This window comes from Macrotis lagotis, chromosome 4 (genome assembly GCF_037893015.1).
Source record: "Macrotis lagotis isolate mMagLag1 chromosome 4, bilby.v1.9.chrom.fasta, whole genome shotgun sequence".
NCBI lineage: Eukaryota > Metazoa > Chordata > Mammalia > Peramelemorphia > Peramelidae > Macrotis > Macrotis lagotis.
This window is the reverse complement of record NC_133661.1, coordinates 145,357,655-145,479,550: the sequence shown is the minus strand read 5'-3', so window position 1 is coordinate 145,479,550 and position 121,896 is coordinate 145,357,655. Positions and strand designations below refer to the sequence as shown.

The 121,896-nt window shown below is 37.5% G+C and overlaps 1 long non-coding RNA gene across 4 annotated transcripts; it reads right to left on the bottom strand.

The window, feature by feature from the left end:
- Window positions 1-5,128: 5,128 nt before the first annotated feature.
- Window positions 5,129-96,727, bottom strand: LOC141521572 (uncharacterized). Of its 4 annotated transcripts, none has more exons than XR_012478005.1 (4): window positions 59,007-59,170; window positions 53,757-53,858; window positions 6,641-6,707; window positions 5,129-5,490 (listed from the first exon to the last, which is right to left on the bottom strand). It is a non-coding gene; the product is annotated as an uncharacterized LOC141521572 (long non-coding RNA). The 4 variants fall into 4 exon arrangements; XR_012478006.1 differs by lacking the exons at window positions 5,129-5,490; window positions 6,641-6,707 and adding exons at window positions 24,825-25,174; window positions 35,248-35,295; XR_012478007.1 differs by lacking the exon at window positions 59,007-59,170 and adding an exon at window positions 96,643-96,727 and having other exon boundaries at window positions 5,129-6,707.
- Window positions 96,728-121,896: the final 25,169 nt, after the last annotated feature.

Genomic DNA, 121,896 nt, shown 5'->3' with positions numbered 1-121,896 from the left:
ATCCTGTGATATAGAAGGGATTACTGTATTTTGTTTTCAAGCAAAGGCTAGAGAAATCATTCAACACCCATACTCATTAATCACCTTCTATGTGCTAGACACTATACCCATCAATAAAAGATATTATAGATTAGGATCCTACATTGGATGAAAAGTTGAATCTTCAAGGTCCTTTCCAACTCTAAAATTTTATGATAAATGATAAGAGCCAATGGTTTGATCCATTCCAGGCACAGCTCTACATAGACACATCTTTCTAGAACAGTTAAGTAGGTCAGTTGGACAGCAGACATCTCTGTTCTCTTTGCGAATTGTTTTCAGAAGGAAATTAGGGTGTTTTGGCCACCCACACTTATAGCCAACCAAAACAAGTATTTGCCTCAGCAACCTTATAGCAACTGTGTAACATAACAAAGCAGGGAAAAATCTTGTCTCAACTACTCCTTGTCTACTGAACAAGAAATTTCTAGAAGGGTTATTTTGAAATATTTGTGCATTTAAAAAAAACCACATCTGTGGAGGTTGTACTATCTTATATAATATTTCAAGAAAATTCCAGGTTGAGAAATTATTCTTTATAAAAGAAGCATCTCAAGAGCAGGGTAATACTTAGGGTACCTCAGGGCTCTGGTTACTTATAAGGCTCAAGAGCTTTACTCTCTAAGACTGCATGAAAGGATTTATTCCCTAGTAAACCAGTGAAGTGCATCGACTGCTCCTTATACAATGACAAGGCTGTTCCACAGCCCAGAAGCCAGGGCAGGATGCCCGCCTGCCAGGCCCTCCAGTGCTTCTATCACCAGCTCAGAGTTGATTGATGATCATCCGCTGAAAAACAGAGAAATCCCTCAAAGCCTGGATGGAGAGCTTCCTTTCATTAGCACAGAAACTTGTGACTGAGGGTTGCCAAGATTATTATTGTCATCTGTCACTGGGGTGGGGTTGGGGGAGGGGGTCTTTCTTCTCCCCAGCCCCTAGGAGGTTTGCTTCATCTCTGTGACTAAGGTTTGGCTCAGGGAAGCAGAGCAGGCAGTTATTCCATGCTTATATGTTGTAATATTTTGCGTCCTTGTTCTATTTTCGGGGATCTTAATCTTGTTTCTTGTAACCTTGTCCCTATTTGGGGCTCATTTTGTAAGAACTGGGGTTCTCTTTCTAGTCTCCCATTCCTTATCTCAATGCCCAAATTCCTGCTCTGACTCCCTGTTTAAGACCAGATTTCAGTCAGAATATTTGCCCATGAAGCATAGCCCCTGTGACTGGATCATTAAAAAAAAAGACTTAAATCAAACAGTGACTTTAGAGGACATCTAGTCTTATTAATGGTGTACTGTAGCCAATTCACCCCAGCTTGTAACAGTTGGTTGTTAAATTTTCAATATGAACCTTTATACCACAGAAACTGTTAAACACTAGAAATCAGATTTGATTTATTGTTTTATTGATTGTCTAGACTTGAGAAAGCAATGGAAAAATTTTATAATGTAAATTAAACTTGATATTATGTTGAGAATACACCCCTCCCAGAGAACCAGTTGTTAAATACTATCAGCATACACCTGATCCCATCCCTACTGTTTTAAAGATGAGAAAAATTGGGGTTTAGAGAAATAAAGTTTATGAGGTTATAGAGTTGGTTGTTGACTATAATTCATGTGTTCTAATTCTTAATGTGATGTTTTTTTCCTCACTACTTCATTATCCCAGGTTATGCAGAATTGTATCTATTATTTTCTTAAGCCTGAGGTCAACCGAGATTAGTTTCAAAAGTAAGGAATTAACTTTTGAATAGATTCAGTTGGAACAAGGGGAGGGAGTAGACAAGATAGAATCATCAAGACAGCTTATTATTTTAATTATTCTTATGATCCTGGTTGATCTAGTTACATCTACATTACTAAAGTGTCTCCTAGATTTGGGTATCCTGGTTAAAAATCCTAGTTGTTTTACTCTAGTCAAACCTCTAAGGTTATTCTAGAAGATTAATGTGTTGCTGATTGTTGAAATCCCCCAATGCTAACCACTTGATTTCATGGATTTCTTCTTATAAACTGTTGTTACAATTTCCCATTGATACTTGCCCATGCTGGTGGACATGAATGGTCTTTGATAGCCTGATAAGGCTCACTCTGAAATTTACTGACCTTCTGGCTGTAACTACATATATATATATATATACATATGTTTTTATTTATACATATTTATATACATATATATTTTTTCCTGGTGTTAAATAAAGATCTAGAATTGGCATGTTCAATAAATATTGGGTTGGAATAGTAGTATGTATTAAAAGTATGCCTTGAGGGGAGGGAAAGAGAGGAAAGAGTGGTGACTAAGGGAACACTGAGATCTCTGAATGTGAACTTGAGTATAATTGTGGTCTGCATGGTCGACAGTCTGATCCTTTCCCTTAGAAGTCTGTTAGTTGTCTAAATTTAGTATTTGTCTCAGGAAATAAGCAAAACCTTCAACTGTGCATGCTGTCTGCCTTAAAAAAGGAACAAAAATTGGCTTCAGGCAACAGGCTTCCAGGATTATGTTTCTCTAAAATAAATAAATCAATCAAATTGGTTTAACAAATAGACCCTCCAAAAATGAACTTCACATATCATAACCCAGACAAATTCTCTGTTGTTGACATTGGTAGGGCAAACCAATTCCCTCTCACAGTCCTACTTTCCTGATGTGAAGATAATAAATAATATTCCTCTCTCTTTCTTAAAGATGTTACTCTTCACTGGACAAGCTCACAACACTTTTCTGTTACCACAATTGTCTGTGATCTGTAGCTAGAGAAGATGGTTGGTTTGGGAAATCTGTCATTAGCTAAGCAGCCAACTTTCTGATTTAGGAAGATATTCCAGTTTGAATAATTCAGGGAAGGCATTCAAAGTCTAACTAAATTGAAAAAAAATTAATTGGATGCCCAGTAAGTTCAATTGGATATGAACGTGCTGACATGTAGATTTTTATATTCTTAGGAGCCGCAAAGAGGGAAGTAGATGTCACTAATTATGTATCTCCTACTCATTGAGATTATGAAATATTTATCTCCTGGTGATTATTAAATTATGTTTTCTAAAAAGTTTATGCTCTGGATTTTAAGCAACTACTTGGGAGGAGGGACTTTTCTAATTCTAGAGAACCTCATCACAAAAAACAGGACAAATTGTGTTGGGCTCAGAATGCCTTGGTGATTTGTCCGGTCTTTTTATATATGTGCCCAGGGTTTATGTTTACTTTCCAAGGCCTATATTAATGTATTTAGACCACACTGGCAAATTATCAATCATGGAAATATATTTGATGCATTTCTAAGCAGACTTTCAGTTGAGCAGACTGAAGTAAACCTTTATATCTTTGCTCTCAAGAGGCTTTCAACTGTTGGCAAATACAACAATTAGACAATGAGATCCTTTCTTCCCTCAACATCACTGCTTATCCTTCAAAATTTAGCTCAAATTTCATGTCTTCCTGAAGCCTTCTCTGATAACCCCATGTGGAAAGGGGGAAAGAAGAGGAATTCCTTTGAATTCTTGTGGTCCTCTCATAGCACTCATGAATGAGAAATGGAAATGGTAGAAGCTCTTCTTTCTTCTCTTTCTCCATTCCTTTTTTGGAGGCTCAGGGAAGTCATAATACCAGTAGAGAAAAAACCAAAACTCCATTTCCTAGAATTCTGTGGGTCAAAAGCATATGACAGAAAGCAGCAAATGGAAATAGTTTAAAAGGAAAGAACCATCAGGAGACTGGAAGATCATGAGATATTGAATTTGAAACTGGAAGGAAATTCAAAGTCATCTAGCTCGAATCTCTCATTTTATAAGTTGAGGAAACAAAGACCCAGAAAGATTAAATATCTTGTCTAAGGTCAGAAGGTAGCACTGATGAGAAAAACCATGTGGGCAGTAGTCATGCTTGGAAGACTGAATCAAGAGATCATTCCAGAACCAAAAAAAATTATAATAAAGCAAATCAAAGCCTGAACCCAAACCAGGTAATGACAGCAGAATGAGCCTCTAAATGTAAAGGTGGCAGAAGAAACAGTGACATTGGGAGTTGGAAAAGTCAGTTGACATTGAACTACTCAGGCTACTGGGAAATCCTTCAGACTTTAGTAAATGTTGTGGAGAATTTTTACGGATTAAATAGCCCTCCTAGCCTTTTTCCTGAATCATACTGCTTCAGCCTGGAATTTAATTCAGAGACTGGGGCCTCCTTGACCTGGAACATTCAAACATCCCTGCATTCTTTCTCAATTGGGAAGATTCTTCTGGAAGATCTGACCCCTTCTCCCATTGGAAAATTCTTCCTGGAATCTTCCTTGGAGAGACTCAGATTCTGTCTGTTCTTGTTCAGACTTCAGAACTTTATATCATATAGTATGTCTGCTCCCCTCCATTTTTAGCTCCCTTTTCCACCATTACAGTTCAAGTTCTCTTAGGGCAGGATTCTTTTATCTCTGTATTAATATTCCCAGCACCTAAAAACATGCCTGACAAACATACAGAAATTACTTAATAGATGCTTGTTTGCTTCCTTGCTTCACTAGCTTTCTGATTCTTGCTGCTTCTGTTTATTACTATCTTAAAAAAGATTATTCCATTATTTCAGTGATGACTGGAAGTCTTGGGTTGTTTCCAGAAATGGAGTCTCCCTTAGGGGAGAGCTAAAAATGCATCAGATTATTATTTTCCTAGAGAGAGAGAGAGAGAGAGAGAGAGAGAGAGAGAGAGTGACTCACAAGAGGACACAAACTATATAGAGTATTGATTATTGAGAAGCCTGTAAATTATAAATTTGTCTTTGCATCTAGAGTTTTGATAATGATATGGATTACATAGACATGGGAGGGAGGGAGGGGGGAGAGCAGGAGATTGTTCAGGATATTTACTGTTGTGGAGATAACAGGTTTCTTTGATATTTGGAGGTCACGCTTATTTGCTCTAGCTGTGGGGAAAGCTAGGTTTTGTACTGAATAAAGAATTGGGTCTAGAGTTAGGAAGTTTATTTTCAGTTTAGTTGTTTTCAGTCATATCCAGCTCTTCAGCCATTTTGGGGTTTTCTTGGCAGAGATACTGGAGTGGTTTGTTTCACTTAACAGATGAGGAAACTATGGCAAACAAGATTAAGTGACTTGTCTGTGATTTCTTTTTTTTTAAAAGATTTTATTTATTTTGAGTTTTACAATTTTTCCCCTATTTTTGCTTCCCTCCCCCGACCTCCCACAGAAGGCAGTCTGTTAGTCTTTACATTGTTTCCATGCTATACATTGATCTAAGTTGAATGTGATAAGAAAGAAATCAGATCCTTAAGGAAGAAAAATAAAATATAAGAGATAGAAAAATTAAATATTAAGATAACAGGTGTTTTTTCCTAAATTGAAGGTAAGAGTCTTTGGTCTTTGTTCAAACTCCACAATTCTTTCTCTGGATACAGATGGTAGTCTCCATCGCAGACAGCCCCAAATTGTCCCTGATTGTTGCACTGATGGAATGAGCAAGTACAACAAGGTTGATCATCACCCCCATGTTGCTGTTAGGGTATACAATGTTTTTCTGGTTCTGCTCATCTCACTCAGCATCAGTTTATGTAAATCGTTCCAGACTTCCCTGAATTCCCATCCCTCCTGGTTTCTAATAGAACAAGTGTTCCATGACATACATATACCACAGTTGTTAAACCATTTCCCCAATTGAAGGGCATTCACTTAATTTCCAGTTCTTTGCCACCACAAATGGGGCTGCTATAAATATTTTTGTACAAGTGATGTTTTTACCCTTTTTCATAATCTCTCTGGGGTATAGACCCAGTAGTGGTATTGCTGGATTAAAAGGTATGCACATTTTTGTTGCCATTTTGGGCAAAATTTCAAATTGCTCTCCAAAAGGTTGGATGAGTTCACATTTCCCTTGATTTCAATCTGGATCTATAAAAGGGAGTTAGCTTTAGAATCAGGCCCTTTTACCTTTTTGTCCATTTTTAGAGAGATCCAGAGAGGACAGAAGTTAGCACAGCACAAATTAAAAAGCACCACCATGAAAGTGGTCTCAGAGAGTTGTTTCTGAAAATAGAGGGACAGCTTAAAATTGGCATTGTTCTCCCCTCCCCAAGATTATCTGATCATTCTCCTTTTAGTCCTTCTTCTCTATCATTACTCAGCTTTCCATCCTGAAGTCCCTGGAATTTTTATACATTGGGAATTTGCTCCACCCCTGAAGCTTCTCCCTCCAGTGAAATAGCTCCACTGAGAAACTACTGAAGAAGTTACTCATATCTCCTTCTCCCCTGGCATTACCCAACTTCCTCTATCATGCTGCTTCTGGATATCTTTGTCTCGCCTCATCTTTATAAATTTATCTTTTTGAATAAAATGTAAGTTCCTTGTATTTGTATTCTACTTGTATTTGTATTTTCAACATTTAGCATTGTGTCTGACATAGGAAAAAAAGATTAATAAATGCTCATTGACTGAGTTATTAACTAAAGACAGCCTCTTGACCCAAGAAATAGCAGTAGCCAGGACAATATTGAAGAGGTGGAAATTCTTGGAATCCAAATTCCTGGACTCTGAGGGTCTGGACCTAGCATCTGAAGGGGCAGTGACAGGAATTCCAATACAATTACTCATACTCACAGTGATGTAGCCTCAGGAGAGGGGGAACCATCAAATGAAATAATGGGAGTTCTTCCATTCCAGACTCCTGGACAAAAGAAGAGATATTTAGATCTCCAATGATGTCAGTCTTGAAGATAGCTAGCAGCTTGGAGTGTTAGAATTTTGAAGTGGAACCTGGTGAACAAGATTAAAGTACAATTGGGAAATGTTTAACAAAATAAATAAAAATACAATAATGACATAGATAATGTTAAATTTTGGTCTTCTAAATCAATAAGGCAGCCTGAAGGGATCTGTCTCTATTTGAGTTTGACACCACTGCCGTAGACCACATTGGGTTTCAGGAGAGTTTCAGCTCCCAGTCAACTGGAAGGAGAGAGGTATTTCCTTGGGTTTCTTGGCAGCACTAACTTTTGAGAAAAACAATTATGTATCTGGAAATGAAAGGGCAGTGAGAGATTTCACTAAAATATGGGGGAAAGACATAAACTGCCTAATGCTAATGCTGTATTTTAGATAGTACTGGTCCAATGAGTTGCCTCTCTAGTAAAACCAAGTTTATTTCTTTCTGGGGCAGTGCAAACATTTAGGGTAAAATCAAGAAGCTTGAATGCATCCCTGAGGTAAAGGTGAGACTTGCCAGAATGTAAAAGGTTTCCCTCTTTCCTCCTCCATCTTCTACCCCACGGTTTGCTTTCCACTGGAAGGGAGTTCAAACCATAGGACTGTGCTATAAGTCCAGGTGATTGTAATTTTTGGAGAGGGAAAGTGGGGCTCAGCATAGAGGGATCATCAATTGCCTGTTTTGAGTTCTTTGTATGTTTTCTGCATGCCATAAAGTTGCCCTATTTTTAATAGACATTGTGAAATTACTCATTTGTTCAGAACTCTGTACTATGGACATATATTCTGAACAAAAATATTCTGAAATTTCTCAGAAAAACTATGAGGACAATATGGGTCTAAGCTATATGATTTGAGTGGTAGAGAGATGCCCACTAATCTGAATTCCATCCTTTTGGACCCAGAATTTGGAATCCTGGGTTACAATTTACTTTATTTCTTATGAATTTGATAAACACCAAAAAAACATAAACTTTCCAAGTACAAAAGGAAATAGAAAAAAGAAAATTGTCAGTGGAACTGTAATTATTATATTATATATTATATTTTTAAAAGTGTATAATAAACTTATATTGGTTTCAAAGCTGTCCTACTTGTCTGTCTCCCTCTGAATTTCTTCTGTGTTTCTATGCTTTAAGATATCTTTTAGGGTGAGAAATGGATAATTTCTACCTGTTTCTAGATTTCCCAGTAGTTTTTTGCTGACCAGTTTGTCCTTATCTCAGTAAATAAAGTCTTTAGATTTTTTTGAAAATTAGGCTACTATCCAAGTTTCATTTAGAACTAAAATTTCTCTTTGAAATAGAAAACCTTTGCTTCAAATACTTGAAACTATTTAGACTTAAATGCCAGCGATGAGCTTTCACGTGGCCTTATCACTAACTGGGGAAAAATAATAAGCATTTGGTAGTTTTTAGCAGCAATGAGTGGCAGGTGCTGGTGAGCCATGGCACCCTCACTTCCCAGCTGCTGTCTGTTGCCAGCCTGTGGAGCTCAGAAGGTTCTGAGGACTTCATTAGAAAATTGTCTGACTACTTACCACTTGCCAGTAATGCTGCTTTTTGTTGAGAAATTGGACTAGCTCAAAGCAAAGGGTTCAACTCCACTGACATGATAAATTTTAATAATTTCCCATAGATTCCATCTACAGTGATGTGAATTCTGAACAAAATTGTAGGAGACAATTGATGTAATGTACTTTAGAAAAAAAAACTTTTGTTATGCAAATGTTATTTGGGAAAAGGGAAAAAAACATTTTCTGTTGAATGCTAAGTACTTTGTGCATAAAATAAAGTGAATTATTCTAAAACACATGTAACTGCACAGTTCAAATTGGAGGGTACTTCCCTCCTAAACCCCCCAATGACTACATCATAGAGAATATACAAAAATGGAAATATATGGATGAATGGTGAGCTATCTTAAGAAATTCAAGTTATGTTTTATTCATCGAAAAAAGTGGCATCTGCCACTTCTATATAATTCATGTTTGTGCTATATTATTCTTTAGAACTTTTTTTTACTGTTTTAGAAATTGAGCCTCCCTTTCTTGTGTAGACTGGAAGTTCAATGATCATTCATTGGCTAATGCCCATTATTGATTATCATGGAAGCTTTGACTTCTTTTCTGACTTTGGTTAGTTTTCTGCCCCTGCTTGGGCAGCCTGGTGGCCCATCACTCCTGGGGGCTACTTCTGACTTAGTGTGGACACCCAAAAGGCTTAGCCCTACTTCTCCTCAGAACTCTGGCCATCTGGCCTACACCACCACAACAAGCTGGAAGTACTAGTGTGCATCACTATGCTCAGTCTTATTTTTAACTTTTCAAGCATTCTTGAATCAATTCAAGCTGACAGATATTTATTGTGTCTCTGATGTTCATATGCTATATGATAAAATAGACACAATAAATATCTGCCAGATTAGAAATGTGAAAATGGCACAATAAACACTAGTCAGATTGGAAATGTAAAAATGAAAACCTGCATAGACCTGGCCCTGGAGCAACTTCAACTTAATGAGTAGGAGTCACAGACATTACTTCCTGTCTCTGGGTGTCAGAAGAAGCATCCTTTCTAATATTCAGTCCTGTGATTTCATGTCATATAAGAATTGAATAAGATAGAATGTGGTGAGGGCAAAGTTCTGAAAGAAAATTTGAGTAAGAAAAGATTCCTTTCAGCCAGTGATACCAGGAAAGATTTCATGGAAGATGAAGCATCTGAGATCGACCTTGAAAGTAGATAATGATTTCAATAGGCAAAGAAAGGAGGGGGGAAGACTCATTTCAGGGAGAAGAAATGACACATTCAAACATTTAGGAAAAATCAATAAAAAATTGGGGCATAGCTAGGTTCCCACTTTCCAATTTGTCTAGAATATAAAACATATCTGAAGGAGAGTAAAATGAGAAAAGGCTGAAATATTATGTGTGAGCATATTGTTCATGGCCTTGAATGCTAGGTTAAGAAATTTATATTTTATCTTATGAACAATAAATACAGATCCAGTAAAGGATTTTGATAGGGAAATATCATGTAATGATGTGTACCTTTGGAAGACTATTTCAGTAGCTATATGTACACATTTAAAAATGTTTTATTGATATTTTCAGTTTTTTACATTACCAAACTCGCTCCCATGTAATCCTTTCCTTCGCAGAGAGCCATCCCTTATGACAAATAGTTTTTTTAGAGGGAAAAAACAAGCAACACAATTGGATACATTGAAAAACATATGAAAACATGCAATTCAGCACCTTTGAATCTCCCACTTCCACCAAGAGGCAGGTTGGAGATGTCTTCTCATACCTGTTCATTTATTTCTATTTGATCTTTATAATTTTTTGCCATATCTTTTGATATTTTTGGTATATAATTATATTCTTTTTCTTGTTAAGAGTGATTGTAAATATTGGTTTTTGCTTACCTTATCCTAAGTAGCAGATGACTTGAACTCAGAGTTCTCAGGCTCAGTAGGGCTAAGCCTTTTGAGTGTCTACGCTGTTAGGAGGAGCCCCCAGGAGTGGTGGGCCCCAGGCTGCCTAGGCAGGGAACAGCAAACTAACCCAGGTCAGAAAAGAAGTCAAAGCTTCCATGATAATCAGTAATAGGAATTAGTCAATGAGTGATCATTGAACTTCTAGCCTAGGCAAGAAAGGGAGGCTCAATATCGAAAACAACAATAAAAAAAGGTTCTAAAGAATTATATAGCACAAAAATGAATTACATAGAAGTGGCAGATGCCACTTTTTCTATGAATAAAACATATAACTTGAATTTCCTAAGATAGCTCCCCATTCAACCATATACCCATCCTATTGGAGGTTTGGAGGAGTCCAAAGGTCCCTACTCAGAATAATGGTTTTAAACATGTCAAGTAAAATAAATGAAATTACAAAGAAAATTAATTACATTGAAATAGTTACAAAATATAGTACTTTTAAGAAAAATTCATAGATCCATGATAAAAATACCTAGTGTACTTCTATCCTAATTCCTGTTTTATCTCTAATCTATCTATCTATCTCTCTATCTATCTATCTATCATCTATCTATCCATCCATCCATCCATCCATCCATCTATCCATCCATCCATCCATCTATCTATATATCAGCATGGTATACTGCAAAGACAACTGATTCTAAAGATAGAGGACTGGGTTGTATCCTGATTAATACTTACTGCTTATAAGATCTTGGGGAAGCCACTTAACCTTGGGTGGCCTAGATTTCTGCTTATGTAAAAATAAGAGGATTGAACATGGAGACTTCTGAAGTCCCTTCTTTAGATCCATGATCTTATGGTTCTATGATATTTCTCTCCCTCTGAACCTGTCTATGATTCACTGAAAGGGGAGAGATTGGAAATAGGAAGACTAAATAGGTTGTATTATTGTAGTCCTGGGAAGAAGTGCTGAAGGTGTGAATTAAGGTGGTGGCACAGGAGCAGAGAGAGCATGAATTTGAGAGGAGAGATTATGGAGGTATAAGGAATAGACTTGGGGCAATTGATTAGATATAGGATTTGAGGAAGAGGAAACAGCCAGAGATGCCAAGGTCTCCTAGCTTGTTTGAGTAGGAGGATGGTTTTTTTTTTTTGTCATCAATAGAGATTGGGAAGTTGGAAGCATGGTAGATTGAAGAGAAAAGAGTTCAGTTTTGGACATGCTGAGTTCGAGGTGCTATGAGGACATCCAGGTGGACATGCTCTAACCAGAAGTTGGAAATAAGGGAATTGATAAGATTTTCAGGCAGAATGGATCTGGATTTTAGTATCAAAGGAGTTAGAGTTGAAGATGTGGGACCATGATGGAAGCTGCTGTTCTGGTTGGTGAACTGATTATTATAGTGTGAATGTTTCTACCTTAGAAACTGACAAATGCTGCCAATCAAGGATTCATTTATTTATTGTCTAGACTTAAGAAAGTGATAAGAAAGAATGATAAAGCAGATTAAATTTACAAGTTTTCCATGAGTTTTCTGAGTTGGTTATTAAATATTTACCAGTAAGGACATCATTAAGTTCTAATTTTATATATGAGGAAATTGTGACAAGACAAAATTTTGAAGTCATTTTCATTGAGGTGATAATTCAAGTGAAATCAGGAGAGGCAATACCTGAAAGAAATAAGCACAAATGAGAGAGAGAGAGAGAGAGAGAGAGAGAGAGAGAGAGAGAGAGAGAGAGAGAGACAGAGAGAGACAGAGAGAGACAGAGAGAGACAGAGAGAGACAGAGACAGAGAGACAGAGAGACAGAGAATAAAGCAAAGAGGGCCCAGAACAAAATCTTAAGGAAATCCCCTGGAGTGGAGCAGGTCAAAGTGGAAGATGAAAATGAATACAACTTAGAAGAAGCAATCAAGTAGACAATCTATTGAAAGGACATAGGGAAATTGATGAAGGGGGCTCAATAATGTCAACCCTACAAAAAGATCAAAGATGATGAGGACTAAAAAAAAATGGTAGTTGGATCTGGCAATTAGAATGTCATTGATGACCTAATAGAAAGTAGTTTCAGTATGTGAGTGTATAAATAGGGTCTTTTAAAATCTCAGTGGTTATCCACAACTTTGTGAGATAGACCTGTTTGGTATTTCAAGATAAAAAGACAGAGTTGTACTTTATTATTTTTAATACAGAGTTAGTAGATGCCATCCAAACTGTTCTCTTGGTTCTGATTACAAGAGATGAATCACACCTGATAGTCTCAGATTTTTAGCTTCCAAAATAGAGGACTGATTCTAAGTAGTTAGATTTTATACTCAGAAGGATGGTAAGAGCTGGATGTTTTACCAGTGTAGTAAGGAATAGTAAGCAGACTCCAAACTGCTCCGCAACATCTAGGCATTAGTAAATTCCATAATGATGAATATACAGGTTAGTAAAATTTCTTTGGTGTTTAGGGACCATTCTTAATGGACTCATCAGTCATCTTGGTTGTTCCTTTCTGTGTGTTTCCTCATCTCCCAAAGGGAGAAGGATCTAGTCTAACTAGACTGCATCAGGTAGGAATCTTACCCCAGAGGATTATCTCTGATCCTGTGGAATTTCTAGAAGCTTTTACATACATTAACTTAATTGATCTTCACTACAACCCTATGAGTTTAAGCAGGGATAGTAGTAGTAGAATCATTTTTGTTTTACAGATGAAGAAATCAAGACCCAATGACATTGACTTGCTCAAGGCTGAAGTTAGTTAATAGCAGAGAGAGGATTGGAATTTAGGTCTTCTGATTCTTCACCCATGAATTAGAACTTTTCACAGAACAACTGAATAGTCTTTCTGGATTTCTAACAGGTCTCCTTCAATATTATATGAATCATAATCATCAAAATAACACAAAAATAATTATAATGTCTATAGTTAATCAATTGCCAAATTCTAATTATTCTGCAGCCACAATTCCTCTCAAATGCATGTCCTTCTCCACTTTACAGTCTTACAGATTACACATTACATTGGCTCATTTTTTGAAACTGTTTCCATCATGGAGAGGAGACATGGCAGAGCTCAAACTGAATAGGGAGTAAAAGGCTAACTTTATTTTCTCAAAGAGTTCTGAGACAAACAACTTTTGGTTTTCCATTTTTTCAATCTGAACTTGAAGATTTATAAATCACTAGAAGAAAGGGAAAATTCAAGAGTATCAAGGACCTCCAGAGGTGTATTCAGCCTTTCTCTGACTGCTATAAAGAACCAGGAAAACTCATTGAAGTCTGTGCCTCTGGAGCCAGTTGCTTTCATTTTTTTTGTTTTTAAGGGTCTGTTGGTTCTTAGAAGACCTTCCCATCTTGTCATCCTCAACTGAGAGCTAAAAAAATTTTGAAACTATAATGAACCAGTTTTATAGATGAGGAACCTGATGCTCAAGAGAGCTTAAATGACATAGCTAGTCAAGGTCATATAGCTAGTAGGTACCCATATTAGAATTTGAATTTGGGCCCACTCTTTCCACTGCACCACCCTGATTAAAGAAACTTTTTTTGATACTCTTACAATTAAAATCTGTTCCTTTCAATGATGCCTTTTTTCTTTCCTGTTTAGTTGTTTTCCATTGCGACCACCCTTTTTGGGATTTTCTTGGCAAAAGATACTGGAGTGGTTTGCCGTTTCCTTTTCCAGCTCTTTTTACAAAGAAGGAAACTGAGGCAAATATGGTTAAATGATTTGCCCAGGGTCCTGTAAGTATCTAAGTTCAGATTTGAACTCAGGTCTTACTGACACCAGTTCAGTGCCATCTACCTGTCCCTGTGTCTTTTTTTTTAGATTTTTTTTTTTTTGCAAGGCAAATGGGGTTAAGTGGCTTGCCCAAGGCCACACAGCCAGGTAATTATTAAGTGTCTGAGACCAGATTTGAACCCAGGTACTCCTGACTCCAAGGCCAGTGCTCTATCCACTATGCCACCTAGCTGTCCCTCCCCGCCTTGTGTCTTTCTTAAGACAGCATGCATAAGTTTTTTATAAATAGTATTTTTCCAATTAAATGATAAGATAGTATTTTGTTTTATTCATTCATTCATTCACTCATTTATTCATTTTTGCGAGGCAATAGGGTTAAATGACTTGCCCAAGGCCACACAGCTAGGTAATTATTAAGTGTCTGAGGCTGGGATTTGAACTCAGGTACTCCTGACTCCAAGGCCAGTGCTCTATTCACTGCACCAGTTGTTAACAATAATTTTTAAATTCCAAATCTTTCTCCTTCTTTTTCCTCACTCTTTCCCAAGACAACAAGCAAGCCTGTGTCTTTCTTCATCTTTTACAAATCTCCCATAATGAACTAACACATCTCACTATCTCACCCATGCTATACCTCGATGTCTTCTTGGAATGCTGCCAGGTCATGCTGTTTCCCCTGTCCCCCAGTGCTGGAACAGTAACTGTGCTCTCCATCTCTGACCAGGACCTACCCTGTGGTTTTACTCTCCTCACTGAGGCTGTTTATTTTAGCAGTCTTCCTATCTCACCAGCTCTAGACCAAATATACTACAGCAATCATCTCATCTTTCCCCCCACTTCACTACCCCACTCCCTCATCCCCACACACTTTTCCACTTTTTACACTAGGAATATTAATGAAATCAATACTTCCATTCCTAGAAAGGGCAGGTCAATCTATAGCCCTATCAGGTCACTCACCATTCCTTTGATTTCTCAGAACAGAATTCCCTCCCTGGTTACCACTCTCCTATCATGGTGCAGAAGCTAGAGTACTGGACTTGGAGTCAGAAAGACATGAATACAAACCCTGCTTTCAGACTTCAGAAAAGCCATTTAACTCTCCTAGCCTCAGTATCCTCACCTTTAAAATGGGAATTTAATATTAATATCATTTGCCTTGTAGGGCTGTTGTAAGGATTAAATAAAATGATATCTGTAAAGTGTTTTTGCAAAGCTGAGTCCCACATAAATATTAGCTTTTCTTGTTGTGTTGTATTGTTTTCCCTTTTTAGGATGTTTTATATGCTCTGAAAATGACATGGCTACTTGAATCTCTCAGCAAACATTCCATAAACTTATTTTCCCTTATCACAATGACTTCTTCATATTTTCCCAAGGCATTACTGTTTACCATCTTCTACACTAGTACTGCAAGATTTACTGAAGGAATTCTTTGTTGCTAATGTCCTTTGACCTATTGATGCCCAGTATGCATCTCCATGGATTTGAGATCCACCATCACACTCATAAAGCAAGTGTGTGAAATATATATATATATATTCCAAGGGAGAGCTGGTTTGGACTATGTCTGAACACAAGTCTGCCTTGAAAGAAACCAGAAGCTATTTTTCCTTGCTCCCTTAGGATGCAGAGTGGGCAGCTCTTTCTAGTTCAATCATCCGTCCTCTTTGGCACAGCCTTCTCTGACTTCCCTGTCAAAGGAACAAGGGACCAACCAGGAATGTTTAAGCAAATGCTCAGAGAACATGTGTCCTTCCCCATGAAACTAAGGCAGTGTCATGGAAAATGCTCCAAGTCAGTCCCCCCCTCCCATCAGTTATGTAGTCTCACAGTGAAACAAGGGACCATCCATATGGTAGTAGAAATTGTCACTCTAAAAAATGAGCCCTTAGTGAACAGAAAGTACACAACTCGTAGCACTGGAATGATAATACTCATGTTCTATTGTAAGGTAGGTGCTCTCAGATCAAAGCTGATAGTCTCTCTCTCTCTCTCTCTCTCTCTCTCTCTCTCTCTCTCTCTCTCTCTCTCTCTCTCTCCCTTCTGTCTCCTTCACCATTCCTCTCTTCCTCCCTCCCTCTCACCCCCTCTTTTTTGCCTTTTCTTCTCTTTCCTTTTCCCTATCCTTATTTCATTCGCTGTTTTAGTACCTCCCTCCTTTATTTCTCTTTCTCTGTCTCTTTCTTCCTTTTTTTCTCTCTCTCCCTTTTTTTTCTCTCTCTCTCCTTCCTTTCTCTCTCTCTCTCTCTCTCTCTCTCTCTCTCTCTCTCTCTCTCTCTCTAGATAGGCAAACTGGAGGTACAAACACAATGAATGAAATAATCCCTACTCAAACGAAGTTTATGTACTATATATGAAGTAGTGTGTAATACTTATCTCATAAGATCACTGCAAAGTTCAAGTAGGATAACCTATCTAGATTACTTTTCCAGTTCTAAAACCCTTTCTCAACATTGTAGTACACATATGAATGATTGTGATCTGCATCATTGAAGGGAACATCTAAGTACAGACCTATCTGAGCGAATGTCAGCTATCAGTTTGATCTTGAACTTGAATTTCCTCTTCTAAAGCCAGTCCAATAATATATCTATATATAGGGGTCCCCAATAAATAGTATGGAGATTCAATAGTGAATCCACTCATTGCATTTGATTAGAAATTTACTTAATGAGTTAAATTTTGAATTAGGTGACTTTTCCTCTCAGAAGTTGGTCTCCCCCTCCTACCCAGACTGGGAGTGCAATAAGCCAATTCCACCATTGATCTGCATGGAAATTTTGACGTATTCCCTTTCTGACTTGAGCTACTTTGTCCCTCTTTAAGCAGTTTGTTGATACCCTGCTTTTTTGGTAATGGACTTAGAGCTCCTGGCCCAATTGGCTTTAGTCTATTATAGCATAAAACTCCTAAAATCAACCAATCTAGCCTTAGTCTCCCAAGGAGCAAGGATTACAGATATAGTGAGCACCACTCCACTTGGTGAACTAAATGCCTTCTAGGGTTTTATGATTCGATGATTTCAGACAACTAAAATACCACTTTACTTCCTTTACAACCAAACTTTTAGAAAGCATCATTTGTGGTTACTTGTTCTACTTGTTCACCGGTGGCACAATCAATTGGTTACCAGGTATTCCTTTTTTTCTTACATATTTTAGTTTTCAGTTTTTGAAAGGCAATGGGATTAAGGGACTTGCCCAAGGTCACACAGCTAGGTAATGATTAAATGTCTGAGGCCGCGTTTGAACTCAGGTCCTCCTGATTCCAGGGCCAGTGCTCTCTCCACTGTACCACCCAGCTGCCCATACTAAGCATTTATTAAGTGTCTCCTGTGTGTGGTGGGAGCTGTGATAGCTTCTGGAGACATTAAAAAATGTCTAAAATATTTCCTTCCCTCACAGAACTTACTGTCTAATGGAGGAAAGGGTATGTACATAAATAAGTACATGAAAGATACACATATGCAAGAAGAAACGTATGGAAACTTTAAAGGAGCAAGTTGTGGAAGCTGGGGAGAACAAGGAAAAGTTTCATGCTGGAGGGAGCAATTGCATTGAATCTTGAAGAAAGCTCTGAGAGACAAAAAGAGAGACATGGGGACAGACAGTATAGACTGAGAAAATCAGTATGAGTGACTAAAGTTGGCGGGAAGGAAGTGTAAGAGGATTGTAAAGATAGAGAAGGGCTAGATTGTGAAGAGCTTTAAATGTCAGAGAATTTTCTATTCTATCTTGAAAGGTAATAGAAAGCCACCAGAGTTTTATAAATCATGGTGAGACCTACAAGTTAGGAAAATTACATTGGCATTTGGGTGGAGGGTGGATTGCATTAGGGAAAAATTTGAGGAAAAGTGTTTAGAGGACTATGTAGAAGTGGAGGTGAGAGGTGATGAGGATCTGAAGTCAACACAAAAGACTAATGGAGATGAAAAAGGAACAAGAGAGTTCCTTGGGGTGGCTAGGTTGCTCAATGGATAGAGCACCGGCCCTGGAGTCAGGAGTACCTGAGTTCAAATCCGGCTTCAGACACTTAATAATTACCTAGCTTGTGTGGCCTTGGGCAAGCTACATAACCCCATTGCCTAGCAAAAACCGAGAGAGAGAGAGAGAGAGAGAGAGAGAGAGAGAGAGAGAGAGAGAGAGAGAGAGAGAGAGAGTTCCTTGTTAAAATTCAGCATACTTTCGTAATTAAGGGAATATAATGATTGGTAATGTTAAAGGTTTAGCTTTCTTTCTTTATGAAGTAACAAAGAATACTAAAGTTCACGGTGAGCTGGATGAGGAACAGCAAAGCAACCTGGCTTGGGTGATGTGCTATCTCTTGTGTCTTTGCTAGATCATTGCCCCTTTAGGAATGGAAGCCAGCAAGTATATTCATTCTTGTCTTCTCTGTAAATCACAGGCATCTAAATTGCCCCAAGGTCTGGTCATCCCTAGAACAGTAGAGAAATATTACTATTTTAGCCAAGCTGAATAGCTGATCACTATGTTTGAAGGTTATTCCAAATTCTGAAAGGTAATAGCAGGGATCAGGAAGTAACACCTTCTCCAAATGATTCTCCAAATCAATGGTCTTAATGGTCAACCTCCTTTACTTGCAACATTCTTTCTATTCCTTTCTCAATTTATTTTCTTTTCTTGTCTTCAGAACTATATTCTTCTGGGTTTCCTTTTATTTCTTTTTCTTTCTTTTCTTTTTTTTTTTTTTAGGTTTTTTCAAGGCAATGGGGTTAAGTGGCTTGCCCAAGGCCACACAGCTAGGTAATGATTAAGTGTCTGAGGCCGGATTTGAACTCAGGTCCTCCTGACTCCAGGGCCGGTGCTCTATCCACTGGGCCACCTAGCCGTCCCATTTCCTTTTATTTCTTTGAATATTCCTTGTTCACTTCATTTGCTATCATCTCTTCTTTCTTTTGCCTCTGATATGTATGAGCCTCCTAGGTTCTATTGTTGACTGTTCTCTTTATACTCTCTCCCTCAGCAAACTCACTTATTCCAAAGACCTAAAGGGAGAGGACATCATCTGTTTATAAAAAGATCTCTGGGGGCAGCTAGGTGGCCCAGTGGATAGAGCACCGGCCCTGGAGTCATGAGGACCTGAGTTCAAATCCGGCCTCAGACACTTAATCATTACCTAGCTGTGTGGCCTTGGGCAAGCCACTTAACTCCATTTGCCTTGCAAAAAAAAAAAAAAAAAGATCTCTGCCTTGATTTTCCACCAGCACCTCAAACTCAATTTGCAGAAAACTGAACTTATATTTCCCCTCAAAATCTGCTCTTCCTTCTGCCTTCCTGTTGTTGTCAGTGGTAATACTTAGTCTCATAAATAAAAAAGCATGAATGAAAAACATTTATTAAATACTGAACTATGATCTAAGTATGAACTAATTTAACACTTTGCTAAACTCTGGAGACACAAATTTTAAAATGGAAAAACTCCCTCAAGGAGCTTACTTTCTAATAGAAGAAACAACAAATATAGGAAAATTGTGTCTGGAGAGAGGCACATTTGGAAAATTACAGAAATGGTGGAAATGGTGAGAGGAGCAGAATGATACATACTTTCTAATAGCAATGAAAAAGGAGATGAGAATATACATCTGTAAAAGAATAATCGAAGAGAGGATGTTCTAAGTGTATATAAGGCAAAGCATAAGTAGATATGATGACCAAGATGTGATGGACCATGTAAAATGGTCATCAATTAAGAAAAAAGGGATCCAAGGGCAGGCATTCCAGGGCTGAAAGGGTTAAATCTTCCAAAGCATAGTCTCTGGTCTAAGATTTCAGGGGCAGACTGGTCAGAAAATGGCTGGGATACTTCTTTAAGCTTGATGTTTCTTTTCACTTCCTCTCACAAATTAAATTATCAATCACCTGTTGCTGTTTCTATTTCTGAATACCTTTGCATCTATCCCCTCCTTTCTTTTCCTATTGTCATTATCCTAATGCCAGTTCTCATTACTGTTTGCCTGGACTATTGTTTTTTATTTTTTATTTTGTCTGGTTTTTCAACAGTATTTCTGTTCCAATATAAAGAAAAAATTTTAACATTTATTTTTTTAAATTTTGAGTTCCAAATTTTCTCCCTCTCTTCCTCCTCCCTAAAGCAGCAAGCAACTTGATATAGGTTATATATGTGCAATTGTGTAAAACATATTTCCAATATTAATGATGTCATGAGAGAAGAAACAGACCAAAAGGAAAAAGAAACACACACAAAAAAATAAAGTGAAAATAGTATGCTTTGATCTGCATTCAGGTTCTTTCTCTGTATGTTGATAGCACATGACAAACATGATAATTTCATAAAACCTCAAAAGACTTCCATGAATAATAGTGAAGTGAACAAAACTAGGAGAACATTGTACACAATAATAGCAATGTTGTTCAAACAACAATTATAATTGACTTAACCTTTCTCAGCAATTTGATGTTTCAAGACAATCCCAAGGGACTAATGATAAAGTATACTATCCACCTCCAGAGAAAGAACTGATATTGTTTGAATTCAGACTAAAGCATACTATTTTTCACTTTTATTTTTTTCTTTATTCAAACCTTCTTGTACAAAATAACTAATAAGGAAAATTTTACATAATTGTACAAGTGTAACCTATATCTGTATATCATCTCAGGATGGGAGAAAGGAAAAAAGAAAGTCAGGGGAGATAGAATTTGGAACTCAGAACTTTAAATAAAAATGTTTTAAAAAAAATTTTAGGGGCTGCTAGGTGGTGCAGTGGAGTCAGGAGTATCTGAGTTCAAATTTGACTTCAGACACTTAATAATACCTAGCTGTGCAGCCTTGGGCAAGCCACTTAGCCTCGTTTGCCTTGCAAAAAATCTAAAAAAATTTTTTTTCCAAAAGAAAATCAACATCATGATTTAGTATATGTAGTCGGTGATATACTTCTTCCACTGGGATCTTTGTGTCTTTACCAGGAATGAAGACATAGAAATCAAGTAGCAAAATTAAGCTGAATTTAGAACCAGAATTTTGACTTACTGTATCAAAAAGTTAAGCCAAAATTTTGAAAAAAATAAAGCTTACTTAATCTCATTACCCTCATCAACATAGTATTTTAATTATTGACCTAATTGTATCTGTTATATAGAGATTTATTCATTTTTGATAGGATAAAATGGTTTTTGTACAGTTCCATAAATAAAATTAAAATATTTTAAAATGTCATTTCATCCCTATCTTATACCATTTGATTTTTATTTAGTATGTGTTTTATAATGTTTTATAATTAGTACAGTAGCATATGGATTTAATTTATAAACATACATATGTATATTCTGATATGAGTTCAAAAAAATTTAAGGATGTGTTACATGATGTAAAAGGTCCCAAAACCACTATACTGCATCATGCTGCCTTTTCATTTTTATGCTAGCAAGATTATTAAAAACAGAGATTATAGCTCATAAGTCTTATTCCTGGGAAAGAACCACGAAATGTAACAGGAAACCAGAATACAAGGTGTATCCTCAAATCAACTTTTAAAGTGCAATTCAGTTGAAGTGAGGAGAGTACTTTGGAAAGAAATTGACCTTGAGGCACAGGGACCCTGCAAGAAAAGGTCCAGAGATGTCACAATAGAAAAGACAGACCCTAGGCCAATGTCAAGCAATTACTGGGAGACTCCTGTTAGGGCAGGTTGGGAGCAAGCTGGACTTAGACTGGGGAGGAGCTCTCTGCAGGGGATGAGGGAAATCCATGTCTGGTAGCTTCCTAGTTTAATTGTTAATGCTTGTTAACTTCATGCTAAGCTTAGTTGTTTCTATGTGCTAAAGAAGTAGAAGTGCTGACATATTCCTTTAAATTTCAGCATCTGGGAGCAAAACCTTGGTTATCCTACTCTGGGTATGACTTTGATTAATAAGAGTTACATAGGGGGTGGCTAGGTGGCGTAGTGGATAAAGCACTGGACCTGGAGTCAGTAGTACCTGGGTTCAAATCCAGTCTGAGACACTTAATAATTACCTAGCTGTGTGGCCTTGGGCAAACCACTTAACCCCGTTTGCCTAGCAAAAAAAAAAAAAAAAAGAGTTACATAGCCATCTTAGATTTTTATAATCTAAATAATAATAATAATGATGATGATGATGATGATGATGATGATATAATAAATAGCAACTATAAATAACATTATAATTTGCAAAATGCTTTATAAATAGCTCCCTTGAGGGTTACAGCAATTCTAGGAAGTAGATGAGGAAACTGAGATTGACAGTGGTTAGGTGACTTGCCCAAGGTCACACAGCTAATAAGTATTTGAATCCAGGTTCAGTGTTATATCCACTAGCTGTCTGATATTTCCTGTGTTTGTTTAGTAGCCATATAAATCTGGTTAGTCAGTTAAGGATATGTTGTGTTATGACCTTTATTAAGAATAACATCAAATGGGTGGCATAGTAGATAGAGCACGGGCCCTGGAGTCAGGACAACCTGAGTTCAAATCTGGCCTCAGACACTTAATAATTACCTAATGGTGGGGCAGCTAGGTAGTGCAGTAGATAGAGTACCAGTCCTGGAGTCAGGAGGCCCTGAGTTCAAATTCAGCCTCAGACACCAAATTACCTAGCTGTGTGACCTTGGGCAAGTCACTTAACCCCATTGTCTTGCAAAAACAAAAAAAAAAGAATAGCATCAATGCATTTAAAGATTCAAGTTATAGAAATGTAATCCATGGCTCTAAGGGTCATTTGAATAAAGTTCTCATCCCTGGTAGATATTGAGTATTCAATGCTTCCTTTCTATGTGAAAAGTAGAACTGATGCGAAGTAGAAAGAAGAGGGATCCAGGACTTCTTTCTTCTTGTTTCTTCCTTTTAAAGTTAAGTCATGTAGTTCCAGCCTCTCTTCAAATCATCAAAGAAAGTGAAAGATTCTGGGAATAAGTCAAAATGGTAGTGATTTCTGGTTCCTCTACACGTCAGCATCTTCCTAATCTTTCAGGGCTCTGAAGAGAGGTTGGAGTTATATTTCTTTTCTCTTGAAATTGAAAGGCAGAAGTCTTGGATCATGCTCCTCTCTAGCTCTTAACATTTCTAACCCTCACAAAAGCATAAAATATTGGATACTTAATCTCCATTAATAAGGAGAGTCTTGTGCAAATGACCCTTGAAGTCACAAGTTAAAGAATCACTCTGTCTTTCTGTCAGGTTGTAATTTATAGACGTTTCAATGAAGAAAAATAAATTTCCTATTTATCCTTTTTTTCTCCACAGAGAAAATTATACAGATGACCCTCTCTCCCTATCCATTATCTGAACAGACTTCTTTAGGGGAAAAAAAATTATTGTATATATTCCCCATTCTCACCCTGAAGTAGTACTCTTCCTTTCATGTGAGAAAGAAAAACAGCAAATTTAGTGAATAAATCTTATATGCACCTTCTCTCCTAGTAGACTCCTGACTTTCTGTCAAGGGAAAGAAAATATGTTTCATTATCTGCTCTGGTTTTTAGATTGCCCCATGTTTGATTTCCTTTTAGTAGGTTTTTCTTTTACATTATTGGAGCAATTGTGTATGTCACTGAGCTGGTCTTTTGATGAGATTTTTGGCTCTGTCCAAATAGGGATTATTTCCCCAGATTAGTGGCACAAGGCTTGGGGTTAATTGAGGCCATGACTACATGTGAAGCAGTTAAAAAAGGCTCCAAGAAATGAATATTTTTAACTATTATCTGTCAGTCAAACAGAATGGTGAAGTCTGTCTGCCCAGAGAATAGATTAGATCTCCCAGTTCAACAGATTTCACAGGACTGATTTAACTGGCCCTAATGAATATTAATTGACTTGAATTAAAGTGAAGATTCTGGGAGCCTCACATGTATAATAGACAGAGCTCAGATTATGTCATCCAATGCAGAGCAAGAATATCCCCCCTCTATTCTGTGAAAACATTTTAAATAGCAACAAGATTTTCTAAGGGATAGGAAGAATTGTTGTCTGGACCCACCTATGTTTTCAGTCCTTCTATCAATGCAATTAGTTAGTCAATAAGTACCTATTATTCACACACTAGGTCAAACGTTTTATTACGTGCTGGGAAAACAAAGAAAAAAGTTCAGTCTCTGTGCTCAAGATCGGAAACTCATTTGTAACTTAATTTTCTACAGCCCTGGAAAGCTAAGTGCCTTGACCCGGGTCATAAGGTAAGCATATGTCAAAGCTAGGATCTGAATTCAGCAGTGTCTCTGGGGAAGAAGAATATTTTAATTAAATTCAACAATGACGTGGAATTTATGGAAGTCCCACTTCATGGGGGAAATAAGCTGAATTCATGATAAGGTCACTGACTTCCTGAGAGTCTTATAATGCCACTGAGAAAACAAGTCATTCATACGAAGTAATTAAATGGCAATAGAGGTCAAGAGATAACTTTTTTAAATGCCAAACCATTGAACCAGACAATAAAAGTCATGAGTTATCAGACTAGGGAGAGATCAGAGTGGGTTTCTAAAGAGAAGGTGCAACAACTTTGATGCTACAAAGAAGTAGGAATACATTTTTCCTAAATATTTGTTTTTGCTGATGATTTGCAATATTTAGATTATAAACTTGTGGCATATGGAGACAATGCCTTGTTCATATTTATTTGTGCTACAGCTCCTTGCACAGGTGCTTTCCACATCTTAGGTATAAAATAAATAATTATTGAATGAATGAATGATTCTCAGGCCCCTGAAAGGAGCTGATCTTCAAACAGTTGCTTTGGTAGATTTTCCCTCAAATTTGAGAATAAAAGGTAATCTCCTTTAAAAAATCAGTCATATTCATTCATTTATTCTTTATGTATTTAAAACGTGTCTTCAGTCATCCTGAACCATATCTACCACTGGACCCAGAAGGCTCCAGAGGAGAAAGTGAGGCTGGTTGACTCAGTACCACGCTCCCTCACTTAAATACAGTTCACTCGTATGTCCTAGTCCTCTTTGAGAATGAAAGACAAACAACATCAACAACACTGTGCAAAGCAAGTGAGGGTAATTTATGTGGGTCTATGGGTGAGGTCCTTTGCAAAGGTCAGTAAGAAATGGTTAGGATTTTATAATTAAAAGGATTGTTTTCCAAATATTTCTTTTCTCCAGAGTTTCAGCAAAGGATGGGGAATGGATCAAGTCCTAATCATTTGTCCAAGGAGAAGCTATTTAGTTATTCCACCTCTTCTCTTCCTAATCCAATGGCATCACTCAGGGGGATGAGTAGAATGCTTCTTTCAGCCGCCTACAAGTCAGAAGAAATAATAAAAGAGACTCATTTTCAGCTTTTCTCAGTGGCTGGCAATCATGGGGCAAGAGCCCAGAGCACGGGCCTGCCCCCAGAACACACTGTTCATATGCCCAGGACCAGCTGCCCACTACAAAGCCTGCATTGTGTCACTCCCATATACGAGCACATGTAATGTACTGTACAGCACTGAACAAACTGAGTGTAGGGACAAGGCCTGCTCCCAACATTCAGGGTACAAGAAGGAGGTTTGAGATTCTCCATGTAGTCTAGAAAAAAAGGCTTTGGTTTTGTTTTGTTTTATTTTGTTGTTGAAGTCTCTTATATAACATCATACCAAAAAACTTCTAACAGAGGTTTAAACTATTGTGTGATTTAGCAAAAAAGAAATATAAACTCATAGAATATTAGATCTGGAGATCATCTAAGCCAATCTTTCATTTTCCAGATAAAGTGAGGAGAAATTAGGAGACCCGAGTTCACAGAGGGATAAACTATTTTTTGTCTTCCTATTTTAATGGTTATTGTAGAACTATATATGAGTCTTTTCTATTCTTAGGCATAATGATAATAATTGCTAACATTTATCTAGTGCTTACTATGTACAATTATCTCATTTGAGCTTCACTACAACCCTTGGTGCTATGGCTATTCACATTTTACAGAGGAGGCAAACTGAGTTTTAAGTGACTTGTCCAGGGTTTAAAGCTATATTGGAACTCAAAAAACCTGATGTCAGATGCAGTGCTAGACATCTTAATATTCAATTTAATTCAAAATTTTAAAAATTTGATTAAACTACTACAAAAGAAAAGACAATTATGATAGATGTTGAGGATCCTTTCCTAGCCCTGGAAAAGCTTCAATTCCAGGTGGGTATGAGGTGGAGGCTAGAAGGAAAACAGGGATATGCACAAAAGAGCACAAATTAGAATAATACAAAATAAACTGAGGAGAGAGATTACTAATGACTGAGGATATCAGGGAAGGTTTCCCTGAAGAGTCAGTCAAAAAAGCATTATGCCTAAGCTAAACAGAAAATACAAAGAAAGCACACAGATCCCTTCTCTCGAGAAGCTCCCAGTCTACTCGGGGAGACAATATGCAAACAACTATTTGTTGTTGTTTGTCCTTTCTAGAAGACCATGACATCAAGGAGGTGATACCAAGACATGCATGTGGATTGGATTTGAGTGAGGAGTGTTGTGCAAAGTTGCCAGCCTCACTTTCTCCTCCAGAGTCATGGGTCCAGTGGCCCAATATGGATCAGGACAACTGGAGATTGTCCTGGATGTAAGGTAATCAGGATTAAGTGACTTGCCCAAATTGATATTCCTAAAGTACATGTCTATCAATGTTCCCCTACTCAAGAATTTTCAGTGGTCTCCTATTGCTCCTGGGGTAAAAAAACAAATTTCTCTGAGTGGTATTGAAACTCACAATCTAGCTATATCCTATCTTTCCTGATTTATTCCTATGTTACCCTCATATACTCTAGCTCTCTGTCTTCCATTCACAGTGGTTCACTTGCTGTTTGCTATATAGGATATTCCTTGGGAAGTGACATCAGGTCTGAAGTCAAGAAAACCTGAGTTCAAATGTGATTTCAGACCTTTTCACTTAACTCTGCCTCATTTTCCTCATCTATAAAATGAACTGGAGAAGGAGATGATTAAACTCCTCCTGTGTCTTGCCAAGAAAACCCTGAAAGGGATACAGAAAAGTCAGACATGACTGAGCAATAACATACAGGATATTCTATCTCTTGCTTCTCTCTGAGTCTTTTCCACAGACAGTCCTCCATGATTAGGATGCTCTCACTTCCACCTCTAAGATTACCTAGCTCTCTTCATCTAAAAGAAGATTTTCAGGATTCCTCCCCACTAGTTTTTAGTGTTCTCCTTATCCCTCAAATTATTTTTGTAAGGATGATTAGGATAGATGATTAGCTTGGTGGGATTGCCTGAAAGTCATCTTTCTGGCATCTTGCTGAGATGAAAAGCAATTCGTCTGATTGATTCCAAGTTGCTGAAATTGACTTCAAAATATTTGGGAGCTGAGAGACAAGAAGGATAGAATTTTGTCAGAAGAACTACCCCTATTCTATCTCTTAAAGGCAAGCTGATCACACATTTCTATTTTTAGTCCTTCCAGATCTTCTTTCTAGAATAAGGTGGGTTTTTTTGGTGGGGGGGGGGGAGACATGGACACAGATAATACTGTATCTATGTGCAATTTCCTTCACACCTAACAGGAAGGATCAGAAAAGCTACTTGTGCCACATAACCTTAGAGGAGAATTCATGAATCTTATGTTCCTGACTGTCTTCTGTCTATGTCCTTTTCTGAATATAGATCAGAGATAAGAGTTTTTAAAGATAGACTTTCCTTGACTAACATTGTTGTAGCACCTTCAACCAAGACATTGATAGAGTTTTTGCAGAAGCACACAGCATAGTAGACAGGTGCATACATGTAACTGGAGAGAAAGGATCCCAAGAATTTAATTTATTAGCCTTAGAAATAACTTACAAAGTTATGGATTCTCAAGAAATCAACAGAATACTTCTTGAAGGTCAGTCAACTCATCAATTAGTATTTATTAAGTGCCTAGGTTTATGTGTCAGGTATTTTGGAGATACAAAGAAAGATAAAAGATAATCCCTGCCTTCAAGAAGTCTACAATCAGGGTGGCTAGGTGGTATAGTGGATAGAGCACCGGCCCTGGAGTAAGGAGTACCTAAATTCAAATCTGGTCTCAGACACAATAATTATCTAGCTGTGTGGCCTTGGGCAAGCCACTTAACCCTATTGCCTTGCAAAAACTAAAAAAAAAAAGTTTGCAATCTAACAGGGGAAACAATTGTCAACATGGCCCCTGAAGCTGGTAAACTGAACCCATATCATTGAGACCTTGACAATCTGATCCTTGCAAACTCTTCCTGGTATTACCAGGAGTTACCATGACAGTATAACTCAAATGTGATTGGGATCTGCTTGTTCAGTAGCCCTCCAAAATGTTTATACTCAATATAAAGCCCTGGTTTTCCAGTTTTGTGAGGATTTCCAAAGAGATTCAGAACATCAGAAGTAGCCATGGGAACTAAGTCTACTTTACAGAAATCACAGGACCTAGAATGTTTTAAACTTGCTGTTATTAAGAACATTGGGAGGAAGAAGGATGCAAATGATCAATTTTAGCTAATCTATGCAGACCAGGGTGGGAGGGTATGGGGGTCTCATGGATCTAGCTTCTATCAGTCCCTCCTTTCCATCCTTGTGATTCAGTCAAGATTAATCCTTCATGTCCCCTAGCTTCTCAAAAACACTAAGTTCAAAGCATTACTCTGCTCAGTTGCTATAGCTACTTCTGTAGTTCCAAGTCTCCCCGGCAACACTCTTTAAACCAGCAAACTAACTATGTTCAAGCTTTGTATTTACTTCTCCACAAAATATATGCTGTGTTCTTCCTCTCCCCAATAAAATAAGCTCCCTGAGGACAGGGACTGTTTGAATTTTAATTTGTTTTGGTTTTGTATCCCTGATCTCAGCATAGTGCCATTCATATGGTAGGGACCTCATAGATGCTTGTTAAAGTTGAACCATCCAGAAAGCATTTAGATTTTAACTAGAGTTTTCAAAGTCTCATGACAATAATTGTGGGAAATTTTGGTAATCTGGTGGGATCAATGGTGAGGATATGACAACCTTGCCCAATATTTCTCAGTTCTTATGTACTGGATGAGCCTCTATTTGACTTATAAACAAAACTGTCTGTCTGTCTGTCTGTCTGTCTGTCTGTCTGTCTGTCTCTCTCTCTCTCTCCCCCCCTCCCTTCATCTCTCTTTCTCTCTTCCTCTCTTCTATCCTCTCCTCTCCTTTACTTTTCTTTCCCTCTCTCTGTTTTCTTTGTTCTGAGCTACTGATAAAAGAACAGCCCCTGGATGGGAGATATGGAACCCCAAAGGCCAATGCAGTGACTAATAGTCCTTTCCACACTAAACACAAGTCACATGGATTCTTTAGGGAGCAGCTCTGCCTCCTACCACCCTTTCAAAGAACTTGGTGCTGTTTGTGACTTCTCTAAGATTTCAATTGCTGGTGTCATTACTCTGTTTTTCTTCATTATAATCATATACCATGATGGATTACCTGCCATGGCTAATGCCACAGTTTTAGGGTTAGTTTAATCTTCAGCAATGATCACCAAACTTTTTTCTTTCCTGTGAATATACTGGTGAGAGGGATTGGATAGCAGTAGATTTTATCATGTGGTAGCAGAGGGGCTGCAGCTGTGAGTTAAGTTGGGCTAGAGTTAAGTTATAAGTATCCCGAAGGTCTAACACCTAGACCAGAAAGAAGATTAGGAACTTTTACAGCAGCTGGAGCAGGGTAGAATGTGATAGTGATGAGCAGAATTGGGAGGAGAGGTGTGTTTGTTTTGGAGACAAGATTCATGCAGGGCAGCCGCCAACTAGTTGATTACATATTCTGTAAGGTCATGCCACATATAACCTATTGGGGAGACCTGCCCCCTACTTTGGAGAGTAGGTGTTCTTAACCTGAAGTGGGTGAGCTTGATTCAATTTTTTTTAGTAAATATATTTCAAGATATTTAGTTTCCTTTGTAATCATATATATATATATATATATATATATATATATATATAATTTTATGTAAAACATGCATAAAACAGTTCGAATGGGCTTCATTAGACCATAAAAATAAATGCAGTTTAAAAAATACAAAGATTAATACCTAGACTAGAGAAAGGAGACCTGAGTTGTAATCTCAGCTATTCCACTAACTAGTTTATGAGATGAGCAGAACCTGAATGAGTATCAACCAGTTGGTTGATGAATAATTTTTTTCTTTTAATATTAAGTTTTATGGGATAAGAGCAAATGAAATGTGATTCATTGGTTTAGGGGAATCTTGATGAGGAAGTGCAAATTGATCATGTTCTGTGATTTATACCCTTAGCTATCTATGTGATTTTCAGTGACTTGCCTGTAGCCAGCATATACTAGAAGCTAGACTTGAACCTAGGTCTTCTTGATTGATGCCAGCTCTCTATTCACTTCATGATATTATTTCTATTTCTTTTTATTAATGTTCATATTTTTGAATCCAGAAAATTCTGCTTTCCATGATATATAAGCATTTACTTTATACCAGTCTATCCATCCATCAATCAAAAAGTATTTTTTATACCCTTAAGACATAAGATCATTATAGCAACAAGGCTAAATTTCTAGTAGATAGTGACACAAAGGAAATGACACAATTTTCAAATGCAGGAAGATGCAATTTCCAAATCTTGCCTAATTGATACAAATGACATGTCCCAGATTCAAACCATTTTGTCTTAGTCTCTTTACTGGTTCAGTATCCGAGGACTAAAGAAGGCAAATTTCCTGATTTTTGAAAAGGGGAAGGGGGAAGGGTTTATTGGACTATGAGGAATATATGACACAATATTAAATTAAACTATACTAAAAGAGGCATTTTATATAGAATGAGAGAAATGAGAAAATGTTTCTCCAGTATTCTTCCCTGGGTAGACAACTGCTAGAGTATTCTGTTCAGTTTTAGACCTCACATTTCAGAAAGGAAAATGACAAGCTGGAAGAGTGAAGACCATGTTATAGGAAGAATTGTTGAAGGAATGGCAAATGTTTATCTTTTGGATATGGAGACATAGAAGGAAGGATGGTTTTCTATCTTCAAGTAAGGGAGGAGTTTGGATGTGCCCATTATGACTATGATCTGAATGTAGCTGTAGGAATGGAGGACAAAAGTCACTTGTTCTGTGTGGCAAAATACCTCTTTGGGGTTAATTGAAGCTACAGGCTATTTTGCAAGGTAATGCTAATAGCTACTGGAAACTCCCTTTGAGTGTTGAAAGGAATTATTTACCCCATTATAAATATCCTTGGCTATTTCCTGTTGAGGAGGATCCCAAAAGGCAGGAATATAAATGCTGAATGGAAGTTACAAAGAAGTAGATTTTGGCTTGATTTAAGAAAACTTTCATAATAATTAGAATCAGAGGTGTCTGGAGCCCATTGAAACTGTCTTCCAATTATTAAAAATTCAGTTTGACCATTTACTACTCAGATGGAAATCAGCAAGTGCTACAAATCGGAATATGAGGGATTGTTTTTGTTGTAAGTAAGAAAGTGATGAATAAAATGTTAATTATGTATATTAAAGCCTATGCATAGTTTTATTTTTTTCTTCAGAAAGCTGGTTGTTGTTATTTGTCCTTTATTTTTAAGAGAATTAATGATAGCACAGGGCAATCTCCTTATTCATTCATGAAATGAATTTAAAATCATTAGCATCATCCTCTCAGAGCACTGAAGTCCAATAGCTAAACAAAGGTCAAGATGGCTGGAGAAGGCACATGGTGACTTGGCCTTTCTAATTTAAGGTCTTTCCTAGGTTTCAGTTTGTCTGAGGCAATTCCCAACAAATGACTAAGGACTAAGTAAGAATTGAGATAAAAGATGGCTCAATTTAACCATCACAAAACCATCATTTTGGGAGGGAGAAGACCCTTAAAACTTTATCAACGTACTGCTGGTTATGACTATCCAAAAGTAACTTGGGTTACATCAGATGATGGACTCCACACAAACTTCAAAGGGGATCATAGAGGAGATTCCTTTTCAAGTGATGATTGATCTTGGACATCCCTTCTACCAATTCTGAGTTTCTTTAATATCCATTCTGCTTACCTGCCAGGAGCATTATAAAGATAAAATGAGATAACAGCTGTGAAAGTGCATTGGAAAAAGTGGAGCATAGTAAAAATATAACCTAATATTATTATCATTATTATCCTACCTGGGCTTGTAGTTCTGGATATGTTTCTTATTCCCTTCTTACTTGCAATTATCCTACTTTGGCTCGCCATATGATAGTTTATTGGGGAGCCTGCTGTCATCTGGTTTTCTTAAGCATCCATCCCAGCATGGGATGTCAGCCTTGTCATACAGACATCAGTGCTGGCAAACTGCTCTCAGAAGTTGTTCCTGACAGGCTTTTCCCTGATGCTTCTGTCAGGTCCAGCCCCTCTGAGCATCTCAGAGCATCATCTTTTCTAAGGTCCTTGAGAGCCTGAGATACAAAGACAGTTTGCTAGGACCCTACTGCAGCCAGTAAGACAAGCAGCAGTGAGGTCTTGTTAGGATCATTTCAGATCTATAGCATCTGTCCAGATATATTATCATTTAGTCTTTGGATATGAAAGGCCATGACCCAAACATTTGTTTTAAGCCTATACATGAAAAATATTAGCTTTAGATAAATTCAAGCTTCATTTCAGAATGTACCTCACTAATCAGGTAATTCATTTTATTTTTCCTTTCATACATGTGATTTTACTGGCCTAGGAAACTCCTCTCCCTGGAAAGAATGATCTCTATTGATGAGCCTTATATACGCTTATACTCTCAAACCATTGCCTGGGTCACTGAGACATTAATATTAAGTGACATGCACAAGGTCTCAGAGCCATATGTGTCAGAAATATAACTAGAATCCAGACTTTTCATATTGGAGTCTTTGATTTAAGTCAATGCAGTAGAGAAGAGACAAATCCAATGCCCTTAGATGTTCCCTAGAATCAACAGTGTGCTGATAAATGTTTAACAACCAGATCTCCAAAGGGGGATTATTGTACACATGACATACTTCTAAATTTATCAACCTGGCTCAGAGAGGGAGGCCAGAACTTTGTGGATTCTTAAAAGATGTGAGAATCATTCAAGTAGCTTTTTACATTTCATTGCCCTAGGGTAAAACTCTAGCTACTTTGTCCAGGATCCAGATAGATGAATTTGGATCTTTACTCATTAGGACAGTTATATGTATATATATACATACATATGTATATATATATACATATGTATGTATATATATATATATATTAACTAATAGTCCAATGCGATTGGGATCATAAAAGTAATGTTAAAAGGGAATTCAGAAGTCACATCATCTACCCCTTTATTTTAAAGATAAGGAAACTGAGCGCCAAGTTAAGTGACTTGCCAAAATCATTGAAGCAACACAACCAGCAAGTAGCAACCAGTATTTGAACTCAAGTCCTTTTATTTCATATTTGGATCTCTTTCCATATAGAAAAAAGGATAATGAGGGGAGAAGAGGAGAGAGGAAAGGGAAGGGGAAGGAAGGAAATGGGAGGTGAATGAAGGGAAATAGAAGAAAGGGGAGGAGAGAGAGAAAGAGAAGAAAAGGAGAAGACTGGAGAGAAGAGAGAGGAGAAAGGAAAGGAGAGGAGAGGAGAGAAGAGGAGCATACAGTTTTAGAAAAGGAACAATGTTGGTAGACCATGTAGGTATGTAAGCCTTAGAATTCTCATAAACAGATCTACAGAAGACTAGTTTGTTTTATATCATTCTACTTTTATGCAATAAACAATTTTGAGCATGTTTTGTTACATTATTTTAGGGATCTAGAGGGGGAGAATATACTTTGACCTCTGAGTTAGATATGAATAATGGATGCACCAGTCTAATGTTTCACCCATTGTCAGACAGAGAGAAACACAACCCCACTGTTTTGGCATAAAACTGTTTACAAAAGACTGTTTTCATCTCTTTTTTTTCCCTCCAGTAGCCCAGGTTTGTATAACCCTTCCAAGCACGTGAATTGAAACAATTGTCTTGTGTTCTGTGCCCCTTAGCAGCAGCAGCAGCCCCTAGGAGGAGCTACAAAGATTGTCTGGGAGGCCACTCTTGTCAGGGGGTGTCCCAGTCTCTCCTCTGTAAAGTCTGAGTGTGTCATCTCCAAAGTGCTCCCAGCCGTTACAGGAGATGAGTCTTGGCACTCCATTCTCCTTAAGGAGTATAACTTGCATATAGGTTCATAAATTCACAAATTCTCATTGGAGCAAACATGACTAAATCAGATCCTGAAACAAGTGCTTCAGTGCCTACAATAATTGTTGAGAATCAGTGTGTTGTAATGGAAATGCCAATAATTTTGGAATCATAAGATATGGAACTGAATCCTATCTCTGCTGCTTACAACCTGTGGGACTTTGGTCAAATCATTTGAGTTCGTTGGGTCTCATATTCTTTATGGACTAATATATCTTCCAGTCGAACAGCTATAGTTCTATTGTCCTACAATATCACTAGGTCTACACTGGTCTGATCTCATGGTCCACTGACTCACATATAAACATGGTTAAATCAATACTTTTCTGCTTTTGAGACTCTAGAAGTCTTGAGTCATATCACAAACTCATGTATGCACAATACCCAGAAAATAATTATTATGTTATTATAGACACATATTTATATGATCATTTCTAGTAATGACTTCAAATTTCATTATAATATGTTTAGCCTACTTGGAATAACACAATAGAAATGTCATTGTCCTTTACCAGTAAGTTGAGTTAAAAAATAGGACATACTTGGAAGGATGTGGTAGGATAATGATGCCATTTACAGGGATCCCCAAATTCAACTACAGAGTCTTATATAAAATCATGGAATCACAAAGTTTGTTTAAGTTTAACCTTAAAAAGGTATCTATGATGGATTTGGTTCTCCTTGAAGAAATTTTTAAAGTTCTGGAGAAATGATTATTAGACTTAGAACAGAGTTATCTAACCTGGATCTGATGAGAAACCACTTTTGATTTCCTCTTATTTGGGATCTACCAATATATGTGTAATAAAGGGTGTATAATCTGTGCCCCATCTCCCTTATACCTGCACACTCAGTAATAAATGATGAAATTTCAATGAGATAATAAGGTATTAAAGTAAGGAATTGTGAAATTTTGTCCAACCTTTATAAGATATGAACAAATTTCTTGAGTAAATCAGAAGGGAAGAACAAAATCGCCTGAACAGACAAATTAGCCATATCCCTGCAGGCTTTTAGAAACTAAATCTTGAGAAATTTGAGGTAATTTGGATTCATAAACATTTTATGGAGGGGATTCTGGGAAAGCGGAGGAGAAGATTTTGTTCTCTTGCCTTACCACATCAGTAAAGAAGTCCAACTACAGAATAGGAGAAAACTCACCTAGAAGGTTTTTGGTTCAAGGAAGACTCTGAGGCATAATTGAGAGTTCTGAGAAACAAACCAGACAGACAAAGATTAAAAAAAAAGCTTAAGAGAGGAATCAGCTCCAATAAACTAGACTCCTGGAAGCATTGAAAACAGCCAACAGGTGCTCTGGTAACTTAGGTAAACAATCCACCAAACTGATTTAACAGAGGAATGTGGAGCCTCTACAAAGAAAGATTTTGAGACCTTATAGACCAGAAGTTGTGAGTTTTCTTTGCCATAAATGTATCCTACATTTATATTTCATAATCATTGGTTAAAGAAAATTAATATTATACTCTAATTTATAGTACAAACTTGTCTCAATGTTTTTTTTAAAATTAATTTTGATTTAAACATTATTCTGCATAGAGGGAAAAATGTCCAAATTGACTAATTCCTCATGCTCTCAGACATTTCTCAAACACAAATAATTTTGAAATCCCAATTTGTGCAATTCTTCATAGTCAAGATTGACTATGAAAGAGTTTAATTAGCAGTTTAGTTAACAGTTTGCTTCAATAATCATTCAACTATCAGCATGCTCTTGGAGAATAATTTTCCCCAAACCATTCAATCCCTCTTTGATTACTCCCTTCAAGGTCACATTCCAGCTGGTCAAAGGTAAACTCAAGAGGCTTCCTAGTCTGATAATTACCATAATCTTTTCAGAACAAAGAGAAAGATGCTACCACTCTTAGGCAGATCAGTCAAGGGCCCTTTGCCCTTGTCAAGTAACTGCCCTAATTATTTCAAGAGAGGAGTCCTTCCTGGGCTAATCAAAGAGAGAGAGAAGAAGGATTTTTTTTCAGAATTGATAATAAAGAAAGATGGATACTTAAGCTATAAGCTTCAGACTACCATCTTTGGTACCTTTTACCTCTTCTTTTGATTCTTGAAACATGGACTCTGTATTAAATAGACATTAGTTGAAATTCCATTTCTACCAGACACTTGCAGTATGACTTTGGTCAAGTCTTTTTTGGGGCCCCAGCTTCCTGATGAGTTGGACTGGATAATCTTTTTTTTAGGTTTTTGCAAGGCAAATGGGGTTAAGTGGCTTGCCCAAGACCACACAGCTAGGTAATTATTAAGTGTCTGAGACCGGATTTGAACCCAGGTACTCCTGACTCCAGGGCCAGTGCTTTATCCACCTAGCCACCCCTCAGAACTCTTTCTTAAGATGAACCAGTGATCCCTAGTATTTTTCGATGGAGAGAAGAAAAAAAGGTATTTTCATTCTTATTTGAGAAAGGTACATATTTCTTTTTTTTTTTTTTTGCAAGGCAAATGAGGTTGAGTGGCTTGCCCAAGGCCAAGCATCTAGGTAATTCTTAAGTGTCTGAGGTTGGATTTGAACTCGGGTACTCCTCACTCCAGGATCGGTGCTCTATCCACTGAGCCACCTAGCTGCCCCGAGAAAGGTACATATTTCCAAGCTGAACTTCAACTCTGAATATCTATGAACTTTGTCTCCTCATCATACCAAATTGAATACAAAATATGGTGACTGAAATTATGAGTGATGACTGGTGTATATGGTAAGCAAATGTGAAGTCAAATTTTACAAAACTAGAGGACAGATAAAAACATTTGAGAGGAAAATGTGGGGTGGGGTGGGGTCATAATGAATTCCTGACTTCTATCTTCGAAAATTTAGGGATAAAATTATCTGAAACAGAGTGAGAGTTTAGCAGTGTAGCTCTAGGCCATTGGTCTCCAAAGTACAGACCCTAAAGTAACTTTCCAGAAATGTGACTAAATAAGCAGAGGGTGGGAAAGTGATTCTTGATCTCCAGTCTTGAGGCTTGCTTCCAACAAAATCACATCTTCCACTGAAGTCCAAACTCTCCCCACTCTACCCCTTTGTGTTTGCTTTGCAGGCTCCCAGCCTCTCTCCCTTTCTGTACCTCAGAGGATTTATGATTCGACTCTGATCTAAGTACTCATAACAATTAAGGTGCTAATTGAAAAATCACACACATACATATACACACTCTTGCAAATCTAGTAGAAAAAAAATTACTGGTGGTGCTCAAGCAAAATGTTTTGACACCACTATAAGTTCTGGTCCTTCGTCTTCTTTTTAAAAAAAATATTAATTCACTTATTTACACCCAATATAGTGCCCAGGGTGCCCAGAGAAGACTCTGACTTCTCTTATGGAATGGGCTTGGATTCCTCCTTGCCCCAGAACCTTGGGAACCTCCTCTTTATCAATTCACTCATTTTTTTTTAACATGTACTCTACCCAGTAGAATGTTAAATTACTTGAGAGTTAAGCTGATTTAATCTTTGTAAGTATATTACCAGTCTATTATATAGCAGGTAATCAATGAAGATTTAATAATCTGAGATGTCTCTTGTACATCTGAATTCTGATTATATGATAAAAACTGAGAAAATAACATCAGAGGAAAATGTCATTCTAATATTGATCACAAATACTGGAAAACCAAGTTGGTGAGAAAAGTTAAAAAAAAAAAACTAAAGGTTCCTTTCAAATTTTGAATGATCCAAAGATCATTCTCCTATGATTCTAAGAATTTATTTTAACTGTAGGAAAAAAGCAACACTATTTATTGTGATTGTCATTCCATTTATGCCTAATTGCCATTCAGTAAAAGAGAGTGTGGTGGGGCAAGCCACTTAACCCCATTTACCTTGCAAAAACCTAAAAAAAAATAAAAGACCTCCTGTCCTTGAAGAAGGGAACTCATTGTCCTGAAAACAAAAAATTACTGGGGTGGCTAGGTGGCTAGGTGGCATAGTGGATAAAGCACCAGCCTTGGAGTCAGAAGTACCTGGGTTCAAATCTGGTCTCAGACACTTAATAATTACCTAGCTGTGTGGTCTTGGGCAAGCCACTTAACCCCATTTGCCTTGCAAAAACCTAAAAAAAAAAAGAGATTGTGGGGGTACAATATAAAGAAAATCAAGTTTTAAATCAAGAGATTGGGTGGGGTTAAAGACCCTTCTCTGCTACTTTGGACCTTGGGCAAGTTATTTCATTTCACTGAAACTCAGTTTCATCTTCTACAAAACTGAGTTTATAATACTTATTCTGTCTTCTTTACAGGGCTATTTTGAGACTCAAATAAGATAATACATGTAAAAGAGTTTGGAAAATGGGAAAGTGAAAGTGCTATGTTCTCATCTAGTCCAATGACTATTTGCATCATTAGATATGTCACATTTACTTTGCTCCAAGTTTTATTTAATTGAAATGATAAACTCTAAACTTAGCCTTTATAGCTTGCTACTGGTACAAAATGATTATCTTTTCACAGCATAAAAGGATTACAGGGAACACTGGTGCCATTTCTTCCTTCTGTGTCTACCCTCCAATCCATTATGACATCTCCATTCAATTCAATTCAAAAACATTTATTAAGAACTTACAATATATTCAGGGGGCACCTAGGTGGAGCAGTGGATAGAGCACCAGCCCTGGAGTTAGGAGGACCTGAGTTCAAATCCAACCTCAGACACTTAATAATTATCTAGCTGTGTGGCCTTGGGCAAATCACTTAACTGCATTTCCTTGCAAAAACCTAAAAAACTTACAATATATGTTACTATACTCAGCATTCAAAAAGAAAATGATGATTTCTGCCCAAAAGAAGCTTAGGTTCTTTTAGGGAATAAATAAATAGTTGTGATCCATACTCTAATGATTCTATGATCTCATCAATAGGAGTACTCTCCTATATGAACTGTGTACCTCAACAGAAGAGAAGTTCTCCACCTAGAGCAAAATGTAGTTCAATCAAACAAAGGAATGGTGCAATTCCATTGTGTAGATTGTTACCCATCTGTACTTCCAGCCCATGTGATTTTCAACCCACAAACTAAAATCACGGTTCTAGCCAATGATTTAGGAGTTTTCCTCAAATTCTCTTGACATTGAATGAATGCCAGTGTAACAAACATGTATGCCAATGGATACATCCTTCAATCAGTCAGTCAATAAACATCTATTAGGGCAGCTAGGTAGTGCAGTGGATAGAGCACTGACCCTGGAGTCAGGAGGATCCAAGTTCAAATCTAACCTCAGACATTATTAATTACCTAGCTGTGTGACCTTGGATAAATCACTTAACCCCACTGTCTTGCAAAAACCAAAAAATAAAATAAAATAAAATAAAATAAGCATCTATTAAGGAAATACTATATACCAGACTTCAAGATACAAAAAGATATGAAAGAAAGTGCCTGCTCTCAAAGACTTTACAATCCCACAGGGAGGCAATAAGCAAACAAATATATAGGAATAAACTGTATATAGGATCAATAGAAAATAATTAAGAGAGGAAAGGTAGTAGAATCAAGTGGAGTTTGGAAATGCAGAATGTGGAATTATGGATGGGATTTATTTTAGGTTGGATCCATCTTTTTCTGTTGTAATATGTGTATTTCTCTTTTATCCTTTTATCTTATTTCTCTTGAGTCATTCTTTGTTTAATAACTTTTCCAGATACTGGTGAGAATTGGAGAATGGAGAAAAGACTACCAGCTTTTTTTCTCTGTAACTGCTGCCTGTTCAAAGAGATAATATATTCAAAGAATTTTAAAACATTAAATATTAGTTTATGAGGATAAGGATAAGGATGAGAATGATGAAGTTATACTTATGACATCTACCATTCCCCTTCCAGCTCTAAATCCAGAATACTATGATATGTTTCATCATTGCCTTGTGAGCTATTCTAAGCTTAAAACCACATAGCATCATCAAAAAAATACTGCTATTAAAAAAAAATAAAGAGGGGCCTTTGAGAGAGAACATTGGGGTTAGAATCGGGCAATTTTCCAAACTCATTGTCCTCCTCCCATTCAATTCTAAGTCAAACTCATTGTTCATTTTTGGTATTTGTCCTTTATATGATGTAATAATAAATAAACTCTGTTGGTTACCCATGCAACAATGTAAGTGAGAAGACAGGAGCACAAACAGTTAGAGTCATCTGAGTTGAGCCTAGAAATCAGAATTCTAAAAGGATGATTAACTTCTACTTAGGAATAAAACTTAGAAATAGCACAAAAGACCTCTCTTCCTTTCTCTTCATCCCTCAACTCCTCATTTACAACCTCCTGCTTCACCCTGACCTGAAAATGTTTCTAAGTTCTGACTGATTGACTCCACAGCTTAGCTGTTGCTATTGCTATTAGTGGGATATATGATGACAGTGAATCTTCCCTTCTGGTTTCTGAGAACTCCTGTCCTTCCTCTGAGTCACCACAGCCAAAGGTTTCCCTACCTCCAGAGGATAAGCCATCCCCATTGGTTGCCACAGATTCTGCTTTCGATGATTCCCATATTTCTTGTTCTGGTGCCTCCTATCTAACATCAGGTTATCAGGAAACTGCTAGAGACCTCAATTCTCCTTTTGTCCAAATCCAACTTCCACTAAATACTTTGGGAGCCTTTATATTTGAGTCATTTCATACTCCATGAGATCAAGTTGATGGTGTGGGGCAAGTTCCTACTCTAAAGATTTCCCCTCCGTGTGTGTGTGTGTGTGTGTGTGTGTGTGCATGTACATGTGCTTGCCTTTGCAGTGCATGTGCACATATAGTTTTGGTATTCCCAGATGATTTTTTAAAAAGAAACAATGGTAGTGATTAGATTTAGATTTAATAATACAAGTCCTATTAGCTATAGGATGGGCCCATCTTTTTCTTCTATATTTACATTTCTCTTTTATTCTTTATATTATAAGTCAATATTTATATTATAGGTCAAAAGGCAGAGGATAGAGAGCTGACCTTTCAGATTGCAAGACCAGAGTTTAAGTCCAGGCTCTGACACATATTAGATGTGACCCTAAGCAAGTGACTTAACTTCTAAATGTTTCCCACCCCAAACAATCCTCTAAAACTCTAAATCAGAGGGACAGGAGGTTCTGATTTGATTTGATGGATGAAATCTGTTCCTCTGAAGTTTTTTATACCAGTGAAATCACAGCTCTGGTAATAGAAAAAACTACAGGCTAAATGGCTGGCCTAAAACCTAGACATATTTTTTCATACTGCTTTTGTGTGGAAATACATTTTGATTTCTAAGCAAAGAATTCATAAGCAGATGCACTGGGCACCAAACCTCTAGAACCTTGGTCAGAAATGATACTGTGATACTGACCTAGAAAGATTCCCTTAGTTCTCAGGGCCTATCCTTGTTTTTTTTAATTTCATTTTGTGTGTGTGTGTGTGTGTGTGTGTGTGTGTGTGTGTCTTTTTTCCCAGTGTCAAAAAATAGACTTTCCAAGAGAAGCTGGCTTTTCCATCTAAAAGGAATTGTGTTTAGTCTTTCAGTTTGGAATAAGTTTGATCATCTCTGTGCCCATATGATTTCCCTAGAGCAGATGGAATCTTGTGAGGTTGTCACCAGAAGCTGCTCCTACACTCTCACCCTCCTGGTGGTGAGGGAGGAAACAGGAAACAACCAACCTAGTTTTGAACTAAAAATAGTACCTTTCCTTTTGGTCACTAACAGCATGGGCTCGTTCCCTCATATGGGCTGTGTAACTCAACAGACGGAAAGTACTCCACCTAGAGCAGAATTTAGCTCAATCAAACAAAAGAATTGGGATGATCTCAGTGCCTTATGGGGCTCCCAGGAGCCAGCCTAACTGACCCAAGAGAGCACTCAGTGCCAGTTTCAAAGGAGAGGGACAGCTTCCAAGGAATATTTATGGTAGCCTTGCCTCTCTAGCAATCTATGACTTGGCCGTATCATTCTCACCAACCATATCCTAAGCTGGTCTTGGTCATATTATTCTCACCTTTTATAAGGATCAGTTTCCTTCACAGTATGATTGTATGTATGTGTGTGATATAATACAATCCTTTATCTACTAAGGATCCTCTACTTCAATTTAAATAAAATTCCAAAGACTGTCATTCAGGGCATTCCACACTCTGACCCTATTCTACTTTAATGTATGATCATTGGATCACAAAAAGAACTGAGGGACCTAGAAACCACCAAATCCAATTCCCTTATTTTACAGATGAAGAAACTGAGAACTAGGGAGGTAAGTGACTTGCCCAGGTTCACACAAGCACAATGAAAACCTTTGTCCTGATTCCAGAGGGTATTATACTACTTAACTCTCTAATCTCATCTCTCTCTGTTCCCTTAAAATGAACACTCTCTTCCTCCTTTCAACTCTAAATTATATTGTCCTATGATCCAAGACACTCCATACTCATCCTCCCTCTATGCTGTTGATAATTTCTGCTCCCCTCCAATAATGGCCTCTCCATTCCCTCTTCACTTATTCCAAAACTGCCTTTCTCAGATATCCCCACATTATTCCTTAAAGTAGGCAATCTTTCCCTCTTCTGAAATCAAAGAGCACTTTTCTCATTTCTACCACTCTTCTTGTGACTAAATCTTCTGCTGTGTGAAATAGCAGGGAGAAAAAAGCTTGGAATCATAGGCTCATAGATTTGGGGGACAAAGGAAGAAAGGGACTTTAGAGGTCATCTAGACTGGATTATTTAGATTAAAAAAAACAACTAAGTCCAATGAAGGATATAAGGCTTACCAAAGATCTCAAGGGTAGTAAATAGCAGAACTGGGATTTGAATTCGCTGCCCATAATTCCAAGTTCAATATTTCAAGTTCCCCTGACATCAAGATGCCTCATCAGGAAGGCCTAGACTTGAATCTTGCCTCAGATTCTTATTAATTAGTGTATTAATTAATTAATTAACTTGGGCAAGTTATTTAACTTTGATAGGTTTTACTCAGTTTTCTCATCTTCGAGTGGGATCGATGTTAACAGTAGTTAACACGGCTGTTATAAGGATCACATGAGAAGATACTTATAAAGTGCTTTGCAAATTTTTGAAAAATCTATCATTATGAAATATTATTAGTAATCTCAAACTAGTTCACTTGCTTATACCTTTTTGTCTCTAACAAAATTATAAGCTACATTTTGTTAGGTGGCCTTGGGAATTTAAATCTCCACACTCCTAAAGAACTGTGGGGCAAATCCGAAGTGGGTTAAATTAGCTTTGTCTTCAGATGGATCCATCTAAGACCCTGCTGTACTTCCTCTGGGAAAAAAGAGTTTAAAAATCATTTTTCAAGCTTTGGTACAGAGCTTTTAGTACAGAACCCCCAAGCCTATGATTTTACTTCATTTTAATCTTTCTTTCCAGGAAGCCGTTCCCAATATCTCTTAATTCTAGTATCTTCCCTCTGTTGGTTTATTCCTATTTTCCTGCATATGGATTGTTTATTTGTTGTATTCCACATTAGTTTGAGTTCCATGGGAAAATTGTCATTTTGATTTTCTTTGGACTCCATTGCTTAGCACAACACTGGCATATAACAGGTGTTTAATGAATGCTTCTTGGCTGTCTGACTCTTAACAGTCCTGGAACTGTTTTACCTGAGAATATCAGAATATGTTTTCAGTAAAAGGATGCTGGTTTGAACCCTTGGACTCTTAAGTGATCCATTGCACTAGATATGTACATTAACTCCCAAGTGGGGTTGATTGGAGTAAATCAATCAAGCCACTTCATCCAGGAACATCGAAAGTTGGCTTGTTGTTGTCTATGAGAAATGATAGTTAAGTTTTCAGAATAGAGGAATAACATTTCATTTTTTATCCTGGTCTCCTACCCTCTCTCCTTGATCATAAGAGGAACTTGACAGCTTTGAAGGGTTCACAGTAGGGGAACTGGTATGAGAAAAGTGTAATGGTACAATGGAAAGAACACTAGATTTGGAGTCAAGAAAGACCTGACTTCAAAACCTTTCTTTTATACTCACTAGTTAAATGATCATGTATCAGTCACTTAATCTTTTTGAGTGTCAGTTTCCTTATCTATAAAATGAAGAAAATAATATTTTGTATTTACTGCACAAGGTTGGTGTAAAGCTCAGATATTGTACATGCTTTACCAAATTTAAAGTATTACATAAATGGTACCTATGTTTGCACTATTTTTTATTAACATGGTGATGGGCACACCAAAGTTGCTAAACAAACACCTGTTGAATGAATGAGAAGCTCATCACAATGAAGTGTGCATTCACATATAAAACTTGTCCATCACAGATGGACTGATGATTATTTTCTGACTTCTCATTTTCATGCAAGTGCCCATTCCACATTAAAAGTGATCTTTGCCTTAATGCCACTCCTTCCTAGTGCCAGTGGCCTCACACAGCAAGCCCATTGTGTCTCTAGAACTACTCCTTCTTCTTCTTTCAGCCAACTGATAGTGTGAATAGAAGCAATTATTTGAGCTTTGGCCATAAACCAAGTTGTCAGCAAGTTCTCTGAAAGGCCACTGGCTGAGTTTTACTGATAATAAGTATGGCTACATGGCAAGGTTTGACTTTCTCAGTCTAAGCCCTAAGGTGCCATGTTTGCTCTTTATTGGAAGTATGAAACTTTCTGTTTGGTAGTGAAAAGTCCTTCGCAATCTGGAACCAATTTACCTTTCTAGCTTTATTGCATATTGTCCCCTGCCCCCCCCACCACCACACACACACACTTCAGTCCACTCCATCCCCTGCCTTCAGGCCTATGTATAGGTTATCTGTATGCCTCAAATGCAATCTCTTCTAATCTCATCTCTCAAAATCCCTAGTTTCCTTTAATACTCAATTTAAGTACCACCTTTCTGATTCTGCTACCTGCTAGTGCCTTCCCCTCAAAATTACCATGTATTGATTGATTACCATCTGTTTTATATATTTATATGGGGTAGTTAGGTGGTTCAGTGGATAGAGTATAGAGTCAGAAAGAACTGTGTTCAAATGCAGTCTCAGATACTTACTAGCTGTGTGACTCTAATCAAGTCATTTAGCCCCTATTTGTCTTAGTCTACTAAAGAAGGAAATAGCAAACTATTCCAGTATCTTTGCCAAGAAAACCCCATGGACAATATAGTCCTTGGAGTCATGAAGAGTTAGTTGGACACAACTGAACAACAAATTTATCTCTATATAAGCTCCTTTCCCTACTTTCACTTAGAACATAATATCCTTTAGAGAAGGGATTGTTTTCACTTTTGACTTTATAGTCACAGCATCTATCATAATGCTCAGCACTTAAAGAGCAATTAATGAATGTTTGTTGATTGATCCACTTGGAGCTAGAATCTCCTGGAGGAGTAAGCTATCTCCCATGTCAGGAACTTTCATTGCCACTTACAGATCCTTTCTTGCCTCTGATACTCTGTTTTGCTGTTTTCTCCATCCTCTCATATCATTCTGCCCACATCATTGTCTCTATTCTTTAATAACCTCTAAAGAACTCTCTTCACTTTGGAATGAGTTTTACACCCCCGTTTTCCTCTTGAGCCCAATTCCTATCTTTATTTATGTTCATTTTAATCTTTACTTCATTAAGTCCCCTTAACCCCTTAGTTTTCTCAACTACCATGGCTTTCACTTTCACTCTACCTTAACTTTCATGTGATAGTCATTGACCTCACATTGCTTTAGATTCGTTCGTCCTCTTGATCTTCTGCTCTGACATTCTCCTCTGGTCATAATTTCCTCCATTCCTATTACTTCACTTCGCATAAATTAATTCTTTTAAAAATATGTAAAAATTACAACAAATATATATAGCATAAAGATTAGTTTCTATAGAAACTGTTTCTTGAAAATTTAGTTTACTTTTTTAGTTTGTATGTTTGTTGCTGCTATCATTCATCCTTCATTTTCAAAGAGGATCACTACATTAGGAGGATGTCTTGACTTGCAAATGAATTGAATTTAAGTGAGGCAGGGCTGTGCATAGTCACCATTCTCATTCTCATCTTCATTCATCAGAATCTAATGGTAAGACATAGGTCAGAATGACTAGAGATGGCTCTAGATGCAATGGGGAGACTTTGATCTTTTTAAATTAAGATCTTTTCTGGGTCTTAGTTTTCCTATGGCAATACCCATTTATTGATTCAGTGAAATGAAGTAAAAGATGACCTAGTTTGCCTCTCAAAAAAGAAAATTCAACTCAGGCTGGGAGGGGAAGATCTTCAAGCTTTCTGACCAGAAGAGATATAATTGCTATTTACACTCATTCTGAGCCATCAAAATTCAAACACTGACCAAATGGCCTGGGTTAGGACCTATTAATGTCCAGTCAGTGAGAACCAGAGTGATCTGGATTTAAGGCATAGTCAAGGAGCTCCATTTGAATCCTGATGGGCTATCTCAAAGCTACATTAAACACTACATTGATGGAAGAGTTAATTGATTCAGTTTTTCTTTTTTAAAATGTTAGAATAAATGGAAGAGAACAAAAATCCAGCCACCAAACCCCAATATATCTTGTGAAGCCTAAGTGATCAAAATTTATATTCCTTTGGGCAAAGCACCCACATGTAAAGGAAGGAAGGAAGAAGGAAGGAAGAAGAAAGAAAGAAGGGAGAAAGGGAGGGAGGGAGGTAAGGAAGGAAAGAACAGTATTATCCAATCCAATGTTCAATGGGATCCCCAGTGGGGCAGTTGCTACTCTTCACAAATTATTGCTTTTCCATGGTTCTCAAAGAGGATCAATGACATCAGGAGGGTGATATCTTGATTTGTAACTGAATTTGAACTAGAACTCTGAAAACCAAGCTTTGATAAAGTCCGTTGGGATTCAAATTGAACTAATTGAATATGCCTTAAACCAATGTTGTCCAAATTTAGGTTATCTTAGGACCATATTAAAATAAAATAATTATTCGAGGGCTGCATCCAGAATAAAAAATACAGTTCATGAATATAATAATTTGTAGTCTTACCTTATTAGGTTTAGCAAACACTATGTAAAGTCATGGTCCTTTTAAATTCTTAGAAAGTGGGGGATCGGGGCGGCTAGGTGGCGCAGTGGATAAAGCACAGGCCCTGGAGTCAGGAGTACCTGGGTTCAAACCCGGTCTCAGACAATAATTACCTAGCTGTGTGGCCTTGGGCAAGCCACTTAACCCCATTTGCCTTGCCAAAAATAAAAATCTAAAAAAAAAAAAGTGGGGGATCATGAGTCATCAATAGGGCAGGCAGAGCTACAAAGTCTGAAAACAAACACAAAGCAACAAAGTGACAATACAACAGTATAAAGGTAGGTGCATACTGACTAGTCTGCATCATACAGATGGAAGGCATCCCACAGATCAATTGAACATTCTGTGCTATATATTCCTTCCATAATACTGCTTAAAAACACCGAAGAAAATTAACATCAATGAGATTATTTATTAGTGATGGAATTAAAAAACTAATACTTACTCCATGAAAATTGTTATTTTATTTCTAAACTCATGAAAATTAAAATCCATAGATGGGCTGCATAAAATCTCCTGCACCGTATTTTGAACAGCCCTGCCTCAAACCCAGATCCTTCTAGCTCTCACTGATTGACTAATAATGGGTCCCAACCCTAGCCTCACTTGGCCATTGTTTGGGTTTTGGTGGCTCAGAGTGAGCGTAAATTGACATTGTTTCTGTTCTGGCCAGTAAATTTAATAGGGTGGCAAAAAAAAATGATTTTGGTAAAGTGACTTAACTTTGTTTCAGTTTTCTCAACTATAAAATGATGATAATATAAGAATTTATATTACAGAATTGTTGTGTGGATCAAGTGAGATTATATATGAAAATTTGGAAAGTGTTTTCACACTTTAAAATATTTCTGCTCTTATTCTTGTTCAGTTACAAGGATACTAGAGTGATTGACCATTTCCTTTTCCAGTGGATTGAGGCAGACAGGTATTAAATGACTTGCTCAGGGTCACAAACCCTAGTAAATGTCTGAAGTTGGGTTGGAATTCAACCTTCCCAACTCCAGGCCCATTGCTCTAGTCCTACATTCACCTAGCTGACTTCAAGGCAAACAGAGATTAAATGACTTGCCCAGAATTACACAGGTAGCGACTACCTGAAAATCTGAATTCAGGCCTTTACAACCCCAGGCCCAGGACTTTGCCCATTGAACTACCTAGCTACCTCCTATTCAAATGCAATATTAATATTATCTATTATTACTAGGGGTAAGAGAAAAGTTTCTTGTTTGGTTTTATTGATCATATATTGATTTTCTTACTATTTCTCTCTAGGACTCTGTCCCTACCTCTCTTTTTCTCTTTCACTTTTTACTAACTCATCCTACCTAAATTCATCTTGTCTCCCTACTGTGATCTCGAGTCCCTTAATTCTTCCCTGTTTTCCCAGTTCATCACCTTAATTCTGATCTCACTTTTCTTCCTTCAAAGTCTAGAACTAATGGTTAAATCAGCTCAGCTATAGATTGTATACACCCTTGATTCCTTGCACCTTTCTCTTCTGCAGTACATCCTTGTTTTCCTCCATCTTAAGTTCTCCCCATTTTCTGAGATGTTAAACACTATGGGAGGAATTAAAAACAAATGTATTTAATTGTGTTCGCTGAAAAGACAGATTATTTTAATATGGTTCCCACTGAACTCTGGAACCTTTTGCTATCCCAGGTTACAAGTTCACTTTGAATCCCAATGGACTTTATCAAAGCTTGGTTTTCAGAGTTCTAGTTCAAATTCAGTTACAATTCAACAGTTACAAACTGTTTTAGTTAATCATAATTATGCAAATATTTGTCCCTAGCCAGTCTCTCCTCACAAACCAGAAAGGAATTATAAATTAAATAGGGGAGAATCACAAAGTAAATAGCAGGATAGAAATAAAGCAATTGACTCTTTCTGTGCCCCATACCCAATATATCAAGTGATATGATCTTCAAACATACCAATACAAATGGAACTCAGCCAGAATACTGCTAATAGCTTCACCTCGTCTCTTATTAACTTCCTGTCACTTCCTGGCTCAGCCTTTCATAGATCCTTGATGGTGGTCCTGTAGTTCAGTAGCCACTGCTTTCCACTTAGTCATCTTTCCTTCTTTACCACTGAATTACTATTGCTGCCTTCTATCTATTGTTATAACTTCTTGGGGAGAGGGGGAGATGTTTGTACATGCATGAATGGGCACATAGAGATCACAGCACAGAGACATTATTACTTTTTTATGAGGTTTCCTAACACTTCATAAAGTAGTTTCAGAACTTTTGTTAGAAAGGTCATTGCCATACCTTAGGGACTCCAGATCGCTCAGACTGACATCAAGGCTTTGTCTTCTTGGTCCCCATCCCTACCCTACCTTCACTGAAAGGTACCTAAATTCTACTCCAAATTGAATCAGGGAAGGGTAAAGTCCTCTTTTTCCTACTATGTAGGCTGTACAGTTCCTACTAGGCCATAATATCCATTGAATCTTACTGGGGATGAATACTAATAATATTAATGAATATTAATAACATAACTAATCATTTGCCCTTTCAATTCCTGTCATGCTCTTAGTAAATTAGGACATAGGTCTGGAAAATTGCCTTAACAAACTAAGTTTTAAGGAGATACTTATTAACATTGCAGGAAGAGGAGAGATGTTGATGCTTTATCTACATTCTGGTCATCAGAATGAGCTTTCTACCTTTATATAAGTTTAATTGGACTTCATGGCTGCAAAGAAGTCTTTCATTCTTCTTTAGTGGATTCCTTAACATACTCCCCAAAGCAGCTGTTGCTAATTTTTCCTCTCTCTCCCCAAATCTCCAATTTCAACCCAATTCCATTCTCTTTTAGGAAATGAACTTACTTTACTGAAAACACCAAAAGCACTTGTGAGCTTCCTCATCTTCTCTCCTTCATACCTCAAAAGCACTAAGCTTTTTTTTTTTTTCAATTATTTTCTTTTCTGTTCAGTTAGAAAAAGATTAGGTGGTCCTTCTTCCTCCTCTACTAACTCCCTTGATCCCATCTTCTCCTGTTTTCTTCTAGAGCAAAGGTGCAAAGGTTCCTAACTTTTTTGTTTCCTGAAGTGTGTGTTTATGTGTGTATGTGTGTGTGTGTGTGTGTGCATTTGTGTATATATTTTTATGTTGTCTCCCTTGTCCTCCACCATTCCTGAAAATCTTACCCTCCTTCTCCACTTCCTAGCATCCCTGGTTTCCTTAAAGTTCCAGTTAATGTCCCACGTTCTTCAAAAAGCCTTTCCCAGGCCTGCTTAATATTTGTTTCCCTCTAAAATTTATCTCCAATTTATCTTAAACAAGATAAATTGTAAATGTAAACACATTTTGTTTCTAAATAGTTGTTGGCATATTGTCTCCCACATTAGTCCTGTTTCTTGTGAGCAGGGCTTAGCATAGTGACTGACACATAGTAAGTAATTTAAAAATACTAGTTGACTTACTTTGGCAATCTAGTGAAATCTATGACTCCTTCCTCAAAATAATATTTTTAAATGCGTAAAATAAAATACATAGGATTACAAAGAAAGCAAAAGTTAAGGAAAATAAAGATGTAATCCCCCCCTTAGCTCACAGTACTCTTCAAAAATCTATCTACAGACTTTTATACATGGACTCAAGGTTAAGAACCCCTCCTTCAATCATTCCTGTCTCTTATCACCTTCAATCTTTCCCTATTAGCTCCTTCTTCCACTGCTCAGGACATGTTATAACCTTAATCTAATAACTTTAGATTCTTTACCACCTACTCAGTCCTTAATTCTATTAAATAGAAATACAAATCCACTCTGATATTACCTTACACCCATCAAATTGGCTAAGATGATGGGAAAAAAAGGAAGATGACAAATTGTATAGGGGATGTTGGAAAATAGTTACACTAATGCATTGTTGGTGGAGTTGTGAACTAAGTCAACCATTTTGAAACTATGCCCTAAGAGCTATTAAATTGTGTGTATCCTTTGATCAAGTCAAACCATTATTAGGTTCATATCCAAATAGGTTCATATCCAAATAAAGAGGGAAAAAAAGTCGATTTATATTAAAAATATTTATAGCAACTCTTTTTGTGGTAGCAAAGAAACTGAGGGGATGACCAATTGGGAAATGGCTTTTCAAATTATGGTAAGTAAATGTGATGGATTTCTATTGTGTTTAAGAAATGATAATGGGATTAATTCAGAAAAACATGGGAAGATTAATATAAACTGATAGAGCAGAACCAGAAAACAATATTGTAAAGAGAATCAACTCTGAAAGACTTAGTATTCCTAATGAACACAATGCTCAGTCACAATTCCAATGATGAAGCATGCTATTCACCTCCAACAGGAGAGTTAATAGATTCAGAGTGCAGAATGATGCATATTTTCTTCTATTTCTTTTCTTGGAACATGGCTAATGTGGAAATTTGTTTTGCATGTCTAGCCATATTTGTAATGCATTTTGTATTTTATTTTTCTTGCCTTTTCAATGGGGCAGGGGAAGGAAGGAGAGGAATTTAGAATTGAAAATAAAATTCAATTTAAAAAATTGCTTTGAACCCATCATTCTGTTGAAACTACTCTCAGAGAGGCTGCCAATGATTTCTTACTTGTAAAGACCAAAAGCCTTTTCTCAGTCCTAACCTACCTTGATCTTCCTTCAGCCTCTCCAACTGCATCCACTTTTTCCTCCTGGATACTCTCTTTAGTTTCTGAAACATTGTTTTTTTTCCTGTTTCTCCTACTTTTCTAATGACCATCCCCCCCTCCATCTTCTTTCCTGGTTTATCATCCCAATGTCCTCTAAACAGGTCTATCCTCCAAGTTTGTGTTCTGAGTTCCCCTATCTTCTCTTGTATTTTTCCTTTGATGATCTCATCTGCTCCCAAGACTTCAGTTATCACCTCTGTACCAGTGACTCCCTAATCTAAAAATCTCTTCTTTGAACTCTAGTCCCAGATCTCCAGTTATCTGGTCGTTATGTTAACTTTTTATGTTCCAGTAGCATCTTAAACTCAACATGCTTAATACAAAAATATTACTATTTCTTTTTTAAAAAGGAAACTTTTATTATCTTTTTATATCACCAGAATTTCCCCAGTATTCTTCTCAGAAAGCCATTTCATAAAATAAAATTTTTAAAAGAAAAAGAGAAAAAAAATCAGCAAAGCTAATCAATATGTTGCAAAAGTCTTCAAATGTGTATAACACTTGTGGCCTTTCTATGGGCCTTTTACAAAGGCAGAGGTGATGATGTCTTTCTCATACCTTTTGGAGTCATAGTTATGCTTTGTAACTTTGCAGTATTCACTTTTGGTTGTACTGCACTTTACATTGTTTTGAATCATTGTGCAAATTGTTGATTCTTCTTATTTCACTTAGCATCAATCCATGTATATCTTTCCATGCTTCTTTGTATTAAAATTATCATTTTGTATAGCAAAATATTATTCCATTACATTCAGGTACCACAATTTGCTTAGCTATTCCTTAATTGTTGACATACTTTGTTTACAATTCGTTACTACTACAATATGTACTAATAAATATTTTGGGATAAATGGGAATTTTGTAATCAATGATCTACAAAATAATCTATTTGACATTCAAAGTCCATTATAATACACCTTTCCAAAGTGTACCTTCTTAGACCTATATATTTGCTTGCATGTTGTTTTCCCCATTTGGTTGTAGGCTCTCTGAGGGTAAGGACTGGTTTTTTTGCCTCTCTTTGTATCCCCAGAATTTAATACAGTGCCTGACTCTGTGTTAATAACTGATTATTGATTGATAGAATCTGAACTTATCTTTTCATCTAAAATTCCTCCAAACTTCCCTATTTTTGTGGTTGATACTATCGCTCTGTCAGTCATGGAAGTTTAAATGCTTAAAGTCATCCTTAATTCCTCCTTCTTCATTATTACTTCCTAATTGGTTTCCCTTCCTCCCTTTCCTCTCTAATACAGTGTTCAGAGGTTTCAGAATAATCTTCCTAAGGAATCTGATTATGCCATTCGCTTAGTCAAAAAACTTCAGTTACTTTCTATTTTTCATAGGTAAAAGACAAACCTTTTTAACATAAAAAGAATAGCAACAACAAAAATGTGTGCAACTGAGAACTTATATACAGTTGTCTTTCAAAATCATAAATTAAACTTCACAAGGTCATACTTTTCTATTTTCTAAGAAAAGTTGACTATTTTTTCCAAAAATCAGCACTCCCTTTTTAACTTTGTTAAGTTCATTCCCTAGAATTCTTTCACTTCATGACTTAGCTCAAGAGTCTCCTTCTCTGTGATACCTTCCATGACTCCCTACTGAAAGTTACCTATCTTTACCTTTTTGCTTCTAATGTTCCTTATCTTTGTATATGTTATAGGTGTGCCTTCTCACTCCACCACCAATGGTAGTCGAATGTAAGCTTCTTGAGGACAGGGATTGTCACTTTTAATTTTTCTATCTGAAACACCTAGCACAGTGCCATTCATTGTTGAATTAATCAATAAAAACAATACTCTGCTATATGCCCAAGAATGTATATGCTTGGGATAAGTTTGCTTTCTTGAATACATGAGTAACATTCTGCATTTAATCAACATAATCTATATTTTAATACGACAATCAATTATGAAACAGCAGGTACTGGGATACAAAGTGAAAGTAAAGCTGTCCTTAGCAACTTGAAGTAGCTTACTTTCTATTGAGAGAAACAATTGGTATACATATAAATGTAACAGGAAGACTGGCCTGTGAGAGCTCCATCTTGAGAGCAGAAACAGCTACCTTCTTCCAGTCCCTGTGAAAAGAAGCAGTCTCTTATCAGCGCCCCCATTCTACAAATAAATATGAAATACATATAATTTCAAGAGAAGATCACAGGTATAATATGAAGGACACTTTATTAACAATAAACTAGGACTTCCAGATAGGATAACAGAAGCTGAAAGGGTAGAGAATAATGTTACTGTTCTGTAATATATTGTTCTTATTTTGATAAAAATAAATGATGATAAAGGTTTATATTTATTTAGCACATTATATTTAGCAAAAATGCTTTATAGAAATTATTGCATTTGATATAACTTGCAACCCAAGGGGAGATTTTCCTCTTAATCTCAATCAATTCAGGGCATTTCTTCATTTTTCCTTCTTTAGCAGTATCTTTTCCTCTACCCAAATCATAATAGGCTCAAGTTGGAAGAAAAGATTTCATCCAACTGTCACCATTTTATAAACAGGAAACTAAGACCCAGAGATGTTAAGTAAACAAAGGCCCAAAGTTACACAGCAAATTAGTGGAAGACTGAGACTAGAACTCAAGTCTCCTGACTTCCATTTCATTGCTTTTTCTACTATTTCTGTCTACCTACCCATTCATTAGGTTTTATTAGACTTGCCAGGAGCTGCAAGGTTCCTATGTGTTCCATGGATATCACTCACTGTCTCTCCTTAGGAAGACTAGTGTATTCTGACTTGGCTGAATGTGCTACTTAAGTTCTACTAAAAAAAAAAAAGAAAAAAAGAAAGAAATGGCCAGCATTTCTTCTTATATATGGAAACTTCTTACATATTAGATTTAGGCAATTCAGTGGCTAGAAACTAGACCTGGAGACAAGAAGACCCTCAAATACTTACTAGCTGAATGACCCTGCATAAGTCACTTAACTTCTGATTCAGTTTTCTTACCTGTCAAATAGCATCTACTTTCTACAGTTTTTGCTAGGATAAAATCAGATTATATTTCTAAAGCATTTTGCACATTAAAGTATTATGAAAATGTTAGTCATTATTATTATTATATCATACTATGTTGACAGAGACTGAGGTATTGATTAAAATGTTATTCTTAGAGTCAAGAAAACCTAAGTTTCAATCCTCACCCCAGCCTCTGACACTTGATAACTGGATAATTATGGACAAGTCTTTGAACTTCAGGCAACTCTACCTCCAACAAAATCATCCCATTGAGAAATCATCCCAGTTCATCTGCTCCAATGTCAGAAGGGACTTTTATTGATCACTGGTTACAGTTTTAAAAGTCAAACATTACAATATTATAAAGCAGCAGTCATCAAAACTGTCTGGTACTGGCTAAAAATTAGAGAAGTGTATCATTAGAATAGTTAGGCCCCAAAGAACTAGTGATAATGACCATTGAACTCTACTTTTGATAAACCCAAAGATTCCAGCTTCTAGGATAAGAACTCACCCTTTGGCAAAAACTATCAGGAAAACTGGGAAGTAGTTTGGCAGAAATTAGGTAAAGACCAACATCTCACTCCCTATACCAAGATAAGATCAAAATTGCAACATGATTTAGACATAAAGGTTGCCATCATAAACCAGTTAGGAGAACAAAGAATAGTCTGTCTGAGCTATGCTAAGGAGAGGATTTTATGAGCAAACAAGAGAGATAGAGAATATTATAAAATGAAATGGATAATTTTGATTACATTTAATTAAAAAAGGTTTTATACAAATAAAAAACTAATTCAATCAATATTATAACCAATGTATTCAGTTGGGAAACAATTTTTATAGTTGGTATTTCTGATAAAGGACTCATTTCTCAAATACATAGCAAACTGAGTCAAATTGATAAGAATACAAGTCATTCCCCAGTTGTTAAATAGTCAAAGGATATGAACAGGCAGTTCTCAGATGAAGAAATTGAAACTATCTATAGTGATATGAAAAAATGTTCTAAATCATTATTGATTAGAGAAATGCACATTAAAACAACTCTGAGGTATCACCTCACAGTTATGGTCAATATGACAAAAAAGGAAAATGATCAAAGTTGGAGGAGATGTGGGAAAACTGGAACACTCATGCCTTGTTGATGGAGTTATGAACTGATCTGGTGAATAATCTGAAACTATATCCAAAGGGTATGCATATGTATCACAAAGGAAATCACAAGAAAGGATAAAAAGTTCACATGCATAAAAATATTTATAGTAGCTCTTCTTGTACGGGCAATTAATTGGAAATTGAAGTGATGCCCGACAATTGGGGAATGACTAAATAAATTGTAGTAAATGGATGTAATAGAGAACTATTGCTCTGTAAGAAATCATGAGTGGCAGGACTTCAGAAAAGCCTAGAAAGACATGTACAAACAGATGTTGAGTCACATGAGCAGAGCCAGAAAAACGCTGTACACATTAACAGCAACATTATATGATGATCAACTATGATGGACTTGCTCTTCCCAGAATGCAGACCAAAGCATACTATTTTTAACTTATAAAATTTGTTTTATATTTTATGTTTTTCTTTTCATGTTTTTCCTTTTTGTTAGGAGTCTTCTTTCACAAAATGATTAATATGGAAATATGTTCAGTATAATTAATTATACATGTATAACCTTTATTAGATTACTTTCTGTCTAGGGGAGGAGGAGGGGGAGGGAAGAGAGGGAGGGACCAAAATGTGGAACTCAAAACCTTACAAAAATAATAATTGTTGAAAAATATCTTCACATGTAGTTGGAAAAAATTAATTTTAACTGCAACCTAATTTTACTGTTAACTATTGAAAGTATTCAAATACTAGAAGCATTCAATAATTTATCTCCTGATATAACTTGGTGCTTTGAGGGAGACAAAGTATAAGATAGTAAAACCAATGTGGTTTTATAAATATTACATTGAGCTCAAAACACTTTTCTATCTGAGCTCTTATTCTTAGAAAAAAATTGTGCTACTAGGCTCCGCTGTTTCCTATCCAAACCTGGGGTGTCCATGGGGAAAGGGGGAGGGGGAAGGGGGGAAGAAGGCAAGGAATAAGGCTTCTGATAAGATTTCTAGTTCTGCTCAAGCATTACCAGATGTGTGGATCATGGGGTTATTCAAGGACACAGAAGCAAAACAGTTTCAAGAAAGGACTTGAACATAACTTCTGGGCAAATGGAACAGCAGTCCATTTCCCTGGAAGCAGGATCAGACTGGACAATACTTTGCTGATAGCATGAGCACCCTGGAGACTGGAGGCCCTGAGTGATTTGGTCAAAGGTCAGAATTGGAAGTTACCATGCATATAGGCACAGCAAAGTCATGTGTCTTTCCCTTAAATCAACAAATAGTTCTCTTTCCCATTAATCTGCTTCCACTAGGGATAAAAAATCTTTCCATTTCATTCAAAAGGGCATTTATTGGAATGGATTTCCACTGCACCTAAGAGGGAATTCTTAGAATCTCCAGTTGCCTTCAAAGCTCAGTTCAAAACCCACTTCCTATCTCAGGTTTTTCTGATTTCCCAGCTGCTGGTGCCACTCCCTTCCCCGCCCCCAACTGTATTGAATATACAGCTATACGTGAACTTGTCTCCCTCCATAAAACATGAGCTGCTTAAAGGCAGAAACTATTTCATTTCTGCTTTGTGTATCCCCCCTATCTAGCACATAGTAAGTTCTTTAAAAATTCTCATGGATTGATTGATTCAGTACCACTTATGTTAACTCTCCCTTGCTCCTTATTGCTCTCTTCCATCTCAAATTGTCTTGTGTTTGCTTATCTGTGCAAATGTTGAAGGTAAGAAGCAAGAAGTGTTTGGACTTTGTTTTTGGAGTACTGGGACATAGCATCATATCATGTGCAGTAGGAGGTCATTGACAGGTACTTGTTAAATTGGATCATTGCAGACCAAGCTGGAGAGTTGAGAAAGTCATAGGTAGAGTGGACTTTTTTAAAAGCAAGCAGTGTGATTATTATAAATACCCAAATGAACTACAAAGGGAATATTAAGATGTTCTCTGCATCCAGAGAAAGAACTGATAAATAGCAGCATCCATAGAATGATTTTATAACACACACATACACACATGTCTAATGGAAGTCATCTCTAGAGTGGGGGGAGGGAAAAAAGAAATTTATATTATAAATTTATTATAAATTTAAATGGAACAAAAAAGCTAAAAATACTTAAAAAATAATACAATTATGGAAATGCTTATTTAATTCCATAAATTAAAAATAAAATTAAAATGTAAAAATAAGTAGTATGAAATAGAAATTCAGTTTCTTATACAATTCCATTGTTATGCATCCTACAGTATGTACAGAGTACTCCTTTTGGGGAGTGTTTAAATTCAGAATAAAAAAATATTAATAAATTTAATTGTTAGCTCTGTTTTCAGGAATCCAGGGGAAATAAACACAAAATGATCCTTGTCCTTGAGAGACCAGACAGGCATGAGTTAAATGTTAAATACAGAGATAAATAATATAAGGCAATATAAGGTAAGGGATAAACCCAGGAAAATTTGGTAAGACAAGTGGTATTTGGACTGAGATATTAATTATTCTTTCATACAACAATGAAGTCTTGGAGATGACTAGGTTCAAAATCTGAGCTTCCCCATGTAGTGCAATGAAAATAAATTGTATTTAAGGGCCCCTCACTCTGAGGGCCTAAAAGCCTGGCTTCTCATCTCTAGTGGGAAGGTTGTGGTTCTCTCGTTCTCTTGCAAAGTCCCTTTTGCAGCTGCTATGGCCCAGGTGTGTAGGTCAGGCCTAATCTTGCTTTGCCTGCTGACTTGAGTACTCCCTCTTTCAGTTCAAAAGTACCCACAGGACAACAAACAAGGCCATCAATTGGAGGAGATTTACAAAGTTTTGCCAATCACTTTAAAGAAACAAATTTAAGTCTAGGTCAGTCCACGTTCCTCATTTCTCTGCCTTGATGGCAAAAATAACCCCCCCCCCTTTCCAACCACCCCTCCCCCCAAAAAGAAATAAATAACTACTGAGAGTTAAGGGTTAAATAAGGTGGCTACCAGCTGCAAAGGTGGTTTCTTTCTCTCTCTATCTCTCTTTTTTTTCTTCTGTTCTTGTGGTTATTCTTTAGAGTTAGGAAATGTTTCATTTCTCAGCATAACTGCCTGAACAGCCCTATCTCAAAAGTGTCAACATATGTTAATAAGTGCCTGAGGAATACTAGCCTGAACATTGGCTGGGCTGGAGAATTTCATTTGATCTTTGAGAGTTAAACTATTTGACTCACAAAAGCACCACACGGTTCCCTGGCCAAGAGTGAGTGACCTCTCCATACTCTACTCTGATGAGAACAGTTGGGTGGAGAGACAGTTAGAAAGCTCTTGGCCTTAGTGTTCTATTAAGATTAGGCATGTGTGAATGGATAACATTCACAGCCAGGCTGCTCTGGGTTTGCCTCCTCTGCAAGATAAACTTATCTACAAGTACATTTGTGTTGGATTTTTAGAAGCTGGGACGTTTCATATCTCCTAGCACTGTTCTGAAGGGTCAAACAATGCTTGTGCCAGGTTTATCAGAGGTCTCCTTTCTGTAGTCTGTAGTTAGAACCACTCTCCTTCCTAAAGATGTTTGTTCCCAATGGGTGGGTAGGCACCAAAGTGTCCCTAGCTTCCTGGAATTTTTTTTAAACTGGTTCTTTTGCCAGTCAATGGTGCAACAGCTGTATTGGTTAAAGATGGTCTCCCTAAAGAAAACTATATCTCTACCCATACTGGATCAAAAGGAAGAATTCTTCCAGTCCTCTTAGGTTTTTATTTTCTTAGGAACTCCTTGGGTTCTTATTTTTTCTTTCCTCCCCCTTTGTGTACCTCTGAGCAAAGTGTTAAGAGTTTCCTGATAGTAGACCAATTTGAGGGTATAATAGAAAGACTAGTCATGCAGTCAAATTCTCTTTCCTCTCATACTACCTGTATGAACTTGGGCAAGTCATGTTATCTTGGTGGGCAACATATGCCTCTCTGCTACAAAAAATAAAATTGAGGCCGTCTCATCAAATGGCCTCTAAAACCCCTTCCACCTCAAATTGATGATCTTATGAATGACTCAATTCCTTTTTTTCTCCCATTTGTTTTCTAAAAGTTTTATTAGTGTATTATAGAGAAATATCTCTTCTAATTCTTATAAGAGTTGCCTAATTTTTTTTATCACATTCATTTTCTAATAGCACACAGTTCAGGTTTCTAAACATTTATTAAAAGCTGACTTACCCACAAATCACTGTGCTAGACACTAGAGATACCTATACAAAAATGAAAGTAGTCCTTACTCAAGAAGCTTATCTTTTACTGGGGGGCTATAACAATTCCATGAAAAAGCCATTCTAAGATCATTCCATGAGGAAAGTTGGTATCACCTACCCAATCAGCAAAGAAGCTGATTCCAAAACATTTTTAACTAAATGGATTTGTTCTTGCATTCAATAAACATTTATTAAGTGTCACCAAAGTTCCAGACACAGTGTAAGGCACTGGAAATACAAATACCAAAAAAGAAAGTCATACCCTACACTCAAAGGGCTTATCATCTAAAGGCAAAAATCAACAGAGAAAAGGGAAGCTGAAAATTGGGAAGAAGAAGAAAGAAGTTGACTAGTTCCAGGACATTCTGGAGAAGACCCTAGAGGGGCAGTTGGGAGAGTGAAAATGGATTCAGAAGTTAAATAACCCAAATTTAGGGGGTGACTCCAGGAATGGTTGTACACTGATTTTTACTATTATATTTGACACCTTCCTTTTTTACTTTCTCCTTTTATCCCTCAAACAATTCTGCTTCTCTTCTGCCCCATCCACCCTCTATATTAGCATGGCAGGCTTTCTCATCTGGGAGCTGATACTACAGAACCATAGTTCTGAGGTATTTGGCCAAGATAGTTTCCTGGTTCTATCATAGCCTAGTGTTTAGAAAGCTCTCTCCCAAAGTCAAAGGACCTTGTGGGCTGTAAACACATTGTAAAAGGCTGTCGGTTGGTTGGTTGCTTACCAGATTCAATTCAACAGTTATACAAAGTATTGTGCTAAGCTAGGATGAGAGGAAAATAAAATATTAAACAGTCTCTACTTTCATGGAGTTTACAATCTACTAGGAGGAATGAGAGGTTGGAAACTGGACCTATAATCTCATCAGTGTAGAAAATTCCCAGATGAAAAAGCCATTTCTGGTCTTAAGGATTTGCCTAGAACAATACTGTCAAAACTCAAATGGGGAAGGGGGAGGGCAAGGGGAATATGTGGACTTTTAAAAAACACATACTAACATTTTCTATGTCCTATTGTATTTTTATTTATTTTTGTCAAATATTTCCTAATTACATTTTCATCTGATGAGAACTTCATTCTGAAGGGCAATCCATTGTTTGACTCCTCAGTTAGGACTGAGGTTAAGTGACTTGTCCAGAGTTACAAAGCCACCATATGTCAGAAGTGATATTTGAACACAGGGTTCTCTAGCTTTGAGACTATTTTTCCATTCGCTGCACCACAGCTGCTTCTCTGGAGGAACAATATAAACATAAATAATTATAAAGTACTATGTGACGACTAATAAAGAAGAAATGTTTATATGTAGAAAATTTTGAGGAAGCAAATAAACCTTCAACTGGGTAGAACAGAAAAGTTTTATGGAAAAAGTACCTCTTTCAGGCTTATCAGTTAGTCCTTATCAAGTATCCTGCAATCCAGGCCCTTTCAGAATCCAGCTATTTTGCAATCAAAGGGGATTCCTGGGGGGGAGGGGGAAGGTGGGTAGAGGAAGACTGGGGCTAGGACTCCTTATTGCCCATTCCCACTAGTATAGCTTTACTGTGAGAATTCTTCCCATCTTTTCCTACTCTGGCCCCATAGTCTCAGTTTCCCTCCTCTTTCATTTCCCAATGGATATTCAAAAATAGAATCCTTGATATTCCCTCTCAACTGTGCATATTATTAGCTGTGAAAAATACCAGGTGCCACTAACCTATCTCTATGAAGTCTCCTCAAATTCCCTTGGGCAATTTTCCATGTAATCAGCTCAATACAGCAAATAAGTAATTAGAATAGATTTTTTACCATTTCCTATGTGGTAACCTTTGGAAGTTCATGGATATTTTGTCAGAATAATATTTTTTAAAGCAAAAGGTAAAATATATAGAATTATAAAGGAAATCAGTTAAACTGAAATACAATTCTTTTAAATCACTGACCCACAGTATAGTCATAGAAAGTTGAAGCTTGGGGCAGCTAGGTGGCGCAGTGAATAAAGCACTGGCCTTGGAGTCAGGAGTACCTGGGTTCAAATCCAGTCTCAGACACTTAATAATTACCTAGCTGTGTGGCCTTGGGCAAGCCACTTAACCCCATTTGCCTTGCAAAAACCTAAAAAAAAAAGTTGAAGCTTGCTTTCTTGTCCCCTCTTCCAGAGAGCTAAATCCTTGGTAGTTGGGCAAAGACCAATTCTCCATCCTCTTCTACTCTTGCCTCATCAGTTTAGGATAATAAGGCCCTGCCCCGTCCTAAAGGAGGAGGCCTGATGTCTCAGGCGATCTAGAATTAGAGATAGACAGCCTAGGACATAACATATGGATGGGGAAAGGCTTTTTTGGAAGGAAACACTTTTTAATGTAATTTTTAAAAATAAATGCACACATTTTAAATACCACAAAATCTATTACTCTGTAATATGTAATTCTTTGAAGATAAGTTGTCATATGTATTATGATAAAGACTTAAAGTATCAGGTGGAAAACAAGATGCAGTGAATTTTGACTTCCAAAAACAGGAAAAAAGTATTTTCAAAAGTTCCCTGTGTTGGAAAAATGGTTTGTCCTAGCCCACATTTCCCAGGGGCCCCTCTGAAGATGATCACTGTTTTCCATCTGGGTTGGGAAAATTGTAAGAGGCAGGGCTAGCCTAAGCAAAATTTCAAATGGGTGAAGATTGTCCTTAAAGCCCTTCCAATCCATAGTATCCCCTATTCTCTACACCTCTCAGTACCCTCACAGTAGTAGTTTCTTATATTATCACAGTATTCTGTTTACTGATCAACTAAAAATCCCCAATTTCGCAACCTGCCCAGACTAGCACTTTCCCAAGGTCCCCATGCTCTAAAATTCTCTTTCCTTCTTAACACTCTGCTTCCCCAAATCTAAGATCCCATTTTCTTAGTGATGAAGGATATCAGTTAGGGCACAGGAGAAAAGTCTTTTTAAACTAATTGACATTTAACACTAGTCTCTTTAAACTAATTCACCCAACAGCAAGAAAAACAAAATAGGGTAAAATGACCATTAATGATTCTTCTAACTTTTTGAATTGAAAACAAACAATAATACTACATAAGAACTAGGCTCTCTCTTTTTGGAAGGTTGAGAAAGATTTAGAAGTTGCCTCCTGTCAGGTAGTTTCATGTAAGCATGGCTGCTAGTTTACAACTTTAAATAATTTAGAATGAACATTGATAGTCAGAAGCAATAACCAAGATGGAACAATAGGATCTCTGTCCAGGACATCAACATTTAGGAAGACAAAAGGTTTAGTTTCAAAATAACTAATTTCTTTTCCTTCTCAACTGAATTTGTTATTTCTTTTTTTGTATGAAGAGGAAATATTAGAATTTTTTTTTAAAAAATCAACTTTGTATAGCATGGAAACTGTAAAGGCTAACAGACTGCCTTAAGGGGGGGAGGGAAGCAAGATTAGGGGGGGAAATTGTAAAATTCAAAAATAAATAAATAAATTTAAAAAAAATTTAGTTTAAAAATCAATTTCATAAATATAAAATGGAAGGAACATGATGAAAATTATCCTGTAATCTATGGGTTGGAGTGGATCATTAAGTTCAATTTGAGTAAAAAATGTCATATGGCAGCTAAAAAAAATGTAATATTAGATTGCACTAGGAGAAATAGGGTGATATAGTGAATAGAGACTTGACTTCAGAGGCAAAACTGGGGTTCAAGCTCTGTCTCTGACACATGTTGACTATGGAACCCTAGACAAACCGACAGTCCAGTGCCTCAGATACCTCTCTAAGACCATATATATATTCCACAGAAGGCAGTGATAGGTGAAGTTCTTCCCAGCAAGCTCCTTACACCAATGAAATCACAGAATCAAAATACTCCAAATTAAAGGAAAAACTCTTCTTATATCATTTTACTAATAGGAATTACATAGCTGATTTGAAAGTACTTCTATACTGATTGCTCAAGGATGGTGCTCACCCCAGATGTCAAAAAGGCTATTTCTAGTTCTGAGGTCATGTCTCTACATTCTCCATAACAACCTCGGGAACCTTGGACATAAACCACCAATTAGAATATTTTTCACCTGGGGCAAAAACAATCTATTCAAGGGGCAGGGGGAACAAGGCCACAGCAGTAGAGGAGCAGTAGCTGAGGCACTGGACAGCAGTAGCCACAGAGAGGAAGCATTCCACCCCTCCCCACATATCAGAACCCTGGGGCAAAGTCCCATCTACACTGTGTGAGTTAGGAATCTGCCTGGACCACTTGTTCTCCTAATCACAAGGTCTCTTGCCTCCAGTCCATGTTCTATTTATTAAACTTTGATGCCTTTTCAAACTTGCAAAACAACTTTTAAAATTCCAGGTGAGATTTGTGCCAAGTGGAAGAAGATAACTTTTTCCTTCTGCTCATGCTCAGTGGGTTGTTTGGCGACTGGAGTTGACTAGTTTGAATGTCATATATAGCCACAGCACTGCATGGAAAGAAGCATCCTGGCCAAACACCAAATGGGGAAAAACTTAGAGCAGGCGGAAGACCACCCTAGATGGAATAGGGCTATGGCAGAGTGCCTCTTCCCACATCTAGGCTTGGTTAATTATATTGTGCTGGGCATTGTCATAGACAGTCATGACACCATATAAGACATATTCTTATGCAATGTTCACTTCAGTTTAAGTCTCTGAACCTGAAAACTAATTCCTTCCTTGTCCAAAGATCACTTCCTAAACTGAGAGAAGGCTGTATCATCTTATTTGTTGCCTTTTTTTCTATATTAACTTTTATTTTCTTTCTCTTTTTTTTTAAGGTTTTTGTAAGGCAAAAGGGGTTAAGTGGCTTGCCCAAGGCCACACAGCTAGGTAATTATTAAATGTCTGAGACCGGATTTGAACCCAGGTACTCCTGACTTCAGGGCTGGTGCTTTATCCACTATACCACCTAGCCAAAAGAGTTTTGTATTTTGCATAACTTACAGGAATTCTGTCTACATTGGAAAGATGTAATTGGCAACGAAAAACAATTGAATCAATGAGGAAGAAAAGTCTGGTCAAAGGGGAACTATCTGGAGATCTGTTTATTTTATAATTGGATAAGGGGCACCCTTGTAGATATCTTTGTTTATTTATTCATTTATTTTTGTTTTTGCAAGGCAAATGGGGTTAAGTGGCTTGCCCAAGGCCACATAGCTAGGTAATTATTAAGTGTCTGAGGTCTGATTTGAACTCAAGTACTCCTGACTCCAGAGCTGGTACTCTATCCACTGCACCACCTAGTTGCCCCAATCTTTGCTTATTTTAAACTATATTATTGTCCCCCAAACCATAACTATACTAATGACCAGAGACTTACTATACTGCCACCTCCCTTACTGTGGTACCCACAGTAAAACAGAACAGAACTGGTTCTAGAAAAAATTATGACTCAACAGTTCAATAAACATTTATTCATAGATTTAAGCACTAGATTAAGTTCTGGAGAGGATTAAAAGTTTAGATATGACTCAAACTCTGCCCTCATGTAGCTTACATTTTTAGGTTGGATAAGTCACAAACTTCAATATAACTTCAATCCACAATAACATATGATAAGTGTATCAGAGAATTTCAAGCAGTTATATCTGAGGTTCAAGAGTAAAAGTTATTATCAGTGGGGGAATCAGGGAAGACTTTTGGGAGTAGATGGCATTGAGTTTGGCTTAAAGGATAGATAGGATATGGGTGTGGGAGAGATGTATGATACCCCAAGCACAAACCAAAAGTTTAAGTAAAAGTCTGCAGACAAATAAAAGTTATTTTAACAACTCTTACTCTGTTTTGACAAAATTCTTGGCACCCAAGAGCCATCTTGCCAACCTCTAGATCTCAAGGGGTCCTATTTCTGAAGTTTTTACTGCCCCCCTCCCCCACCTTCAAAATTTACCTATTCCATATCCTGTCTATACAGGGCCTCTCTCTTTGTCAGGTTATAGTGAGTGACCCAGAATTAAAAAGATATTAATGCCTATTAAAATAGGAAGATTTTCTTGAGAAGAACCTTAAGACTCAAAGGATATGATGGAATTTTGACAAACCTCTATGGAGAATTTAGGGTGGGCAGCCCCTACTACTATCCCTTAATCTGTTTCACTGTAGTTACCTACTTCATACACCCACAGGCATTCCTTCCCTCCTCCCTAGCTCTCCAATTTCTACTTCAGAAGCAGTAACTTAAAAAAAAAAGCGCAGGAAACAAATCAAAAGTGAACAAGATATAGTCATTGGGCTTTGAGTTTTTAGAAAGTAGCTGTAGTTGCATGAACATATGCTAGGACAGGAGAGGTTCTGGGAACTTAATATAAAAGAGATCTTTTCAGGACAAAGATAGGACAGGACCTTGATTGAAGGTAAATCAATGGTTGCTGACTCAATCTGACCTGGTGGTGCTATTTGGTCACTGGCCTTTAGGGACAGGGTTTGGTTTCGAGGGGTGGATGAGGACAAGAAAGAAAAAAAACACACACATTCTAAGAAATTAAGAAACTATGTTTTTATTCCCTTGACTCTTAGGCAGAATTAAAGTGCACTATATTCACCATTCTGTCGTAGTGATATTACTTCAGTTCATGTTCTACTAATTAGAGCTAACATTCCTAGAGCATTGATGCTGGTAAAATGCCTTACACAAATTATCCCATTTGACCTACCAGCTCCCTTTTGTACATCCAAGTGACATAAGGGGGCACCTATAAGATGAGATGTAGGAAATGGGCTAAGATCTAAAGATAGAAATCTTCTGGAATAAAAAATATTTCTTGCTTTTTTCCCATCATTAAAAACATTATTCATTGTGTACTGTGAGACTATGTTATAGCATAACACATTTTCACAGCTCATAATATCTTTATACTTGGATCAGGTTTTCTGAGGTATGAGATGTTCCAAAGTAATATGTATGTGTTATGTGTATATTCTAAATATAGATTATGTAGATGTATATCTATGCATAAATTTATATATATTTGGTATAGATCTGTGATTTTATAAGTGTGGGGAACTCCCAATATGGAAACTTCCTCCACCCATGAAGATTGACAAGTCATTTGTAGCTTGGAATCCTATAGTCTTGTCCAGGGGCATCATTCCCTTAGAAGTGGTTTGCCTATAGTCACAAAATTGGTATGACAGCAGTAGGATTTGAACCCATGCCTTTCTCTTTCCAAGACTGATCCTTACCGCTACACCAGAATCAATTTCATATTTATATATAACTGTTTGTTGTAGGTCAAGTCTGACTTAGGCCCATTTGGTAACTCAGGTTCAAAACCAGAACTACTCTTGGGGGAAATGGACAATACTTTTTGTTTTTACCATAATAATACCCAAAGGTATATGCTTAATATGTCAGGGACTTTACAAATGCTTTTGCTCAGGTTGTCCTCACAATAATCCTGGGTGCTACTACTATCCCCAGTTTGCAAATGAAGAAACTGAGGTTGAGAAGCTTAAGTGGTTTGCCCAGGGCCACAAAGCCTGAGGCACCATTTGAATTCAGGTCTTTCTGATTTCAACTCCAGCCTTTCATTATGTCTGCTCTAGAGGTCATCATGGAAACTGAAGCCAGGAAGGGCAAGTAATTTGTCCAAAATCAGGCAGTTTACTTAATGACAGATCTAGAACTAAATTCTTGGCCTCCTGACTCCCAGGCTGGTGTTCTTTTACACCACATGTTGCCTACTCAATGGGACACTAATTGGCCTCTTTAGGGATTAGATCTTTAACCTTGATTTGATTAAATCCTCTAATTAATTGAACTTTCAGAGGTTGAAGAGTAAAGAGCTAAATGGTAATTCTGAAAAGCAATGAGGCAATGGGAAAGTTGAAATAATCAGATTTAAAGAAAGTCAAAGCAGAATTATTTATCTTCTGATATCTTGGCTAGTTGAAAAAAATCTAAAAGCTAGAGTAGTTCTGGTTTTGAACCTGAGTTACCAGATAAGCCTAAGTCAGACTTGACCTACAACAAACAAGAGTTATATATAAATATGAGATTTACTGTGGTATACTAGTAAGGATCAGTCTTGGAAAGAGAAAGGCATGGGTTCAAATCCTACTTCTGTCATACCAACTTTGTGACTGTGGGCAAACCACATCTAAGGGAATGATGCCCTGGACAACTCTATAGGATTCCAAGTTACAAGTTTCTCTTGGTTGAAAGCATAGAGATAGAAAGCAAAATGTTTCAAAGGTCCTGGAAAGCAACAGACCAAATAGTTAAAAAAAAAAACAACAACCTCCCATTTGGTAACTAGTCCTCCCTTAGTCCCTTTCCACACAGTTCCTTCATCCCTTGCCAACTACTCTGCTTTTCCTAGTGTCAAATGATGCAGCAATGTCAGATTTGTATATCTAAACCAAATTACTTAGAGATGTACTAATCTCCACTGCTATTACAGAGGGATGGGGGAAAGAGAAAAATGAGATGGGGGGGAAGGGGGGGTGGCAACCAAAGACCTAAGATCAGACTTTAATATGGGGCACAAGCTTGACTATTAGCACAATCCCCCAAGGACCCTCCTTTTACCCTGTTCCATAGATGCCAGCTATGTATAGGCCATGCAAAGTTTCTTTACTCAAGAGATAATAGTAGGGGGCTAGGTGGTGCAGTGGATAATGGGCCCTGGAGTCAGGAGTACCTGAGTTCAAATTCAGCCTCAGACACTTAATAATTACCTAGCTGTGTGGCCTTGGGCAAACCACTTAACCCCATTTGCCTTGCAAAAAATCTAAAAAAAAAGAGAGATAATAACAGCAGCAAGAGATAATAATAAAATGACAAGAATTATTGGACTTCAGGTTCCTGGGCCTAACCCATGGAGAAGCAGTGGTAGAATAGTCAAGGAATTCTGGGAGAGAGAGCCACCTTTCCAGGCTGGGGGAATTTGAAATAATTTTGAAGACCTAGACTCAGTTTTTTTGGGAAGAAGTTACTACCAAACTGGATTGTTAAGTGTTTCACAAATCTTAGCATTCCATCTCCTGTCTCTATATATTATATTATATTATACTAATATATTAATATAATACTAATAATATATATACTAATATACTATATATTATATTATACTAATCATCTCTCATACTTGTAATGAAATCCCTTCTCATCATCCCTTCTCAGAATCAATTTTCCTTCAAGGTGCTCAGTTCTGATGTGATCCTCTCCATGAAACCTCCTCTAATCTTGGTAGTTGTGAATATACTTCCTCTTTCCTCCAATTACCTTATATTTACTTCTCTGACTATGTTATTTTCCACCACTCCAACAGAAAGTAAACTCCTTGATGATGAAAACTGCTTTGTTCTTTTATCATATACCAAGCTCCTCAGCACAATGCATTGCACAGTGTAGATATTTACTGAAAGAGGTCAAAGTGACTTGCCCAGCATCATAGAGCTAGTTAACAATTGGGATCAGATTTGAACTCAGTCCTTCCGTACTCAGATTCAGCATTCTATCTACTGGGCCAACTAGCTGCCTTGACAGACCCTCTAGAGAGCATGTTTCTTGCTTTTTAAGGATTATCAGGGGTATAGTTGATCCTTGAGTCAACAATTTAGTAGCCCTAAAAGTCCATTAAATTTAATTGATTCTTCACTTTCCCTTAAAGGAGTGATAATGTGTAAATCTTCCAAAGCACTCAAATTATTCTTCATTTTCCTCACACTCTCCCCTTTCCTCCTATAATATCATCAAGTAGACCAGGTTGAGTAGAGGGAAAGGAATCAATTGATCAGAAATTCCCTAATCAATCTCTCCCCTACCCATTACATCTATAAAGGACAGGAATGGAGCAGGTGATCTCTCAGGTGCCATTTAGCTCTAAATTTTGCAGTCTAATCCAACCACATCATTACAGATTAGAGACAGCATGTTGTAGTGAAAGTTGGTGAAAGAACTTTGGACTTGGCACCAGAGATCCTGGGGTTGAGTTTTATAACCAGCACATTCTCTCCCAAGGTCCTTAACTGCTTTAATTTCAATTTTCTCATCTATAACACAGGAATAATGATACTTACCCATCTGTTGTTATTGTTTTTTTGTTGTTTTTTTGTTGCAAGGCAAATGGGGTTAAGTGGCTTGCCCAAGGCCACACAGCTAAGTAATTATTAAGTGTCTGAAGCTGCATTTGAACTAAGATACTCCTGACTCCAGGGCTGGTGCTAGCTGCCCCAACACTTTCACTTCTTACATTACCAGGGAAAGAAAGTACTATCATTATAAGTGAGTTATCATTATAAAAAAATGAGGCTCAGAGAAAATGGCTTGTCTAAGGTCAAAAAGCTCCTAGTCCCAGAATTGAAGCCAGATCACCTTGATTCTTAGTCCAGCTCCATTTCCATTACATCATGCTGATCTCCCCAAGGAAATGGTCAATGAGCATGTTGAGGACAAGGATTCTATCTTCCGACTTCTTTGGATGGAATGAAGAAAGGAGGTGCACATTTATTAAGCTGTGTTGGTCACTGTGCTAAGTACTTTACAAATATTTCATTTGATCCCCCCAACAAACTGAGAAGTAGATGTTTTTGTTATTCTCATATGCAGTTGAGAAAACTGAGGCAGACAGGAGTTCATTGGCTTGCCCAGATACACAACTAAAAAGTGTTTGAGGTCAAATTTGAATTCAGGTTTTCCCACCTCTGCTTCCTCCTGCCAAACTTCTTCATAAGGGTGTTCCTTAAATAAGTCTTGGTTGAATGGAAATTTTCTATAATGTAGAATATAAATCCCAAACAAACAAGCCAAAAAAAAAAAATCCAAATTCCAAGTGGGGGAGGGCAAAAGGGAGATTTAAGCCAGTTACAAAATCCCATTGCTTGTGGCTTTTGTTTTGTTTTGTCCCAGACTCTCTGTCTCAGTTTTTCCTCCTTCTTTTCTGTTCCCCTTTGTATTTGTCATGAATACAGAGCATGTATTTTCCCATGCAATGACCTTCAGTGCATGCAAATTAGTGGATTTCAGAGATTTCACTTTGTAATGCATCTAGTGTAGATTTTTAAATAGCAAAATGATTATCCTGAGGAAGAAAGATAACTGTTTATTTAATTATTAATTTCCAGAGTATTTCAAGTGGAGTAAGTCTGAATTGTATGTGATGGGGTGGAGGAAAGAACCAGGGGGAGGGGAACTCCTTGAATCCAACAAAGCCTTTGTCTGGTATATTTACATATTTCTTTATACAATATGGTACTTTGACTGTTGAGCACAAAACAGTTTGCAACTTGGCATAGGTTACTCAAGAAATTTGCCAACTCAAACAAGCTGATTTCTACAGTTATAGAAGCAACAACACAAGGGTTTTTCAAGAAGAAAAATTATGCAAAACTAAAAATCAGCTTTCCTCCTTATTGAGTTCCATATGTCATCAATATTGTCCTTGAGATAGAAACATCAGTGGAGCTAAATAATCAGTTGTCTTCCCTGGAAATGCAATCTATTTTTACATCTGGTCTTCTTGATCACAGATCATAGATATAAAGATGGAAGGAGTTAGAGGTAACAAAATCCAGTCCATTCATTTTTTTTTAGGTTTTTGCAAGGCAAATGAGGTTAAGTGGCTTGCCCAAGGCCACACAGCTAGGTAATTATTAAGTGTCTGAGACCAGATTTGAACCCAGGTACTCCTGACTCCAAGGGGGTTGCTTTATCTGCTATGCCACCTAGCCACCCGCATTCATTCTTTTAGATAAAGAAAACTAATAGAGAGTAAGTGATTTAGCCAAGGTCATATGGATTAGTAAGTGATGGGAGCTGGAACCAAATCATGATCACAAAAGGTGATACTGGGAAAGAGTCAGGTTGACCAATGCATTCTTAAGGCTTTTCAGGGTTAATCACCTGAAATCATTGTAGAACTGGTGAAATTCTGTATCCTTTATGATACATTTTTTGATTCTTCCTGTTTTGATATCTTTATATTGACTTTGACTCCTTGTGACAAATACAGTAAATCTTTAACATTCCCATCATTCTTAAGATTTTATTAGTAACCTCATTTTCATTTTTTGCATTGGCAACTGTGCACACCACATGTGCAGTAGAGAAAAAAATGGAAGGCACTCTTTGCTCAAGTTTATGGAGTGGCTGTTATGCTTCACCCAATTGGTATAAAGAGCTCCATGTGCATTCATTGCATATTTCATTCATTTGCCTTTAATACTCAAATTTTATGTTGCAATTAAGTCCTCAAAACATAATACAAATCCTTTGAGCTCTAAGTCCAAGCATACAAAGTCAGTGATACAGCTTAGTGAGAAAATAAAAGTGCTAGGAAAAACTTCCTGGTGGAATACTGAAGCCCTGTCAGACTAATAGACATTGAGGCTGCCAATCCCATCATCAGCTACAGCATCAAGGTACTTTTTTTTTTAAGTTTTTGCAAGGCTTGGGGTTTCCAGAGTATTAGGGTTAAGCGGCTTGTCCAAGGCCACACAGCTAGGTCATTATTAAGTGTCTGAGGTCAGATTTGAACTCAGGTACTCCTGACTCCAAGGCCAGTGCTCTATCCACTGTGTCACCTAGCAGCCCCCAAGGTACTTTTATACTTGAAGATCCTTAAGTATCCTAAGCAATGCATGAAACAGACATCACTGATGAATTATTTCACGCTCTCCAAGATCATCTACCACCCATGAAGAATAGAGTATCAAAGATATTGCAATTCTCACCATCTTCCAACAGCAGAAGCAACTGAAGTTATAACAGATTCAACCCTTGGTTTTTGGAGAGTGACCAAGGAAGAGAGGTTTTAAAACAGCATTGTGTTCAGTACAGAGCCCTCACACTGCCATTTAGTTTTAAGAATTTTCTTTGTTGTACAGTATTTGTGATACTGTAGATTTCATGGGTTGTGAAAAGTGAATATTCTCTGAAATCAATTTTTTTAAGTTGAGATGCTGGCACAAAAAGTTACAGAATTCTTGGTAATTACTAGCAAGAAAAATATTTTGCATATTATCAGTTTTATTTTGAATTCTGCATTTTATAGATTCTTTCATAATTGCTGTTTTATATTTTATCATAAAAACTGTAATGGATAAATGTATTTTTAGTACTATCTAGCAAAAGATTGCAATTTTTAGTGGTCTTGGATACCTAAACCTCTATTTTCCTATTCAATGAATCATCATTTGAATTTTTGACTTTTGTGCCATTTTCTAGGAATGTTACCCTTGGGAAAGTTGAGAATTGATTGTAATTTAAATTCAATAAATACTTATTTATGCTGCTGTATGCACAACACAATGTGGAGACAAAATTTTGAAAGACTGGGATTACAATCTAGAAGAGAGCTGAGGTAATTATTTGTAATATATAATAAATATTATATAATACATAAGGAATGCTGATGATGGGTATTTAAAAAAAACAACGGGAAAGCCAAAGGAGATTCTAGACTGAAATATTCAGGAAGCATGGGATTTAGGAGAGACCACTCTAAGTAAAGGAAAAGAGGAAGATATTGGGTTTGCACTAGGATAGTTTGACTATTGAGTTCAACATGTGATAGGCATTTGGGAGCCAAGTGAGACTGAGGTGACCAGACCTTTCAAATAAGAACATTTGTTGTCTGATTGAAGGATGACAAGTAAAGAGGAGAAAATGGAGATAGCAGGAAGACTTTTTTAGGAGACCCATTGTAATTGTTTTAATTAGACTTTATTTTATTTTCAGATACACATTTTCTCCCTCCTACCTCCCTTCTCTCCTTACCCTCTAACCCAATTAAGAAAACAAGAAAAATAAAATTCTTGTTACAAAGAACCTCTTATGAGAATCAAGGCAAATGCTAATAAGGGGCATTATTAGGGTGATAGCAGTGAGAAACAACTGGATTCGAGAACTATCTCTGACAGTACCTGTATGAGATTCAACTTTGTTGGGAGTGTAGTTTCTCGTCAATAAAATGAGGGGATTGGACATCTGAGGTCCCTCTCAGCTCTAATTAGACTATTTTAAGTAACTTTTCCTACTCAAGTTTGACCTCTGATCTTTATTCATAGTAAGATATAAATGACTAATATATTAAAATGGTACCTTTCCCAGAATGGTTTTTACTTTAACTGGAATAAAAGCATTAAGATAAAGTTGGCATATTCCCAATCTTAAAGCAGGGAGGGGGAGAATATTTAGAAGGAAAGTCAGCCAGACCTTTTTTGTGATCTAGAGTGAGTTGCAGATGGAAAATAAAAATGAAATATTAGATAAAGAAATATGAATAGGTCAAGAATAAGGGACAGAAAGGAAAACTATCAAAGAAGAAATGTGCAGGGGTGGGCAAGAGAAGACAAGTCTGGGGAAAAAAAGAGAAAAATGGGATATCTTAGATCAGGAATCTTTGGGGACTAAGAAAAGAGAGAATAGCACAGGACCTGAGAGAGGGAGAGAAACTTTCTTGAGAAAGAGGAAGGGAATCAGGGTCATGTGCCTAGTATGTTTGTGTAGATCAAATGGAAACTTAAAAGGTTCAGCAAAATTCTATGCCAGTAAATTAGTATTTGATGAGAAATATTTCTTATTTCCTCAATGATAGGAGAGGGAGTCTCTTGGTTTTGCATACATATATGTGTGTAAGTATACAAATAAAAATATATATGTATATGTGTGTATATGTGTAAGCAACTTAGATGATTGTGTTCTCTCCTTGTACTTCTTCTGAAGCTAGGTGGCACAGTGGAAACCAAGAGCAAAAACATCAGCACTGATTATACCCTATCTGTGTCCTGCCAAATTGTGCATAAATGCTCCCCAAAAGATTCATTCAACAAAAAAGGACATTTTATTCTGGTTCTTTTAACATTATGGGGGTATTTACCAGTATAGTAATCAGGGTGCCATCTATTGTCACATATCCTTATACAGCTGACCCTTCCCTTTTTCTATCAAACTGTCCTTGATGGGGGGAAACAGGGAAAGAGCACTGACTGTGGAATCCAAGACCCTGGATAGGAACCCTTTAATTGTTCTGTGACTCAGTTTGCACATCTGTAAAAATGAAAGAATTAACCTGAGTGACTTCTGGGGTCCCCTTCATTTCTAGATTTATGATTTTTATGCCAGTTTTATGCCATCTTAAATAATAAATGAAAACATGGAGGTAATTCTATTCCTTATACCCTATTTTCCCTTTTTTTTCTGATACACTGGAAATTTTCCTCCCCAGCCCCATCCCCACTTTCACCTACCTTCAGTTGCGGGTGGGGAGAAGATTGTACCTTCAGTTTAAGACTTCTCTCTGCTAACAGGATCATAGATCCAGCTGGAAGGAACCTCAGAGGCTTTCTAATACAATATCTACATTTAATAACTGAGGAAACAGGGCCAGGAAGGGAGGCTGTTTGGGGGAGGGGCAACCAGAACATAGGGAGACCTTTTATGTGTCTCAGAATGTGTTACAGATAGGAGGGGGAATGGAATATTGGAGACTTAAGACTTGCCCAAGGTCATGTAGTTAGCATCAGAGTTGGGATTTGAAATCAGGTCTTCAACTGTTCTTTCTACCAAGATATACTCCCCTTAAATGTAAAACAAAAAATAAAAAGACTTCATTTTGAAAATTGCATAAACATTCTTTTGCATTTCTGTGTGATTCACACAGTTTCTGAAAGTTCCTAGAATCTGAGTCGTTTCATTTTGTTTTGTTTGGGGGAAGACAGTGGGGGGGGGGTGTTGGAGGAATGGGGGGGTGATTTCTTTTTCCTTGTGTTTTCCTGGGGTTTTTGGTGTAAAAGGAAACAAGAAAGCTTGGGAGGGTGGTGTTGCAATTTTAGAATTGGGGTTTTCTGAGCAGCATCACCAAATGGTGAGCTGTTATTACAGTTTCCCACCCTCTCCTCAGTCTGCCCCACCCTGCTTCAGAGTCCCCCCCCTCCACTTTATTGATTTCCCCTTCCCCCCCAAGTTCTTGGCTTTTCTCGTTGGATCTCCACCCCAGCCTTCCCTCATCCCCTCCCTGGAGGGGCAGAAGAGGCTGCATAAGGCTTTTGGCACTGAGGCTGTTGGTATCAGTGTGAGCCATGCCCAGGAGTGTGAAGTACCCTAAAATAACAAGCTTCTCCTCCCTTTGGAGCACACACATGAGTCACAGAGCAGCCTAGCCCAGCACAACACTGGGGTTGGTAGGCATGTCTCTGAAATGTCTATGGCAATTTGTTAACCAAAAGGAAACCAACCCTTCCTTTTGAAAATTCACTTTCTCCACTATGTACAATGGGCCTCATTTTACAGGATCCCCCTACACTCCCTTTGGTAGAGGCAACCCACAGTCTCTTTGTGTTCTGTTGGTGGGACTGATGAGGATCAAAGTCACTTTCAACATAATCCTTTCAATGCTAAGGGAAAACTGTGGGTTGGGTTTGATTGCTCTTCTAGCCTCTATTCAGTAGGTCTCTCATGTCTTTTAATCTCTGGCTCCATCCATGTTGTCCCCATCATTTATTGACCTAGGGCTGACCACTGTGGTATGGTGCCTGACTCAGACCTGTCCCATGGCCCAGACCTTCCCTTTTCCCCACTTCAGTCTTGCTTCCCCTGTGGTCCCTGTCTCTGCTGGGAATTGATTAACTATATTGTACTGCACTGTTATTAGCGGATACTAGCTTTTTATTGTTGATGTTTTTTTCAATCAAGTGGACTTGTGATCCCATGTGGGATCTTTTTGGCAGAGATAGTAGTGTGGTTTGCCATTGCCTTGTCCACTCATTTTACAGATGAAGAAACTGAGGCAAACAGGGTTAAGGGGCTCACCCAGGGTCACACAGCTAATAAGTGTCTGAGGTCAGATTTGAACTCCAAGGCTGGAATTCTATAATGCTAAACCACCTCCTAGTGGTTTAGATAATAGTTTAATCTCATCCAAAGTGAGGCAGGATAAGAAGTAGTGGCTGGCTTTGCAGTGGGAAACCTGAGACTGAATCCTACTCTGGCTCTACCTATGCATGGAACTTTGGGCAAGTCATTCTACAATGGGTAGTATTCTAGTATGTTTAGATAGTTAATAAGTATTTAGTTAATAAGATCTGGGTTCAAATCTTTTCTCAGACACTTAATACTTGTGTGAAGCTGGCAAATCATTTAATCTTTCTCTCCCCCAGTTTCCTCATCTATCAAATGATGATCCTGTACAAGTTGGGTGTAGACTCCCCTTCCAGTCTGAAATTCAGGGCTCATAATCATCAATAATTTAACAAGATACTTTGATAAAGCTTTCAGTCACCTAACCCAGAGTTTCTTAAACTTATTTGACCAGAAAGAATTCAGAAACTTAAACCTGGGTCACAAGGCTTGGAACATCTCAGCATCAAGGAACTTTTGAGAAAATAGAGGAACTTAAGCCTAGTTTTGAAACAAATATTTTTCACATGTAATATTTTTCATGGAGTCCATCAAGAAAATTAATTAAGAGCCTAATGAATAAACTTAGGGCAATTAAGTGGCACAGTGGGGAGAGGGCCAGGTTTGGAGCCAGTAAGACCTCAGTTCAATTTTGACCTCAGACATTCACTAGCTATGTGACCCTGGGCAAGTCACTTAACCCAATTTTATTTAATCTCCTCATCTATTAAATGAGCTGGAGAAGGAAATGGCAAACCACTTCACTATCTTTGCCAGGAAAACCCTAAATGGGGTTACAAAGAGACTGAGAATGATTGAACTAAATTAAGAAACTACTATGGGCCAGACACTGTGCTAAAGGTTGAGGATACAAAAAAAAGACAAAAGACAGTCCCTGTTCTCAAGGAGTTCTCAGCCTAATGGAGGAGACAATAAGAAAGCAAATGCATACATACAGGATAAGGAGAAAATAAGAGGGAAATCCTGGTAGATGTTGTCTATCGTCTGGGTCCTTCCTCTTCCTTCCTCAATGAGTTTGGCAACTGGATTACAATTTTTCTCTCTTTTCCAACTCCTGCTTGGTACTTGGGGATTTTGAGATATTATATACATGATTTCATGTATTACATGAATTACAAATTCATAATATGAAGAATATAATCAGATCCATAGAACATTACTTGGGAAATACTGCCTTAATCTCTAGTTCTGTTGGGAATTTTGCTTAGGAGGCTTTCAGGAAGCCACTTTGGGTGTTAACCTACAATCCCCACATGCATATCTGGGCCTGTGCCAGGAAACAGCAGTGGGTTTTGAAAGCCTGGAATCTGGCCGTACTCTGCCCACAACCTTCAAAGCGACATGCTCAGAACTCAGATCCTACCCTTATATCTACTCCAGATTCCTCTTGGTCTGATCCCTTTCCCAATACCCCCCACCCCCAATATGTGAGTTCTGTTTCTAAAAATGTCTTTAATTTTGATTTGCCTTATCTATGTACACATAGACTGCAAGTTCCTTATCTTTGTTTCTTGTAGCTCTGACCTGACCAAGTGGATCAAGAATTGGTCTTTAAACCTAGGTTCAAGTCCTGCCCTGAAACACGCACTCCAGTCTCTCAGTTCTGGGCATTTTCTCTGGTTCTCTTCTAGGCCTGGAATGTTCTCCCTTCCCCCTCTGGCTTCAAGTCTCAACTAAAATCTCATTATTTTAATGGAAGCTTTTCTTAATCCCTCTTAATTTCAGTGCCTTCTCTCTGTTAACTATTTTCTACTTATCCTGTGTCTAGCTTCCTTTGAATATATTTGAATATATTTGCCTGCCTGTCTCCCTCAATAGATGTAAGCTCCTTGAAAGCAAGGACTGGCTTTTGCCTCTTTTTGCATCCTCTGCATAGTATGGTACTTGTTTGTTCAATTTTTAGTCATTTTTTAGACATGTCTAACTCTGGGTAACCCCTTTTGGGGTTTTCTGGCAGATACTGTAGTAGTTTGCCATTTTCTTCTACAGCTCATTTTGCAGATAAAAAAAAAAACTGAGGCAATCAGGGATAAACTGATGCCAAGGGTCACGCAGCTAGTAAGTATTTGAGAGCAGATTTGATCTCAGAAAGATGAGTCTTCCTTAACTCCAGACCCAGTGCTCTATCCACTGCACCACTTAGCTGCCCCTAAGGTCACTTAATAAATTTTGTTTTTGTTTTTTGCAAGGCAATGGGGTTTTAAGTGACTTGCACAAGGTCAAACAGCTAGGTAATTATTAGGTATCTGAGGCTAGGTTTGAACTCAGATCCTCCTGACTCCAGGGCTGGTGCTCTATCCACTGCACTATGTAGCTGCCCCTTCACTTAATAAATATTAATTGATTGATCAATACTAGTTATGTGACCTTGGGAAATCACCATCTTTAAATGCCCTTAATCTCTACGCAATTCTCTGAGACTAGAAGATGACAGCCTTCATTGGCAAAGAGGGTTTTCTCACCAGAGAATTCCCTATTTTTTGTATCCCCAGACACCTGGCAAATAAAAATAGGCATTTTATAAATGTTTCTTGAATTAGATCACAAAGCACTTTCTCCATTCTAAAAGACTTACTTGTAAAGAAGGAGTGCAAGTGTTATTATCCCTATTTTATAAATAAGTAAACTGAGGCTCAGGGAATTGTGAGAGGCCTTGCTATCAGTCACACACTAGAGAACTGGACTAGAACTCATGTTTTCTGACTCCCTCTCCTAGGTTTTGTTTTTTTTTTCAGGGAAAATATTGTCTCCATAAAAATGCTTTTTATTTACAAAGTGGTTTGTAGACCTGATTTCATTTATTCTTCAGAGCCTTCCATTCCTACAAGGTAGCTGATGAGCATTAATAATTTCATTTTGTAGGCCGGGCTGCTGAGAAGTACTGCCAAGGCCACCCAGCTAGATACTGAATGATGGAGTCATGAACCAATTCTAGGGGTTCTGAATCTAAATCCCATATTCCTTCTGCCCCATCAGAAGGAATGTCTCAAGTGGATGCTGGTAATTCTTTGCTGTTTGGAAGGGTGTGAGTCTCTGTAAATATTCCAAGCAAATATTCCACAAGGTTCTTGAGAGATTTGTGTTGGCCTATTTGGCAAAAGAATCCTCCAGCAAATTCTCATTGCCTGACAGCACAACTTTGCAGAGGGTGTTATTACACCCTGAACAGAGGGAGGAGCAACTGGGATGGGATGACCTCTGTGTTTGTCCGCTACAGTGGACAGAACCTTGGAAGAACTCATTCTAATCTAGTCTCATACTCTCCATTCTTAACCTTTTTTTCTCCTCTTTTTTTTGTTTATTTATTTTATATTATTACAATAATCTTGTTGTGAGATTAAACATAACCCCCTCTTCCCCGCCAAAAGATGAGAAACCTCAAGAATAGTGAGAGAGAAAAAACATGTACTTCAATCTGTGTTCAGATTCCAATGACTCTGTCTCTGGGATGAGTTGCCTTCCCCCATCATAGCCACCAGAGAGGTTACTTCAACATTTTTCCCCTACAGTTGCTATCACTAGCTGTATTTCCCTCCACTCTATTCCTTCCCACTCTCATTTATTATATTCTCTCATTCCTTTCACCCTGTCCCAGCTCAGAAGTGTGTTGTATCTTAGTACCCTCTCCCATGATCTTCTCTCTCTTCTATCACCTATTCCCTCCTTCCCTCTCCACTGTTTCCCCTTATCCCATCCCTTTCTTCTCATTTTTCTCCAGGGTGAGATAGATTTCTATACCCTATTAAGTGTGTATGTTATTTCCTCTCTGAGCCATTTCTGATAAGAATGAAGCCTCACTCATTCCCCCTTGCCTTCCCCTGTTCCACTCCATTGAAAAAGTTTGTTCTTGACTCTTATGTGAAATATCTTAGCCCCTTCTTAGTCTCCTTTCTCTTCCTCCCAGTACTTTCCTTTATCATCCACTGACTCCATCTTTTTACTATATTATATCATTATATTCAGCTCCTTCCTATACTTTGTCTATATATGCTCCTTCTAACTACTCTTATAAATGAGAAAGTTCATAGGAGTTAAAAGTATCTTCTTCCCATGCAGAAATACAAGCAGTTCAACATCATTAAGTCCCTCATAGTTAGTCCTTCTCATCCACCCCCCTCTATGGTTCTCCTGAATCCTGTACTTGGAGATCAAACTTTCTGTTCAGCTCTTGTTGTTTCGATAGGAATATTTGAAAGTCCCTTGTTTCATTTAAAGTCCATCTTTTCCCCTGAAAGAGCGTGTTCAGTTTTTTTGGGTAGTTGATTCTCAGTTGTAAACCAAGATCTTTTGCCTTCTGGAATATCATATTCCAAGCACTATGAGCCCTTAATGTAGATGCTGCCAAATCCTGACTATAGAGCCATGGTAGTTGAATTGTTTGTTTCTGTCAGCTTTTAGTATTTTCTCTTTGACTTGGGAATTTTGGAATTTGGCTATAATATTCCTGGAAGTTTTTCTTTTGGGATCTCATTCAGGAGGTGACTAGTGAATTCCCTCCATTTCTATTTTACCCTCTGCTTCTAGGATCTAAGGGCAATTTTGCTGTATTATTTCTTGAAAAATGAAGTCTAGGTTCTTTTCCTGGTCTTTTGGGTAGACCAATCATTTTTAAATTATCTCTTCTGAATCTGTTTTTGAGTTTGGTTGTTTTTCCAATGAGATATTTCACATTTTCTTCTAATTTTTGTTTTTTTTCAATAGTTTTATTTCTTCCTGATTTCTTACAAAATCACCAGCTTCCTTTAAGTTCCATTTGGCATTTGAATGAGTTATTTTCTCCAGAGAGCTTTTTTAATCTCCTTTTCCAACTGGCCAATTCTGATTTAAAAATCATTCTTCTCCTCATTTGGTGTTGCCTTTTCTATTTGGCCTAAACTGGTTTTTAACATATTATTTTATTCATTTTTTTTATTTTTCACCAAGCTGCTGACTTGATTTTTATGATTTCTCTGCATTGCTGTCATTTCTCTTCCCAATTTTTCCTCTACCTCCTTTAATTGCATTTCAAAGTCTTTTATTTTTAGCTCATCCATAGCCCGAGCCCTTTTCTATTTCTCTTGGGGCTTTGGATACAGAAGTTTCAAGTTTGTCATCTTCTGAATCTTCCAATGGACCAAAATAATTTTCTATGGTCAGATTCTTCTTTTTCTTTTGTTTGCTCATTTCCTCAGCCTAAGAATGATGTACCACACTTCCAAGGCTTTGGGAGTTTTTTTGGGACACCCCACTGGGACCTTAATTCCTCCAAGTTCTTATGAGAGGTTCTGACTGCTTTCTTGCCTGTGCTTTGATATGTGGTTGACCACAGGCCCTCCCCTCTGCTCTGGAGCTGTGAATATGGTCATTGCTCAGCTATGGTGGCATGGGGGTCCAAAACTGCAACCTGGATCTGAGTGTGGGCAAACAGCAGAGTCCTGCCCCAGGGAGAGCAGAGAGACCTTTGCAGTCTCCCCATCCACCCACCCACCACCTTATTGTCTGTGGGCTGCACTCTAGAGAGGCAGTCTGTCTTCCCGGATTCCCACTGCAGGTTTTCACCACAGGGTCACTCTGAAGCCAGAGCTCCTCTCTGTGCCCTCTCTGATGTGGCAGAGTTCTCTCACCACCCCTTCAAGCTGTTCTCAACTGGGCAGGCAGTCTGGAAACTGCCCCTTCTGCCAAAGACTCAGGCATCCCCAGGAGTCCCCAGGGACCTAGGCACTTGGCCCAGCTGTGCCGTGCTGCAGCAGCTGCAGCTGCACTCTCAGCAGCTTTTTTCCAACCCCGGTCCCAGTGAAACAGACTTTTCCCAAGGAACTTCTAAGTTGTCTTGGACTGGGAAGTTGTATCACTCAGTCTTTCTGTGGGTCCTACCCCTCTAAATTTTGACTAGAGTCATAATTTGACAGCTTTTGGAGTTTTGGGGGAAATGAGTTTCCAGGAATTCCTGCCATCTTGGCTCAGCCCCACCCCCTTAACTTTTTGAGTCCTCTTTTTTTTTTACTTTGCAAATTGGATTTTTTAAAAAAATTTGGTTCAATAAGCATTTATCAAGGAAATGATATCAAATATGATATCAAATATAAAACTGCTCTGCTGTACATTTAAACCCTTTCACAACCTGGCCCCAAACTACCTTTCTAGCATTATTACATATTATTCCATTCCATGAACATTGTGTTCTAGTCAAATTGGTTCCCTCATACACCATTCATAAATGCAATGAACTTTCTCACTTCTGTCTCTCAGAAACCAGAGTTTCTTTCAAGGCCGAGTCCAAATTCCAACCTGTGTATGAGATTTTTCCTGCTCTCCACAGTTGCTCGTGACGTTTTCTCAAAATAGTCTATTTATATAAATATATTTTATATCTATGTATACGCATACATACATTTCTGTATATATATGTGCCTAAATACATGTGTGCAAATACATATGTGTGTATGTATAGATTAGTGTATTGATATATGGATATGCTGTATCTTCCTCAAGGGCACAGATCCTTTCTAGTTCCAATCTTTTCTTCTACTATGCTATGATTTTCACTTTTGTCTTTGTATCTCCAATTCTTTGCATGCATCAGATATTTAATAATGTTTGTTGATTAGTTGATTGACAAAGCTAAGCCCAATATGTAGAATACCTCCCAGAAGATGAGAGCCTTTCCTTCCTTACTTATTTCAACCCAAATTAAGTGCCTCCTACCCCTTTCTAGATCCTACATTAGACTTTGTTTATACCTTTCTCAGGTGTATGAACTTAGCATTTATTATTTTATCTTAAGAGTTATTTGTGAGGTATGTATGTATATGCACATATATATGCACACAAACAAATATATGTGTGTGCGTGTGTGTGTGTGTGTGTGTATCTGTCTCCCATATAGGTTGTAAGCAGAGATTACATTTCATTTGATTTTTAAATCTTCCAGCATCTCATACAGAATGTTACATATAGTAGGTGCTTAATATAAGCTTATCGAATTGAAGTGATCTAATTTAAGAGACCTTAGGAAGGTCCTAGGCCTCAAAGATCTCCCACTTCTGTCTGCCACACCACAGCTCTTTCAAGCCTTTTCATCCCTCTTCAAACCTCCATGCCCACACTTGCACTCTAATAATAGTTTACTGCCCTGCCATAAATCTCTCTCTCTCCCCCTGTTCCAATCTATCCCCCCATTCATTGTCAAAGTGATCTTCCTAAAGCATAGGTCTGATAATGTCAGAACCCCTACTCAATAAACTTTTTATACCTTCCTGTTACCTCCAGGATAAAATATAAAATCCTCCATTTGGTATTTGAAGCCCTTCATATCCTAACCCCCTCCTACCTTTCTAGTCTTTTTTATAACTTGGATCACACCAAATAAGTTTGTGATCTATTGACACAGGCCTCTTGGATCTTCCACAAGCAAGACACATCATCTCTCAATTCAAGGAATATTTTTTATCAATTTTTCCTATGCCTAGGCTGCTCTGCCTCTTCATCTTCACCTCCTGGTTTCCCTAAATTCCTTTGAGTCCAAACCAAAATCTCCTCTTCTATCAGAAACTATTTCTAATCCCCTTTTGTTGATTGTGTCAAATTTATCATATATATATATATACATACATACATACATATATATATATATATATATAGCTTGCTTATATATATTTTTTTGTTATTTTCTATTTTATTTAAGGCAATGGGATTAAGTGACATGCCCAAGGCTAGGCAATTATTGAGTGTCTGAGGCTAGATTGAACTCAAGTCCTCCTGACTCTCCAGGGTTGGTGCTCTATTCATTATGCCACTTAGTTGCCCTATTTTATATATATTTATATATGTATATATTTTTTTCTTCCCCATTAGATTACAAGTTGCTTGAGGACAGGGGTTGTCTTTTGCCTCTTTTTGTTCATCCCCAAGCATCTAACCTATAGTAGATCCTTAAGAAATTCTTATTGATTTGATTTTATGAATAAATGATCAAGTGAGATAACAAATGAAGGATGAAGAAAGAAAACAAGTGTTGATAAAAAGCCTACTATATGCCAAACTCTTTACAAATATTATCTCATTTGACCTTCTCAATGGCTCTGGGAGTTAGATGAAGTTGAAGTTGACAGAGGTAAAATGAATTGTGTAAGGTCATCCAATTAGTAAGTATGTGAATCTGGATCTGAACTCAGGTCTTCCTGATTCCAGCTCCTATAATCTATTTTCTATACCACCTAGCTACCTCTGAAATACAGAAAAAGATTGAACAATATAAAATCCATACAAATGTGAGGTTTCTGTTATGGTAATAATAACATTAATGTGTTTTAAAAGTTAATAGAAGAAAATCTCCCTTCATTTAACTGTTTTCTAAAAACAAAACAGGATACATACCATAGATACTGAAATACAGAGGTTGAATAGTCCAGGTCAGACATGAATTTCAGGAAGTACCTTGTTGCACCTGTTTTGGGAACACCCTCTGCTGTCTATTTTATTGCTTTCAGGATCATGCCAATGGTGAGGAAAATACGGCGGATATCACTGGAGAACTGCCAGAGATGACTGACTGGGAGAGCACCACTTCCTGATTTCTCAAAGTCCTTTGCCCCAAACATTCTTTGAAACCCAACTTTTTTGACAAATGAGGATAAGCAAAAGTATTTCAAAGACTATGTCTCTAGAACCATTAACCATTGTCCTCAGCCTTTGGGAGAGGGTGCAGATGCAGAGGACAGAAGTGGGAATCATGTTGTTAGAGCTGGAAGAGAATCTTAAAAACTATCTAATACAGATGAGAAAACCAAACAACAAATTAAATAAATCCTCAGACTGGGTTTCCAGTCTAGGCTCTCTGAAGGCAATTACCCCAGTTACTAAGGAGTAGGGTGAATAAACAAACACATGCATATGTATGTATATGTATATGCATACACATATATGAATACACTATATGTAGCATATGTATATATATTTGTGTATGCAGTATGCACACATGTACCCATTTTCATTTATGTATATATAATATATGCATTTTATTTTGTGTATACATGCAAGCATGTTGTATATATGTGCATATATAGTTATATAAACATAAATAGCATACATGTGCACATTTTATTTATGCATGTATGTAATATAGGGTATGTTTGCATACATATGTGTATGTTTGTAAAAGTTTTAGTCTCCCTACTTTAATATTTCAGGAAACCGTTGTCTGAAACCCTAATTTAGAAATTGAATACGAAAATATATTGGGCAAATTATTTAATTTTTGCCTTTCAGTTTCTTCATCTATTAAATGAAGAGACTGGATTAGGTGGTTTTTGAAGATTCCCTTCCAGATTGCTCTCTCTATTTGTCTCTCTGTCTGTCTCTTTCTCTAAGTTTAAAAGGGGTAGAGTGATTTAAAGGACAGATGATTTTTGAAAATAAAGACAAAACAAAGACCTGAAGCATTTACAACAACCTTATAGGGTTAGCATCTGGGTATTATGGTTTTCATTTTACAGATGAGGAAATGGAAACTTCAAGAAAGTCAATGACTTGACTATATGACTTCTAAATATTAAAGCAAGATTGAACTCAGAACTTTCTTATTGGAAATACAAGGCTCTTTTTATCATACTAGCCTTTATCTAAGTGCTGAACATCTTAATTTGCTATACTAATTTATTTTCTTTTTATTATATGTGGCTGACCTTAGACTAATCAAATTTTTTAACAAATCACTCAACAAACATTTATGCCAAATATTTACTGTGCAAAGAGTTAGGAAGCTGACACTGATAGTTGTAATCCACAATATTACATAATTAAATGCTTTAGAACTTCAAAATAAAGTGATTTAAGTTCAGCCTAATAGATTATTGAATGATTGTTCTGAGGTAGGATGAAGAATTTCTCCTCCAAATCAGAGTATTAATGGGATCCCTTTCAGAGTAGAATCTTAGAGAACCTAGTAAAAGGGAGGCAGATGAATGCAGTGTTGAATTCACAGACAAGAACACCATGATTGGACTCCTGACTTAGATATTTAGGAGTTTAGAAGAATCATTTGACCTCTTGAGTTCTCATCTGTAAAATGAGAGGGTTGGATTTAAGGATTTCCAAGCTTTAAATGTCCCTTCCAGCTCTTAGGAAATAAGTTCCTAGCTATGGCTGTAGAGTTTTACACTACAGAATGATCCTGGGTAAGTAATTTCACTTCTTTAAAGTTTCTATGGACTAAATGACCTTAATCTCATATCACTTCTAGTCCTAAAATTCTAAGTTTATCCCATTTTCCATTCCCACTTCTTTTCTGCTGCTCTCTTTTCTGATATTGCTACCTATTAGGACTAAGTCATAACTTAGCAGAGAAGCTATTAAGGCTGCTGATGCAGGTAAAGGAGAGCTAACCTTGGGAAGAATCTAATAGAAAAACCGAGGTTCCTTTGGGTTTGCAACTCCCATTTTCACATTCCTCTCCTCAGATGCATCCACCTCAAAATAATTCAGGTAGAACTGAATTAAAATCTCTTCATCTCAGACATTTAGTAGCTATGGAATCCTGCCCAACTCATTTAAACAACTTCAAGCCTCAGTTCCTTCATTTGTAAAATGGGGAAAAACAATAGAGCATACCTCACAAGATTGTTGTGAGGATCCAATGAGATGATATATGAAAATTGCTCTATAAACTATAAAGCAACATAAATGTTAGTTATTATTACTGTTGCTGCTACTAGTACTCCTACTATTATTACTTCAATGGTATAGAAATGGAAGGGACCTTAGAAGTCATTTATTTAACCCTTTCATTTTACAGAGAAAGAAACTGAAGCCCCTAGAGGAAGCAGATTTATAAATCAAAGGGATCTCTGGAATCATCTAAACCAATCTCTTCATTTGATCAAGTGGGAATGTGAGTTCTAGGGATGTGAAATAATTTGGTCATTCAGATGGTAAGTAGCAGGTTTGGGATTTCATCTCATATTCTCTGAATCCTCTGATTGTACCTTGATTGCCTTCAAGGTGGGTCTGGACTGGGGTATCTCCCAAGGAGCTAGATAAAAGCTCTTCATCATTTTGAAAGATTTATATCCTCACTTAGGTGTACCATATATGGCCCAGTTCATTCTTTCTCCTCTTTTCCTCCTTTCTCACTACTAAAATCTGCCCCAGAAAAGGATCAGAGTCATTCAGACTGAAATGTAATGTACTTAATATGTCTCCCCTTATAGGACCATTTGTATTTTAAAGGAGGACTAAACCTGAGTAAAGAAAGAAGACCATTGCAATAACATTTCAAAGATTAATAAGCTAGTTCCAGTAGCTCGTTGTTTTGGATACTTTTTTTTGTTTATTTTTTGAAGGTAGGGGTGTTGGGTTAAAACAGTTTTATTCTGGGCTTCTAAAGTTCTATCACATTGGTGGGTGGCCTCCTATTCAAAAGGTGTCATTGTACTATCATAATAGAGGCAATTCTCTTGGATCATGTGCTTTAACCTCATGGGATATAGAAAAGAGGCTGTGGCCTCTTGCTAAAAGACATAGATAACTGATGTGTCTCCTCCCCACTTCACAACTGGTTGCTGACACCAGAAAGGATGAGTTGCTCGCCAAAAAGAGCAATCCATTCAGTAGGTTTTAAAGTGAGAGAAAATTTCCACTCTAAATCTCTTCTTCCTCTCTTCTGAATATGATTTTTGGAAGTCTCAATGGGTTTTCCCACAAATGGGAAAGAACTCTTCCCCCTTCTCCCAGCCTACCTTGCATTCTCTGGGAACATGTATATATATGATTTCTAGATGAACTTGAACCTGAATCACAAAGTCTTCTGCTTTGAGTTTTCCCTGATCACAGGTTATTGAATAAAGACCCTGAGATAGACACCTTTGAGCCTTGAGAGACTGGGAGCTCCCGGGTCCTACAGTCAGTATTGATTCTACCTTGAAGGCTGCTCCCCACAGTTCTAGCAATCTCTGAGGAGGCAGCCACCTACAGGAGGGAATATCTAAGTCATTGCCCTGACTTGCTGGAAGATATGGACCCTGAGGGAGTTGTTTATATAGTGCTGAGTCAAACTGAGATGGTACTTCAGCAACATATTACGTACATTGCATTAAGAATGAGCATCCTAGAAAAAATATATACCATAGTATTTAAAGGTATTACTATATGATATTTTATCTTTGTCAACACAAACATAATTCATACTTAAAGAATATCTTTTATATTTGAAGAATTTTTTATGTATTCATGAAATAAACAGTTTTCCTTGAGAATGAAGGATAATCATCATGTCCTATATCAGATCTAAATTGTACGATGAATTCTGCTCTGTGTTGGGGAGACTGAACCATCCCTAAACTCTAAGTGATTTTCCTCCAGGGATCCAGTATTGAGGGCTAAAGAGACAAAAACAATTAAGAAAAAAGAAGCCTGGTCCCTCTCACAAAAGGTCAGGCTCCCCTAGAACTAAACTGGCTTCCAGAGCAAGGATCTTGTAATGGGGAAGCATATTCCCAACCCCACCTCCCTTGGGTCAACAACAGGATCTGTTGTAATATTAATAATAATAATAATAATCCTCATAGAAAAATCTTGCTGGGAACAATGGTTTGCTTTTGGCTTTCTGGGTGATTACATGCAACAACCAGTCACAGGCAAATTTTGGTTCTTTAATTACTGTTTAAGGAGAGTAGAGAGAAATTCAAGGTTCATCTGGTAAGAGAGCTGGTCTTGGGCTAACATTAAATAAGGGTTTTGTGAGGGGGGGATCAGTTCTTTAAAATCTGCCCTTTCTTCCCACAGCGTGGGCCCCAGCAGGCCTAAATCTAAGGAGGGGACTTGAGTCATGCCAGTGCCTGTATTTCCTGCCAGAAATGGATATGCCTCAAATCCAGGTGTTCTATTATGAGAACATCATAGAGGCAGGACCTAAAGGAAATTTACTGGAGAGAACCTGGGGGAGAGGGGTGGGACCTGGCAACCCTGCAAAGCCCTGATCCACCCTCCATCCAGTGTGCCAGTGTTTGCACCTCTGCCCACGCTATTCCTTTGTAACACAGCAAAAGCCTTTCTCTGGAAAATGGTTATATGACCCAACTCTCTTACTGGGCCAAGATTCTGGCTATAGACAAACAGATTCTTCCCAGATAATACTACAAACACAGCAAGGACATTCCTTCACTGGACAGCAGAAAGAAAAAAAAAGGGGGAAAGGAATATAGTTATTACAATTTTGATCATGGAGATCTCATAATATTAAGGAGCAGAAGGCAAAAAAAAGTCTTACATATAGATAGAATTTTAGGGTCTTTCATATAGAAGTATGTGGTGGGATCTGAAAGGAATTTAGAAGCTCACCCCACCCCACCCTGTTCCCAAATAGACTCTCTACTTTTCTGTCACACAATCTGAAATTCAACCACTTAAGTGGGTAAGAGGAAGTATTTAAAGCCCTTCTCCTTTTTTTTTTAGTTCTCCTTTAAAAGCCAAATATCCTGATAACTTCCTCCCATTTGCTTAAAGAAGACATAAGGCTGTAATATCTGGAACACCAATGATGAGAAAAGATATATCAGTTACTATGACCTGGCTCCATAGGGATACCTTTTTCTTTTCCTCACTTCATATCTATGGAAGGTCAGGATAGTGAATATTGAACTGGCTTCAGTCAGGAAGATCTGAATCCAGGTTCTTTCTCTGACACATACTCCCAATATGTCCCTGGGCAAGTTATAATGACCTCTCAGTGTCCTCAGGCAACTCACTAAGACTATAACTTAATTGAATTGCCTATCTATATTGATTGAAGGAATTTTCTGTATTAATAAAACTGGACCCAAAAATGATCTCTCCAGGTCAATGACCCCCACCCCCATTTGACTACATACTCTTGAGAGAGATAATAGACAGGTTTTCTTGAAGCAGGAACAGGTTTTTTTCCTTACCTTAAAGCTAGACTAGTAGCTTACAATGGTTTTATAGTCTTCTTTGGCTTCAAAATCTGATCACCCTTTTAATGTAAATTCTTTTGAAAAAGTAATTCTTTAAGGAATTCTGCTTATTTACTTTTTATCCTGGCAACTAGATTCCTCACTGTTAGATTCAACACTGGTCCAGACTCTGAAGGTAATGCTTCCATCCATGCAAAATGAGGGGGTTGGACAAGATAAACTCTGGAACCATTCCACCTCTGTGGATTTGGAATATAATCCTATGTCAATAGTACCATAATTGCCCAGGCAGGCCCCTTCCCACAAAAGTCTCCAACTTGAGAACCACACAGATTAGATTCAGATCTGGGGGAGCTTGATCCCAAAGGACAGTTCATACTTCTCTCAATCTCTTTGGCTCATTGTACCAGGAGGAGCACTAGCAGGAAAATTTCTGAAGCAAATCCCCAAAGGGATTAACAGGATTCTTTCTAAACAAGATACTCAATGTACAAAGTAGATTTCAGGCATAGGACAGCTAATTACCTCCTTTAATACACACACACACACACACACACACACACACACACACGCACGCACGCACGCACACCTATAGAAAAAAATATAATAGAGAACTGATAAGCATGAACTAAAAAGTACTTAAAACTTAAAACTGTATCACATTATTTCTACTATTCAATCCTAAGAAGTAAAGATAACTTGGTAAGACTACTCAGCAAATAATTTGCTTTCACTCTCAATCTGTATTGTTTAAGCAACTCTTAAATCTATATCTTCTGGCCAGTCAGGGTATAGAATCCTCCTGGCAGAGCACCATTATCTTTTGAGTTATGAAAATCACCTCCCACAAGGTTCATGTCTTCTCTAGCTCATGAGGTTAACACCAGAGATGAAAATTTACATTTCTCAAAATCACTGTTCAGTAACATGGATCCGGCTAGATCCTAAATCTATACAATATAGAAGAAGAAGAAGAAGCCAGGAATTGAGGTTTTTGTCTCATCCTTACTCATATAAACATTTATCATTTTTGCTCTAACAACAAAATCAATAAGTCCAAAAAAAACCCCATTTAATTGAGTGTCTATTATGTGCAGACATTGTACATACACTGTGGATACAAAAAAAGGGGGGGTCGGGGGAGACAGTCCCTTCCCTCAGAGTTCCTAATCTAACAGGGAACACAACAAGCAAACACATATATATACAAACAAGTGATATACAGGATAAGTAAGAAGTTATTAAGAAAAGGAAGACACTAGAATTAAAAAAGGGATTGAGAAGACTTTTGTAGAAAATGGAATTTTGGTTAGGACTTAAAGGAAGCCAAGGGGAAATAGGAATCAGAGGTAAAGAGGGACAGCATCTCAGACCTAGGGGACAGCCCAAGAAAGTGCCTGGAACTGAAAAAATGCAAGAATCTTGTTCATAGATCATTAACAAAGCTAGCATCAAAGGATGGCAGAGTGGGTGGCAGGAAATAAGGTATAAGAAAACTGGAAATGTAAGAGGGGGGTTAGATTATGAAATGCCAAACAAAGTCATCATTGCTGCTGTTGGGAGCCATTAGTGAGTAGAACTGACATTAGATGTGTTCCAGCATTTCTTTCTATTGTTATTCAATAATTACCTGAGATCTATCATATATAATTTCTATAAAATTCTTTTCAGCTCCTTAACTTCTTATAATTTTTTTTTCAGTTTTGTCTTGGTCTGAAAGGGGTACATTAAGTCATCCAGTATTAGAGATTCACTATTTTTTAAATCTGTATAACTAATTCAATTATTCTTTAAAGAATTCAGATGCTATGCCATTTGGTACATATATTGCTATTTATATTAATTTATTATATATGATATCTTTCAGTATAATGCAATTTTTCTGTTTATCTCATTTTATCAAACTTGCGTTGTTTCTTTGACTGAGATTGTGATTGCTTCCTTTTGGACTTCAACAGAAGGAGAATAGATTTTGCTCCAGTCCCTTATTTTAATTCTCTGGGAATTTTTAGGTTTTATATATTTCTTATAAACTATATCATTTAATTTTGCTTTTTAATATATTCTGCTATCCTCTTCTATTTTATCTTCTTTGTATTTCAATTTATATTATTTCTTTCTATCTTTTCTTCCTTCCTTTCACTTCTTTCTTTCTTTCTTTCTTTCTTTCTTTCTTTCTTTCTTTCTTTCTTTCTTTCTTTTCTTTTCTTTCTGCTTCTTTTGTCCACACTAGGGTATCACATCCTTATATGTGAGTATTCTGCTCAGAGGAATATAAATTCTGATTGCTCAAATCTGGCAAGATATCTTGGGGTTTACCAGCCCTAAATAACTCTGGCTCTCATTGATTGGTCAACAAAGGTCCCAGACCAACCCCAATTCATAGTTGTTTGGACCCTGATTGACTCAAAGTGAATACAAATAGCAATTGCTTCTGTTTTGACCAGAAAACCTTCATTTCTCAATCGCTGAATGGTCACAGCTTCAGTCAAACTGAGACCTGTTAAAAACCTTATTTTACAAAGGTAAAGATCTCCTATTGCATCCAGGGTCCTCCAGTCACCCTAATTAATTTCTAGTGACTGGACTCAGATGACTCCAGAGAATAAAGTGAGACTGGTGACTTTGCACAGCAACCCCTCACTTAAATCCAATTTACTTGTATGTCATGGCAGCATTTCCCTGATGCTATGGTCCTTTTCAAGAATGAAGGACAAGGGACAGTTAGGTGGTACAGGGGATAGAACACTGGCTGTAGTCAGGAGGACCTGAGTTAAAATTTAGTCCTGTGTCACTTTGGGCAAGTCACTTAATCCTATTTCCTTGAAAAATCCAAAAGCAAACAAACAAACAAAAAAAGAATGAAGGACAAATAACAACAAAAATCATCCAAATATAACTATACCACTTCCAGGTTTTCTGTCTTATTAGATTCCCTCCTTAACCCTGATGATATTAGAGTTTTCAGGGAACATTTGTAAAACATCTCTCCATAATGAAAGGTAAAGCATTTATCCTTGTTTAGTCCCTTCCAGTTGTTCATGTGTTCCTCTTTTATGTTTCTCTTGATTAATTTGTTTGTATTTCAAAGTTTCCATTCAGTTCTGGTGCTTTCATCAGGAATGCTTGGACACTTGGAAGTAGCTCATGTGTTCCTCTTTTATGTTTCTCTTGATTACTTTGTATTTCAAAGTTTCTACTCAGTTTTGGTGCTTTCATCAGGAATGCTTAGATACTTAGAAGTCCTCTGTTTCATTAAAGGACAACCTGGCTCTGGGATATAGTGACAAAACTCCCACCTAGTAAATATATCTGTTCCCAGTACAGTTAGGTTGCTCTGTGCTGGATCCCGAATCTCATCTTACCCTAGTACATGACTACAAACCATAGGAGGTCTCTAAACTGGAAAGCTCTGCATAGTTTCCTCCTGATTAAAGCTTGTCCTACAGATCCTTCTCTATATACCAATTTGGGATGGAAAAATGATTCACTAGGACCTTTTTCTTGGATTTCTCTATCTGGATTTGGTCTGGTGCATTTTCTAGGTTTTTGTAGAGTAGTTTGAAGAGACAACTGTATTGTGTTGCTTCCTTCTATTCTTCCATTCTGCTTGGTTCCCTTCAATCAATAAGCATTTATTTTTTATTTATGTGTAGGTCACTATGCTAATCACTGGGCACATTAAGACCAAAAAAATGCCTGCCCTCAAGAAGTTCATATTCTAATGGAGGAGACAGCATGCAAATAACTATGTTCAAACAGGATGAATTAGAGATCATCTCAGAGGGAAGGTACTAAAGTAATAAGAGGCTCAAAGTCTTGTAGAAGATGAGATTTTGGTTGAGATTTGAGGGAAGTCAGAGAATTCAGGAGGTGGAGATCAAGAAGGAAAGCATTCTACTCATGGAATTGGCAATGAAAATGTATAGAGTTGAGAGTGAGTGTCTTCCATAAGGAATAGCAAGGAGAACAATGTGAATGGAATGTAAAGGATGTGGGGTGTGGGGGAAAGAGTTAGACATAAAAATTCTGGAAAGATAGGAAAAAAAGGTTGGGAAGGGCTATAAAAGCTAAACAGAAGATTTTATATTTGATCCTGAAATTTAGGGAAGTGACAAGGTCAGACCTGTATTTTAGGAAGAGAACTTTGATAGCTAAGTAAAGGATAGACTGGAATAGGAAGAGACTAAAGATAAGGAAACCAAGTGGAAGGCTATTGAAATATTCTAGGCATGCAGCAATGAAGATCTGTAGTTAAGGTAGCTACAATGTCAGAGGAGAAAGGGACTATATGTATATATACATATACATATATATATGTATATATATACATATCTATATGTGAATGTATACCTATATATGTTCATATACATATCTGTGTATGTATGTAGGTGGGCAGTTAGATGGTACAGTGGGAATAGAGTGCCAGGCCTGGAATCAGGGGGACCTGAGTTCAAATCTGCCTTCAACCACTTACAAGCTATGTGACCCTAGGCAAGTCACTTAACCCTTTTGGTCTCAGTTTCTTCATCTGTAAAAATGACCTGGAGAAGAAAATGGCAAATGCAAATCCCTCCAGTATCTTTGTCAAAAAAATCCCCAAAAGGTCACAAAGTATCAGACATGACAACAATAATAATAACATATATATTTGTACATACATACATACATACATACACACACATGTTTCTAAGATAGAATCAACACAACTTGGCAAGAGATTAGATATGGGGAAAGAGGGAGTAAGGGTGTGTAATCAAGGATGACACTTGAGTCATGAACCTGATCAGTACTCTGGACAATAATAAGATACACTGGACAATAATAAGGAAGTTAAAAGGGGTAGGTTTTAGAAGAAAGACGATTTCTCTTTTAGACATGGAATTCAAGAAGGCTATGGGACATCCAATTTGAGAAATCCAATATGCAGTGGAAATGTAAGACATCGACATAGACCCCAGTTACAGGAATAAATAAGGAATTGTTATATTATCCCAAAGCAGGAGTTCTTCTGTCCTCAATGAAGTCAAACTATTAATTGCATCTGTTACCTCAACAAACCCTGGGCTCAATGATGTCAATATCATTGCTGATGACTTTGGTAAGGCATTACCCAGTGATTGGGTTTATAATCCAATTCCTAGTGATATGCTTCTTAACCTGTTCTCCAGTCTCCAGGGTAGAACTGAGAAATTTCAAAAGTTTAGAGATGGGAGAGATCATAGAAATCAGATAGCCATAGAATCTTAGCATTATAGATGTAAAGCTGGCAAGGTCTTATCCAATACTTCATTTTACAGATAAGGATACTATCACCCAAGGATATTAATTGACTTGTAGAAGACCATACTGGTATGTGTGTGATGTATCTGTGTGTGTGTGTGTGTGTGTGTGTGTGTGTGTGTGTGTGTGTACAGAGAGAGAGAGAGAGAGAGAGAATTGGAGGTCAAGTCTTCTGATATCAAACCTAGTACTCTTTTTCATTACACCCTTATGGGACAGAGTACCCAACTGCTGTTGCAGACTTCTAGTTGCCTACCTGATGCTCCCCAATACACAACTACCCCTATTTCCTGCCCTATCTATACTTAAGTAGTTCACTTGAATCTTCAGTCCTGTTTGAAACTCATGTCTTTCTGTGATTCACCCTAGAATAATATATAACAGTCCAAGCTTACACATTTAGAACACCATCCCCCTCCACATCCCTTTTTGTCTGGTCCTCTGGACCTTCCATCCCTGAACTCTCAGCTCTAGCCTCCCACTCCATCACAGAATAAGACTTACTTGTGATATTTGGTATGGAAATCAGTGAGGCAGAAGAAAATGGCTGTCAGTGGGGATAAAAACTGTGTCTTCCACCTCAGGGCTCTGCAGGGAACAGCCAAATGGTAGTATTTAAAGGGGCACACATTGTGCGGGGGCCATGGAGGATGCAGAACAGACTATTTTTAGTCAACTATTCTGACTGACTGAAAAACCTGAAAGTGGTGGTGATTGTCTTCATTCTAGCAGCACAGCTGGTGCTACTAAAATTAGACCATTGCTCCTGGTGTATTTTGCAGTTCGAGTAAGAAGTCACCTCTCAGTGTGGAAATGTATCAAGAAAAGATGCTTTTAATTTTTAGTGTGGAACTCCATCTTTCCTAGCACTTATTGCTCTTTGGATATGACCAAAATAAGTGAAAGAAAACTATTCTCTCCAAATGTCAAATTGAATGAGAGGTAACATGGTTATTGGGTCTCCTTATGCTTTATCTGTGAAATGAGGTAGTTGGACTAGATGATCAATAAGTACCTACTGGTTCTAGATCTCTCTAGGTACCCTTTCAGAATAGAAGGTTGGCCTTAGGGTCTGGAAGACCTTAGTTCAAGTCCTACACCTGGCATGTACTTACTGTATAAATTTTAAGAAATCACATAAAGTCTCATTGTTCCAAGTAGTACTCTGAGATTATAAATCCACAGATGAGTTACTAATCATTATTGGCAAAAGTTGTCCAGATCCCCCCCAAAAAAACCTAAAATTGAAGATAGAATAAAATTGCAGATCACCCAATCCTGGACAATAATTTCTTTCTTATCCAAGAACAGATTGTAACCCAACTAGACACAGGAAGAACTATTAAAACCCAGAATTTTGTGGTACACTTCCTCTTTTGATGTTCTTCCCTTTGGCAAGCTACTGTTCCTAGGACTTCATGGACTTCTGTATGACCTCACAACTATGGGTCAGTTACCATTCTAAGGATCCCATTGCCAGGATGCCCTATTTATTGCCATTAAGGTCATTATGAGTATCATTAATATCATAACATTATTTACAGTCCTTCACAGTTTGGAAATAATTTTTTCATGAAAAGTCTGTCAAATAGTAAAAATATTTGTAAACCTAGGTGGAGATGCTGGAACACAGAGAAATTAAATATTTGTCCAAAATCATAAGGCCAATAATATCTTTGTCAAGATACAAACTGATACCATCTGTCTTGCAGTGGGAAGAGGGACAGAGAGTTCTTTCTGCTAAACCTAACTGCCTCTCAATATGCAATAGTACTCACAGGGTCATATGTAACCATGAAGTACGATGGAGAAATAGCCTAGTATTATGAAATGGAAAGTTCTGTGGTGATAGAACCTGAGGTCTCCTGTGGATCTATAATCTTATTATCCCAAGCATCTTGTTACCCACTATATATATGTGTATATATATATATATATATATATATATATATATATATATATATATATATATATATATAGATTAAAGGCAGGACCACTGGAGTCAGGAGGACCTGAGTTCAAATCTGACCTTAGATACTTAATAATTTCCTAGCTATGTGACCTTGGGAAAGTCACTTAATTTGTCTTGCAAAATAATAATAATAATGGCAGGGTCATAGCTAAGCAGGAGAAACATAACAACTGATCTGAGCATAGCATTTGTTCCCATGTCTTTGATATCCTATTTACTTGGATTTGAGGACTGAAAACCTTGACAGTTCATCATTCAAAGAAATCCTGGCAGTTTGGGGGGGGGGGAGTAACCACTACACTGGCCCTAACTAGATACAATTTAGCAATTGGATATTAAGCAAAGTGTCATAAGGAATTTCTAGAAATAAATAAAAGTTTCTGAGGTTTCTGACTGAAATTTTGCCATTAGGGAACAGGAAATATAGCAGATGTTTTTAGCCTTTTTTTTGTACTGGATCCCTCTGCAAAGGAAACCAATTCATTTGAAATCTAGTCATCAAAAAAATATTTTTAAAGCAAGTTCATGAACTTGGTGTTAAGAGCCCCTGAAATTGAAGACTGTGGGCATTAGTCAGTTGGATTTGGTTTTTGTTCCAAAGAATTTGATACCTAGCAGGAAGAATCTCCTTTTGGAGAGGAAATGCTATTTTAACCAAGGCTCTGAAACACATGCAGATCTTCCTGATTGGAAAAAAAATTGCTAAAGGATTTTTCTCTAATCTACATATGCTTGGGCTTTATCTTTCTAGTGAAACTCAACCTTAAGTCATAGATTTTAAGCTAGGTAGCAAGATTCATTCTTTTTCTTCCTCTGGGGAAGAAGGCTTCCCTCAGCTGAAAGCTCAACCTGAAGTCAGGATCAAGAAGCAGAGAAAAATTTCATAACCTCATGCTTATTGACACAACATGACCAACCCATCTTCTCTTCCTTTTATATACTTTTCTGATGATATCTTTTATTCCTTCTTCAGAGCTATTTATTGGTTGTCTGCTCTCACCTACTAGATTCTTCTCCAATGTAAACTATTTTTCTCCTCTGTGAAATAATCTTCATTTCTTCAATCTATTACATTCCACCACTGGTAGGTAAGAATCAATACCAGTAAAATATTAATATTAAAAAGATTGGTCTTTGTTTCTGAGAGACACTTAGGGTCATTAAAAGAACTCTACATCTTTTCAGATGCAATTCAGTCCTCCTCCTCTTCTTAAAATTTGGGTACATTTTACAATCTCTACTATATACATATGTTTGTTTGTGTGTGTGTGTGTATATCAATAGAGAAGCTCCATGGTTTTTCAATGTAACTATGTCATAACATGGGCAATAGGCACTCTTTTCATCAACTTGGTTTTTCCTTTACAGGTGGTCAAGCCATACTGAGTGGTTATGGATCTCTTCCAGGAGTTTTGCAGTGTTCCAGGACTTGATGTAACCAGCACAATGAAATTCATAAACAAGAACAACTGGAGGACCTCACCATCCACAGGGAAACTCCAAATTTGACTCTTCACTGGATCTCTATCAAAGCAATTATACTTTTGGCAAGTTTACTAACTCCTGCTTTATGTGTTACCTGATGTTTACAATCATTGGATTATTGGATAAGAATGTTTCTGTTCTATCTTACAAGGATTCTTGAATGACTTTGATGTATGGTTGGGAGACACCAAACTGAAAATAAATCCTCAAAGGAGTTCATTTTGTGTTATGAAATCAAATTCTTCTCCAAATTGGTTGAATCATGACTGACCAAACATGTAATAAACCTTTAGGATTTGCCAGGCACTGTACTAAGTGCTGGTGATGCAAATAGAAGAAAGTAAAAACAGAGCTTTTTGGAGTTTAGATGCTAATGGAGGAAGACAAAGAGGGAAGTTAGAAAAGAAGAAGAAGAAGGTTTAGAAATGACTGGAAAGTGAATTGGAAGTATGTTTTGGGGCAAGAGAAGGTGACAGTTTATCTAGCCTGGAGTGGACAGTCCAAGTTCTAGTGGGATGGAAGAATGAGTCAAATGAAGAAGGCTGATGTTATGGCCAATTTGTAGATGGCATTTTTAAAATAAACATTGTCCTAGGGTCTGGGAATATAAAGATATAAACAAAAATATAGGCTCTTGCCTCAAGAAATTTACTATTGCTTCTGGTACTCAAACTGAAGTTCATTGCATAAGCAATGGGAACATCCTTTAATTAATGGTGGTGCACTAGAAAGCTCTAGAGCTCCAGTGTCATCAGGATCCCTTGGAATAGGTTTCCAAATAAGAATTTGACTCAATTAATTTTTAAAGATAGGTCAAATGAATACTGTCAAAGAAGTGGTCAAAGTTTCAAATCTACTGAACACTGTCAGCAAAATTTTAAGGCTTGAGGTAGACTGGGAAGTGGTGGTTTAACATACAGCTGCCCTGAAAAATTATTTCAGCTGCTCCTAGGCACTTCAAAGTAAAAACAAACAAACTTTTGGATGCAGAAAAAAAAGATAAAATTCAAGCATTTTAAATAAAGAAGAAAGCCTTTTTTTCCATATCCTGAGGATGTGCATTTTTTCCCCTTTACCAGACTTTCCAAAGAGTGAATTCAAGTCAATTTGTGTGTGTGTGTGTGTGTTTGTGTGTGTGTGTGTGTGTGTGTGTGTGTGTGAAAAACCATATCTCAGCTACCTTTTTCAAGAATAGGAAGAATTTTGTGCTTTGGAAAAATAAGTGAACTAATATCTATTTCTTCCTAGTGATAACCTTCTTGGGGTGGCTAGGTGGCACAGTGAATAGAGCACTGGCCCTGGAGTTCAAATTTGGCCTCAGACACTTAATTACCTAGCTCTGTGGCCTTGGGCAAGCCACTTAACCCCATTGCCTTGCAAAAACTAAAAAAAATTATGCAGTTTGAACTAAAAACAAAGACTGTGATTACCTGCTCTGCTTTAGATATAGCTTGCTTAAGGTAACATGTTACCGTATAGGGAAAAGGCACTCTCCATATTCAGAGAACCTATATTCTTATCTTGGCTCCATTATTTATTATATTGTGATCTTGGGCAAGTGACTTAATCTTCATGATTGAGCTTTGTTCCCATAGCTTACAAAATCAGCTCCTTAGATTAGATCATTTCTGAGGTCCTTTTGAGCTCTGAATCTATGCCTTTGTGGATGTGGGTAGAACACCTTTAATGTTCTTACTTCCTATGTATTTATCTGTGACTACCTAGAAACTTTTATCTGGAAAATAAGAAGAAAAGCTGTTTTTGTTTTTACATGTGGTTGTGTTTGGAGTAGGGAGAGAGTCAAATCATATGTCAAACTGGGATGCTTCAGAAATTCTGGGTCAGTGATATAATAGTCCAAAGTTTCACTGCCAGCTTGATTACTATGTGTGTATATGATATTTTATATATGTGTACATATGTAAATGCACATACATGTAAAGGAACTGAATTTTTTCTTCCTTCTAGTGAGTTACTGTGTGTGTGTGGGGGGGGTTGAAGTTTTTTAACCTCATTTTCTTTAACCATGGCAGACAGGGATTGCCCAATTGCCTAATACTCACAGAAAGCTGAGCTAAGGCTTTTCCTTTAGAGTCAGAAATTTGGAGGTTGTTATCATCACTTTCTTTCAGTGTCATTCTTATGATTTGGAGTCTTAAACATTGTCATCCTAAATTAAGTCCAAAAGGGGGAGATGGGGGAAAATCACCTGCTATACAACTTTTTCCTTTGTTGCTCTCCTAAGCACCTTTCCAAAGCATCCACCTACCTCTTTATCCTCCTGCACCAAAACCAAAATATAGTCAGTTGCTAATGTACAAACACCTGGCTGACAAATAACATCCACCTCCTCCTACCTTCTCAGTTCCTCCACCCCAGACAAATGACTGCTCTTATTCAAGTTCCTAGGGCCTTGCCAGGACCCCCAGTTGCTGTTGTGAGACGTCTTAGAGCTTTTTTTTTTTTGAGAAAGTAGGATAAAGGAAGACAGCTGAAAAAAAGCAGGAACGGTTTAGTTTAGAGGAGTTAATCTTGGCCCCCTCTAGGCAAGGCTGCACTGCTCACTTGGTAGTGCATCAAACTCCCTTCCCTCAGCTACCTGAAATTTAACTAACCTGAAGATCCTTTGAGACAATAATTCTCCTCCTTTGTGAATGAATCTGTCTTTGGGAAAGCCAAGGGGCTAGTGCCACATCCACTCCCTCTTCTACTCAGTTGTCAAAGTGCAAGGCTGACTGTCACCCCTGTACCCAATTAACTTCAGTGGCTGCCTTCCAGAATCAAATAAAAAATCCTCTGTTTGAGGATTAAAATCCTTTTCTTAACCCACCCTCTCTCCTTTTCCAGTATTCTACCCTTCCCATCCTCTGCCCTCCTTTTTGTTGCTTGAAAAAAGACACTCCATCTCCCCATTCCCAACATTTTCCCTATCTGTCCCCCCTCTTCATCTCTGCCCCCTGACTTTCTGAACTGTTTTCAAACCCCAGTTACAATTCCACCTTCTAGAGGAAGCCTTTCCTCATTCCTCTTAATTCTAATGCTTTCCCTCTATTGATTATCTTCATTTTACCCTGTCTATAAGTTGTTTATACATGGCTATTTGTGTGTTCCCCCATTAGACTGTGAGTAGGGACTGTCTTTGCCATTCTTTTTATTCCTAGTGCTTAGCAGAATGTGTTGCTCATAGTAGGTGCATAAGAAAGATTTATTGACTGGGGGTATCTAGGGGAGCTGTAGATAGAGCACTGGCCCTGGAATCAGGAGGATCTGAGTTCAAATTTGACACTCAATACTTAGTTGTGTGATCTTGGGCAAATCATTTAACCCCATTACTTTGCAAAAAGCAAAAAAAAAAAAAAGGTTTATTGATTGACTACATGTAGGTGAGACAATTTTGTGAGATAAAGAACTTGGATCCAGAATCAGAAAATCTGAGCAATCTTGAGTAGGTCATTTTCAATTTCCTCATTGTCCTCTGTAAATGGGGGGGGGGGGCTGACAAGATGATGGCTAATGTTCCTTCTAGTTATCAATGGTTAGTCTTCTGAATGATTCACTCAGATTGTCTGCTCCTGATTCCTTAGGTGAAGCATCAGTATTTAGGCATTCAGAGTTTCACCTGGGAGGAAGAGGAGGTAAGTGATTTGGACATTTAAACTACTTTGGGGAATGAGGAATTGGAAGAGCTACTACAAGGGAATTAGAGTATCATAAAGGAACTGGACACCTAAAATTCTAGGGAAAGAGTGAAGGGGGAAGGGTGGTGGAAAGATATCAGGAACAAATGTTACCTTAACTAAAATTTTGCCTAACAAGCCCCAAGACTTCAAAAAAATTTTTTAAAAGAAGAACTCTTTTTCTCTCCTAATCTACATGACCCTCTCTTCCCAGAATCCAGACTTTAGGATCCTTTAATTAAGACTTGACATATTTATATGTCAAGTACATATAGGTTTTAATTGCTTCAAAACTGCACTTAGACCTTTGGGATACCCTCCACATGCTTGTTTAGACTAGACTGGGGACCTAATGGGTTACACATACCACTCTCTCTATGGGAAAATGAATTTTCAGTTCCAAACAACTGCTTTGCAAATGAACTTTTAGAACACAATCTACTCATTCAATTCAATTCAACAAAGATTTACTTATTCATAATGGTAACACACATTTATAAGAAGATTTTCTTCAGTTCTTGTTTCACAACAACTCTCGTGCTTGGTGGTATTATTCCTAGTTTGCAACTGAAGACTCAGGGGCATTTAGTGACCTGCCCGTGTTCAACCAGTGTAGTAAGGGTAAGAGTTAGCACTTAAATCCTTCTATCCTCCTTCCTTCAACTACTTGCAATGTGATGAAAGTCAGGAGAAAAAAAAGGTATCAGGCCTTCTCATCTTGTCATTTGTGTTCATTTGTTATGACTTCAAGTTTTAAATAAACAAGCCCACCATACCCCACCCAGACTGGGATTTTGATCAGCATAACACCTGCTTTGCAGTAGTTCTGTGTTTATTCTAGGTCTCTGGCTTTGAATGTAATGAAGGAAAGTAGGTCAGCCCTTGGAATGTGAATGGAAGAAAATGTTGTTGTCTTTGGAAAGGGGCCTTCCGAGTGGAATCAAAAGAACTCGACTTGGAGCCTAGGCATCTGTTCCTGTCTGGATTACACACTGGCTACAAAGAGGTGCAGAAGCATGTTGGTCTTTTGAATAGGGGGCCTGCCAGCCTTCATAATGGTCTCCACAACTTAAATGGAGCGCGTGCGACAGGACCCTAATGGGACGATGACTTACTCAGCACCAGCATGGGGGCCACTTTTTTCCCCTGAAAAACAATAATGAGAGTAATTATGCTGCTGTCTTTTGGACTATGGTAATCAGATGCCACAAAAAACCCCTTGGATAATATGATGATGTACGTGCTTGGGAAAGCTTGGCTCTTGTGTTCTCTGAGAAGGGGTAGGCTCTGAGGTTTTTATTCTAAGGCTGAAAAATCGCTGACCCAATGGGCTCTTTCATTTCAGAGGATCACAGGAATTTGATCTGGAAAGGCCCTGAAAGGGTCACCTAGTCCAAACCCCTCATTGTTCAGGGGAGGAAACAGAGGCCTAGCCAGGTCGAATGCCTCATCTAAAATCAAAAAGGAATGAGTAGAACTGTGATTCAAACTCATGCCTTTTGACTCCAAACAATCAACCTGGACCTGCAAGCTAGAGAGTCTCCCTATTGATGGGGTAAAGAAGGCAAAATGGTCTGACAGAAACTCAAAGGAAAGGAAGTACAGGGAAGTCAGGATAATGCAGGATAAAAATGGTGGATAGGTAGAAATGGGAGAAAGACCACTGTGGAAATGGTTGATTCCCCCACATCACCACTGCACAGCAATACTGACCTCCTTGCTGTTCCTTGAACAAAACTTTCCAGGCTTTTTTCAAATCTCAACTAAAATCCCACTTTTATAGGAAGTCCTTCCTGATTCCTTCTCATTCTAGAAGGGACTTCAGAGTTTATTATTCTTTAGTAGAAAATATAAAACTTGATGTCTTTCTGTAGATATGATGAAGACCTGCATCATCTCTCAAGTGTACTTTGGAAATTTCACCTCTAATACCTCAACAGCCTATGTGATACTGGACAAATAACTTCATTTCCTTGGCACTCAGTTTCCATGTTTGTAAAATGAGGGATTTGGGCAAGATATCTTCCAAGTCTAAATCAATGATCTAAACAGGTATACCTAATAAACCATCTATTTATTTGACATTATCCAGTAGATGTTAGATGGTACAGTGGGTATTTTCCTGAAGTCAGGAAAATCTGAGTTCAATTCCAGCCTGACACTTACTAGCTATAGGCAAGTCACTTAACCCTGAGTGTCTTGCCTTCAGGGCTATCTCCAGGTAACCTGATTTGTATCTGGTCACTGGACCCACATGGTTCCAGAAGAGAAAGTGAGGCTGTTGACTTAGCATAGCATCCCTCCCTCAAATCCAATGCCCTTGTTTATCATTACATAACTTCCCTGATGCCATGACCTTCTTCAAGAATGAAGGACAAACATCATCTTCACCCAATAGAAAATCTTGGCTGATTTCTGTCTGCTTGGAAGAAAGGCACATTCAGAATTATAACTAATGTAGGGTTATTGGGCTCATATTTAAAAGCTACTGGCAGTATATCTCTGGCAGTGTGAATTTCCTTTTCTGGAGCTTCATCCCAGGCAAGCTTCATCCACCTGCCCCTTCGCCCAGCTCCTATTCCATCTTGATTCATCCCAGGAACAAAAGTTCTTTACTATGGAGTTGGTCAGATAAAACAATAGGGTTAGGGAATGAATCTATGATTTCAGTGATACAAGGAAATTCTGGGTGAACAAACTCCCGCTACCAATGTAGATCAGCATATTGACTGCAATTTATACTCTCAGAGACCTGCCTAATGAAAAGTGAACTGACTTGTGTAGGTTACCCAGTCAGCATCTCTTAGAGGCTGGCCTTGAATCAAAGACTTTCTGCTTTGAGGACAGCCTTCTATACATGCATTATACCTCAGTGCAATAAAATTATATTTATTATTATTTACTATTATATAATCCTTTAAGATATTCTAAAGACTTTCTCCACAACAAACTTTTGAAGTATTTAATATTCTCTCCATTTTGGAGATGGAAAAAAACAAGACTAACAGTGGCTAAATTATCTCTGGTTATATAACCATAAGCATCAAAGCTAGAATTTGAACCCCAGTCTTTCTGTCTCCAAAGCCAGACTTCTTTCCACTGTGTGCTTATCTGTTTCCTGTTCTTTTCTGGGTCTACATTAGCTTCTCTGGGGTACCCTGGCTCTTTCTAATTTCAGAACCTCCCTGTGGTTTGCTGTGGCCTGAGAAAGACTAGTTGAAACAGAGTTATGTGGAGACACAGAACAGAGGAGTATAGATGGATTTTTATTGGTGGCTATTTTTAAAAACACATTTTATTATTTGAAAGACATGATCGGAAATATCACTAGCTGAAAATGTTTATAGGGCAAGTTGGGTCAGGAGAACACATTTGTCTGTCTACTACATTTCATTAAAGTATATAAAAAGAAAATGTTATTATTATTTTTAGAAGGTGAGAATTTATTGACTACTCAATTACAAAGAACATTTTTTAAAAAAATTATCAAAAACCTATAGAAACTAAAACAACTAAACTTAATTTAAAAATAACAACTAACTTTTACTTTAAAGCCATAAACTTTTCAAAGGGCTCTTTTTAATCAAACCATCACCCTTTCCTTAAAATATAGAATAATAATTTCCCTCTTTATTTGCTTGGATAAAAAAGATGTTTTTCCAATTATATTCCCTCCCTTAAAACCCACATTGCCATACCAGGTTGGCAATGAAGTGTAAGGACTAGTGACTAGAAACATAGCCTTTAAAAATGTAAAATTTTAATGTTTTTCCTGATTTCTCATTCCAAACTAGACCCCCCCCCCCAGAGTTATATACCCATGACTGAAACGGGGCAGGGGAGGGGATAGCTAGAGAAATCAAAGCAGGAAAATTATTTTTTACCCCTAATCCAGTTGAAGTCATCTGGAGTACCCCTGTGTATGATGAGAAGACCTTCTGGGGGTGGGAAAGAAGAAAGGCAATCTCCTAATCCCTGATAAGAAGCAGGGAGAGAGTTTAGGGACGAAGGTCCTAAGGAGGCCCCAGTTGTTAGAGTAACCAAGTCACTAGATATATCTCCATCTCCTTCCCATGAGTGGTAAAAGAGATTTGAAGGTAAAGTAGAGGGAAAAAGAGGTACGATGACAACAACCGGGGTACTCAAAACTGTACACATCTAACGCAACCCCACCATGGCAAGAAGACTATAACATATTAGCTGTGGGTCTTCGTATGCATGCCTAAGGGTGAATAAATGGCAGCCTGTACAGAGGGAAGTCCCACCATTGATGAAGTCTCACTCAAGAGGAATATATCCACCAACACCACCCCCTGTCCAGTGCCCCAGTTCTAGCCCCTAGGAGATCTGAATAGAAGACAGGTCTGGTAGAATGACATGGAAGCGGGATCCTGGGAATGGCAACTTGATGTAGTTGGATCCTGTGCCTCTAGTGGACCAAGAGAGAAGTTGCAATAATGTTAGTCATTATAGGGAGGAAGTATGGAATTATGCCCTCCTGAGGAAATTGTGTCCCCTTACCCTAATCATAGCCCTGTGCAATGCTCCAGATATTTGCCCCATGCTAATACATCTTTAGATATAGATATTTAGATGTGACTAACATATCTGAGCAACATCCTACAAATAATATTGGCATGATTGATTAATAGTATATTACAAAATCAAACAATAAAATTTAAAGTATAAATTCTTAGATCCTTTTAGACTAAATACATACTGCTTCTCCACTGGAGACCTATTCTGATGCATCATTTCGGTGGGATGGTCCTAAGTCCTCAAAGTCTATGCCAGTGGAATATAAGCTCTCTCAAGTCCTACCACATTAGAAAAATGTTGAGTAGGAGCCCAGGAACACTCTATGTGTCTGACAAAAATCAAATAAGCTAAATTTCTAAGAGACTATCACCTGTTGGATCTCAGGGTGAGGAACTATATAAGTAGAGAAAATCAGATATCATGTAGAAGGCTTAGAGCTATTGCTCTATGAATCAGGGGAGCAAAGCCCCATACCATTGAAATGCAGCAATATAGAGAAAAATAAGTATGTAGGCTATATACTCTTTTATTACTTATGTATTTAAAGTGCTAATAATTTTAGTTTGTATATTGATTGGATGATAGAAACACTCTTTCAGCTCTTAAAAAACAAAATGTTCCACCTCCAGTCATAACGAATTGAACTTAACCAGGCAAACAGATTGAGTAAGCCCCTTTTCAAAGAGTAGGAAACAAAGAAACAAAATCTGTATGGTACCTACTATGTTCAAGGAATGATGCTGAGGACCTTACAAGATCTCATTTCATTCCCACAACAGCACTGGGAGACAGGTGACATTATTATCTCCAAATTACAGTTGAGGAAAGAGAAGCAGACAGGTATTAAGTGACTTGCCTAGGGTCACACAGTTTAATAAGTATCTGAGATCACATTTAAACTCAGGTCTTCCTGGCTCAGGAGCAGTGTTCTCTCCATTGTGCCAATTGCCTCTAAGGGGCTTACATATTTAATCACTGATCTCCTTGGACTAAGAAACACTGAACTGAAAAACATCCTGTTTGGTATAGGTATCTAAGATTTTATGTCCAATCATAAACTCAGGGGACCAATGTGAAACTCATTTCTCTCCTCTTTGTATGAAGGTAAAATGAATTAATCAATGGAAAAGCATTTATTATATGTTTGACAAAATGTAGATAGCCCCTGCCCTCAAGGAATTTACATTCTAATGAGAGAGAAAACAGAAGTAATGGCCAGGGAGTGGAGTTTCGGTCTGGAGAGTATCAATTCTGCTGTCATGCTTTTTCCCAGTAGGAATGGTAATATTTATTTGATTAATATTCCCAGAGCGTTCATTTGGAAAATTATCTAGTGTGAATTAGTGTGAAATATGGTATGGGGTAGCCTCATTAATCAGGTCAACTCAGTCCAAAGGCAAAGTTCTCCAACTTGAAGAGACTAATAGCTCTCCACCCTCCAGTGAAGGGAGGTATGGTCCTTGGAAGTCTGATCCTGCAGGTACTCTCCTAGTAAGGAGAAGAAGGAAGCATGAGAGAAGACATGATGTCTAAGGTGATGGCCTAGGGACATTGAATGTTGTCTGCGCAATCAGTCTAAGCATCTATTTATCTTGATGAATTATTTTGCTTCATGAGAGGAAAAGGGACTGTTCTTGTGATTTCACTGGTAAAGAGAACTCTCACATGAGAAATCTCCCTCTACCATGCAGGTCTGTGTCTTCTCTTCAATTTAGGGTCTTGGAGAGTTGCTTAGAACCCTGAGGGATTGACTAACTTGCCCAGTGTTCCATAGGTAGAACTTAAACCCAGAGTTTCCTTTCAGTCTACAATGCTATGTTATAAGGGAGTGTGTTTATGTGTGTTCTGAGAAGTCTTTGTGGGATAGTGTACAAAAGACATTAATAAAACAAAAAACAAGCAAGTGTTTAGGCCAATGCATTATGGCAGCAACAGGTATCAGATTCATAGGGTGGAGGGTTGGTCCCTTTTATCATCGTTCTATCAGGGAGGAGGTAATTGGTTGCCAAGCAAACATTTACCACCTTTCTCTAAATTATACTTTTCTCTTGCTGCAGACTATTTAGAGTCTCAGCTCCATGGCTACTCAGAATCCCCTAGGGAAAATCACAGTGCCAAGAGATGCCTAGGGAAGGTCTAATAAGAAGAAGACCCACAGTGTTGAGTTTGTTTCCTGCTTAAAAATAGTGTCTTGGGGCCATGTCATGTGTCTCTGAAGAGTAGCTGTTAAACAACCACAGTCCTATGATTCTACCCAAGGTGAGGTAGTGTGGCTGTCCCAAGGCTGCAAGCTTATTAGCCCATTATCATGTTCAGACACCTCTGAAAGGCATTCTGGAGGGAATGCCTGAAAAATTAGTCAGCATCTGTGCCATGTGAGAGGCTGATGGGCAGCAGAGCTCTCTGTTTATGCCCTGAACCATCCCAACTAGGTCTTAGAAACTTCACCAAGAGAAGCTGAGGAGAGTTCATGAAGGTGTAGAGGATTGAAAACTAATTGTGAAACAAAAGTACCTAGAGGGTGGGAGCAGTTTATGTCAGCATAGAAAAAGCTCTGGAGAGAGTCGACAAACCAAGATTCTGGTCTTAATTCTGCCATCAACTAGCTGGGTAACCTTGGAGAAGTCATATCACTCCTCTAATTTCATAGTTGACATCTGTAAAATGAGGCAACTAGACTTGAGAGGAGCTTGCCACTAAGAGCTCATTAGACTTGGAATCAAGAAAAATCTAGGTTCAAACCCTATATCAGATACTAGCTGTGTGACCTTGGTCAAGTCACTGGATCTCTTTAAACTTTTGTTTCTTCAGCTGTAAAATGAGGAAGTTGGACTTTAAGACTTCTAAATTGCCATCCAAATTAAAATCTATGATGTGGATGGTTCTCAGTTCTCTTTCCACTTCTAATTGCTCATGAGGTAAGATAAGGAGCCCATTTTTTTTGCATACAAAAACCTCTTAATGAAAAAAAAAAGAACAAACCAAAATATGTCAAGTTAATTCAGTTCGATTATTAAATGCCTGATTTCCCCATGCTGGCAAGCTCTTCTCAAGTCCAATTGCCTCATTTTACAGAAAACAAATCTGAAACCAGAGGAGTGACATGACTTATCCAAGGTTACCCAGCTAGTTGATGACAGAACTAAGCCTAGAATTCAGGTTTCCCCACTCTCTCCAGAGCTTTTTTCTATGCTGACATATGAAGAGCTCTCACACTCTATGTGTACCAGGCACTGGGGATACAAGGAGATGCAAAAACAGAATTATTCTCTTAATAGCCAGTGACTAAAAGAATATGCAATGTCAAAAAGCAACTACATATTTAGGAATGTTTTAAAATGAAATCATGTTTCATTTATCACCACAGTATCCAAGTATTTACAAATTAGTTACACATATGTGAGACATTATTCAGTCTATAGGAAGTAAGTTTTTTTTTATGGATTTCTATATAGGACCACTCATCAAAGTAAGGCAAAACATAAAACATAATGTGAAAGCTCAGGAAACTGTTAAATAAACATAATTTTCACAAACACCATTTTATCAAAGTGGCTCCTACATTTCACTAAAAGATGGAATTCTGGTCTCCATCAAAGGACAGAAGTCTAACTGGAGGTGGGATTTTGTAGGGGCTTCTTTCTCTATCTTTACCCACCCCCCATTCAAATGGATCTCCTTGGTCCATGAAAGGATGAAAGATCAGTTGGAGATAGGATTTTGTACAGCACTTCCAAGCATCAGTATTTCAAATTCCATCCCCAAGACAAGACATCAACTTTCCCAGTCCTCTATTTTTAAAGTTCTTCAGATGTTCTTCTAATCTATCTCACATTACATTGCTACTCCATCACTGACTTAGATGACACTTATATATCTTCTAGAATCCTCATCCCTGTTGCAATCAGCCTCACTCCAATTTGATTTGATCAGCTCTTAAACTCATTCCATCTCGTCCTTGGGAATCCTTTTAACTACAAATTTCCTTACATCCGCAAATTTTTCAAACCAAATTTCTTCTGCCTCCTCACTTGAACAACAGCTATATTCTTTGGAATTCTCTGATTTAGAAGCTACCATTTTTGCTTCCACAATCCACAGGACCCGGAGTGGGGCTGGGTTAACTACAAATACGATTTGCCTACCTCAGTCCCTTAATATTTATTTTTTTTGAAACCCAAGCCACCACTTTTGACCACCCTCTGTTTTCTACCAATCCACTTTTCATTACTATAACTTAAGCATGTTCTTTTCCTAACCATTATCCTTGGGGATTTTTATCCTCATTGTAAATCATCCAAGGCTCTCTCCAGTCTGATGCAACCCTCTCCTTTTTGATCCTCTCTAAGTATCCTAAGGTTCCAGTCAAATACTAACTAAGATTCTTTGTTGTTTGAACACATCCTGCATTGTGTTACCTTTTCTCACATTGTTTCCCATGCCAAGAATATCCTCCCACCACCTATTCATCCGTTGAAATATTACAGTCTTTTAATTTTAACATTCAACACAAATGCTACCTTCTCTATGAAGCCTTCTCTGATCTCACCTCTGCAGAACTCATCCCCTTCAATCATGACTATCCCACTGGAACCTGTATCACATTTTGGTTTGTTCCCTTCTGACCTATTTATCACACATTACTGTTTAAACTATATCTTACTTCTCTATTACACTGTAAACTCCACAGCTACAGAGGATGTATTTTATTTTGATGAAGAATTTTCTCCTTTCCAAGCAATTATAGTTCTCAGAACCCAGTAGGTTCTTATTCAATACTTACTGAATTGTATTGAGTTAAATTATCACAGGCCGGGTTGCTATCTCACAGAAACCACTTTCTTCTCAATGAACTCATCCTGGGTTTTAAGGTTCAAAAGTTCTCAGGGTAAATGGCAGGGAATGTGACCAAGAAAGGGGGGGGGGTCCATTGACATCTCCTACTCTCCTCCTTTAATGTCTCTGTTTATAATTCGGTCTCTGTCTGTGGCATCATTTAACCAGGGTTTGATTCAGTGATGTGCAATATATCTTGGGGCAATAGACAAATAATTGCAGTGTTTAATTTTCCATTTGGTGATTAATGAAGGCTTTGCTCATTTTGTGTGTGTGGGAAAGAAGCAACTTTAATATATTTGTAATTGAGAAAGAGTTTTTAGTTTTACTGTCTTGGCATTCATTCCAAGCTCTGGGTGTTTGTTTTTTTCCTTCTTCCTCCCTTCACATTGTAACACAACTCTTTTTTTTTCATCAGAATCCTAGTCAGTACATGTCCTGAAACACAGAAGGAGATTTTGGTGCCAAAGAGTGGGGCAGAGAGGGGGGGTGGAAGTGTTCTCTATTCTCAACCCATGTTTTATGCAGTTTAATATGCATAAATTAAGGAATAACCATTTCCTGCCCAAACATGAGATAAATAATAAAATCCCACAAGTGAAAACCATTTGTATTATAAGATCTAATTATCTTCAGACATCTTAGACCTGGCATATGACTTTCTACCTTCTTTTCATCACCTCCCTCTTCTCTACCAAAAGGCCCCTATTAAGAAGAAGCAACCATTGGATTGGGAGGGAGATGCTCTGGGGGCAAGCTACATGACTTTATGGGACTCTGTTTCTTCATCAGTAAAATAAGGGGGTTGGAATTTATGATCTTTGCTGTCCTTTGCATAATGAGATTTTATAATAGTACATATGTTTTTGTGATGTTTGACTACAGACATCTTTATTACCTCATTAAATACTAGCCAACTCACCTTAATTTTATCTATGTTCAAAGGTGTAGCTACCAACTGAACTGTTCCATCCTCTTGCCCTCAAGGAACTTAAATTCTGTTGGAGGAAACCACAATAACAAAACCATTCAACTTCTACTTCTACTACCAATGCTACTATGGCTGCTGTTATTGTTACTACTACTATTACTGCTAATATTGCTATAATTAACATTATTACAATCACTACTACTCCTATTACAATGAATTACTACTGTTACTATTGCTTCTTCTATTACTACTACTTCTAATATTAACTACTACTATCTATTAATAGGCTTTATGATTTACAAAACAGTTGGCATATTAACTCATTTGATCTTCATTTGCATATGTAAGCATATACAAAATATCTTGTATTTCATTTAGGAATGATACATAAGCTAAGTTTAAAGAAAACTAGCAATTATAAGAAAAAGAGAATAACAAAGGGGGTATATTCCAGTTGGAGGGGATAGTTAATACAAAGAAATGGAGACAGAAGATGGAAGGTCATGTGTGAAGAGAATTAAATTCAATTTGGCTGAATTCTGTAATGAAAAACATTTCAGAACCTTCTAAAGAAAGTAATAACAGATATTAGGTTCTATCCTCACAAATATTTTCTTTCTTAAATATTCCTAAAATAAGGCATCACTAGGGGTTTTTTTTATGTAATTGCCATTAGAATAACCAATTGAATAAAAAAACTAAGAAAAAATTCCTTTCCATAACCCTGTGATGTCATGGTGTTTGAGAATGAAAAACGAACAATAACAACAAAGTGAGGTAATATGCAACAAACCCAGAAAGACAGATGGAAGGCAGGTTGTGAAGGGTTTTTACTGCCCAAAGATAGGAGAAAGTTTTTGGAATTTATTGAATAGAAAGGGGTTAAATGGTCACATCTAGTCTTCAGGGAAATCCTTTTGGCAGCTGTGGATGGGAATGAAGAAAAGATTTTAGGTAGGAAGATCAATTAGAAGACTATTGCAATAGTCCAGGTCAGAGATGATGAGAATAATTCCAGAGTTCCATAAAATACTGGATTTATCTACAATACTCATTGTGCCTAAACCCTTTTAATTAGAATTCCATTTGGAATTCTGGAACTTGTAACAAATTTGAGTTGTTAGGGATAGAGAACCCAGAGATCTGAGGTTCATCCTGGAAGAGAAAACGGAATGGTGTGAAATATTGAGCAAGGACTGAGACAGCAGCTTAATGTTAGGAAAAATTTCCTTTGGAAATAAGTGCCCCCTTAGATAGAAGCATGAGTTCAGACAGAAATTGTAGAGATTTTGGAGGTCTTAAAGAAATGACACCACCATAATCATTGATCCCATCACTCATTCCAAGGATCCAAAGTTGCATAGAGGTCTATTTCTGGTGGTATGAAGACACTCTGATCTATTGGATGAAATTGTGCTGATGATGGTAGAATAAACAGCCTAGAAGAGGGATGTGAGGATGAAGGAGGAAGGGGATCATAATTCCTTTCCCCAGGGTGCCAACATCTGGCAAGAGTCATCTATTTTCCACAACAGTCTGTTGAACCTTTCTGGTCTCAGTATGCATCTGGAACCTTCCTGGTATAACTTGGAGGAAATATACCTCCCAAGTGTGCATCCTGCAGGGAGAAAGTATTTTCCCCCTGGAAGTCAATAAGGTGGGATTGAGCCCTGGCTGCTCCATGCTTTTTATGGCTCTTCTTTAGACCTCTGTATCAGCACCAAAGAGTTGATTCGGGGTTAAATGCTCATATGGCTCTGGGTTGCAAAGGAAAAGTACAAAAGTCCTTTTTTGTCTGCAGAGATGTACACACCACATGGGGGATTAGTAATCTGTTTGTTTTCTAATTAGCAAAGGGCAAGGAACTCTTTCTGAAACTTAGGGGGTTTAAAATTTCCAGTTACACCTCAGCTTGTACCCAAACAATCATGTATCATCAGCTGAAAAAATAGAGAGAGCAATGCTGCTGGTGGTTATATTTCAGTTTTCTTTTATGCTCTTACTTGCCTGTGGACTCATTTGACTAAAGTCACCCAATTTAGAGCTGGAAGGTGACCTTAGAAGGCATCATCAGATCCAGTCATCTAATTTATAGATTAAGTAAAGTGACACCCAGACAAGGAAAATAATTTCCCTAAGGTCTGAGCTGAGATTCCAAACCAGGTCCCTTATCTCTAAATCCCGGGTGCTGTAGGACGTCCTAAAGCTTGATCTCTTTGAGTTAGTTCTCTATTTAAAATGGTCATGGAATCAGGACTTTACAGGGGCTGTAGAGTTTAACCCCCTCATTTTGCAGATGAGGAAACTGAGGCAATGAGAAATCTAGTGACTCACCCAAGATCACACAGGTTGACTGTATAAGTAGTTTAAATATTAAAAAGCTATTAATAAAACCATAGGGATGTTCTGGTAAGTGCCATCTCACTGATTTTGGTCTTAGCAAGGCCTTTGTACTCAATTTAAGGTTGCAGGGATTTTGCTCTGGGAAGATTGGGGAGAAGTGAACAGAATGTGCCTCTGAAATTATAACTGTTCCTGATTAGCCTGTGTAATTACCCAGGGGAAAAATCCATCTGTCCACAGTTTTTGTTTGTCCATGTACTTGAAGATAAAGTAGACAGGTGGTGCAATGGAAAGGCATGGCTTTAGATGGTTCAGATCTTGACTAGGTCTCTCTGAGACTCAGTTTCCTCATCAAGAACACTGGCTCGAGAGTCTGAGACCCTGGGTTCAGATCCTACCTCTGGTGCTTACTAATTGTGTGACCTTGGCCTGTTTCCTTCTTTGTAAAATGAGGGGATGGGGCTAGAAGATTTTTGTGGTCCCTTCAGCTCTAGATTTAGGCTCCTCTCTGTAAAATCAAGGAGTTAGCTAGTTTCTTTCTAAAGATCCTTTCAGGTCTAAACCCTAGTAGGCTGAGAATCCAGCAAGGAGCCCCTTGGCAAAATTGAGAAATAGAGGAAGGTTGGTTTTGGTGAGAACAGCCTCTTCTTTCGGCCCTTTTCATTCCCCTTTCTCCCACTGGGAAAAACAAACTGCTGGTGAGAGTGACTGTCTAACAATGGGTTCTGGAGACTAGGCTGGGGAGGATGGAAGAGTGGGGAAAAGATCATCCCAGAGAGAAAAGCTGGAGCTGGAAGATGTTGTTAAAGCTGTTCCTTAATCAATGTCTGTAAACAATCCAAGATCCTTTGGGAGGTGAGAAGTGCATAGGCTGAGCCAGTTCAAGTTTTTGGCAAGAGAAATGGATAAAAGTCAGCACCAAAGGCCACGTCTCTATCTCCCAATTGAATGCCCAATTATCACAACAGAGTTCAGTAAAGCAAGGAATCATTCGGCTTAGGGATTTTTTAATTTTTTATTTTGTTTTAGATTTTTTTACAAGGCAAATGGAGTCAAGTGGCTTGCACAAGGCCACACAGCTAGGTAATTATTAAGTGTCTGAGGTCAGATTTGAACTCAAGTCCTCCTGACTCCAGGGCCAGTGCTCTATGCACTTCACCACCTAGCTGCCTCCAGCTTAGGGATTTTTTAACCTTATACTCTCTTTTAGTTGTGATCATTCCCAGCAGTATGAGTTTCTACTCAGATGCAGTTGATGGGTGGGATTGCTACCACCTTCCCACTACCCATGGCTCTCTTCCATGGGCATAAGGATGAAGCTTGTGTGGGACTGTGGGCGAAATGCAGGTCAAGCATCATGAGGTTCAAAACAGGTTCCTGTGTGACTTCTTCTGATTTGATCTATTCTGTTAAAAAGGGAGCATACTTGGTAGTATATTATTAAGGAATCCATTATGTCTTGGATCATAAATTCTTCCTGACCTATCAATTCTTGAGTTGATCATTTTAAGGATCTCATAAATTTTTATGAGTTTTCCACAGTAGGAACTAAAGAAACAAGAGTCTATCTGCACACAAAGAGGGAACTGGAATTGGAAAGCCACAGAAGTAATCATTTCTGTTGGGAAGGAAGAAGTAACACTATTCTCTATTTTCTGGTAGAGACACTCTGACAGGTCATGTTTCAAGGATAGTCTGACTTTGTCATCTTTCCAGCAAGGTCCTCTGGATTAAATTCAATTTAATATTTTAAGCAACTACAATGTACAAGGCACAGTGCTGAATGTTAAAGGATACCAAAGAAAAAAGGAAATAATCACATCTAGAAACATCTTTTATTGGATTGTCTAATCTCTAGTCCTTGCATTAACTTGTCCTTCAGTCACTTGTAGTTAGGTTTGAAAAATTGCAGAGTGGGTTGCAAGGCTTACCTCTTCACTTCCAGACCTTTCAGATACTGATCAACTATAAGAACGATGAAGAGTAGGGGTGGCTAGGTGGCGCAGTGGATAAAGCACTGGCCCTGGAGTCAGGAGTACCTGGGTTCAAATCTGGCCTCAGACACTTAATAATTACCTAGCTGTGTGGCCTTGGGCAAGCCACTTAACCCCATTGCCTTGTAAAAACTAAAACTAAAAAAAAAAAAAAAACAACGATGAAGAGATGAAGAGTAAAAAGAAAAGCCAATTATACTTTAATTTGTAAGGTAGTGGCTTAAAGGAAAAAATAAATAGAGGTCTGCAGTTTGAAACAATGTATTCAATCAATGGATAAAGGAAGACTTATGTAGTCTTCATTCTAATAAGGAGGTTGTGACAAAGAAGAAAATGAACTATTTTAAGTAAGCACTACTACCAAAAGGAAATTCTGATCCCAGAATCACAGTCCATCAATAATTAAATCTATAGAAACATAGTTGTGGAGGCAGCATGGTATATAAGTATTCTCAATATCTCCCAATGAGGTACTTTGTTGAGACATGGACTACATGTTCTTGTCAAACGTATTAAGCAGTATTATAACTATAACTGAGGTCACAAAACATCACTGGTTATAAGATAAAAGGTTTTCAACATTATCTTCTATTTGTTACTCATTACTCTTGTTGTTACTCATAGTACATCAAGGCGCAGTCCTTTCTGACTTTGACTTTTGCTTTGGCAATGAGATGAAGAAGGAAGGAGAAACAAGTTTAGGACTCATGCTTGCCCAGCCATGTGATAACCAGTTCTGGTAACTGCCAGAAGGGGAAAAGTGAAATAAGACCATCAAGGATTAATATGATTTGCTGTCTTAAATGGGAGCAGGCTGGAAAAAGACTAAAAAAAAAAAACAACAACAGAGAGTAGTTGTGTCCCAAAATACAGATGAAACAAAATTAAGGTCAAGCTAATAGCTGAGGTTGATGAGAGCAAGCAGAGTCCAGTCCATAGCTTTTTTCTCTTCCAGCTTCCTCAGAGCACTATGTTGAGAAAAGTTCCTGCTAATGTTTCATCTCTAATCCTTTTCTTCTACTCTCTTTATACTATCTGAAAGAAGAAATGGATAAAAAAGGGGAAAAAAATCAATCCCAGACATAATATTATTGTAACCTGTTATGGATTATATTTTTAAATGTTTACTTGTATTTTCTATGCTGTTACCAAATCACATAGCCACAAAAAGTGAGTTATGGATCCTATGAGTTTGAGTAATTATGACTGAAAACTTAGTTCATGGAATAGGGACTTGAGCTAAGTGATAAAAAAAAAAATTAGTATTTGGAAGGTAATTTCTGAGTGCATTCCTGATCTTACCTATTAGATTCCATTAAACTTCAGGGCTGATTGAGGCTACATGTACACTTAAAAGAGCACAAGGTAACTTGTTGACGTATAGGGGGAGAAGTTATTCAGTTATTCATCATTAGTTGGAGCACCATCCTGTGGTCAGATAATATAGTGAGACCAAGGATAGCATAATTGCCACCAACCATTCCACTTAACAATGAATCTAATATATCTGCTATATTACATTTCTCTTTGGCTTCTTCTACATAGCCAGCTAGCTATTTTCCCTATCTTTTTCTTTCTGTTTTCTAGGCAAGATCATCAACTGGAAAAAGTAATGTTTCTGGGGAGACTGGAACACTGAGAAATTGAGTGATCTATTCAGGACTATAAGCCAATATATATCAAAAGCAAGACAGTCACTTTTATTGATGATCCAGAAAAGAACATTTTTTCCACTATCAAATAATTTAACATCAGAAACTGACATCATTGTATCTGTGGAAATTAAATTAAAGAAGTATCAATATCCATTTTGCTGCTGCATCCCAGGGATCATAAACCATCGAACCTTTTCATCTTATTTACAGCTAAAACTTTCTATATGTGTTGTCTCCCCCTATTAAAATATGAGCACCTTGAAAGCAAGGGCTCTTACTTTTCTATTTGTATTCCCAGTTTAGCACAGTATTTTTCATATAGTTAAACAATAAATTCATTAATTCATTCAAACCAGGTTTTCATGATTTTAAGGTTAGCTCTTTATCCACTATGCCACACAAAAAAACTTATCATGAAAATGATTGCAGCTTATGCCCAGCATCCATTTTAAAGAATAATGAGTTAGGGAAGTTCTATGAAGAACTTGATAAGTTCTCCTCCAAAAAAAGCAAATTAACATAATTTTGTATCCAGTGACTTTAAGGCAAAAATGAAAGTAGTCAGGGATAGTGAATAACAAATAAAGTTCTGGTTCAGGAGTAGGGGATGTGAGAAGCCAAAGACTTTTAGAATACAAAGAAGTATTATTGCTATATAACATAAATATATTCATATAGGAAAAAAAACAGCTTAAAGCATAAATTGAAAGACTCTCTGAATGCTCTTGTTTGGGAATGACATTGTGTTGATTGCATTAAACCCTAGAACAATGAAGCACTTTCTAAATGATATCTGTAATCATTCTAAAGAGTCTGATATAACAATCCACAGGGGGAAAGCAAAGCGGACAATTAATACTAATTGTTCAGACTATAATATGCTATTGAAAGGAAAACTTAGAGAGTTTGTCCATTAATGTGTGTATTATACTTTCAAAATCTATAAAAAGATTGAAAGATTCTATAAATAATGTTTATCCATCTACCTGTATATCTGTCTGTTTATCTATCTAAATCTCTTGGACAAATACTACAAATGGACCTTTAGTTGTGCCCAAAGGTAAACAGGTAGCAAGATTTCCTTTGGGAAATTGCAAAGTTCTTTTAGAGATGTCAGGCTTCAACCTTGAATCAAAGAACACTTTTAAATATTGCTCTTCTTTTCTATTTTGTATGGGTATGCAAAACTACAGTCTACAAATAATTGAAACTAAGAATCATCTAGAGGACAATGGAGAAGGCATTGGGTGGGCATGAGTAGTAACTATTACAAATAAGCATGTGTGCTGAAGAAGTATAAAGAATATTGTCAAAGGGATAAATGATTGAAGATGGACTTGTGATGTAATGAGAGAATTTATGGGCAGCTCGTATGCTGCATTGATATTCTTGGGATGTCAATAAAAAATAAACATAGCCCCAGTATATTGGGCCAACTCCTGAGGCAAACTTAAAGGAGGACTTAAACAACAGGTTGCATTATTGGAAGGAATACCCACCCTGGAAGGCCAATTTTTGAGTATTTGAGCAGACTTAAAAGAGAGACCCCCTGCACCAAGATGTATTTCTTTCTTTTGAGGATAGCATCAGAATTTCCCCCACATGCAAGCCCTTTTAATGTTCTGTGGAACAAGGAGCACTCACGATGAATAGATTCACCTTCTATGTTAACAGTCTCATATTTACATTATTTCAATGGTTATGTTCTTTCTCCTTTTTCTCTATTACCAGGGTTTGCCCAAAACATAAGTTTTCCACATAAATAAGTGAAGTAGACAAGTTTGAAAGCCAAGTGTTCTAATTCCAAAGCCAGTACTCTCTCCAATGTACCATGCTGCTACTCTCCCTTCATTATGTCTCTGGGCCTCAGTTTTCCCGTAAGTAAATTCTAGGCAGCATGGTTTAGAGGAACGAGTCATCTATTTTTAAGCAAAGAAACTGGGTTTGATGTCTAACTATTTAACTCTTCCCTTTATGACTTTGGATAATTCATTTAATTTCTCTAGGCCTCAGGTTCATCATCTGCAAAATGAGGAAATTGGACAAAAAGACTTCCAAAGCTCCATGAAGCTCTAAAACTATGATTCTATAAATGTTCCAGCTAGCACAGCTGTGTTTTATGAGCTGAACCTGCCCTACTGGTGCTGCAGACAGTTCTATTCATCCTTTAGTGTAGTCCTGCTATAGAGGCTTCAATTTCAAAATCCTACATTTTTTGCCTAAGCATTCCATTCCCTGGAGATCTACAGATTACAAAAATAGATGTGAATAAAGAAACCTTGCTCCCTGGATTCATTGCTAATTCAGTTTTTAGACCTAGAGTGAG